Source organism: Synchiropus splendidus, chromosome 14, assembly GCF_027744825.2.
Source record: "Synchiropus splendidus isolate RoL2022-P1 chromosome 14, RoL_Sspl_1.0, whole genome shotgun sequence".
NCBI classification, from domain to species: domain Eukaryota; kingdom Metazoa; phylum Chordata; class Actinopteri; order Syngnathiformes; family Callionymidae; genus Synchiropus; species Synchiropus splendidus.
The window spans coordinates 4932467-5076645 of record NC_071347.1 but is presented as its reverse complement, the minus strand read 5'-3'; the positions used below and the strand labels follow the sequence as shown (position 1 = coordinate 5076645).

Below are 144179 nucleotides of genomic sequence, written 5' to 3'. Positions count from 1 at the left end.
TCAATCACTATAGCGCTTTTCTATCCATGAAATGAGTTTCATGCCGATGTCCTCTCTGTTTGCTTCATTTCTTAACAAAGGAAATTGCTTTTGGGAGAAACTGAAGATCCCTTGAACCATTTTTTTTTTCTACTTCTGTGACTTTCAAGTGACACTTGAAGCTTTTCGCAACACAATATGAAAATATTTATCAGCTGGAATAATGGAAAAATAAATGGGCTGTGTGCCGTCCTGGAATGACACTTCAATAAATAAGCCTTCTGGCAGCGGGGAAGCCAGAGCTCAGACACAAAAGTAGGAAATTCAATTTGAAGTGTCAAGATAATGAGTCTGCTTTTGATTGACACTCAGACAAATTGTTTTCCCTTTAAAGGAGATTTGATGCAGAGGCTGTGAAACAAACAAATGTTTCGTCCAGTTTGAAAAAAAAAAAAAAATTAATTAACATGACAGGTTATTGTGTTGAGTTGGAGACGTTTGAAACTCGCTCAAACACACCTCTTCTCCGGTTCCTGAAACCTGACCTGCTTCTGGTGCCATCTGTTTGGTGTTCATCCACTTTTTGGGTATTGTTTTACTTCATTTTTAGTTTTTCCAAACAGAGAAGAATAACTACAAGGGATGCGTCCTGGAAACTCTCATACTGAGCCGGTCGAGGTCCACATGGCATCTTCTTGGTGTGGAGACGGAACATCCGCACGCCGGAACTGGCAGGAAGTACACAGTTGTGAGCGGATGTAATGAGCAGGCATCCAGCAAGCTGCCCTCAGGTGGTTTATTTGCAGACACAAACTCGACACAATGAGCTCGAGGATCACCTCATCAGGCCGGACTCACTTCCACCTCAATGTACTGAAACACTTGGAGACAGCTTTACTGAAAGGTGTCTTTGCGCTCCAATGTGGTGGTGATTCACCCATTTTTGTTTTCCTGTGTTTCTGCCATCTTGGTCAGACTCTTTTCCTGAAAGTGCTCAGTCGCAGACGGGTTCCTTAGACACCGATTTGAACCATATTTAGCGTGTTGTCGCTATCTGCTGGCTACACCTGTCTCCTCTCAACATTCATGACTCCCTTCTGGTGGATGTGACTCAGTTGCAGCAGCTGGCAGCTTCCTTCGATCTGCTGTTCCGGCGGCTGGTTTCAGAACTCACTTTAACAGAGGAAGCATCTGAACCCCTGCAGAGACAAATAATGAGCTTTGTAATTATACTGTAATTGTTTGTGCGTGTCTGTGCTCGTTTATGCAGCAAACGTGAACATGTGTTTCTCATTAATGTGTTTATCTTTCTGTCTGGAATTACACTAGACATTTTTAATTAAAAAGTAAATAAAATAGTGTAAAAAAAGGTCATAGCTGTGATTAGTAAAATGTAAAAGTATCCCATATCATTTATTTTTTTTGAAATGTGGGGCAGCGATCAGTGCTAAAGTAGTCGCAGAATTACACTGGCGATTTTATTCTTTAATGTTAAGAGGCTGTTGCTAGATGCTGGAGGGTGTGATGCTGATTTGAGGAGATGTAGTAGTTTAACTATACAACTTTGGCATCTGTAAACGGGCATCACAGCCTCAGAGATTCAGTGGATGCCTTCCCTGGGCAGTATTGATTCGGAGGGGATCTTGATGCCTACTATAAACCAACTCACATTACCTGCTTATCCAGTGAATGTAGCAATTCCACTTGTCCCAACAGTTTCTTGTGGAGGTCTAGTTCAAGCCTCCATTCCAGCAAATACTTCCTTGACAGTGCAAATCATATTTATAACATATAACACAATAGACACACAGAATCCTCAACTAATCCTGATTTATTATAAGCCTAAGGTTAACATGAATATGTTTGTGCGCCATTCTATTAAATCACTCTCACGGTCCATTAGAGCTGAGAGGCATAATATATGAAATCACTCACCTTTAAAGGGGACCCAGTTTGCTTTTCCATGCATGCCATGCATACATGGGCGATTTAGTTCTCAAAATAAGCCAGACTGAGGTAACGTTTATGTCAATAACATCAAGCACTTTCGTGTAACTCCCACAAAGGATCGAGTTATTCAACTCCGTCACAGTAAACCTTGCCTTTGTATCATGTTAAATTGGTGGGCAGATTCTTGCAGCATCAACAATATTTCAGGAATTTACTTGGAAGAATGGGGCACCAACTTTGATGTATTTAAAGGAATCTATTAAGTATTGAGATTTAGACCTTAAATGAATGCATACTCTTGTTAGGTTGGACGAGCCTGTGTAAACAAATCCCAAGCCAAGTGGTTCCTGTCCTGCATAGCGTCCCATTGATGCTAGATCGGGGTCACTTTGCATGAAATGGTTCACTAGTGTTTTGGTGTGGTGATGAAAAAAATATGACTAAGAACAGACCAGGAGGCAAATCACAGCAATAGCAATGTACTTGTTTCACACTGTCCACTTTTATTCCCTGACTTAAGTTGGGGAAACACCTCCAACCGTGACGCACATTAGTATACCGTATTTTCACGACTGTAAGGCGCTATGATCGGAAGCATAGAAAGGAATAGGGATATCTCTAGCATGGTAATACATCCAAATGAACCTTCAGGTTTTGGTTTTCGGTGGCGATAGTTTAGATAAAATCCCCTGTTCGGTTCTGGAGTTAAATCTTTGTAAACATCTACATGATGTGACATATGTTCAGCTTTCACAACCACATTCTACTATAGAAATATGAAAGGATGTGATAGCCGTCTGTTGTTTCTACTTTATGCATGGAACAGTTCCGACTTGCTGGACTGTTAATCCTCCCCAGTGCTCTCCATTCAGATGCAGTTATGGCTGATTGATGTGAATGTGACTGACAGCTTGGTTTTTCCAGGCCTGTTATTATGTTGAATTATTATTATGTTGCGATGTTCAGCAGCTGGTAATTATTCCTGCAGAGTTTGTTGCACGAAAACTTCTCTGGAAGAGACAAAAATGCTTCTAACATTTCAGACTTCATCACCTTTGAAAGTCTTTCTTAGACTTTTGGAAATGGCAATTTAAATTTGCAGGATTAAAAAAAACTGAAGCGGAAGCGCTTTAGCATTTGAGCTTGTGTGAGTCTAAAAGCAGCTCTTCCCTCTTGAATAGAAACCTGTTTTAAAATCTGTAAATGACATGAGGCGGGTTTAATGTGATTTGGTACGGGCAGGAGGTATTACACAGTCGTTATTCTGTTCCAAGTAGCAGGTCAACAGAGTAGAAATATGCAGCAAACAAGATGTTTCTCCCTTAAAAACAGGAGCTTGGCATTTCAGCTGAAGGAGGGTTTTCGATTTCGTTGCCAACAATGTGGCTCATGTTTTTTTAATGAAATGCAGGCGTTTCACCTAAACTCTGTGAGGAAGAATTTTCGATAGGAACACACCCAGCACGCATTGATTTCACGTGACCTCAGCTCAGCTTGGTGATGAACTGTCAGCAGATCTGCATGCTACACTTGTCGTGCATCTACCTGCAGCTACGTTATCAGTCTCCTTACATGCCGCTTTATTCCATCATCACCGCTCTTTTTATAGCTCCTCTTACAGGTATTTCACCGTAAAAAGCCATTTTTAGTCCCAGACGGCAGGATTCGCCGCAAAAAGCTGTGAAATCCCGTTTGTCCCTGGAGTGATGAAAGCACTTTAGGAGTTTGTGTCTCGGTTCAGAGCCCGATGAAGCTCCCTGAAGCGATTCACATTTTCTGCCCCGCTGGAAGAAAAACAACGTTAAAACTCCTCCTAGTGCGAGCGAGGGGAGCTTCACAAAAGGATCTACAAACTCCAGTGAGCAGGTAACAAAGCACACGTCAGGTATTCTATGAGAATGAAACAATACATGTGAGTCTGTTGGGGAAGGATGAAATGTGTTTGCTGCTGTGAGCCAACGCCTCATTTAAGAGTGTCTGGTTAGTGATGAGCATTGAAACCATCTATTCATAACATTGTAATCCATTGTCCAGCAAATATATTGCATTCACACATTTATTTCTGTCTCATTGTAATGCTGGTTTTATAATTCATAGCTATATGTGAAGCTGAGTGAATGAAAATATGACATATATATATATATATATATATATATATATATATATATATATATATATATATATATATATATATATATATATATATATATATATATATATATATATATATATATATATATATATATATGTATATATATATAGTGTGTGTACCATTTATAAATTTGTACCAAAACACTAGCAGCAAAGTTGCATTGAGTATTCATTCATTCAATTCATTCAAGATTATTTTTATTCCAGATTTTATTTTAACCGCGGAACATGAGTCAACTGGAATAAATACACAAAACGTATCTCTGGCATGAATAGAATGACTAAAATGTGTTGACTAAAATACACTATGTTTTCATTTGACTAAAACTACACTAAATTGTTGATTTAGTCGACTACACCTTGGCAAACAAAAATGATAATAGAATGAATAAATGTAACTAAGAAGAATTAACTTGACACGACTAAATAGAAAAATGGGCGACAATAGAACTGAACTGAAATATCCTCACATTCAGTGAGCTAATATCTAAGATACTGAATATAAGAATACATGGCCATCATTTCATTGTTGAAATTAGACACGGTCGAACGGAAAAGAAAGAAAAATACAAATCCTAATGCCACAGTTCTGAATAATCATCGCAGCTGTGGGAACTTGCTCACACGCCCAGCAGTTTTTGTGTAAAAGTCAGTCCTGCATCCATGCTGTGTGATGTTCATTTCAATAAGGTCAATGATTCTAATGTGTGAGGACACCCTGGTGCATGGATTTCTTTCAAAACCCTAATAACCATGAATGCAAATTTTGTCCTCTACTGGGGCTGAATGATTGTTTAACCACCAGACTGAGAGAACCAAAGTCAACCAGCCTCCTCAAGCACTTCAAGATTTTAGAATTACAACCTGCTGATAAAAACTACAAAGGATGAAATTATATGACTTCAGTTGTCTTTCACTTTAAATATCCTCTCAGATTAACTCCTTTCCTCACATCTGAAGAGCAGTCATGAATACCAGCTGTAGGCCTGCAACATCTTATTTCACTTTTTACAAAATAATCTTTCACTCATTTATGGACTGAGGAGACAGGCCCTCAGGCCAGGTGGGCGACGCATTCTGGGTCTTCCCCCTCACAGGAAGGCATCCACCAGTCATCCCAAATGGAATACAATAGTTTCAATCAAAACAATTTCTGCTCAGTTAATGTTGGAAAACAAAGGATCTGCTTCAGTTCAGAAGGATGCTGAAAGATTTACTTCACAAGTGATTTCTATCGTTTCTATTTTTAATAGTGGTCTTTTCTAATGGTCGCTCTTCGAGCCGTACCTCAGACAGAATTTTGATGTTCCTGTGAAGTTCAGCTCCATTTTTCTTAAAAACCTCTTTGAAGGAGGAAGAAAGAAATCCTGGCTTTAAAGTGAGAGGTCATTTGTGTTGGAAAGGAAATTGCTGAAACTGAACACCATCTTCCAAATCCTGGACTGTCCCCTTAAAAACCCTCAACGGGCTTAAGACATTTTTTTTCAACAGAAAGGAATATTTTTAGAAGCAGAGAGGGATTATATAAAGATGTGTTTTCCACAGTAGAGGATTCAAAGTATCACACACGAGTCATAGGTGTCAATCTCAGCTCACCTTTGACCTCTGATGTGAAGGATCTTTGACAAAAGGTTTCTTGAGCCAATAAAATGTAATACTGCGGAGGTGTTTAAGCCTGCGCCTTTTCTCACTCCCCCGTCCAGACGGTATAGCTTCAAATCCATTTATTTGTCTTGTCAACATGAACACTGGAGGTATGTAAATTGTTAAGTAGAGAAACAATGATTTCGAGGGGGAAGAGTGATCTATTGCAGGCACAAGCAACTCTGACTGGCTTCAAAGGAGACAGGCGTGTGGTGCGTTGGCAGGTTTTACACTCTGGAGACCAGGTTCATGATCTCAAGATCCGGGCTGTTTTCATTACTGGAGAATGCTTGCAGTGGAAATTGTGGAAGAAATCGGTTGCAAAAACGACTACGTCTGTGCAGCAAACTGTCGAATCACTTGTCAAAACCTCACTGAGACCTGAGGCGAAGGAGGAAAAGTGAGAGATGGAGGTCAAGGTGGTGTAAGAGCCAGACAGCAGCAGTATTCCAAACGGCCAGGGATGGAGTCTGAGTCCTCTGTGCTCACCCCTAATGGGATGTACTGAAAAGATGAAGTGGAATAGATAGTCATTTGTAAGTAAGAAATACTTTTTGGATTGAGACATCAGATTGTGAAATCATTTTATATTTAGTGCTGACAAAATGAAAATGGTAGCAAACCTCGTATTCTTAAATTGATTCATATCAAGCTTTCAGACAGCCTTTCTCCCTCTAATTCACCTTTCACCTTCTTCTGCTGCTTATCTGGGGTCGGGTCGCGGAGGCAGCATTCAGAGCAGGGAAGCCCAAACTTCCCGGTCCACACAAACCTCCTCCAGCACCTCCCGGGGGATCCCGAGGCGTTCCCAGGCCAGACCGGAGACAGAATCTCTCCAGCGAGTCCTGGGTCTTCCCTGGGGTCTCCTCCCGGTAGGACATGCCCGGAACACCTCCCCAGGGAGGCGTCCAGGGGGCATCCGGATCAGATGCCCGAGCCACCTCAACTGGTTCCTCTCGATGTGGAGGAGCAGCGGCTCCACCCCGAGCTCCTCCCGGATGACCGAACTCCTCACCCTATCTCTAAGGGTGCGCCCAGCCACCCTGCGGAGGAAACTCATCTCAGCCGCTTGTATCCGCGATCTCATCCTTTCGGTCATTCCCAAAGCTTGTGACCATAGATGAGGGTGGGAACGTAGATCGATCGGTAAATCGAGAGCTTCGTCTTGTGACTCACCTCAAATTCAGTACAATAGTTTTCTCCTTGTATCAGTCAGATTCACCTGTTAGGCCGGGAGTTTTAGACTAGGTCATTTGCCACAGGCTCTGTGAAGTGAATATTCCTGGTGAACAGTACAGACCCATGTTTTTCTTCATACAACGAGGCAGGTTCATTGAGATTAATGAACCTCATTTCCATAGGCCTGAAAACAACAAAATATTTATAAAACAATCACAGCATCCCCAGGTGCGCCGCCTCGCAAATCGCTAATGTTTAGTGCAACACATTGCACCTCATTATACATTCCTCTGTCATTCGTATGCTGCAAGCATCCCGGTGTCACTTTCAGAAGGTAAACAGGAACTCAGGAGAGATCTGCAGCACGGCCATGGCTCTGGATGCAATGTCAGTCTTCAGACCAGACTGACTGTGTGAGCACTGCTTCAAATGAATGCTGTAATGTTTTAGCCAGCTGTCCAAAATTTGGTAGCTCACTAAAATAAATAAACAAATTTTGAATCGGCATGAGCTCAAGCATCAGGTTATAAACTGATTTAAATGAATGTCTTGTATCCTGATTTATTTTTTTTACTGAAATTTTCTGTTCATCACCACTATCTCATTTAGTCGCCTTCATGATGGATGTTATTAGATTATGGTAATGACATTGTATAGCGTGGTGCACATGGAATTGGCGACTGAAAAATGTTCCGTGCGACAAAGCGTTTATAACCCATTAGTCTGTGAACATGTCATACGCTCCCTGTTGCTGTCATGGTGTCCTTGGGCAAGACACCTAACTCACCTTGCCTCGTGTGAAAGTGTATGACTCATAGCAGTGGTCGATCGGCTTGTTCAGATGAGAAAGAGAACGAAAAATAACCATTAAATATATTAAAAACTAAAAAAAAAAGCTTTAAATGAGATGGTGCATTCTTTTTATTCATTCATGTATTTTATCTGTAGTTTACAGACTACGGCAGCATAGAGCTGCCATTGGAAAAATGAGGAAAGATAGGTAAGGAGACTATTAAATCCCCTCACATTAACAACAATAAGTCTTCGAGCATTCTTTTAGCATTATTTCATTTTCTGCCTGCATCATTTAGAAACATTTTCATATTTTGTGATGTTTTTCGTGATTGTTTTTTTTTTCTCATGGAGATCAATAAAGGTTTGTCTTGTATCTAGAGTCAACCAGAATAAACAAGCCAATAAATAGGTACAATAAGTATATATTTTTGTTTATTTAATAAAAAAAAAGCTTGTTCCCAAGTTTAAATTGGAAATGAAAAGACTCACCATATCAGAAGAGATTAATTATAGCCTACTGTGGACGCCCATGCAGTTCACCTTACTTAATATTTTATATTTTGTCCTGCATTTAATGTGCTTTTCCCGGTTGTGTTTCGCAACTGAACACAGTTAATATAGATGTATAGAGAAAGATACACAAACTCCAGTTGGTGGTTGATGTTATTGATGTTGTCATTATTGTGACAGTTTGTCAGGAGGATCAGTCCATGGCAACGTTTTGCTTCTCCTGCACTCTTAAGTGACGTTTTGGGAAGACACGTTCATATATCACGCTTTAATTTCTGTTTTCCCACAGGTGTTCGTCTCAGACTCCACACATTCATCGAGTCTTCAAGCATCTGCCGATGCATTTTTGATGCCGCTCGCCACTTGCCTACAGACACTATAAACAAAGGAGATAAAAGAAAAAGAAAGAACATCTATGTTTATTGGGATTTTTTGGCAGACCCACGGACGTCCTGATGGGAAATGTATCAGTGAGTAAGCAGACATGAATTTCCTGCGGTGAAGAAGTGCATCAGATTCCGCCGGCATTAATTATTCACCGTGTTGGAATTACAGACTGGCACGGTCCGCTCCCATTTAAAGTTTTTAGGCAACGTTAAATATTAATGCTGACGAGACAGGGTCAGGCAGCGGATATTAGTTTACTTAAGGCTGAGGAGGAGGGAGTAAAAAGGTAATTGAGCTTGTAAAGGATTGAAAAATCAAACATGAGACACAGAATGTAAAGGATTGGAAGCACAGATTGCTTTTCCCTTATTGTCCAGTGTGATGCCTCTGGGTGTTTCCTGATTGTTTCAAGTGTGTTTCCAATATTCAGTTCAGGCACCTTCATTGCAGGAGAATCTTATACAGTAGCCGGACAGTAGTAACTCTTCAATCGGCAGGCTCTTTCCAAGCGCACAAATACTGTCATTTCCAGGCTGTAAGATGCTACCTTTTTTAAAGCAAACAATGCTGTGGCTAGCATGAGGATTTTTACAGGCAAACAAGCTTCTTGACCTCTAGACTGGGTTTGTGGTTGTGTTCCCAGTGAGCACTTCCCATGACTGGTCGCGGAGTCCTGCTTCCACAGCTGGTCTCAGCTGCTGCACAACGCTCCAGGATAGCCAGTTAAAAGACCAGTTTCACACACGGGAAAACAGCGCTTTGAGCAGTTTCATTTAAACACATCACCAGTGATTTCACAGGTCTGATGAGATGAGTCCAACAATATAGGTAGTCCCTTATCAAAAGGAAGTTTATTCAAGTGACTATATTTATTTTATACTAAAACTGAGGAAGTATACTTGAAGTTACTACATTTGAAATACTTAAACGCTCACTGAAGTGTGCTGATACTATACTATACCCAGTATACTTACACTTATACCTAGTACACTAGTAGTATACTTCTTGTAGACTTACTGAACATATACTTTAGTAAACTAAAAATGTTGCAATTTATTCCGAAAAAGTATAACACTATCACATTTTCTATTAAAGTACTAATATATGCTTGGGAGTATACTTGAAAGTGTACTTTTGTGAACTTAAAAGGTTCCAATTTAGTACGAAGAAGTATGAAATTAGAATATCTGCAGTAAACTAGAAGTACTGTATGTGGTCAGCAGTACGCTTGCTGTACTCTTACCTATACATATAGTGTACTTGATAAAATGAACCTCAGGTATACTGCTTCTCATGCGGTTAGATGCGATCCCTGTTTTCAAATCTTGTTCAGACATAATGTTGATCTGTTATAATGTTACACTGACCTTTCAGTGGCATGCAGTAGACTGCAAAGCTGCAGCCAATAGACCAGTGCAGCTTATGTGTCACGCAACGCCAGTTATGTCTTGTTAGTCAGGGTTAATGTTGTCCTTCTGATAGTTTGTTGTTTACTTCCTGTTTTATTTTGGTGAGGTTGGACTTCCTGTGTGCGCCCCATCTTTCTTGTCTGCGTGCCTCCACTCATCCCTTCATTGATTGAATCTGGGGTCTTGCTTCTTCTCCTTTATCCGCCCCTCTCTTCCTGTGTTTCTTTGTTGGTACGTTTTTGTGTGTGTTGTTTACTCATCAAGTTAAGTCTCCACGACAAGTCAAGAAACCATCCGGTCAAGTCATCATCAAGTCTTTTCAACATGCAGTCTGTTGAGGTCTTGTCAAGATTTGACCTCGCCCTCCTTTTGTGTTGCCCCTTATGGTTTCTATTTTGGATAAAACCATGGTTGAACACCTCTACTCTTGGAAGAATAAGAATGTTTTCACATGCTACTCTTTTATCCAAAAGCCTGTGTGATCAAGTTGTTTTATTTATCTTGTTGTGGCATTGTCTTCTGAGAAACAGTCCATTAAATGATATCAATGGGCTCACAGGGCCCGGTTTTTCTGCTATTATGTCAGCACAACAATGCGCATCAGCATATTGGCTAACAGCATAATGCCAAGATTAATAGCACAATCTTCATTAGAGCCAGTACACCTTCCAAGCACAACACTGGGGATTACATACCTCAATTGAATCATCCAGGATGAGGAACTTTTAAACAGCTGCCTCTTCTCTTTAAAAACACGCCGAGGGATTCTGGCATTCGTCAGATAAGAAAAGTCCTCTTATGTTCCAAGCTACAGTTTGTATTTGGGTCCTTCTTTGTTTTTGTCTGTCTAAAACAGTGATCAGTGGTTAGTTTAGTTCACCCAGTAGATGAGGGCTGGGAACAACAAACAGGATTATTGATGGGAATTTTTTATACTATATATATATTTTAGATACAGTGTTGCCTCGGTTTTCGAACGTGTCGGAATTCAAACAAATCGGAATTCGAACAAAAATCCAGAACTCGAACGCACGTGCGCTGACCAAAAAGCTGACCCACGACGCGCTTTGTTATTGTGTACAACGCAGACTCTGTATGCAGACGTGTCCCGTTAGCTACATTTACTGACTGTTTTTTTTCACATTGAGGTGTAAAACCTTTCCTGTCTCCGCACTTGAATGGTTTGTGGTCGAGAACCGAGGTACCAATGTATATATGTGGACCAAATGTTCATAAAACGGAGTGTTTTTTGTCCTTCCTTCCATTTATTTATTTGGTCCCTGACAAAGGTTATGGTATTTTCCCAATGCACACCTGTTTTGTTACTTGTGTAATACCTGTGTAACAATTTCAGACTGGTGACCCACATGCAGCAGGGAGGAGACAGAGACTGGGGGTCAAGTCCAACAAATTTAATAAAACTAACCGATTACACTCAACTTCTGCACTAGAAGGAAGCAGGTAAACAAAGAACAAAAATGCTATACACGAACTGAATTAGATTCTACTTACATGCTAGGAGGAGGCAATCTAAAATACAATACACGAACAGAGTAACATTCTACTTCTAAACAAGAAGGCAGGTGAAACAAAACAGTACAGAAATCTCAACACCAGAGGGAGACGGAGTTCAGAAACAAAAACCGAGCATCCATAAGCACAAACAACGGATGAAAACCAGAGTCCAAGGCAGGGAATGAGTCCACAGGATTGGGGGGAGAGGAACCACAAAGAACGCGCACAGACACACTGGAAAACAAAGGAGACGAATCAGAAAGGACTCAGACTCTAAGCGCATGGCAAAATGTCCGCAGTCAGGAGAGGAATCATCCACGTTACCAATACAGGCACAGAGAGTCATACCAGAGCAAGCACAAGTCACAAACTGACACTGGGCGTTTAAGTCGAGCGGAGGATGATTCTATGATTGGGCTCAGGTGTGTGTCTGTGACACCTTGTATGGCGGGAAGAAGGAGGAGAGAAGGGAGGGAGCAGGAAGCAGTCCAAAACGATATGACCAGACACAGGGGGTTCGGGACAACCTGTCCAATAGAATGAACAGGGTGGCGTATCCATCCCCTGCTTCCATGTGTGGTCCGCCTCATTTCACCTCCCGAGATAATCCATCAGTGTCAGTGTCGCATTCTTGAAGTTGCACGCAGGTTTCCCCAAACTTTCCTGCGCTTTTGCTTGGAAATGTAAAACAAAAGGTCGCTATCAATAAAATGTGTCACATTTCATTTTCGCTGGGTAATCATCACATCAACGATCCAAAATGGATTGCAGATGCAGTGATACAGGTGAATGGATATCAGACAGCAAACAAAATGCTAAAGACATCAATCAAGGCAAAGGTTAGGGAGAGCTATATTCTTCTGTTCGTCTGCAGCGGCACTCAGACGTGTTTGTTTTTGATAGGGTTTATAATACAAGGAATATTTAAGCAGGAACTGTACAGAGCACAGAACAGTTGAGCTGCTGAATGAGAGTTTCAGACAGCGCTCTAGAGATTTAGAGAGAAAAAGTGCTATTGTTATGTACAGGTTTAAATTCCTACTTTATTGGAGGAAAATTACGCCGGCGGACCCCTTGCATCAGGGGTTCAATGTTGTTTTAAAGGTCCATGAATTTAGCTGAAAGGAACACAAATCAATTGGACAAATGACAAGTCAAGAAATGCAGTTGAATGAGTAAAAGGCATTCAATAACACTCGTAAACACATCAGTGTTTAAGTCTGGTCAGAGCTATGAATGTTCCCCAACTGTTTATTTTGCCATTTCCAATACACATGCAGTAAATCTACTCATGATATGCACCTCTTCTCCTTACATGTCCACACATGCCTGGTGACTTGCGATGGTGAGGGGTATTTGGTTACATGCTTTTCATTGGAAAAACATAATAAAGTGGCATTCGAATCTCATCTTTGAAGGCTGAAGCAGGTATGATGCAGTAGTTATCCAATCATTACAAATGCAGATGTCAATCATCTCATGTGCACCATGATATACAGGCAACAAAATTAAAGGCATGACAAGGGTAAACAGGAGCTTCAAAGTCAGTATTACTGCTACTCTTAAAGCCGCGGAGAGACAATCTGCAGCTTCGCCGTCGATCTTCAAGTTTGTGTGTCAGACGTATTCCCTGGGTGTGTGTGTCACTTCAAAGTTAAATGCTGACTAAATTCACTCCTCTCTTGGGGAGTTAGACAAACCGGAGACGTCATTTTTATCTTCTTGTAACGGATAGCACCTTTGAGCCTCTCGGCGAAGCCTCACAGTTGAATTGAATGTGTTTATCACTCACTACAGGACTCCGGATACGTCGGACCATGCGTTCGCTATTTTCTTCTTGCTATTTATCCCGGAGACCAAAGGGAAACACAGTCTTTACCGTGCAAAAGGAAAAAAATGAGTGACAGGAAAGGTTGGCTTGGGTTGTGAGCGTCGTGGGCATATTTGCTTAGTTGACAGTTTTATAATGACATTTACATTTGTGGTAAACATTCTTGACGATGATTAATTCCTGCTGGATGAATAGTAATACACAATTTAATTGGAATGTCTTATTCACAACGTCTTATTTCAAAGTGCAGATCTTCTTAAGGTCCTGACCTCTTGCACACTGAAGCTTGTGGAAATGTACATTTCCAATCGTGGTCACTTTTTGAGTTACGTGAAAAGAAGCCACAAATGAATGGGATATTTGACACAGAAATGTTTGAGCTTTGTTTGTTTTTCACCACCGAACGTGAAGCTTTCGCCGTCAAAGTGATATTTTCTATTCTATTATTATTCTATTATTATTCTTATATTTTATTCAATAGATTCCGACAAGTCTTTGCATTACAAGAGAAAAACATAACCACCGCATTTTAAAACACACTTTATGTTATGAATTCTGTTGGGCCCAAATAGTCAGTATCTGACATTGTTTATCAAGAAAAATGTGGAATTAAATAAATTGCAGCTCCAGTCTGCCTTGTTAATCTTCACTTCTCTTTTCAGTTGGAGGATCATTTCAACCTACCTATCGCTGTGTTTGAAAAGAAATGTGTGCCATTTAGAGATGGAGAACAAAACCATGGGTTGCACCATCCTCTTATTTAAGGATGCATTAGTCATGAAAACAACAGTGATAAATTAAAAACTCTGAGCAGCAACATGATTATATTTGTGCTTTATTCCAGAACCAGTCGGGAATAAGCAAGAAAGAAGCCAAGTTGCCTGCATGACCACAACAACAATCCGGCTCACAGCACTTGGACAGCAGAGCAGATAAGCAGATGAAGTTGATTGTAGGATCAGTTCCAGGCGTGTGGCATTAGAAGATCGAGCTCAGGTGGACATAGGGGAGAGAAAACAGGAAATGTGCCGACAAAATAAAAGCAGATCATGACAAACTATCCATATATGGCGCCTTACAAGTGAGTGTGTTGATTTTTGTTCAGTGTACATAATCAATATGGTAGTAACTTTTAATGATATACAAAAAAATAAAAGCAGGTTTGCACAAGTTTTGCTTAGCATGCAGAAATATATGATAATAATTAATACATATATATGATAATAATTACCTACACTTGCTGGATATGGAATACCAGTATGGAATACCAGAATTAAATATTTAAAGAATATATATATATCCATTTTTTATCCGCATTTCCAACAACTCTTTTTCCTCCTCACGTGTTAACAACAAGCTGTAATGTAGTCTGATAACAGGGTCAGGGCATTTCTCCATGGGTCACAAAATCAACATAGTTTGAAAGCTCATGTTTTTGTTTTCCTCAACCTATGCGTTGATTAAAAATGTAAATTTATTTCAAGAGCTTAGAGGCTATTTATTTAGAGGCTATATATATATATATATATATATATATATATATATATATATATATATATATATATATATATATATATATATATATATATATATATATATATATATATATCATCTGGATGTTTAGATAAATGTGCTGTCCATCATTAGAGGTTTTGAGGAATAATTGCAGTCAAGTAAATTATTTTACATTTTTATTCTGCTATGTATAAACATAATTTAATAATTATAGGAAATTGTATTTGGGGCAGAGAAAATTAGGTTGATTTAGAAGGGTCAAAAATCATATGAAACAGATATTCTGCATTTCTTTTGTGGTACGGGGTCTGTGGTCTTTTGTGTTTTGAATATTGCTTATTTGCTTTTGTGCTTGCTTTTTTAAATAAATATTATTTTGCTTTTATTTGTGTCTCTTTTCACTTCTTTACTTATTCTTTTGCAATGGAAGTCGCAAAAATAAAATAAAATGAATGCGATGCATTCACAGAACCCTGTAATTTTTCTCTTTGTTAGTTTTGTTTTTTCTTTTTTTTTTTTTTCAAATTTCATCAATAAATTTCTATATTTCGTTAATCATTACTCTGATGCTAATGGAGGCATAAATAACAACAATAAGCCGTTTATTGGCACAATTATTTCTCACACTTTTTTTTTTTTTTTTCCTGGCGACTTTTTTGTTTTATTGAATTATTTATTTGCCAAAGTTTTTTTTTAAACCTGGTGAGAATGGACTTTTCTCCCTGACTCTCTTTTTGGGTTCTTCATCAATGTTTCCAACTGAATGAATTTTTTTTGTTCATATGATTCACAAGCTCAAAGAAGAGTAGTGAATTTAAAACATGATAATAACTTATTGGGTCTTTCTGTTATTTTAAGACAACAAAAAGATCAGGAAATCAATTGGTGTCTTATAATGATCGTGCTCACCGTTTTAGCGATTAAATAACTGCTATTTAGAATAGTCAGTAATGTGGTTTGGAGCTTTGTGAAGTTGGAACATTCAACATTATGGGCTAACGGAAACACACCATGGCTGACCTGCCACAGTGGTATATAGTTGATGGATCTTTCTATGTAAACATCTAGCTATTAGCCCTCAAGTCCTTATGAGCCACTACACCATGTTAGCTTGCATTCATGACATTCATATTCATTGTACAGAGCGTCAAACTGATTTGTTTGTACTATTTCTGCTGCAATTCAGTTATACTGCATCTGTGTTCCAGAACCCACTCAAGGTATTTATTTTCAAACTGCCATGATTGACACATGGACCTGAGAGCATTTATATAAATATATGCAGAGATGGATAGTCCTCTAAGATTCAGTAGTTCAGTCCGGTACGACTAGCACTCAGTGAAAATACCTTTCATGACTTGTTTACAGCACATTTCCAATAATAATCAGTGTTCCTCAAAGCACACCGACTCGGGTTGTGGAGCGATAATTGAGGTCCTGCGTGCAGCTTTCATCCTCCACATGAAACCCAATAACAGTTGTCAGACAAAGAACGTCTCATCTCACTGTCCCCCACTCGCACAACTTTAATTAAAACACAATATTGCTCTAATGGAGCACACGATAACACTCGCAAAACACGAAGTTGAAAACAGTTTTGCAGAGTATGTATGACTGAGACTTACTTGAAAGTACTTTGTTCTTATATATATATATATATATATATATTGTTTGGTCTAATGTTTTGGGTTAATGCTTACTATATTATTGTGTAACATACTTTAATCATCAAGCAGTTTTCAATAGTAGCATGGACAATAATGGGGTGCACTGAGGCTGCAGGGTGTGTGGCTTGTCTCACATTCAGTGATATATCAGCGATAATGATGCTTATTATTGTCCTCATTCACACACTGGACATATCATTTCACATTACATACATGAGCATCTGGAATCTTGGTTTTACTCGAATGAATAACGTGAGGAAATTAAAGTCCTTTGTGCAAACCTGCTGACTGACAATCCAGCAAACAAAGCCGCAGCTGTTTGCTGGTGACAACGATGATGGCAGATGTAGAATAACAGGCACGTCACCGATTTCTTTTTTATTTACCTCATCACAGCGAATTGGATCTGTTCCTCCCATTATTCAAAGCACACAGTTATCTGTATTAGAAATAGATGACTTTCATTGTTGTCAGACCAGCGTGCGCCGCAGAAAAAGGGTTTTAACTTGGTGTCTGTCTGGGATGTGCATTTTTCCTTACAACAAAAGATGCTTACCATGAAGTGAACCATAAAGAAGTATCAGTTAAATTAAGTGAATTTTGATCTGAAACGTGCAAGAGTTGCTTTATTCATCAGGCCTGGATGAATACAGCACTTTTGAATGAGGAGCCTCTTTGCTTTCTCTCTTTGTTGGTTAAGTTGAAAATCCAAGACAAATCAACTTCATTTATGTTGAGACCTATATGACTCCAATAGGCCTAAAGTTGCACTTTAGAGTGGCTGTTAATTTAATTTAATTTAATAAACAGTTTGATCTCCAGACAACACAATGACCAAAGGCTACTCTGAATGTATTTGAAATTGTTATAAAATTGAAATTCTTATACAAATATTTTCAAGACATTAAAAGAGCTTTAGTTTAAATAAGGTGATATAAAAATTTGAATATAACCACAATCGTGATTTATTGTACCATTGTCAAATGATGCAAAATAAACAATATTTTGTTGTTTAAATGTATGTATTGGTCCATCATTTGATTCAGTAATATACCAAATTCTTTCAAAATGAAAGATGTGGCTTCTTAATCACACATTCTTACATTAACTAGATTTTTTTAAATCGAATCCCTCCCCTAATAGTTTTAAAACTTCCAAAAAATAAAGAAATCTCTCCTGGTATTTGAATACCAGTTGCTTGGCCTCATTTCTGACGCTCCATGCAGCTGCGTGCCAATACAGCATTCAGAACATCTTTCAAAAAAAGAAAAAGAATATTTCATGTCATTTGATGTACACTACAGTTTCACACTGGCAGGTGGTTTCTTAGTTTGTTTCACGAACTTTTCCCACAAAAGTTGAACACTCAGTGATGCAGGAGAAGCAAACTCATCGAATGATGATCTCAAGACCAGTGTCCCCATTGTTCTTAATTCTCACAGAAGCGTCTAATGTACCCGGGCTCATACCTGGGGGCACTGGAGAAATGCCACCTCACATTCAACACATCTCTGATAGGATAACACTCTGCTGTCATGTCGTCATATAATCTCTGTGACTGTCTGAGCTGCTGCAATGAAGCAATGTTTTTTAGCACCCCAGAGGCAGGGAGTGTTGAACAGGAAGCTTTTTGCTCCTACATATACGGAATGGAAAAAAGAAGCTAAAGAATTCCACCATGTCGGAAGTCGTCCCCTGTTGACCGGTCAATAGGGGGCGACTTCTGGCTTTTGCATTTTTAAATATTCAATTAACTTCCAAATATTCAGTTGAAATACATATAATGTCTTCTCCCTTATCTCCAATTCAATAATTGTGACTCTTGTTAGGTCAATTCATCAAGCAGCTACTGTACAACGTATGTAACTATATGTAACGTGTATAACTTGGTCTAGTAGAGAACTCCAAAGACAAAGAGGAGCTATGGCAACCCATTACTTTGATTCCCACAGGACACTTTTTCAGGAGGAACACAGTGACCTTCAAACAAATACAACTCTATGGTAAAGCTCCTTTGTGTCTGAGATGAAACTAAATACTGATTCACTATCTATTACTATTTATAAAGACTCCTAGCTCCACTGTAGGTCCTGCCAAACGAGTGAAAAACCTTGAAGTGATGTTGAACAATGATTTGAGCTTTGAACCCAACATCACAAACATAACCTACTGGCATTGTCCATCGAAAGAACATTTCCAATGTCAGGCTGCTTTTCTCTTTGTAGTGATGCTGACTCATGCTTTTATCACTTCCACAATAGACTATTGGACTACAGCACACTTGTTTCATCACTTTATATATATATATATATATATATATATATATATATATATATATATATATATATATATATATATATATATATATATATATATATATGAACTGTTCTTTCACACTTCATAATATATCATAGTGATATATGAAGTATCACTTTAACATATGGCGAAGTGTGAAAGAACAGTTCATCCATTTACCAGCAATTCTGTTAAAAATAAACTGATATATATAAAGTGATATATGAAGTGTCACTTTAACATATGGCGAAGTGTGAAAGAACAGTTCGTCCATTTACCAGCAATTCAGTTAAAAATAAATAAATAAAATGAAAAATGGCTCGATTCTTTGCCACCGACGTATTCTGTTCATTTGGTGACATCACTGCCACAGCTCATGGTTCATTTTTGTATTTCTCTGTAGTCCTTGTTGGTTATTCAATGTGAACTGAGCGTGTTTAGCTAGATGGGGGGTTGGAATTACAAACATTTAAAAATGTATCTTGATGCCAAGCTACTATATTTGATAACCGGAGAAAAGAATTGGACCATTGGTCGCTGATATTGCGAGAGGATAAGTCATGAGTTTAAAAAAAGCCATTTCCTGAGCTGCAAAGTCAAAATACGCCCCTGGTGTTGCAAGCAATGTATATGTACATTCATGTTTATAAGTATGCATGTGTGCATGTGTTGGTGTGCTCACCATGGACAGCATCGTGTGAGAGTGAGAGTCATAGCATTCTTTCAGAGCATTTCAGGTGAAAGTGCTGGGCAGTTCATCATGAACACGATTATTCTTCCCAGTGCTTCTTAAGGAGCATTGTTTGCCCAAACTGTGAAAGTTCATGGAAAGGAAGTCGCTGCACGCTGTCAGGTAGCTGGACGGGCCACTGCTGGAGGGCTTTAAGGTCTGCCTGGGCACAGAGAGCAAGAATGAGCTCTGTTTCCCTTTTGTGTCTCCAAGATAAAAAGGAAATGAAAGTTAAGACATAAAACCACACAGCACTAGAAGACAGAAGGAAAGGCGTATCTCCATCTGAAAAAAAAAGACATTTACTGAGTGACATGGAAGCACAACAAATTACATAGAATTAAAATGTATTTTTCCTTAATGCTTTCTGAAGCGAGAAATTATCAGATATACATTGGCATGCTATTAAAGCCTCGTGTGGTCCCGCTATAATGTGTAAATAACGCTACAATAGAGAAGCCACTAATTGGGTGAGACAATGCAGCAGTGGGTGATTATCAGCTGAACTCTTCTGCTCCTCTGAGTCTGATTGCCTTAGTCTCTGGAGGCTCGCAGACATTTAACTTGAACCAGCGCTGTCCGCCCAGAGGCCTCAGCACAGTGCTGCTGTCAAACAGCGTCACACACCCACACACATACAACCCTGCGCCGCCTCCTTAATGACCCCCATCTTCGCCGATGTGCTGTGACGGAACAGCAGCCTCCACTCATCAAGACCACACTTGTTTCATCTGGAGGCCTCCTGTCGGCCTCGGAATAATCTCTCGCCAAAGGATGGGGTGTTGATGCAGCAGAGAGCCTCCGGAGACTGCGCTGAGCCCTCACCCCTCGGTCACCTCGCAACTATAAACCTTTATTACCCAGCGAAGGCCAACCGAGGTCCGGCTTTATACAGACAGGACGGGTGGAGAAATCTCACCGTCACAAAGTTAATTGGAATTAAAGCCTCGCTCTATGGGCAGACGTGAACATTTCCACCACTCTGGGATGCTCCATCTTTATCTAATTTGGGTCAATACAGTAATTCCCAGAGCCGTGTTTCTGTCAGCGCATGATGCCTGTTGTGTAATAGAAAGCACTGCCTGGCAAAAACATTCGTCAATATTACATTCATTCTCATCAGCCGGTATACATCGATATTTCTCACATTTACTAGCTTGTAGCGTATAAGAAGAGGATAAAGAGTAAAGCAGTTTGTGTCCAATGACTGAAGATGGAACTTGTGCTATGTTTGCCCATCAAAGATCCAGATCCCTGGAATACAAACAAATTTGAGCGCAATCGATATTTGCTCAGTGCTTCATTTTTCATGTCTCCGAATGTTGTCTGTACCATCTCAAAGCCTTGAGGCGTTTCAAGATGAGCGCGGCAGGGTACTTGGGGAACAGAGCAGTGACTTGGGTCATTGAGAAGAAAACATCACAATGCTCTGGAGCTTCTCTTTTCTAGTGTGGGGCAAAAGCCTGAGTAAAGCTTAAGCAAACCGCTGTCCAGGAGGGAGCCTGTGGGGGAGCACTACGACAACTCTTGAAAAGTTAGCAAGAAATACAGGGTCCAATCAAATTCATAGTGAGTAAAACTTATTTTTCTCAGGAACTTTTCTTTATCTGATTGTGATTTACTGCAGTAATTGAATGACATGCTGCCAGGCTGGATTCAAAATAATGAAAGGAGAGAATCTAAATCAAATCCACAAATCCAAGGAAAGAATTACTTACACAGCTTGTATCTGAATTTCAATGTGAATGTATTTGTATTGCAAATCCATGGTATTTACAAAGAAACCTCATTTCACAGTCTAGCAAAGTATTGTCAGGGGCAGACAGGCACAAACACACACATACACACACGCACACAGGTTTGTCACTATCTTTGTGGGGACCTCTCATTGCCATACCCCTTCCCCCAGCCTCTCACCATAACACTAACCATCCAAAACAAAACATTAACCATGACTCTTAACCAAAACGTGAACCAATTATTGTGACCCAGTTATTTTGAAAACATTATCCTCAAATTGAGGCCCTTCAAAAGGACCCCTCAAGGAGGTGTTTTACCCAAATTTGTCCTCACTAGGAAAGACTGGCTTAAAAGTGCACGCACAAAACATTTAAAAAAATTACATTTGAGTCACAAACTTAACAGAGCTTGACACGACTAAGCCTTTTGAATTACTATGTTATATCTATTGATCCAAATTAAGGATTTGAGACATCCATTTTTAGGTTTTAGGCATTTGATAAGTTGTGTATAACCCTCAGAGAAACTATGGGTTTCAGAGGAAGCAGCATGTCGGGAAATTCTTCCATGGTCATATCTTTTGGTCATATGCCTTCTTGTCCTTGCCACAGGTGTGTGATGCTATCGAAATTCTTAGACCTCCCAACCTGATATCTTGATATCTGTGGAACATTATGAAATGAGAGTCACGACCATATCCTCCAGTCAGTGCTGTCACCAGTTTACCTTGAACTAATCTGGTGGTATGTTTATTCCTCGTACTTTTCTGAGTCATCCTACTAGGCATTACTAAGTAATGACTTCCTTGCATGAAGGTTAATGAAGTTTCCCACTGATTCGAGGCAACCTCAAGATGCATTCTATCACACCAGGAGATGTTTTTAACTCGAGCATGCAAACAATTGAGGCGACATACAGTAGCTAGGATGGTAGAGTGGTCAGCCTGTGAATCAAATATTGCAGACTCTATCCACGGCTGCTTGTTGTGTCCCCGAGTAAGACACTTAATCCCTCCTCCACTTGCAGCCCAGGCCCTCCATGTAACAGTCTCCCAAATCTAGCAGAGCGGATCGAGTGGCCCCCAGCCACCAGACGCAGTCAATGACATCAATACAAAAGCATTCGAGCCTCGGCCAAAGAAAAAAAATGTGGCGAGTCGAGGCATTTAAGAAATGCCGCAGAAAGGTTCAGCCTGATCCTGACACCAAAGCTACCTTCTACCAAGACACCCCAACTCTGCCAGGAGCTTCAAAGAAGCAGTTCAGCAGACCTAGAAAAGTGGATGCACAACAGTGGAAAATTGGGGAAGAAATGAATATCCTGGGGAAGAAGCTGATGGTCCTCAGACCAGGGAGGTACAGGTGGTTGGACCAGAGAGATTCTGAAGGAAAGTGGTCCATAAATTCTTCTAGAACAGCATGACGTAATACCTGGGACCCTAAAAGGTCCCCATTAACTGCTGCCTACCCGCAGAGTTGACAAGTCTGATGGAAGTTGAAGAAACAGACAGCTCAGGTTCTTCTCCCACTTCAACAAGCGCTGGTCCCGATGTTGTTCAGCGCTTGTGGAAGATATTAGATGTTACTGGACGTAGAGTTTCCAAACAGTGGTGGTGCAAAGAGTGATTCCCAATGAGGACTCTTTGCATTAATATTCTCTGAACTTGAGGTTTTATCAGTGTGATAGCTTCAATACAAGAGTGTGCTGTTGAGGAGGCGCAGTACAAAATGAAAATCAAATGCATCTTACAACGATCAAACTGCACGTCCCTTTCTGCATTTCAGAAGAACAAATAAAGTGCAATGTGAGGCTCCTCCATCCATTTGGATGTCTGACATGCCACTGTCTGAGTTATTCCGCTCCTTTGAGTCTCAGCGGCCGTCTTCCTGCTTGAGGTGCACTTCTGGGTTAATATTTATTTTATATTAAAGTGCGTATTGTTTCCAGGGCTTTCATTTCCGAGCAAGTCAGGTGGAAACAATGATAGAGTCAGAGTTGGCTTTAAGGTTTTTGGTTTACTGCAGAAAGAAAAGGTAAGCTTTATCAACAGACTTCTGTACCGTGTGGAAAACCACATTTATTTTTGATTTATTTTGGTGTAAATAATAACTCAATCATTTGGATATCACTGGTTAAATAATATTTTATTTGGTGAGTTATAGATTTATGCATTTTCATATATTATCTGCTCTTTTTAGTCCACTCCAGGATTCCAACATAAGGGATTCTTCTTTTGTTCAGTCCCTCTTGACACATCAAGCAATTCTCTCCCAAACGCCACTGAAGTGCTCAATTACAATTGGAGACATGAGCCAAGTGGAAAATCTTGAAAGGCGTAGCAACTGTATCCAAGCAGATGTTGTATTCTCAGTGGTCGGACCTGAGAGCCGCTGTAATGCGTCCAGCGAAACACTCCATTATGTACTCATAAAATATTTAGGATTGGCTGCATTTACTCAAGCTGACGTTCCAGAAGATTTGGCGTAATTACATTATTTGCTCAGATTTGAAAATAAGTCCCGGTTGTGCGTGTGTGTGTTTAACGACAAAACGACATATTATTCAAAGCTGGGAAGAGCAGCTTAACTGTATCTGAATAATCTCTTTGGAAATCCACAGCAGACGAAGTATGGCTGTTGTTTCGGCGGTGTAGACCTTTCGCTGAAGGTTCAATTCATCTCACTTTGCTGGATGAATATTCCAGCGTGAATACGCTTGATTATATTTTAGAAAATCTTCGACTCTTTGTAATTACACAAGCGTACATTCCTCACTGCTGCGCGGTTATCAGGCTCACGGCAAGCTCTTTCAAATTATCGTTGATCAAGAAAATGATCCAGGGTGAAGTTTCACACTCTTGCTATCAATCCACAGCAATTAACTTCACAGAAATGTTATTTGCTTTTTTTTCCGCTATCTACTCTTGTATTAATTCTGTGATAGATTTTCACGACTTTAGGAACTGCAGAGTCATTTCACTGATGGATGCATATGTGAGAGAGAACTAAACCTTTTTCTGCTGACTTTCTTTTCCATCAATACGTAATGCTGCAAAAATAAATGAGACCTTGATCTTAATTCCACTGGATTGATGTAATTTAATTTTTTATTGTGCCCTGTAGAGCATGAACCTGTGAGGGCCCGGGTTACTGAAAAGACAGGCGGGTAAAACAGGCTATCCACTATCTTCAGCAAGGCAAAATGGAGATTATAGGTCCCAGGGGATGGAGAGCATTAAACAAGCCCGTATGCAAATGCTTCAAATATATTGATTTAAGGCATCCTTTAATGGCTTTACGCCATCCAATCTGGATAACATCGGCGGCGGAAAAAAAGACATTATTTCACCATGTGGAAACAGAGCATCATAACCTTGGAAAACAGATGTGCAGATTTCAGAAATTACAAATCCATGTAAGCAAGTCTTTTGGCACTGCATTATCACACAGCTCACCTTACTAAGTAACTTAAGTAGTTCATTTTAAATGAGCCCTCTGAGGAGTCCAGCGAGTTCCCTGCACGCAAGTGCTGTCTGCTTGAAATGAATCCAAGGCAGTTAAGAATCTGAGCCGTGACTCACAGGTTAATACACGGATCCAAGTGCATTTAGCAACAGGGCTCATATTCTCTGTTCACTTCAGGGATTCTTCATAAGATGAAAATCAGTTCTACTGAAGCAAGCAGCCTGAATGGTTGCATGTATATTGGGCACTAAGTTGCAGGGCATGTTGACCTATTAAACATCTTGTTTTCCAAAACCATTGTTTTTCCCTGCAAATGTTCTCAAGACAGTTCTATTCATAGCAGTAACAACAAGCCTCAACCCAAGCACTCTAGCTGGCTGTCTTATTAAAAAACATACAGGTTATTCTGAGGGGCAGTATGGAGGGGATTCACAGTTTAGATGCCAAAAGACTGTCACTGGATGGATGCAGCTATCCTGCAGTGCCTTGTTATGAAATGGAGGCTTGTGGCATTAGCATTCTAAAACTTGATGATTAACTTAGAATATATTTGTTTATGTAGATGTCATGTTTCAGTGGAACAAGTGCAGGAACTCAGGTTTCAGGGCCTCTCTACCAGACCTGAAGTGTTTGTGGAGCAGACAGATGCATGACTGTCAATGTTTGGTGAGCGTAATGAAGCACGACAACTGCCTGTGTGAGTGTTCATGATGATCGGCTGATTTTACGTTTCATAATTTTTATGGTTATGAACATGCTTATGAATGATGTCTCAAATTCCCAGGCCTTGGTAGTTTTGGAAGCAATAGGTTTTGTGATGTTAGGAGACCTTTATGAGGCTGTAGTTAGGAAAGTAGTTAGGAAACTTGTGTCTTTTGCCTCTACCCATCGAAGGATGGTTATGCTTTCCCACATGAGATTATCCTGTGAGTGATTCCTGCGGTTGGAGGCGTGTAAATTTGTCCCCATAATCAGGTCTACAACAATAAATGTTATTAAACATGTTTAATAATTATGATCAAAAGTCTTTGTGTGCGGGGAGAGCCGACTGTTCCCGTCTTGAGCATTGACATGGAGCGGAATGTAGCCAACCAAGAAGCAATTGGCAGAGAAACAAGTGCGCAGAGGGGGGAGTTTTGATGTGTATTGATTTTATGACAATAAAAACACTCGCTTCATTACAAGTAAATCTCACTCCAATCCCCAATCCTTGCTCGATCCGTTTCATCTGGTCATGAAAATAATCATTTCAAAAGAATAAAATGAATAAAGTCGGCCATAGTGCCAAGACAGGCAGCCGTTGCACACACGTTATCTACCAGAATCATTCATTATGCATTATCGCTGAAGGAGACCAGCCGAGCTACCTGCACAATACACTCCCAAGAGTAGAGGTCAAACGCCCCTGTGATGCGTACATGGACTTCTTTGTATTCAGCCATGCATACATCTCTTTAACAAGTTGTCTGTACAACTGACATTCACACATTATTGGAATGAAACGTAAATTCATTCCCAACTGGGAAAAAACAGGACCCTGACAAGCAAGGATACGATGTTCATCTACAGCTGATACAGATGTTAGCAGTCCATAGGATGGCTGTTTTCATTGTATGCATCACTCACATATGGGCCAGCAGTCTGCTATTGTACCTCCCAGTTTGTACAGTAGGTAGAAGCTCTTTTTTCCATCTTAGTTCAAACCTTTATTTAAATGACAAAAATATTTAGTTTTCTTTTTTTCTGTCTGATCATAATTTTAGGAAAGCATTTGACACATTTATATAATTTGCCAGTAATGTCATAAGAGAGGAGCGATGGCACAAAGCTCAGTCTTAAACCTAAAGGCTTCAGAAAGTGTCACGTAACATCTTGATGGATTGAAAATTTGAAGCAGTGTGTAGAAGTTCTCAGAGCATTGAACTCTCTAGGAAAGGAACCTACAAACATGAATGTAGGAAACTTGTTTTTCTTGCTTACACTCCACTCCTGTCAGTTTAATGAACGTCTGTGACCAGTACAGCACAGCACAGAGAGGTTGTCAGCGTGGCCTACAGGCCACCATATAACACCAGCTCTCCTGAGGCCCTGTTGACTTGGAAGTGATCAGGAAGCTCATATGAGGGGTGGAGAGTGCGAGTAAATCACGTCCTTCCTCTCCACCTTGTCCTCCCCATCTTGTTGCACCCTGAGGCAGCTGGCATCAGGATTTATCGTCATATTTTTGTGTCGTCCATGGTGGTTGACCTCAACACGCGCATAGTTTCCACCAGCACACCAGTGGATTTTGACACATTATTTATGACATTATTTTCTGAAGGAGAGGCCTTTAGTGCCCATATTAATTGAAAAAGGGAAAACAATTAAGGTTTTAACTCTTTGATTTCAATGATACAAAACAATGCATCTGAGATGAGGCATTTCATTTGGTTTCAAAAAGATAGCCATCCCAGGTTTTAGCAAGGATTCAAATTCAATTCAAATGTTTTGAGGTTCAAGAATTTGATCGAATTATATGTCCATTATTCATCCCACAGTGGGGAAATTTAACATGCTACTGCAGCAACAGACCACTGGTTGCTCACCAGGAGGCTGTTAGCCCAGCTGACGGTCACCAACACCTGCTGGTCTGAGCGTGACATGTGGAACGCTAAGATAATTACACCGAGCTAGATGACCAGCCTTGACCAGGTGTCGTATTGGAGTCAGGTGCAGCGTTCATGAAAACTTTCTGTCTCGGAGGCACGCTACAAGCGGCCAGTGTGTAAATATTTTACAGACATAGCAATGTCTAGCAAACTCCGACGTCTCACATCAAATTAAATGTCTTTCAGTTCTCCTTTTGACAGCAAGTAGCAAGTTTTTTTTTCAGATTTTTTTTGCCTTCTTGAAGAAGTATATTTAAACGTGTCAGAAATAAAATGAAATAGTGGTTGATGTTTTCACATCATGTACTCAGGAGGTCTCATCATTTTGATTACAAATTCATTGTCAATCCATGAGATCGGTATCTGTGGTCAGTGGTGATCGACACTCTGGCTGAACAGTATCAGAGCATCGCTACTTCTTACGCTACCAATGGGCCTGGTAGAGAGGATGTACCTGGAAATCCAAACACACACGTGCACAGGCTGCCCCTCCTGAGGCTCACACTGGTATAAACAGGTGTGGTGGCTTGGGTCAGGAGGTGTTTCTGGTGACTGAGAATTGTTCTCTCAAGGAAAGTTTCTGCCTCAAGAAACAGTTTTCACTTGACTTAGTTGTGATATCGCTCGCTTGTGACACGATTCTAATTGGGGAATACGTTGGAATTAAAGACAAACTTTAACAACCAATATTTTAATTAGAAAACAAAAGTTAGTGAAATGAAATGATTCAGCTCCACTATCACAGACACCTGTGATTTTAAGTGGCCCACAGCGTTACAACAACACAGTGGATAATGACATTCTTGGTTTCTTGTTTTGGGTGTTTTGAGTAAATATGTCGACACCAAAACAAAGTTGTCTTTTGGGGAAAGACTTTCCCAATACTGGATGTCGTAAGCCAAGAAGGTCATTCAGTATTATCTCATTATTATCTCAAGTGGAGAGAAAGAAAAGGTGGCAAAGGAAATCAATGGTGCATTGACAAGAAATCCAGCACTAGGAGTGTTGGCCACACAGCATTGTGCTTTGATGTGTTGTTGTCATGTCCGTGTGCTCGCCTTCAAATGGTTGTTTACTGGAAGCATGACCGACAAAGTTCTATATGAGTGAGGAGAAAGTGAGAAACCACCACAAATCAAAGGTCAGCAGGGCCTCAATCAATCGCTATTGCACTCGTGGAAAAATAAGGCCTGAAATAACCTCAAAAGCACTTTGATTGCAATCAACAGAAAGTAATGAACAATGGAGGCCCGGAGGGGATACTTGATCCACCTTTTATCGCTTTTCACAAAACCACACCACACCAGACTCGGGCCACTGCAATACTTCTAAATAAGTACAATGACTTTTAGGCGTTTTTTTTTTTTTCAATGACCCGATAAAACAGCGTATTCAAACAATCAGTCCACAGCCCTCAGTTGTACTCCCATCGCAGGGCTTCAGGTGCCAATGGAAGGTGCGTCATATGTGTGATATTGATGTATTGATCCCCATGAGAGGTACCCTAAAAATGACTGGATCACTCATGTATTGAGGGTGGGAAACAGCCAGAACAGGGTCTGAATTACTTGGCACTGAAAAACACTGACCATTATTATATATGATATTTCAAATGTCGATCTTTCAGTCATTTTCCTTTTTTCTTATATTTTTATTATTATTATTTTTAATATTTTAAAAAAATGTTTTTCAATGCTATAACTACTTTTTCAAAGCCAAAACTTTACTTCAATACCAATATTTTCCCCCCAAGCTATGTAATGCAATAATCTAGAGCTGGAAAGTTGACTGCTATTTCTGTCCATCTTTTAGGTAGTGGCCAAGTTATTTCATTATACTTCAAAGCACCTGAAAAAGCAAGATGTTACTTTAATGTAATTTTAAATATGAGTTGAATTTTGAACAACAAACAACAAAATCGATTCCTGAATTGATCTGCATCTTGTCTCGCCCTCCAAATGTAAATAAGAAAACAATCACTGCAGTCGTGCCTCCAGAAAAATTAAAAAAAAATAAAAAACAACATAATGTCCGGACTCCAGTAACGTCCATGTTTTTATACTGCCTTGTCCTGTGACCATCCGGAGTCTCACTTCGAATTGAGCGGCATCGACTAATGACCTCTCTAAGCATAAAAAGCCTGTAACAGAAGCAGTTGTTTTCCATCTGGAAGACAGCTTCATATACACAGTTTATTGCCGATATTCTTCACCTCGGAAGACGGTCGATGGCAAATATAAAGCAGTGGATCCGCGGGTGAGCTGTTGTCATGTGCCTCTGCAGCAGAAACTCATTAGTGCTGAGTAATGAGCCTGCTGCTAATACAGAAGTGGAATTATGATTTCTGTCAGCGGCTCTGTGAGTGGTTGACATTTTTCAATTCAATTAAACAGTTAGTAATCTGTTTATAAAGGCTTTTGAGGTTTCCATCCATAACAGGACACGGGTACCGCACAGATGATTGCCGAGAAGAGCCACCGTTAGATGAAACGTTTTCCTCTGCGTGGAACGTAATGATGGCAACTGATCCAAATTGAACCCGAGAGTAACATCTCGATAACAACTGCACTGAGTAAATTGAAATTCATGCTCACCCACCGTTGTTTGAATGATTTTGTTGAGGTGGCTCAATAGTAGCCACAAGACGACTGTCTTGGCTACAGATTCACTGAAAAACTTCATCTTTGAGGAAATCTGATTTTCAATTTTTCAGTCGCCATTTCCTTCTTGAACTCAACCACCCTGTATGTAAAATGTACCCAGTTCTTCTTATCACTACACTCTGTATCTTTCCCCAATTTTCTCTATGTGAGGTTTCTATGTCTAACCATACTGCTGTCTTCTGTCAGTTCCATCTCACTTAATAGGCTAAAAACAATACTGCAAATTAATAACAATTAAAGGCAATGGACTGGTCCGCACTAATATTGTTCAAATACCCAAAACACACGTTTGTTTCACTAACTGGGGAAATTTCATTGTCGTAACTCTTTCCCCAGCCTCTCACGCCTAACCACACATTGCACCTTATCTGACTGGGGACATCAATTGTTGCTCCCCAGTTTTCAGGCTGTCCCCAATCTAATGGTGTGTATTCTGAAAAATTGACCCAATTTTGGGTTGAGCATGCACACGCATGCGCACACATGCGCACGTCACTTGTCACACCATCTTTGTGACAAACCTGTGACGCAATGCTTTTAACCTTAAGCCAGGGGTGTCCAAACTGGTCCTCAAGGGCCAACCTCAACTTTATGGGTTACGGCAAAAGGGCCCCACAATCGCAGTTTTCCCCATAAATAAAAGACACAAATGCACACATGCTCAATTTGAGAAACAACAGAGACTTTATTTGTGTTGACGTGTTGAGACCACGAACAGCACAAAAATAATATTATTTAACAGCATTTGAGTCGGAAAAATAACAAATAGAAAACACAAAAACTGTTTTTCTCCAGACTATTGCACAATTAAAGAAAAACATTTAGAAAGAAAGAAAATTTGTGAAGCAATCCAGGTACCCTGACATCACCAGAAAGAAATGAAATATCAGTAGGTTCATTCAACTCACGCATTCAACTCACGCTCATGGGAACAATAGATGTCGAGTTTATATAAATTGTATGTTTTGCAGTCAGACAAAGTGCAACTCATGCTGCAAGAGTTTGCCATTTGCATTTAGCTGACCTTCAGATGGAACTTATTAGAGACGCATTGAGTGATTGAGGGTTGAAATCTCTGAAACATTTAGTTCTTTTTCTATTTTGGGATTGTTTGTCTAAGTAGAGTTGTGCTTGGTTTTGTGTCAGAATTCTGATTTTTATCAGCAGTGTTTTTCTGTCCCTCATCCATGCCATTTACTTACAGCTGTACATGCCAAAAGTAACAAGACATGCCAGTATTTTAAAACAGTTTGTGTGTGTGTCTGTGTGTGTGTACCTGGTTTCTCCTGACTCGAAGGGTGTGTTATCAATTCTAAAACACCTCCTTGTGGGGACCTTGTGCTGTTGTGGTGGGGAGCCTCATATATATATATATATATATATATATATATATATATATATATATATATATATATATATATATATATATATATATATATATATATATATAGTCAGTGTTTTGTTTTTTGTTAATCTTAGTGTCAATGACAATCCACACTGAAGGGGATTTATTTATTTTCAAAGAATGCCATAAACTCAGGACATCAGCAGTGTGCATGATCAAAACCTATAACTCACAGTGAATATGCTTTCTAGCTAAAAGTCAAGCAACAGAGGTGACATTGTTGACACATGGAACAAGTGAGCATAACACTGATGCATGTCAGCCTAGATCACACACTAAGCGGTATCGAGGAGGATAAAGGTTCTCCCAATGTGGTAACCGATGCCGGCAGCAGTATCTGCACTTTACCAGCTGACATTTGTTAGAGTCCTGACAGGACTGTGTGCTGCACAACTCTTACTAAACAGTCCCCAGGCAAGGAGAAAGTCCTCTGCTGTCACTTCTAGCAGCTGGAGTTCCAGTCTGCGGACTGGCAGGTTGACCTGTCTGATGTCAATATCACACGTAAAGAGACTACAGATTCTGTCAGAGTGCAGAAAGACTTTGTGCAAACACAGAGGTGGAGAATTAACTAAGTCAGCACTTAATATGGTAGATCATTTTGAAAGGCATTCTCGACTGAAGAGGATTGATATTACGAGAGTGAGCCAACAAACGGTTCAACATTCCTGTAGAGACCTTAATCCAAATTAGGTACAAGTAATAATAATAATACTGAAACGTACATGGATTAACGGCGCCTCCCACCATGCTCCTGCACAGTGCGCATGCGCCGGCAGACTGCTGCTGTAATTTGAAAGTTAGCGAGGGAACATCGGTGGACCGGACACTGTAAGTTATCTTCTTCTCTAACGGTACTTTTCTCATTAAACAAGATTTACACCCACTTCTCTGTGTTGGTGAAAAGCTGTGCCCTGCTTTGCTTCGCAAAAGTACTCGTACAGAAAAGTTTCTGTTAGCGTTAGCCGAACCAGACTTCGTTTGAAAATCATTCAGTTGAAACTTCTGAAACTGTTTGCAAAAATGTCACGATGTTGGCAGCGCTGAATTGTTTATTGCTACATTGGTAAGATGTTGTGCTATTGTTCGGTTAACTCGAATTGTCAATTTATTTCGAAGTGTTTATTAAAACACTTACGATTCGAATTAGCTTTGATGAACTTGGTGAGCTAGTGAGGCTATCGTGCTTATCAGCTACTTTTTGTTTGGATATTCATGCAATAAACCCTTAATGGGAAAAAAGGAACCAGAAATCATCAGTTGGGACGGTACCTATGACCCATTTTGTATAATTGGACGCAGTGTTTCAGCTGTATGGTTTCTGATAATTGTTCGTAAATACCCCAGCAAACATTAACTTTATACAATCCGAAATGGAGTAAGTGCTAGAAGATGCTGTGCTCACTGGCTGCTGTGTCGAATTGGGAAGCATCGTGATGTGAGTGTTGTTAAGATGGTACGTTTTTAAATATGCTCATGTGCTAATTTACGCTTCCATGGTTGTTATAGCAAAATATCTTAAATAGTTATATGTCACTCAGGTTCTTTGAAGTTCTCCAGGTGGCAGTGTACAGCTACACTGCATCTCTGACAATCTGTGACTGATATGTAGATACAGTAGATATTGACTCTCTGGAACAGTTTGTGTATAGGTCACATACATGATGGCCATCACCAACCTTTTCCCCCTATATATTTAAAAACAGTACAATATGTACAGTAGTTTGAAAAAAAATCCATGAGGTGCTCATTTTTGAAGCAGTCTTTGTGCTTGAATGCTGCTGAAAAAGTGAGGTTTCCTTTATTGAATTTAGAGGTTTTATACCTTGTGTCTTCAAACGGCTGATTCATCCTGCCAGCCTTTCTTTCCCTACAGCATGTAGAAGTTACTCTCACCCACCAATTTGAGGTTGCAGCCAATTGCTTTGACCCGATGCTTGGACCAATGACACTGAGGTTTAATCTGGCGTTGTCATTCCAGCATGTGGTGTTATATTGGCTGCTACAAGACAGACTTCTCCCTCTTCTTATCTTTTCTACCCACTTAAAGTCGTCTCTGAAGAGCTTGAAAGAGCTCAATTAATATGACCCTGAACGGACCATTTTTCTCTAACTCAGTTATCCCCGAGAAGTTCAATTTCTGGCTGTTTGTTTAACTTCAGCTTTCTATGGCATGACCATGTGCTTCATTATTAGTGTTTGAGAGCAAATTGCCAGGTAGAAAGACAAGAAGCAATCTGGCAGGCTATCTCCTGGGGCCTCTTTATCGAAATTCTTGTTGTGCGTCTGACAAATTGAAATGAATCCCGGGCTGATAGATCACTGATTTTGATATTCAACTGTGATCCATGTTTCATGAAAACTGCAGTAGCTCGTCTGAAAAGAAAATTCTTAGACAAGGCTTGAAGTCACATCAGCGCCATGGGCACTAAATGTCATGAGTGGGAAGAGCTTTTTTTCTCTGTTATTTTGACACTCAAAACTAATTTCTATGACATGAATGTCTTGAAGAAACCTAGTAACTTTAGGAAACAGTCTGACTTCAGTATTCTCAAGTTAGAAGACAGTCTAACTTGAGAATACATACTATTTGAGTAAAAATTATTTTTCAGTTTCTCATGACCTACATCTACAAGTGGAAAAGGCCAGAGTTCGATGTATATAACAAAAGGGATATCCCGATACTGAGCTCAGCATTGGTACTGATTTTGACCCACTTGGTTGTACTCATACTCATTAAATCCTGTGAGACCTATTGAGATGGTGGCGGTGACACTATGCCTCACAACCTACCAGCTGCTTCTTGTTTTGTTCCTCACTCCATGCCCGGTGCAACAGTCAGTCTTTCCAACATAGAGAATTCCAGAGGTGTTGCTCCTCCGCTCCACATTAAATACTTTTGTGTTGCTCTCTGTGGCGATACCGTGTCAAGTTGGATTAGAGCAGATTGTTCAGATCGGAAATCTGTCTGTACGAAGCAGGGCTCTCACGTTCAGCGTGTGACACGCATATTAACCATTTCACAACCTCAGTGGACCGTAAGCATAAATGTCGTTGCTCAAGCTAGCTCTTTTATTATACGTTCGGCATGAGGTCTTGTAGAATGTCTGACTCAAAGTCTGTTAGTTTGTTGGTGTGGCATGACATCAGTTCCTGTAAGCTGCTGTCAGTGTGCTGAGTGGGGATTGTTCTTCATGTTTATTTTTCATGTGTAATACTTTTTACGTTTATTTTGCTTTGTTTTTTTAATGTTAGAGTTAGAGATGCACCAATTTCATAAATTGAGGCAGAAGAATCCTTTTAATTCTTGGCCGAATACCGAATAATACCAGATATCGACTATCCAATGTGGTTAAGATTTTATTATTATTATTATTTTTTACATCAATAGTTGGGAACAGACGTAAATATTTGCTTGTCAAATAAAGTTATGTTTAGATAATGGAATATTTTTGACATTTTTTTTTGTTTCAGACTTTGCTTTTCAAATATATACAAATTTAAAAGAGACAACACAATTTCCCACAATATAATAGACTGATAATGTAAACAGAAGACTCTAGATAGTTTAGTTGAGCACTCATCGCACTCTCTCTCTCTCTCTCTGTATATATATATATATGCATATATGTGTATATATATGTATATATGTATATATATATATGTATATATATATATGTATATATATGTATATGTGTAGACAATGAACACCAGGGTTTTCTACTGAACTGCTATTTTGAGTTGAAGGTTTTTTTTCATCTCTGTTTTGCGTAATTTTGTGTTTGCACACTGTAGCCCTCTTCGTTTTCTTGCGAATAGACTGTGCCCAGTGCAGAAAGCAAATCCAGGCTCATTTGATAATATCTCTATTCTTTTTGTGTATCCATGTGAAGTATACGGTACCTTTTATGCTTGTATCAGATTGTGTTTTATTGCCTTAAAGCACATTATGTAGCCCGTTACATGTGACCCATAAGGTTATTGTTTGGAAATCAGTTACTGCCAGCTATGTAATAGGTTTATAAATGACCTCATTCTTCACCTATACTGTATTTATTCCTATAGAACATGGGGCTCTCTATATGCTAGATGACACAGGCAGTTAGTCTGAAGAGCTTCTCTTATCAGTAGCTCACGTCAAATGTTCATCTGTCTCTGCCCTCCAGAAAGATTTTGCTCTGATTCTTGCTGCCAGTTTACATCGAAATAAAGCTTTTAAGATCACTGTTCTCGTCCCGGAGGTCCGCAGATAAGACTGGTGATTTGTGCCGATGATGCTTGGATAAAGACGTATCTCCTCAACACAGACGGGAGTATCACTGTACCCCCTCCAGTTGTGAAATTGCCTTCAACTGAGATTACACAACATCAAACGAGAAATAAATCTGTGGTTTTTTCTTGTGGGCATGACCAGTGGATCTCACACACTGAAAAGTGTTGGAGTCAAACATTTCTTCTTTATCTTATCTGTGAGTTCTCTGAGATGTTTATTTCTGCAGAATGATTGTTTTCTATTATTTATTTATCAATCAGTTGTTTTCCTCAATTATTTTAAGAGGAATGGCAACATCCACCACAGACTCAGGAGAGCTTTTTTTCCCCTTCTCTTTTTCTGAAAATATTTCATGATTCAACAACTGGATGGTTAGTAAGAGTCTAGTTGAAGCTAGTCAAAACCAAATGGAACTAAAACTGGAATTGTGTCGACATAGTGAGTGACTGATGGAGGAGGGTTTGGAAGGAGCTGTGGAAGAGAGAATGATCTAATATGTGTCTTTCTGTTCGGTACTTATCTTTTTAATTAATAACACTGGCAATAATTCTTTTTTAATGAATGGAACTAAGAGGGGAGCGATATGAGACAATGAGTCTGAAATTCACTCTAAAAAATCTTTTCTTATGGAACCAGGGAATGATCCCTCAATTAGGACACTTGGATGAACTTGTGCAGACTGGTAATTCATGTACAGGTAATTGCACCTTATCAAACACAATCCAGAGGTTTTTTTTCTGTTTTTATTCTGTTGTTGATCTTGAATTTGAGCTAATTTGCCGTTTGCTGTGTGCGATTATTCTCTTTAGAGTCCTCCGTGAGGAAATCGTTTTGAAAAATATGATTGTTAAAGCCCTGCTGTGCCCTGATTAACTCACCCTGCCTTGCAGTCAACAGCTGCCCCTGCCCTGATAAACCCCGCCAGAATTCACCTGCTGAGTATGTTTTTTTAAATGCATTTATTCACACTGATGGCAGCTGAAGGCTCTGTTTTCCTGCAAAACCCATTGCAGTCATTACTCTTGCAAGTTCTTCAGTTCAACTCCTCCATTCTCTTTATTAGTGTACTTTGTAGATTGGAAGGAGGAGATACAGTAATTCGTATCATTTTTATTCTAAGGTTTACTTCAAAACCTGACAAGATGATAATACTACTTTATTTTCGATTACTACTAATTCTGAAGTCAATGATTTATGTCTCATCCTTTGAAGAATTGCTGCTGACAGTCTTGGATAAGAAGCAACACTGATGAACTATTTTTCAGAATGCTAACTTGCTGTAAGGAAGCCGCCACCTGAAACTAAGATGATCGAGTCATTAGAATTGGCCCAATTTTTTTATCACATCAAAATGAGTGATCCAATACAGGCTCATGCCCATAAGATCAACTGCTGCATTTGCACTCATTGGAGTAAAAGGAAACATGTTGATATAATTGCACGAATTATCACTCTAACCATAGGGCCATGGGCTGTAGGTGCCCTCTTGAGGGCCATAAAAAAATCTGTTTTACACCTGTGGGTCGCGAGGGCTTCAATTGCACAGTATTAATGCACCTCACCGCTATTTGATTTGGATGGCTGTTGTGTGTCCGTCAGTCAGACATTGCAATGTAATGGCATTTTCAAATTGCAAAGGCTACAGCTTGTTCTATCGTCGTGGTGAAGTGTCAGTGTAAAGTGTCCTGCAAAGTCTGCATACAGTGTTGAACTTTCCTGGATCAACTTTGCTTTCCATTGACAGCATCGTCTGCTGTGATTCAGTGTTTTTTGTTTTTTTTCACTGTTCAATAGTCAAATGTAGATAGGTTAGTCATATCAATGTAAGCTTCAATTCATGTCATTTCATCATAATATGTAGGTGTTTATATGCTGATTATCAAATGTAGTGTAGGTCATACTCAGTAATGATTTATTGCTTGTGATGCAGGAGCCTCGGAACCAGGCTTTTAGCTAAGAGGGCTTCTGGGCGTCTGCAAAACATGAAAAATGGACGCCCGATTCTCGACCATATCTTAGCCATATACCAGCGTAATCTGGCGGCCAAGCTACAGTCGAGAATCGGGCACATTTTGCAGATGCCCAGATGCCCTCCTAGCTACCTCGGAACCACCTCCTCCACAAAAAAATAAATAAAACAAAAAGAAGGCATGCTAAATTGGGAAAAAAAGGGAAAAGGGAAATCGCAATGGCACCAACCAAGAATTTGCACCATAATAAAAACGTCAACTGAACTTGAACAAGCTAATCGCAGAGAGCTTGGCGGCAGCTTTCTCAACAGACTCTCCAGTTGACCCACAATGCATTGCAGTATTTCCATTCTGTTACATCACCTTTATTTCTATGTGGGTAAATTTACGTTGGTGGTCATCTAAGACACCTTAGAATCGCAAGGGCTACCATAGCTTTTCTATGCATTTCAACTGCGTGGCGCCAGAGTTGATTGCAATATATTCTCAACACTAGATGGGAGAAATTCCTACACAGTGGACCTCTGAATTTAATAACGAATGTATTTGTGATTACTGCATGGTTTCATGTCATTTATGTATGTTTAGGCCTGTGAAACTGTACGTAGATTAGTTTAGTGAGTTAATTTTTACAAACTAAATCTAGAGGGACATTACCAATTCAGTTCCTGGGCCTATCTGTTCTAGAAAAGGTTGATCCCGACATCAAAATAGTTAAGGACCTCTGCATTGTGGAAATGGTGTTTCCTGGGAGGTCTTTATGTTATTAATTCAATTTGTTTTAAACCTCAGGATTTGTTTGGGAAGGGAATGTTACTTTCATTACCCCATGTAGGATTTTTATAAATAATCCAGAACATAATGTAGCCAATAATGTAGAGACACTGGTAGCAAAGGTGGGTCGTATTGACGCTTTTTCATTGAAGATAATAAATGATTAATGACAATCTTTTAACGGGAAAGGCAAAAGCGAAAAAGTAAATCTTCATTCTGCCTCCTCTCATAGTCCGTTCCTGCTGGTGGCCAGGTGGAATGTTTAGTTCCTCTATTAGTAAATGTGTCCCTGCAAGACACAGACTTTATAGTTATTTGAATGATTCATACAACTTTATTTACATTTGTAACATCTAAAAAAAGAAACGATAATTGTTCCTTGTGGAGGCTTTTAAATTGCTTGTTGACAATTGACTGTAAATGGTATCATTTGTCTGTAAAATTATGAGTGCACCTCGGCATAACATTGTATCCTGTTAACATTGAAGAAAAGAAAAAACTAATAAATAACTATTTGAGAAAGACTGGTTTAAAGGAAGTGGTAAACGGAATATATTGCAGTCACAATGTCATATGATTTTGTGTCCTAATTGATTTATGATACTTTATTTTACATGATTGAAAAAAGTAACCCTTCTGTCATCTTCAGTGGCGATGCCCACTTGGCCTCTATGTGGTTGAGGTTGAAGGTGAGTTTGATGTTCGAGCATCCTAGAGCAGCTGAGTTGGGAATTTCAGCTGTAAGCAACAGGAAGTCTGCCTCGTGTTCACGGTGGCCAGATGACATTTGGCAGAGATCAGCCTCTGTCCCCCTGCAGGGATCAGGCAAGTGTTTACAGCCCACTGCTGGCTCTGATGTGCCGCTGCTGTGTGGAGGTGGACGAGGTCAGACTGTACTGTTCATTAACTGAGGATGACAACACTTGAGCTGCAGGAGGTCAGCTGACTGGAGGAATTGTGTTTTATTGTTCATGTCTTGTCAGTAAATCAGATTCCGTGAGGCTGGAAATTTAGTGTTGAGGTTTTATTTTCAGTCAAATTGACCGTCCTGTGAACACAATTTTTGTAATGATGTCCTTTTTGTCAACAAACTAACACATTCCTTACCAGCATATGTTTGTGACAAAAAAGAGGCTTTCTGTTAAATTTTGTACATTTATATGGAAAAAACATGTTTTCCAAGTTGGAGCGCTAAGGCTAATCTATGGATTGTGAAAAACATTGCAATTTGTTCAGGTGTTGTCTTGTTACTTGGTGAAGCATCCAAGCTGCTGGCCTTTGTGATAGCAATTACTGTTACAAGGTAATCAAATAACTTTTCAAAATGTGCTTTGTTTCTACCCATTTATGATGCATATATATCCCATCTTCATCTTTCATTTGGCTATTTAAGTTGTGGAGCTGCAGGGTGCTGTTACTTTCTTTTGAAGTGCCAATAATGCATTTGAGACCAGTGGAACATTCACTTTGTAGACTAACATTGACAAAAATTACAATATTGCATCATGCACTAAAATATCAAATATAATTATTGCAAGATAGGAATGAAAACATAACTTGAGATTCAGTTTAAATTTTATTGATTATAAACATGGATACACATTGTATACAACTGAAGAACTGAAACTTCTACCAAATAGCCAGAACTATTTGGAGCATCCTTGCTGAAGTAGGCGCGGGAGAGGCTCACATGCTTCCGGTGCAGCTCTGCAGCTTTAAACTACACTCAAATGACCCACAGTTTTTATTGGTGATTAAATCAACTCAATGCAGTTCTGGTCTAGCAGAAGCCATTTCAGTATTACAGCAACTGGAGCAAGTTTGTGTGATCTATCCACAGATGAAGCTGAACAGAATAGCCTTGCAGAGCAGTGCACAGTTCTCTGTGGGGCTTGGAAGGACACGTGGTCTTGCAGTGCATTGTGAGGTGTGGTCGCCATTTTTGCACTGTGTTTACATATTTCTTCAGAATTACATGCAGATGCTAACTCATATTGTTATATATTGAATATTTTAGAATTTAGAATGCGCTGTTTATCTGCACTGTAGCTTCTGTGTCCTAATATATGGCCTGACATATGAGCTCTGGCAGAAAGGTTTAGGGCACTAATGAGCTTGAGAGCATGTTGTGCTCTGTAATCGACATAAGGATTCGCTCGTCGTGTTGTCGTGTATTTTCACAACTTTTACCGCCCCTGAGCCACATGACATTGGCACAACGTATGACGTAAAAAGGTTTTCAATCATACATTTTTTGTTTAGATTTTTTAAAATCTCAGTTAGCCGTTAAGTGACCAGTTGATTGAGGCAAGTTATTTGCAACAAATTGCTTGTAACAATTATCCACTTTAAATTAATCACGCACTGGAGTCGCAACACCAACATTTCCGGTGGAAACCTCAGGAGTTTGACCAGACCCTGAGTAGTGTAGGAAGAGAAATAGAGAGATGATTATATATTGTTTGTGGTCATTTTTGTAAAATACCTATTTCATAAAATTAATGTGCATTTCAATTAGACATTTATGTACTAAATACTATATAATACTATATAATACTGCCATTATCTTGCATTTATCATGACAAATTGCTCTGAGTTCTTGCTGACAGGAAGAGCAGGAAGTCAATCTCACTTACATTAAATCATCACATTTGCCAGTGCCGTTGCATTAAAGTTCATTTTAAATAAAATATGTTTTCTAGAACACAAGACCATTTGTGTACCAATGTGTATTGTGCTATGTTGTAACGGCTGTGTAGCAGTGCAGCACGTAGAAGGTCATTTCTGAAGGAGACTACTGGTACAGTGGCCCCTTTATGAAACTGATGGTGTTGCTAAGGTTTGTTGTTTAAAGGCACTGAGAGTGACTGTGGGTCTGATTATGTGAATGAGACTCTCGTCTAATGCAGGCCTCTGGCTTTTCTCCCTCAGTCGAAAACCAGAGAGGTTTATTGGATTTTATTTATTTTTTTCTATCTGGGTTTTCTGCCTGGTCGAGCAGCCAACTCCCCGCTTGAGCGAACAGCTCGTCTGCCTTACAGGCTGTTCCTGCTTTCCCATCCCCTTGGTAGATGCGGAGGGACTCGCCAGTCAAATGTGCCCGAAATCAAACTAACAAGCTCTGACAGGGAAGCGACGTGCTACCTGCTGGGAACATGGCCAACATTTTCCTGGGTTACTCTGTGAAATGCATCACAGACTTTCACCTCCTGCTGCGCTGTTGACATGTATCTGTTGGTGTCCTCCTGTCACAGATTTTAGCCTAATAATTACTCAACCGTCCAACCGGACTTTGACCTGAGCTCCTTTAGCCAGCATCAACTGCTCCTTTCTTGGGAACTGAGTTACTTATATTCACGTGTTATCTGGTTAAACAGTTCCTATTCAAGGTTTTCCCCAGGATTTTTACGCAGCATGGGGTGTTTCTCCCATTGGGGCAGCACTATGTCAACTTCGACGACGGGGGAGACAAAAGCTGTGTGCATTGTATATCCTTGACGATCCCTGTTAAGTTACCCTAAAAGGCGTGGTCCTGCTCAGACTGACGGTGAGGACATGTTGTGACATGTTGACAAAAACAGTTGAATATCCCAATGTCAGGGGTCAACATCCCTGCATAAGCACTGGGGATAACCCTCTAATTTTAACAATATTTGACTCTTGCTTTACATAGGATATAAAACCAGAGCCACCTTGCCATGTGAGTTATCTATACATTGTTATTAAAGGAACAACACAATTTGATAAATACTTGGTGGTGAGTATTTAACTGCATCAACAAAAAAATATGTTAACGGGAATGAAGGGATGGATGCTGCAGTCACATGTGGACTGGTTAGTCATGGAAGCATTCTTAGTTGACATTAAGTCAATAAATCAGCCAGATGAATTAGCTGGGCCAGATAACTCACCCTGCGTCAGGGAATTCTACATAGAAGACCAAGACAAGTCTAAGTTCAATAAACAGAATTCAGGCCAAGATTGTCTTTTCACTCGCGAGGGTCAGAGGCGCTGCAGCAGACCAGAGTCTCAAGCAGACGTCGTGGAACTGACACTGACCTTCCGCCCTCCACTAACTTCTATTGTAGAGCAAAGCATGGTACAAAAGTTGAATCATGCAATAATGGAAAATTTTAAACATTGAGCAAGGAACTGTCACCTGGATGTGCACAGTCTGTGATCAGGACGTTTCCTGTTTTTCAGTTGTGATGGCAGAGATGATTCACGGTTGCACAATCAACTGTCTGCAATTTTAATCATAGATAACAGAATACAGTTAATTCTTTTTACACCCCACTTGTCAGTTGGTAGGTGAAGTTGATTTGGGATGTTTCATTATTTTGGGATGCTGCTAAATGAAGCTTAAAATGAGCTTCCATATTAATTTGGATTGTTGTACCAAAAGTATCATTTCTGTGTTCTCTCTGCTGCAGATTTCTGGGACTCATCATGCCTGTCCATGTGCTGCCACGAGACGGGAAGCAGAAAAACACCGTGCCAACCCACCTGACTGTGATTCCCATCCCACTTATCTGTATCAACACTGACTTTACTGGAAAGGCTGTAAAGGTGACATGTTCTCACACTGCACTTTATGTTGAGGTTGATGCGATTTTGGTCACAGTCACAATAACGCTGATTTCTATACTATTATGGAAAAGGTTCTGTTATTATCTCTCCAATTATTAACTCCACCAAGGAGGAGGATTTGATCATCGGTGTTGTAAATAACTTTAAAACAGAGAAGTTATCTCGATTAGGTTGTCAGGAACATGCTGATAATGGTATGAAGAACAGATGTCGCAGATTAAGTTCTGGATTCATGAATCCATCCAACAACTTTCTTCTTGTCTGATTGCTGTGAGCACCAGATAAGTCTGTGTAGTTTCATTTTTCCAAATTTTCAAAAATAAATAAATCACCAAAATGGGTTATCCTTTTAGTGCAACACAAGTTTTAAGTAATGTTCTTGAGAAAATAGCTCTCAGGGGTTTTCACTGCTTTTCTGTGATTTTGATGTCTCATCCCCAACCAGGCCTTGAATATTGCTATTGCTCAGAAGTCAACTGCATTCTAGTGAGTGTCTTCTGAGTCAGTAGGAACCTTAAGCGGATTTTAAAAAATCCCGCAAAAAGTTATGTGGATGATAAAGCGAGATGGGAGAGTGTCAAGGGAACTGGAATTGAGGAGCTATAGAAATAAGGGGCTAATAGAGTCCATTGATCTTCCATAAATAATTACGGATTAATTCCAGATTTTTCAATTTGGTTCTTCATCATGACAGATTCCAAATACTTGTCTCTTTTCACCACCTCTTCTGCCTGCATCTTGAATGTTCCTCTTACCGTCTTCTCATTTGCATTCATGTATTCAGTCTTACTTGTACCGCCTTCCATTTCTCCTCTCTACAGCACTTAGCTCTTTCCAACTTGTGTCTCATTTTTCAAGTGAACCAAGTGAATGAAAACCTTTATTTACTGAGTTATGAATGGAAGCTGATGATTTTGTCGACTTAAGACAGTACATTAACCTTTTTAAATTTGACATATGCTGACGTGAAGCAGGGAGGGGGACTGAATCAGAGAAAAAAAACATAAAATAAAAGTTTTCACATGCCAACGTATAACACTTTGAAATAGTATGTCATTTAATGTGAAATATATTCATGTTAATGTTTCTTCTTTCAATCCAGGGAAATGTGTCTTGGAAAGGCCCGTTGGTGTCATTACCGGAAGATAACTTTGTCATAAAGGTAGTCATCGAAGGTGAGAACCATGTTGCTCTATTAAATGAATATTTAATAGCTTGTTTAGCTCTCTTTTGCTATGGTTCCCAAATGGGTTATAAACCTAAATGGCTGAAAAGCAGTTGTTCAATAGAGTGTTGACTTGTCCTTGAGTGTGACAGAAAACTCAGTGCTACTTGTCTGCATAGGGTAAAAAGACGAATGTATCTATTATGGTAATCACTTCTTCCTGGTTCAGAAAGGTCATCAAGTTATTTCAGAATATCACCCTTCATTGACAACATTGCTACTTCTGATCATCGATTAGTCGAAACCATTATAAAGTTTTTAAAAAATCAGTTGCATAAAAAAGAAGTATGTAATAGTTCTTCCTCTAGTGTCCCTGCTAAGGTCCATAAACAGTTTTTTTCTAAAAACAAGACAATATAAAATCAGAAAACAGTGGTAAGTGGTTCAATGTAAAACACAAATTGGAGGTGTAATATTTGGAAATTGTAGGAGTCAGAAACCCTGAACAGGTCATCAGCGTGAACGCAGTCAACCACCCGTTCATACATGAACATAATGGACTTTGGTTCTCTTATTAAAAGAAATGGCAACAGGTTAATAAGCAATTTCTAATTAGACTTGCCTCACAATTATTTTGTGATTGCAGCTGTTGCTGAAAAGGGCAGTGACCTTTGCCTGCAGAATAATTAAAAAGGTTTAATCCGTCTCGTGACGGCTTATGCACTAATGCAGAAAAATCAACATAGTGGCGTGTGACACATCAAACACCACATAAATGCACCATGGAGGTGAAATAATTCCTGCAAGACCACTGAAGAAATTCTAGCAACCCACTCCACCATTCTCTAAGAATGGCATGAAAATCCGGCTACACAGTCCTCCAAAGACTCCCTAGCTCACTGCCTGGTTGGGAACAGGAGCGGTTCAACACAAGTGCGAATCATTTTAACTTTCCGGCCCACGTCTCACACGTTACCTCTTTATTTGATCATATCTTTGTTTTACAAGTTACCAAGTATTAAGAGCCTCTGGTTCAGACCGTCATCATGCCGACGCTTCAGTGCTGAGTGTGTGTGATCCAAAGTCTGCATACAGTGTTGGAGAGTGAGAGTAGAATTTCAGTTTACAATGAGTGTTCAACCAAACTATCTAGAGCCTTCTGAATACATATCCAGCCTATTATATAATGAGATATATAATGGATTTTTTGTTATTTTCTTCCTATGACTATTGTGATTTGAAAAGCCAAGTCTGAAGTGTGAAAAAAATGTCAAAAACATTCAATCGCACATCCTACACATTAACATTAACACATTAACGTTTGTAAATCTATTCTCTACCGTTTATGCAACATAAAAAAAAAAAAGTAAAATTGGAAATTGGGTATTTGGCCACGTATTTTAAATTTTATATACAATTTATATACATACAATTTTCAATTTGCTCCTAGTTTGTTATTATTGACATGACAGTGGCTGTGTCCCTCACAGTCGTTGTGAGCCTACTTGCACCAGTTTCTCTTCATTTCTCATTTTTTTACAGCAAAGGCAAAGTGAATGAAGGTAAATGAGCAAATCTGACATTTTACTTCAGTTGTGTGGTGTCAGTTCAACAGATGTTATCTCGAGACCAAGACAGTGTGCTGCATTAGCTTGATAACATTTTCTGTCTCTGTGTGCTGTGCTGTGACTCTCAGCTTCACTGTATTGACTCTGAAGCATGAAGTATCATAACCCACCACATCCCTTGTAATTGAATTTTGTATACCGTATTTTCTGGACTACAAGTCAGATTGGTCACTTGTCAGTTGGTCCTGCGACTTATACTCGTGTGACTTGTTTATATAAAAATATGTAATTTCACGTTCTTCAATGTCATTTCACACTGGCTAACCGAAGGAGTGAACATTACATCATGTGATATGTGAAGATAATCTTGATTCCGTCCCGTCACTGATTGAAAAGGTCTTTCTCCAAGCCAGCATCATCACATAAAATTAAAACAACAGCTAGAAAACACAACATGCATCATAGAAATGGACATGAATATGATGGTGTTCTGTGTTTTAAATTTTTTTTTTACATGGATAATCTGGAGAGAAACATAATAACATAATTCTAAAATGACAGGAACACTACAGCTGCTTGCAGAACTAAAGTGTGCCCTGACACCTGAAAGGACAGACTGAGTCAGAGTGGCTACAGATGTGTGATGTGTGTATTTACTTCTCGTGATTGAGAACTAGTAGTTTTACTCTAATTGTCTTGTCTAGTCTTCTAGTTGGTAAAGTTGAATATAAATGACTTAACGGGAGGAACGTCATGGTTTTACTGCCTCAGGCAATAGATTTTACAAAATACATTCTCCCCAAAAATGCAACTTATAGTCCAGTATAGTCCAAGTCTGTAATATGGAAGCTCATTGCAATGTCATTTTTGTTCTTCTTCATGATACATTTTTTGACAGGAGTGTCTTGTACTATACTAATTTACGGTAATTGAAAATATTGTGGTCATAGCAAACTACTTCCTGTGATTATGTAGTAATGTTCTTACTTGTAGGAGTATTCCAACTTTTTCAACACAGAGTGCACTGAATTAATTTAAAGACATGAGAGCCTTTGTGTCCTGCTTGGTTCATGAGCATACATCAGAAGTCAAACGTCCAGGTATTAGCCCTGTGAATCCTGTACCATGAAACATCTCCAGTTCTTCAAAACCGAGGTCTATATTGGTCCTCATAAACATTAAAAATATTAGTGTACATATAGGTATCGCATTTATCTGCTTATCATGCTTACATAAGTGGACTTACTTGATGACATTATAAAGACGATATCTAACATGATTCATTCAGTGCGGCTCCCGAGTTCGGTTCTGAATATTACGGTGCAAGGCACTACACATGCTTCCTGAGGAGACGGACTGAAAGCACTTCTCTACATCAATGCCGCCAAACAGTCCATGCCGTGCTAACTGACTGCTAGCTATTAGTTTGAGGGAGTCCAGCGTTACAGATGAAACACGGAACAGTCTTTCATCTTTCATCATCATTTTCATCATCAGCCACGGTAGCAAGTGAAAGTTGGACCTAATTCAGGAGAGGACAGAAAACAACATATCTTAACCATCCTGGAGAATCAGACTGTTTCTTTCTTCTTCCTTTTCTTCTTAGCGAGCATTTCTTAAAGCCCATCCCATGGCCAATGTGTGTTTACACAAACAATAATATGATGCGTCGACGCACAGATTTTGGCATCAACAATTTTTCGTTGTTGACATTAGTGACAACATCGACTGATCGTTGCAAATTATAACGCCATACTCTACTAAACATGGAAGTGGATCAGTGACGTTTTTTAAAATAATGATTTTATACACAGGTAGCTCATTTGCTGAAAATATAGTGTTTAATTCTCATGAGTAATCCTGAATGACAATTAACGTTGTGGTTCAGTGGCTGTGAAAGGTGCACACATTAATTGTGAACTCATGCTTAAGTAACTGATTCAGGTGTTGGTTCTCTTCTGTTGCCATCGATCTGTGAAATTACTCGTGTTTTTCTGAGTCACTGCCAAGTCACTCGTGCATGTGAATGGATGTCAATGGATACATTCATTAATTTAGGCAAGCTGTACAATTGTTGTACAGTTGATTTTTATTTTTCCCAGTTAATGCATGATATTCAATATGTATTTTTTTCTCCTTGTCCTTTGTCAGCATATGTGTATATTTATAAATGTAACTTGATTCAACCTTCAGGAAAACTACTGTTTGCAGTGGAATACCTTTTAGTTTCTAGTTTTAGCTCAATCTACTCTGTTTGAGACGTAGCTCTTGACATTTAAGAGAGCCAATTTTAATAGTGCATGTGTGATCAAGCAGTTGTGTTCCAGTGATGTTGGAGCTCAATTTTCAATTCATCCCTTGTCTACAACCTATTTCCAGGGGCAAGTCTTGTCGTCGACCCCCCGCCCTGTCGTCGGGTTTAGGTTTTCAAGGTCTTGTGTACAAGGCGATTAGCTATAACATAAGCCGTCCCTAGTTCCAAGCACACTACCTCCCTTTGCCTCTCTGGTAAAGGGCCCCTCGGTTGGTCAACTCAGTCAGCCTCTTGTTGCGGACACGGTTCTAAAACTATAATAAGCATATCAACTATACCTTATTATATTAGTGAGTAGTGTCGGCGCTTCACTGAGCGGGTTATTTAATTAGCCCGACCTGTTAAGAAACAGGTTCTTGACCTTACAATGCTACACCTTATCGTAGTCTCTTTACTTAACTTCGTTTAGGGACTCATGATCGGATCCTAAATCCATTCCTTTCAAATAACATTTTCCCCATAAATGCCTAAAACTACCACCTAATCATTGACACAATAATTCAGGATGGAATAATGCTACCATGTGAGACACTCATTAAATGTGCAACAGGAGGAAATCAAACAATAACTCACCTATAACCCAATTGATGGTAGTAGGTAGGAGCCAGTTGATTCTTTAGTAGTCAGGGATCAACGCCGTTGTGCCTTTTCAGTACTTAATTCGTACTCAATTTTATTTTGTTTTTTGTCACAAAAATGTTTCTTCAAAAAATTAATAAAAGAATAGTAAAAACAGCAAAGTCAACCAAAAACAATAAAATCCATAAACTCAAGGGTATTGCCAGACGCTGATACCCAACAATATCAAAAGTACCGCCAGACGCTGGTACTAGTACATATACTTCAAAAACCATATAATCAAAAATACTTCAAAAACCGTATAATTAAAAATACTTCAAAACCATATAATCAAAATTACTTCAATAACCATATAATCAAAAACTCTTCAAAAACCGTATAATTAAGAATACTTCAAAACCATATAATCAAAATTACTTCAATAACCATATAATCAAAAACACTTCAAAAACCGTATAATTAAGAATACTTCAAAACCATATAATCAAAATTACTTCAATAACCATATAATCAAAAACACTTCAAAAACCGTATAATTAAGAATACTTCAAAACCATATAATCAAAATTACTTCAAATGCCGTATAATTAAAAATACTTCAAAACCATATAATCAAAAACACTTCAAAAGCCGTATAATTAAAATACTTCAAAACCATATAATCAAAATTACTTCAAAAGCCGTATAATTAAAAATACTTAAATCATATAATCAAAATTACTTCAATAAAAAGGATTAATTCAGAAATAGTAAAAGAGAAATAAAAGATGAGTTGAAATCAAATGGTCCGAGAGCAAACAGCAAGAGCACCGTCCCAAGATAAGATAAAAACTTACGGCGGACAAACGCGGGCGAAGATCCAAAAAGAGCAAGAACTCAGGGTCACATCTCCGAGCGCTTATATAGCGACACACGGCTTTGAAGACATACCGACATCCGTTTTCTCACGCCAAGCCAATTAGTCATATCTATAACTTATCTTGTTTTTTCTCCAGGTGGCCTTTTGAAGTTCCTCCCTCAAAAGGATACATGTTCGGTGATAGATCATATTAGTGTCAATTGCGTCAGCACTTACATCATTTTTTATACGTCACTGATGCCCGGTTCACCATATTAGGTCAGTACATCCACTCCATTTTGTCAGCACGTGCGCACAGGTTCAAACTAAGTTCAAGATGGCCGCTTCAAATGAGCGCGCCTTCAAGGTCATTCTCAGATCCAAGCACACAGCTGTTCGTGAGTTCAAACGCGCATGATCGAACGCATACAGGTTCACTAAAGTTTGAAACATTAAACAATTAATGATAAAAAATCAAAAACAATATCAAATATTATTTAGCAGGTCCATTAATGATAAAAAACAGAAACAATATCAAATATTATTTAGCAGGTTTTGATTATAATATTTTCGAACTTCCAGTGTATACAACATCCCCCTCCGAAAATATCGTCCTTCACCATTTGTCCAGTTCGTCAAAGTCCAGTGGTCCGATTCCTTCGTCATCATCATTTTGTTGTCTCATCAGGGACTCGAGATCATCCAATTCTCTCAGCATGTTCACGTAGTAGCAGATCCACATCAGCGCAGATGCCGATCTTGGCACACCAGGCGACGCAGGGCTGGACGTCAAAGGGGCAGTGTAGTCATTAGGTTCTCCATCACCATCCACAGACGCTGGGGGAGCTGGAACCTCATATTGGGGAGTGGTGGGTGAATATTCATTTCGTGGGGCTGGAGTCGAGTGGCTTGCAGATTGAGAAGATGTGGGGCTCAGATCACTGGAGTCTTCAGTTTGAGGAGAAGGTGTCTGGCGTCTTGGTGATGCCGGGGGTACAGGGTTTAGCATGCTTCCGGGGTTCATCTCCACAGGGCCATCTGTCCCCGTGTGAGAGTCATTAACGGGGCCTGCTACGAACTGTCCTACATCAGGGAAGACAAAGCTGATGTCCCTCATGTTTAACCCACACAGGTGGCAACTTCCCAGGATATGGCCATCGTGCTTACAAAGGAGTGGATCTTTAAGGGCTACTAATTCTCCCTTACAATAAGCACAATTTGCTGCGCTGGCATCCCCTTGGTGATTTGGCTGTTCTTCCTGGCTGTCCTCAACTGCACTACTTTCTGAAGGTGGTGGGGCATTCGGCAGTGGTTCGGGAGAGGACCGCGCTGGCTCAGGGTACATCGGTACAGACACGGAGGCCCTCCGACACTTGGGTGCCCTTGGGGCTGGAGTAGCTACCGACTCCGAGCTAGCAGGTGCCTCGTCATTGGACGGGAGATTGCTTCTCCCTCCAGAGGCCACCTCTGTGCTACTGCATGTCGCGGCTCTCCTTGCCCAACGTCTCGCCGGGTTTGGTCTCCGGGGGGCGGGCCTCCCGAGTTGCCGTTTGTACTGTTGGAGCATGGCAGGACGCCTCCAGTCGCGATTCCCCTCCAACACCGCCATTGCTTCCTCCTTAGCTCCACTCATCACCAGTCGGGCGAATTTTTCCCAAGTGACTGGTCTTCGCATATGCCATCCATGTGCCGTGGGCACCACTGATCTACCTTTCAACAACCTTTCGATCCACTCATAGTAACCACTAGGACAATATCCTCCTTGGTAATGTTGTGTACCAAACCCCCCATGCCACAATTCATCATGCTCCCTGTCGACGCACTCCTCCCAGTCCTCATACACACTCACAACCTCTTTCTGCCATTGAGTCACCATCAGTAAGTTTGTGTCGCAGAGGTAAATCTGCTTTCCGGGAGGTTGGTAGCCTGGCTGAATGTTTCCTGGCCCCCAAGGTCTGGCTGGGCTAACATTTCCCAAGTCTTCGTTGTATATTTCTCCCACCTGTTCGGTTTTCAGCACCATTCCCTCCATCATATACGGGGGATGGAATGCTCCGCGTTCAATCCAGGATGTCTGCCCAGGTCATATTTTACAATGGTACGCCCTAATGGCGTATGTGGTCAACGGGGGCAGCTTATCATCCCCGGGGAACGTAAACTCCCAGAGTTCAGCACAAACAACTGGGAGCCAATGGTTCAATGGCTCGTTCTCCCGGCACATTACCACAAAACGTGGCCATGCCTGGAGAATGAACGGGGTCTCCTGTTCGAATGACCACACAACCCGATCTTTTGCTTTGATTTCATGCGGTATCCACAATTTTTGGACCTGCTTTTTGTGATCTTGGGTAAGTACACCGCGTGACACCTTTGCTGTAAATTTCATGCGGGGCTCACCCCTCCAATATTCAACCATTTTGGTGGAGGGTCCCCAACTAAAAATCCTATGTCTTCCTCTGTCTACAGGGCGGACTTTGGTTCCGGGATCAAGGGGCTCCATGATCACATCTAGGGCATACAGGACTCTCGTTTTTTGCGTGTGCCATGGATCCCATTGATCTGCTTTGTTGTTCCCGTCCGTAATCACAATTGAGCCCTGTAGAAACATTACAAAATGTCAATTCTGAGAAGGTCTACGAAGAGTAGACGCCATCCCAAACAGCCTTATGCTGTTCGAAGTTTTCCATATCTTTATGGGGTAACAAGTCCCCATCAGGTAACCTATATAAAACACAGAGACATACAAAGAAGTTCCTCCAGCTAACTTTTTGAACAGAATCCATATCATCAGAATTATCCATTGCGCAGTAAGATTAAGTGCTGCCCTTTTATACCTCCCCAGGGTTGACCAAATTAATGTCAGTAATAAACCTATGAGTATGAAATATATCGCCGTTCCTGCTATAATGCAATAGGTACACTGAGAACCTATGCAAAACAAAAGGGCCAATTCGGTGTACAGACTGTCCAGTACGTATACTATGGTGACCGCGGTCGGCCAAAGCCATGGTCTCTGAGGGCTTAAATTTAAACCCGCGCATCCAATGAGGCTGAACGAGGCATGTAAAGGGGATGCTTTTCTAACGAAAAAGCGAATGCACCCTACTATTAATCCGAGGATGCATCCCAGACAAGTTTTTTGCTTATGTAATGGAGGAACAAATATTACTTGTAAAATGGACAGTATTGCAAGATCAATAAAATCTGTCCCTATCTGGGGAGGACTCTCTGGGTGATACCCGGTGGTGTTCGTCTGGTTGCTTGCCATGTTCAGCGTGACTAAACTTGTGTCTGCTGCGCAGCTCTTTTTATGTGCTTGTGGATGGAGGCGTTACCTTGAGTCTCCTGTTGACGTAGACGGAACGTCGGTGCATCTGCTCCAATACCCGCCCATGTCATCCAGAAGAGTGTCCAAACTATTGTCTGGTTCCGTGCAGTGTTTAATCACTTATGGGTATTTTAATGTAATCGTGGCTAAAAGCCATGGAGCGTATTACATTGCTCTGCAAAGTTGTATCATTTAGTTCTCATTTTAATCAATCCTGAATTGATATCGTAAACTAATACTTTGGTACTGATTAAGATGTATTTTTCTGTTATTACAGTGGTAACTTTTGATCTCTCTCTCTCTTCCTCTCTCTCTCCACCCTATGAGAGTTTTAAGAGAACTCTAAATAACTATGGTTTTACACAGCGTATTGTTCATCCTTCGACACCAGTCTTCTTTTTAGGAGAACTGGGTAACATTGAAGTTAAGTAATACTAATATTATTAAAACGGTGCCTAACACTCAGGTTAAAATTTTGATTTTCATCCTAAGATTTTCCTTATTTACTTCCCCCTCAGGTACTTTCGTGGCCAGTACCTTAATCCTTAAGACATACGCAGGTTGCCTAATTCAAACTTAGCTATACCCTTTGTCCATTGACTTTTTTCCACTTTTCTTGCTTGGTGCCGTTTTCCTCCTCCGTCTTTCTGTCCCGTCCAGGGCACGCACAGATTCGTGCCTCAAAACACCTTCTCCCCAGCACGTTACCATCAGTGGTTTCCTGCGTAAGGATGGTGAAGATAGGCCGGCGATTCATGCCCCCCATGCATGAGCTGTTGCACATGTATGACAGCAAAATGGTCATATGGCGAGAGCCAAGCTGAGGCGGTTCATACGGCACAGTCACACTATGCCTCTTCGTGTTGGGCTCTTCATAATACAGTGCCAGTTCTGCTTACCAAAAGTGGCCCACTAGGCGGCTCGCTTGGGACGGTGCTCGTGCTTGTACTTTGCATCCCCAGACCAAATAAGGGCAAAAATGGCGCAGCACAAAGGACACAGTCACCAGGCTCATAGTTAGACCAACTAACACTGGTGGTGGGGTGAGTATAGGGCATAACAATCCCTTTTTTCCAGGAATGATTAACACCATCCCAGGCCATGACCAAAAGGCCATTATTTGGGAAGACTCGGTCGGGGAGCATCTTCACATAGTCCTCCCCAACCCCCTGAACCCAACCTGGCACATGGTCTCGGTCAGCTTCCATCCTGATTTTTATACTTAAGTCGTAGTTGCTTGGGGTGGTACCTATGGCCATCTTTACCCGTAAGTACGTTCCCTTCGACTTTTACTATTGTGGTAGATTTTCCGGTGGCGAGTATCCACACCTCACTTCCCACCTATGACGATACAGAGGGCTCGTGAGAGTGGGCAGGGGTAGAACCCCGTAACTTGGGGAGACTGAGTTGTTGGTTAATGGCAAAGAGGTTTTCAGGTAAGTGCCATCTGTGCTTATACAGTAGTATTTGTGATTTTGCCGCGCGTACTGCACGTTCCGCGGACTCCGTTAGTGCTGGATTGATGCGGGATGGATAAGACATGTCGTATCCCTTCCTGCTCCAACCATGAACGAAAGTGCTTGGAAGTGCACACGGCGGCATTATCCATGGAAGCTCTTCTCGTAAGAGCTCCACCACTTTTTGGCACAACCTCTTTGCTCATTTCCATTTTTCAATCTTAGTCAAATTATTTTTAAGGAATTCACTTTACCGGCTATGAACAGTTTCCCGAACTATGCCGCTGCTTCCTGCTGCAGTTCCCCAGTTGTCCTTAGCGGACTCTTTACCATGGGGTGCCCGTTATAAGGCCTCACGGGACTTTTTGCTGTACTTCTGTATTCCAGCTATATTATATAGTTGTACTACAATTACCTTAATACTTTAACTATCCTGCTTGGGGTGATCAGTCCCAAGGGACAGTCTTTCGGTAAATTGTAGAGTCAACACGATCGTACGTTGTCGAGTGATAGAGCCTGAATCTTTCTCTTTGATTCAAAACTCAGAGATTGTAGGATCCATCTATTCACTACCGAACTTTTCCCGCCAGAATTTTAATCTGTGGTCCAGTTACTCACAAATAGATTGTACGTTTTTCAATCATGTCCCTGTTCGGGCGCCATGTCGTCGGGTTTAGGTTTTCAAGGTCTTGTGTACAAGGCGATTAGCTATAACATAAGCCGTCCCTAGTTCCAAGCACACTACCTCCCTTTGCCTCTCTGGTAAAGGGCCCCTCGGTTGGTCAACTCAGTCAGCCTCTTGTTGCGGACACGGTTCTAAAACTATAATAAGCATATCAACTATACCTTATTATATTAGTGAGTAGTGTCGGCGCTTCACTGAGCGGGTTATTTAATTAGCCCGACCTGTTAAGAAACAGGTTCTTGACCTTACAATGCTACACCTTATCGTAGTCTCTTTACTTAACTTCGTTTAGGGACTCATGATCGGATCCTAAATCCATTCCTTTCAAATAACATTTTCCCCATAAATGCCTAAAACTACCACCTAATCATTGACACAATAATTCAGGATGGAATAATGCTACCATGTGAGACACTCATTAAATGTGCAACAGGAGGAAATCAAACAATAACTCACCTATAACCCAATTGATGGTAGTAGGTAGGAGCCAGTTGATTCTTTAGTAGTCAGGGATCAACGCCGTTGTGCCTTTTCAGTACTTAATTCGTACTCAATTTTATTTTGTTTTTTGTCACAAAAATGTTTCTTCAAAAAATTAATAAAAGAATAGTAAAAACAGCAAAGTCAACCAAAAACAATAAAATCCATAAACTCAAGGGTATTGCCAGACGCTGATACCCAACAATATCAAAAGTACCGCCAGACGCTGGTACTAGTACATATACTTCAAAAACCATATAATCAAAAATACTTCAAAAACCGTATAATTAAAAATACTTCAAAACCATATAATCAAAATTACTTCAATAACCATATAATCAAAAACTCTTCAAAAACCGTATAATTAAGAATACTTCAAAACCATATAATCAAAATTACTTCAATAACCATATAATCAAAAACACTTCAAAAACCGTATAATTAAGAATACTTCAAAACCATATAATCAAAATTACTTCAATAACCATATAATCAAAAACACTTCAAAAACCGTATAATTAAGAATACTTCAAAACCATATAATCAAAATTACTTCAAATGCCGTATAATTAAAAATACTTCAAAACCATATAATCAAAAACACTTCAAAAGCCGTATAATTAAAATACTTCAAAACCATATAATCAAAATTACTTCAAAAGCCGTATAATTAAAAATACTTAAATCATATAATCAAAATTACTTCAATAAAAAGGATTAATTCAGAAATAGTAAAAGAGAAATAAAAGATGAGTTGAAATCAAATGGTCCGAGAGCAAACAGCAAGAGCACCGTCCCAAGATAAGATAAAAACTTACGGCGGACAAACGCGGGCGAAGATCCAAAAAGAGCAAGAACTCAGGGTCACATCTCCGAGCGCTTATATAGCGACACACGGCTTTGAAGACATACCGACATCCGTTTTCTCACGCCAAGCCAATTAGTCATATCTATAACTTATCTTGTTTTTTCTCCAGGTGGCCTTTTGAAGTTCCTCCCTCAAAAGGATACATGTTCGGTGATAGATCATATTAGTGTCAATTGCGTCAGCACTTACATCATTTTTTATACGTCACTGATGCCCGGTTCACCATATTAGGTCAGTACATCCACTCCATTTTGTCAGCACGTGCGCACAGGTTCAAACTAAGTTCAAGATGGCCGCTTCAAATGAGCGCGCCTTCAAGGTCATTCTCAGATCCAAGCACACAGCTGTTCGTGAGTTCAAACGCGCATGATCGAACGCATACAGGTTCACTAAAGTTTGAAACATTAAACAATTAATGATAAAAAATCAAAAACAATATCAAATATTATTTAGCAGGTCCATTAATGATAAAAAACAGAAACAATATCAAATATTATTTAGCAGGTTTTGATTATAATATTTTCGAACTTCCAGTGTATACAACATCCCCCTCCGAAAATATCGTCCTTCACCATTTGTCCAGTTCGTCAAAGTCCAGTGGTCCGATTCCTTCGTCATCATCATTTTGTTGTCTCATCAGGGACTCGAGATCATCCAATTCTCTCAGCATGTTCACGTAGTAGCAGATCCACATCAGCGCAGATGCCGATCTTGGCACACCAGGCGACGCAGGGCTGGACGTCAAAGGGGCAGTGTAGTCATTAGGTTCTCCATCACCATCCACAGACGCTGGGGGAGCTGGAACCTCATATTGGGGAGTGGTGGGTGAATATTCATTTCGTGGGGCTGGAGTCGAGTGGCTTGCAGATTGAGAAGATGTGGGGCTCAGATCACTGGAGTCTTCAGTTTGAGGAGAAGGTGTCTGGCGTCTTGGTGATGCCGGGGGTACAGGGTTTAGCATGCTTCCGGGGTTCATCTCCACAGGGCCATCTGTCCCCGTGTGAGAGTCATTAACGGGGCCTGCTACGAACTGTCCTACATCAGGGAAGACAAAGCTGATGTCCCTCATGTTTAACCCACACAGGTGGCAACTTCCCAGGATATGGCCATCGTGCTTACAAAGGAGTGGATCTTTAAGGGCTACTAATTCTCCCTTACAATAAGCACAATTTGCTGCGCTGGCATCCCCTTGGTGATTTGGCTGTTCTTCCTGGCTGTCCTCAACTGCACTACTTTCTGAAGGTGGTGGGGCATTCGGCAGTGGTTCGGGAGAGGACCGCGCTGGCTCAGGGTACATCGGTACAGACACGGAGGCCCTCCGACACTTGGGTGCCCTTGGGGCTGGAGTAGCTACCGACTCCGAGCTAGCAGGTGCCTCGTCATTGGACGGGAGATTGCTTCTCCCTCCAGAGGCCACCTCTGTGCTACTGCATGTCGCGGCTCTCCTTGCCCAACGTCTCGCCGGGTTTGGTCTCCGGGGGGCGGGCCTCCCGAGTTGCCGTTTGTACTGTTGGAGCATGGCAGGACGCCTCCAGTCGCGATTCCCCTCCAACACCGCCATTGCTTCCTCCTTAGCTCCACTCATCACCAGTCGGGCGAATTTTTCCCAAGTGACTGGTCTTCGCATATGCCATCCATGTGCCGTGGGCACCACTGATCTACCTTTCAACAACCTTTCGATCCACTCATAGTAACCACTAGGACAATATCCTCCTTGGTAATGTTGTGTACCAAACCCCCCATGCCACAATTCATCATGCTCCCTGTCGACGCACTCCTCCCAGTCCTCATACACACTCACAACCTCTTTCTGCCATTGAGTCACCATCAGTAAGTTTGTGTCGCAGAGGTAAATCTGCTTTCCGGGAGGTTGGTAGCCTGGCTGAATGTTTCCTGGCCCCCAAGGTCTGGCTGGGCTAACATTTCCCAAGTCTTCGTTGTATATTTCTCCCACCTGTTCGGTTTTCAGCACCATTCCCTCCATCATATACGGGGGATGGAATGCTCCGCGTTCAATCCAGGATGTCTGCCCAGGTCATATTTTACAATGGTACGCCCTAATGGCGTATGTGGTCAACGGGGGCAGCTTATCATCCCCGGGGAACGTAAACTCCCAGAGTTCAGCACAAACAACTGGGAGCCAATGGTTCAATGGCTCGTTCTCCCGGCACATTACCACAAAACGTGGCCATGCCTGGAGAATGAACGGGGTCTCCTGTTCGAATGACCACACAACCCGATCTTTTGCTTTGATTTCATGCGGTATCCACAATTTTTGGACCTGCTTTTTGTGATCTTGGGTAAGTACACCGCGTGACACCTTTGCTGTAAATTTCATGCGGGGCTCACCCCTCCAATATTCAACCATTTTGGTGGAGGGTCCCCAACTAAAAATCCTATGTCTTCCTCTGTCTACAGGGCGGACTTTGGTTCCGGGATCAAGGGGCTCCATGATCACATCTAGGGCATACAGGACTCTCGTTTTTTGCGTGTGCCATGGATCCCATTGATCTGCTTTGTTGTTCCCGTCCGTAATCACAATTGAGCCCTGTAGAAACATTACAAAATGTCAATTCTGAGAAGGTCTACGAAGAGTAGACGCCATCCCAAACAGCCTTATGCTGTTCGAAGTTTTCCATATCTTTATGGGGTAACAAGTCCCCATCAGGTAACCTATATAAAACACAGAGACATACAAAGAAGTTCCTCCAGCTAACTTTTTGAACAGAATCCATATCATCAGAATTATCCATTGCGCAGTAAGATTAAGTGCTGCCCTTTTATACCTCCCCAGGGTTGACCAAATTAATGTCAGTAATAAACCTATGAGTATGAAATATATCGCCGTTCCTGCTATAATGCAATAGGTACACTGAGAACCTATGCAAAACAAAAGGGCCAATTCGGTGTACAGACTGTCCAGTACGTATACTATGGTGACCGCGGTCGGCCAAAGCCATGGTCTCTGAGGGCTTAAATTTAAACCCGCGCATCCAATGAGGCTGAACGAGGCATGTAAAGGGGATGCTTTTCTAACGAAAAAGCGAATGCACCCTACTATTAATCCGAGGATGCATCCCAGACAAGTTTTTTGCTTATGTAATGGAGGAACAAATATTACTTGTAAAATGGACAGTATTGCAAGATCAATAAAATCTGTCCCTATCTGGGGAGGACTCTCTGGGTGATACCCGGTGGTGTTCGTCTGGTTGCTTGCCATGTTCAGCGTGACTAAACTTGTGTCTGCTGCGCAGCTCTTTTTATGTGCTTGTGGATGGAGGCGTTACCTTGAGTCTCCTGTTGACGTAGACGGAACGTCGGTGCATCTGCTCCAATACCCGCCCATGTCATCCAGAAGAGTGTCCAAACTATTGTCTGGTTCCGTGCAGTGTTTAATCACTTATGGGTATTTTAATGTAATCGTGGCTAAAAGCCATGGAGCGTATTACATTGCTCTGCAAAGTTGTATCATTTAGTTCTCATTTTAATCAATCCTGAATTGATATCGTAAACTAATACTTTGGTACTGATTAAGATGTATTTTTCTGTTATTACAGTGGTAACTTTTGATCTCTCTCTCTCTTCCTCTCTCTCTCCACCCTATGAGAGTTTTAAGAGAACTCTAAATAACTATGGTTTTACACAGCGTATTGTTCATCCTTCGACACCAGTCTTCTTTTTAGGAGAACTGGGTAACATTGAAGTTAAGTAATACTAATATTATTAAAACGGTGCCTAACACTCAGGTTAAAATTTTGATTTTCATCCTAAGATTTTCCTTATTTACTTCCCCCTCAGGTACTTTCGTGGCCAGTACCTTAATCCTTAAGACATACGCAGGTTGCCTAATTCAAACTTAGCTATACCCTTTGTCCATTGACTTTTTTCCACTTTTCTTGCTTGGTGCCGTTTTCCTCCTCCGTCTTTCTGTCCCGTCCAGGGCACGCACAGATTCGTGCCTCAAAACACCTTCTCCCCAGCACGTTACCATCAGTGGTTTCCTGCGTAAGGATGGTGAAGATAGGCCGGCGATTCATGCCCCCCATGCATGAGCTGTTGCACATGTATGACAGCAAAATGGTCATATGGCGAGAGCCAAGCTGAGGCGGTTCATACGGCACAGTCACACTATGCCTCTTCGTGTTGGGCTCTTCATAATACAGTGCCAGTTCTGCTTACCAAAAGTGGCCCACTAGGCGGCTCGCTTGGGACGGTGCTCGTGCTTGTACTTTGCATCCCCAGACCAAATAAGGGCAAAAATGGCGCAGCACAAAGGACACAGTCACCAGGCTCATAGTTAGACCAACTAACACTGGTGGTGGGGTGAGTATAGGGCATAACAATCCCTTTTTTCCAGGAATGATTAACACCATCCCAGGCCATGACCAAAAGGCCATTATTTGGGAAGACTCGGTCGGGGAGCATCTTCACATAGTCCTCCCCAACCCCCTGAACCCAACCTGGCACATGGTCTCGGTCAGCTTCCATCCTGATTTTTATACTTAAGTCGTAGTTGCTTGGGGTGGTACCTATGGCCATCTTTACCCGTAAGTACGTTCCCTTCGACTTTTACTATTGTGGTAGATTTTCCGGTGGCGAGTATCCACACCTCACTTCCCACCTATGACGATACAGAGGGCTCGTGAGAGTGGGCAGGGGTAGAACCCCGTAACTTGGGGAGACTGAGTTGTTGGTTAATGGCAAAGAGGTTTTCAGGTAAGTGCCATCTGTGCTTATACAGTAGTATTTGTGATTTTGCCGCGCGTACTGCACGTTCCGCGGACTCCGTTAGTGCTGGATTGATGCGGGATGGATAAGACATGTCGTATCCCTTCCTGCTCCAACCATGAACGAAAGTGCTTGGAAGTGCACACGGCGGCATTATCCATGGAAGCTCTTCTCGTAAGAGCTCCACCACTTTTTGGCACAACCTCTTTGCTCATTTCCATTTTTCAATCTTAGTCAAATTATTTTTAAGGAATTCACTTTACCGGCTATGAACAGTTTCCCGAACTATGCCGCTGCTTCCTGCTGCAGTTCCCCAGTTGTCCTTAGCGGACTCTTTACCATGGGGTGCCCGTTATAAGGCCTCACGGGACTTTTTGCTGTACTTCTGTATTCCAGCTATATTATATAGTTGTACTACAATTACCTTAATACTTTAACTATCCTGCTTGGGGTGATCAGTCCCAAGGGACAGTCTTTCGGTAAATTGTAGAGTCAACACGATCGTACGTTGTCGAGTGATAGAGCCTGAATCTTTCTCTTTGATTCAAAACTCAGAGATTGTAGGATCCATCTATTCACTACCGAACTTTTCCCGCCAGAATTTTAATCTGTGGTCCAGTTACTCACAAATAGATTGTACGTTTTTCAATCATGTCCCTGTTCGGGCGCCATGTCGTCGGGTTTAGGTTTTCAAGGTCTTGTGTACAAGGCGATTAGCTATAACATAAGCCGTCCCTAGTTCCAAGCACACTACCTCCCTTTGCCTCTCTGGTAAAGGGCCCCTCGGTTGGTCAACTCAGTCAGCCTCTTGTTGCGGACACGGTTCTAAAACTATAATAAGCATATCAACTATACCTTATTATATTAGTGAGTAGTGTCGGCGCTTCACTGAGCGGGTTATTTAATTAGCCCGACCTGTTAAGAAACAGGTTCTTGACCTTACAATGCTACACCTTATCGTAGTCTCTTTACTTAACTTCGTTTAGGGACTCATGATCGGATCCTAAATCCATTCCTTTCAAATAACATTTTCCCCATAAATGCCTAAAACTACCACCTAATCATTGACACAATAATTCAGGATGGAATAATGCTACCATGTGAGACACTCATTAAATGTGCAACAGGAGGAAATCAAACAATAACTCACCTATAACCCAATTGATGGTAGTAGGTAGGAGCCAGTTGATTCTTTAGTAGTCAGGGATCAACGCCGTTGTGCCTTTTCAGTACTTAATTCGTACTCAATTTTATTTTGTTTTTTGTCACAAAAATGTTTCTTCAAAAAATTAATAAAAGAATAGTAAAAACAGCAAAGTCAACCAAAAACAATAAAATCCATAAACTCAAGGGTATTGCCAGACGCTGATACCCAACAATATCAAAAGTACCGCCAGACGCTGGTACTAGTACATATACTTCAAAAACCATATAATCAAAAATACTTCAAAAACCGTATAATTAAAAATACTTCAAAACCATATAATCAAAATTACTTCAATAACCATATAATCAAAAACTCTTCAAAAACCGTATAATTAAGAATACTTCAAAACCATATAATCAAAATTACTTCAATAACCATATAATCAAAAACACTTCAAAAACCGTATAATTAAGAATACTTCAAAACCATATAATCAAAATTACTTCAATAACCATATAATCAAAAACACTTCAAAAACCGTATAATTAAGAATACTTCAAAACCATATAATCAAAATTACTTCAAAAGCCGTATAATTAAAAATACTTCAAAACCATATAATCAAAAACACTTCAAAAGCCGTATAATTAAAATACTTCAAAACCATATAATCAAAATTACTTCAAAAGCCGTATAATTAAAAATACTTAAATCATATAATCAAAATTACTTCAATAAAAAGGATTAATTCAGAAATAGTAAAAGAGAAATAAAAGATGAGTTGAAATCAAATGGTCCGAGAGCAAACAGCAAGAGCACCGTCCCAAGATAAGATAAAAACTTACGGCGGACAAACGCGGGCGAAGATCCAAAAAGAGCAAGAACTCAGGGTCACATCTCCGAGCGCTTATATAGCGACACACGGCTTTGAAGACATACCGACATCCGTTTTCTCACGCCAAGCCAATTAGTCATATCTATAACTTATCTTGTTTTTTCTCCAGGTGGCCTTTTGAAGTTCCTCCCTCAAAAGGATACATGTTCGGTGATAGATCATATTAGTGTCAATTGCGTCAGCACTTACATCATTTTTTATACGTCACTGATGCCCGGTTCACCATATTAGGTCAGTACATCCACTCCATTTTGTCAGCACGTGCGCACAGGTTCAAACTAAGTTCAAGATGGCCGCTTCAAATGAGCGCGCCTTCAAGGTCATTCTCAGATCCAAGCACACAGCTGTTCGTGAGTTCAAACGCGCATGATCGAACGCATACAGGTTCACTAAAGTTTGAAACATTAAACAATTAATGATAAAAAATCTAAAACAATATCAAATATTATTTAGCAGGTCCATTAATGATAAAAAACAGAAACAATATCAAATATTATTTAGCAGGTTTTGATTATAATATTTTCGAACTTCCAGTGTATACAACACGCCCCCCAAAAAAACAAAAATGACTCACCAATTTGGTCAGTGATGGTCAGGTGAATTCTGGGATTTAGACGGGCAAGAGTATTAGTGAGCAAATCCAGTACTCATTTAGCCTGCAGGCAACGTCCTTGAATTTTCACATGAAGCCTATCCTTACCAACTGCTGTGTGGTGCATAAACACTTTTCACTCATTCTGTCTCCATCAGTTTTGATGTTTTAATTTTCACCAAGTTATAAAAAGTCATGAAGTGACTGTCCACATTAGTGGGCATACACATCGTAAGTGAACCATGAGGTTTGTTTTCTTATGTATTTTAGTGTTTCAAGTGTGGTGTGATTCCTGTAGCTTTGATAGATAGGTGTTTAATGAGGTCCTTTTTTCATGATTGGTGTTTACAGTATAAAGAGGCTCACCGTAATTAACTGTTCAGAAAACCTAAAAAAGTTGGTCCTTTCTCACCAGCATAACTGTGGGCAGGTTATAAAAGAAGCAGAAGTCTAACTGCAATGTGCATTCATTTGTCTTTTTAAAACGAGACAGGCAGCAGTGCTACACAGGTGAAGGCTCGCAGGCTTCCCAACAAGCCTCCTGATGCTCCGTCTGAAGCTGCCACAATCTGTTCATAGACCATTATAGTCTTTCTCACTCACTAGTTGAAGAGTTTTAAATAAGAGTTGGGTTGATAGTGTAAGATTTCCGTGGGTCATTTTTAAGTGGAGTTGTCACTTTCGACAAATATGTGTGAATGGATACATTTGTACGAAACTCTATATTACCGGAAGTATTTGCTCATCTGCCTTGACTCATGAATGTACTTAAGTGCCATTCCATTCCTGTAACCCATGGGGTTCAATATCATGTCAGTCCACCTTTTGCAGCTATTACAGCTTCAACTCTTCTGCCAAAAGTACATTGGTGAGGTGGTGCTCACACACTCATACAGGTAGAGAAAGCGTGGCCCTCAGTCTCTGCTCGAATTCATCCCAAAGGTGTTCTGTCAGGTTCAGGTCAGGAATCTGTGCAGGCCAGTCAAGTTCATCCACACCAGACTCTGTCATCCATGTCTTTATGGACTTTGCTTTGTGCACGGGTGCACAGTCTTGTTGGAAGAGGAAGGGCCCCGCTCCAAACTGTTCCCACAAGGTTGGGAGCATGGAATTGTCCAAAATGTTTTGGTGTCCTGAGGCAGTCAAAGTTCCTTTAACTGGAACTAAGGGGCCAAGGCCAACTCCTGAAAAACACAATTCCTCCTCCACCAAATTTCACACTTGCCACAATGTAGTCCGAAATGTACTGTTCTCCTGGCAACCTCCAAACCCAGACTCGTCCCTCAGATTGCCAGATAGAAAAGCATGATTCATTACTCCAGAGAAGGCCTCTCCACTGCTCTATAGTCCAGTGGTGGCGTTCTTTACACCACTACATCCGGCGTTTGAATTGCACTTGGTGATGTATGGCTTGGATGCAGCTGCTCGGCCATGGAAGCCCATTCCATGAAACTCTCTGCGTACTGTACTTTGGCAAGTCTGAAAGCCACATTAAGTTTGGAGCTCTGGAGCAATTGACTGTGCAGAAAGTCGGTGACCTCTTTGCACTCTGCACCTCAGCATCCACTGATCCCTCTCCAGTGTGCATTGTTACCACTTTGTGGCTGAGTTGTTGTCCCAAACTCTTCAATTTTCTTACAATAAAGCTGTCAGTTGACTGTGGAATCTTTAAAAGTGAGGAAATTTCACCACTGGATTTGTTGCACAGGTGGCATACAATGACAGTTCCACGCTGGAATTCACTGAGCTCCCAAAATCGGCCCATTCTTTCATAAATGTTTGTCAAAACAGTCTGCAGGACTAGGTGCTGGATTTGATACACCTGTGGCCAGGCCAAGTGATTTGGACTCCTGATACTCATCATTTGGATGGGTGAGCAAATACTTTTGGTAATATAGTTTATATCAACGTCTCTGTCTGGGGTTCCTTGTGCATTCAATAGCAAATCAATCTTTCTCATCTCTTCTAAATTACTTGGATGGTACGATTTGTGGACCCACCTTGCTTGACTGGCACGAGGGGTTCCACCAGGAAACCCAGAACAATCCACTTTGGAATTTTGTCATTTTGTGCTGTGCAGACTGTAGTTAAATATGCCGGTGCTCGCTCTGTACCTTAATTGGGAAATGATGAAAGTGGCGTTTTAGCTCTCTTCAACCATGAGGTTGCGGAGCTGTGTAACTCATCCTGCTTTATTGACTTGCTCAGGTCGTGAGCAGTGATTTAATCATAGCTTGTTTGAATAAAAACACTTCCTAGATTATAGTGTGTGGATCTTACCAGAGCCCAAGTGCTGCTCTGTGATTGTGGTGAGTTTCTGTGTACTCTGAAAAGGCATCTGCTTGATTTCAATTGTTGAAACCAACAAAAGCTCAAGAATCGTATTATCTTTGCCCTGGTCCTCGTGTTGCCTGATTAGAGAGCTGCAGAAACCCGCGGCGGGGAAGCCTGGGAACACTGAATACTGAAGTGCAGCTTGAAATTCATAAGTGCCGAGTCTTGAAGCTGATGGTCCTGCACTTTTCAATGGCTGTATAGCTAGAGTCTATGTGTTTCTGTGTTTAGCTAGAGGTTTTTTTTAAGTTAATAACCTTGCTGGTAGCTGCTAAAACAAACACACTGAGTTATTAGAACTATAGCGATCACGTTAATTGGATGTAATGTTCACAGAGCTGCTGCCCATAGCTGCACGCAAGTTTTCTGTTTGGCCTAAGGAAAATAAATTCAGCACAGCATCATAGATTTAAAGAAAAGGAACAGTCACCCCAGAATGAATCACAATGGTGCATACTGTATAATGACCTTAACAGTCCCATTGACCCTCTACACTTTAGCGGAGCGGAGTATTTTGGAATTTGTCTGTTTACTGTATTACTTGAAGTGTCATTGACTTTGATTCAGCCAAGACATAATGAAAGAACATTTGCTTCCGTGTGTATGTAATAATGTTCAATAAATTTTTGTTTCTGCGGATGATACCACCATAAGGCATCATTGGGTCCAGCACCGCCCCAACTCTGTAAACAGGCACGGCCGAGTGCGTGGTAGTGGGGGAAGTCACGAGCAATATCTGTGAAGATTTGAGGGATTTGTCAGCAGTTTGAGGAAGAAGAGCAGATTCATGTAAATGAAGGACTTATGATTCAAACCACGTTGTTCTGGAAGCAGTGACTCTTGCTTGACAGAGGATGAGGGGTCTGATGGTTTAAAGATTCTTTATCCTAACCAGACAGGTCTAGTAATCAAATCCAATCCAATTCTACGAAAATGTTTGTTTGGTTACTTCTGTTCTCTCAAAACATCTCAAAACATCAGACAATCCACGCAAGGATGGTTCCCAAAGGTCTGCTCATACTGGTAAAACGTTTCTTGACAGTGTGAATTATTATTTAAGTGACATTTGTTTTTTTTTATCACAGGTAAAGATGACTCCCCATCCACCTCCATCAATGTTATTCTATTTGGACATCTGGCGAAAGACTTTTACAGTGCTGCCAAAATAGCGGTAAGTAATGATTCCATTTGAAATTAAATAAATAAATACGTCTGACCTTCACTCAGCGAGTGGGAAAACATTTTGGACTGAGTCTGCACTGTTGCTGTAAGCTAGCTTCTCTAGTGGGTGGTAGCCTAGCTTGGCAGGCACGGCCTTGGAATGTTAGAAAGAAAACACGCGTTTTTGTTTGCCATAAGCGTACATTTTCTTTGCTGTGACAAACTGTAACCAATGGTTTTCGCTTTATCTGTGTTTATCACAGAAATGGATGACCCAAATGAAACACCCTGTGTTTATTCATATCGTCGTGTTTCTGCTGTGTATCTTCTAAAAGAGGCTATTCCTCTGTCTCTTTTAGAAAAGAGCATTCATGATGTGTAGGAGCTTGTTTTTGTTTATTTAAACAGCAGTGCAGGGAGTTGGGGGTGTGGATCACTGTGGGGATAAAGGCTGAGTGGGACCTCGTTTGATGCTTTTTAGACTGATTTATATTTACATTCTGACAGCAGGAGCATCTCTCTGCACTGCTGAGGAAAAGCCATAAGCTGGAAACATGTCTGACTGAAATCTGTCATCCCCTCAAGGCTTAGACATCCCATGACCCATTCAGGACCAACATCTGGACACAACTCTGATGACCCAAGGGGATGTATATAAAACCTAAAAAAAAAGCGTGTGCTCCGCTGTGTGACTCAATCGATATGTTAGTCAGACAAAATGGAGTTTCTAGTTGGAACCTTGGAAGCATCAGAATCTTTGGCAAATAGTTGGTTAAAGCCCCTCAGTAAATACTAATTCCTTTTGTGGAAGCATGGCAAACACCAAGGATTCATATGGCGGCTTCCAGCGGGTTGAGGGAAAGGCACTTATTAAGCAGGGAGAGAGTTGAAAAATAGTGTTTGGGTGACACAGCAGGGGCAAAATCAATACGAAAAAGGGAATCGAGTGGCAGCAGGAGGTGGATAAAAAAACGTGGAAACTGGAAGCGCATTGTTGCACATAGATGAAGTGTTAGTGTCATGGGTCATAATGGATGCTGGAATAAGGATATTTGTCGCCTTTCTTGCTGTATTATTTATCTGGGATACCGCTGACAATTTATCACGTCCTTGCAGTTACCTGTGGTTGGGGGCTGAGGTCAAGACCACTGCCACATTTGTTAACTCTGCAGCATTTGCTGCTATTTTATGTTGTATCAAAGTGTCTTAATATTAATTCATTATCATTCATGATGGGCCTAGGAGGGATAGAGGTGTTGTATATTTTCCTTTTTATTGCAATTCAGTTAACCACCGCTTAGTTCTACAGGGTTGCAGGGAGTGCTGCAGCCTATCCGAGCGTCATTGGGCGAGAGGCAGGAATACATCCTGGACAGGTCGCCAGTCTATCGCTGGGCACACACACACACCATTCACACACATGCACACCGAGGGTCAATTTTATTATTTGGTGTATATTAACTTTTTTTAGTACAAATAATTGTTTTTCAATTTTTTTCAAGTTAACCGTTTTTTCATTGATTAAGCACGTGTTGCCAAGTATCTTTTGAAACACAAGAAAAGCCGCAGAAATGGATTAATGCATTATTTTTTTTAAGCCTTGACCCTTTTAAGAAAATGTTTTTCAATAAATGTAAATAGAGCAAGTTGCTATCCCGAAGTGGCAAACTTTTGAGTCCTTAGATTGAAGATCAAGTTTAAAGTCTTGTGCTCATGCATATTCATATGATGCTAATGCGATCATGTTTCTTTCATCAAAACTACAGTTCGGCTACCAAGAAGGTGTGTTTGTGAAAATATTATTTTCATGCCTCATTAATGTGAAATTTGAATAAGATAATGAGCGGAGTGATTCATGTGATCTGTTGATGTGTTGATGAATTCAAGATGTGATGAATTAATTGGAAAAGATGTTGTTTTGGGAACTTTTTGCTCCGAGTGACTGTTCTCAGACACATTTTCATAGTCTAATGTGTATATTAAGACATACTCAGAGAGGTGACGGTAGTTCACTGAAGAATCTTGGGATTTCTTTCAAACCACTGCACTGCAAATATTGAATGAGCTTTGACTGATCAGGTGTTCTATTGAATGTGAATATTAATTGAATATTACATAAGTGTGTAGTTATTTAACTAGTTATCTAGTCAAATGAGTGTTGAATGCTGATTGTATTCAGGTGTGATAGGTCATGTCAAAGCAAGTGATTTGTTTTGAAGTGCAGCATGATTTTTGAAACGATTAACACCTAATTCGGGGGCTTTTAAGTTAATATTAGATCACAATGGGGATCATTTTTCTCTCTGATGATTATAGAGTTTAAGAGATGTCAGCTTGGTTGTGATTGGGGGGGACGAGGGATGCCCTGATCTGATCTGATCTGATGCCCTAGGTACCATAGTGTTGTGCTGACATACAATGCTGGTACCATCATGTGAATTGGTGACAGCGACTTGGCAGCAGAGAAAACCTCTAAATGTTTTGGCAAACCAGCTGTGTACTTGAAGAAAGCAAAGAAAGGATTAGTCTTTTAGCATCCTAAGATCTGTATTTTGTCTCTTCTAAATAGTGCAATCTTTCAACATCAGTTTTGCAAAGTTGGTGGGGCAACCATCCTGTGTGGTACTGTTTTCATCATCTCCTACCCATAAAATAAAATAAATATTCGTCAAAACTAATGCCCTCATGGAGTCAGTTTCTGACTGTTTGAGCAGACACCTGCACATTTGTGGCCTGCGGGAGCTCATTTTGCAGGGCTCTGGCAGTGCTCCTCCTGTTCCTCCTTGCACCAAGAAGAAGGCAATGGTCCTGCTGCTGGGTAGTTGTCCTCCCACGGCCTCCTCCACGTTTCCTGATGTACTGGCTTGTCTCCTAGTGTCTCCGTGCTCTGGACACTACGCTGACAGACACAGCTAACCTTTTTGCCACGGCTCGCATTGATGTGCCATCCTGGATGAGCTGCACTACCTGAGCCACTGTGGGTTGTAGACTCTGTCTTATGCTGCCACTAGAGTGAATGCACCACCACCTTTCAAAAGTGACCAGAACATCAGCCAGAAAGCATCGGAACTGAGAAAGTGGTCTGTGGTCACCACCTGCAGAACCACTCCTTTATTGTGTGTAGCCAATTGCCTATAATTTCCACCTGCTGTCTATTCCAATTGCACAGCAGTATGTGAAATTTATTGTCAATCAGTGTTGCTTCCTAAGTGGACAGTTTATAATATACATACTCATTTAGCTCTGATACCATGAACTGGGCTCGATTATGACTTGGACCAGGACACCGGGACTAATCTCTCTATCAGCGAATTCTTGATGCACAGCGACACCAGCTTTCACTGCTTGGCTGCACAGTACAGCTCTTTAAAGCCTCTCTATAACATGATTATGCAGTTATCTGTTGACTCTTTTCGGGAGCCCAAGTGTTGACTTTAAGGCCATATCTGTCTGCAGCTGACATGCAGACAAAAGGCAGTTTACACTTTTCATACCAGCTTATCATAGGTGGCTTGTTGTGACGTCTCCATTTCTCCCGGGTTCAACATCTGCTGCTCCAATCTGTCCCCCCCCTGGGAACAAGGAAGCACATTTATCTCCTTCTGCTCGCTGAGTTTAAATCCTGGCTCCTTCTCAGTTTCATGTTGTTGTTTTATCTTGTGTTTTCTTGCCAGGATGTGGTTGTGGCCTCTGGCTTCACTGTGGGCAAATCTCCCACTGCTCACAAGGACAAACTGCACCCCTATAACCTGCTGCTGAAGGGGGACAATGCCTTTATCTATGTAAGGATCAAGCTTCACTGACTATAGACTATAATGCTTTTGTATATGTTTATACTGATTTGTGTGTAATGTTCGTGTTAAACTGTATGTTTTCTAAATATATGAAGTTTATTTTGAAATACATAATAGCCTTGCTCCTAAATCCATCTAATATGTATTAATCAAAAACAAATCCCTTATAAAAACCTTAGAATATATATACATAATATAAAATAATGGGATGCAAAAAGTGAGAGTGAATATAGTCTTCTCATTGACAACGTTGCCTTTCTCAATTCCCTCCCTGTTACTCACTTTGATGTTAGTTGACAAGGATACTGTCTGTGAGCTGCTGATAGAACCGTGATACTGAAGCAGGCAACACCAGGACTGATGTGTTTTTGATCCTGGCATCATCATCATCATGCTTGACCTTGAGGCTCTGACACTATGCCATTAACAACAACAGCAATATAGCAGAGAGCAGCCCTCCACTGAGGGCTATATTGCTCTGAAAATGGATGAAAATGTCTGGATCTGCCCCAAACTCTAATGTTCTTTCGCTGATGAGGCCTCCCAATTCACCAAGATTCATTAAATAGCCGACAAAGAAGACAGTTACACCCACAAAACAATTATTTCATTGATGCATGGTAAACCACAAAAAGGGAAGTAGTGTCAAAGCCTAAAATGTATTTTTTTAATACATATTTTCAAGTGCCTTCGTTCTGCTCTGCATATTATCCACATTAATAAATGACAGTGTAAAATGTCCGCAACATGAGGAGATGCTGAACAGCGTATACAAATCAGTGGAGTAGTAAATTGTTTATATCAGACACAACAACCGCAACCTACTTGTAATTGAAATGTTGCAACAGTGATTTGATGTTTTTTTAATTATATTCTGGCATGTCCATTTCACAACACATTCTCTCACTCAAAAAGTGGCAACACTGACATGTCTGTTCACCAACATGCTACGTGGAAGGCTTGACTGTGTGTCAACCTTCAGGTTTATGTTTATGTTCAGCATGTGGTACAGAGGGTCTAAATGTGGCCTGTGGTAGAGATTTGTACCGCGGTAATGCTGATGTGTAAGTTGATGCAAACACACTCTGACAAATATTAAGCTGAGAATCTTTACCTTGACATTCAGTGCATTGTGTGTCATCTTGAATCACCTGCTGTCAATCAGTAGTAACAGGGACAAGCGAGCCAGACATCATTGCAGAGGGTTTAGCTTCTCAAACAGCCTAATGTTGTATTATGTATTAATTATTACTCAAAAATATGTTGAAACAACACAGAGCCCCTGTGATCATCTGTTTGCTAACCCTTTGGCTGCCATAGTTTTTTCTATGAAATATTCAACTTTGATAATACTTTTCTAAAGGGTTGTAGCTTAAAAACCTGAAGATTTTACAGTATGCCTTTATCCTCTATAACCACTCTGACAAAGTGTGTGATCTGATCAAAGTATCTGATCCGCTGGAGACATTCTTCCTCATCTCTGATGCAAGAATAATGATGATCCTTTGGCATCATCATCATCATCATCATCATCATCATCATCATCATCATCATCATCATCATTTATGGCAGGACCGTGGACACAGACCATGCAGCCTCAAATACTATGCGCAGTGTATTTTCTACCACGCTTTCTACCACTAGAAAAGAGCTCTGCTAGTTTCAACCAATCCTGTGAATTATTATTATGATTATTTTTACCCCAATATTATTGTCCTTCATTCAAAGCTAATTGTTGATAGATTGTTGGTCTACATTGAACACTGTGCCATTCAGGTGGTGTCCGAAGTTATGTTTAATGCATAACAAGAAAGATTTTGGTACATGATCTGATTGTATGCTGGTTTTTGTTTAGTTTTGTTTTTGGAACTTCTCCTGAAGGCAGCACAGCAGTGTGTAAACCTTTCAAAATATACCAGGATTGACTTTCCACCTGTTGAATTAATTTTCATTTAATCATCTGTCAAATAAGTCAAGTAGCGATTGGTGATCAAGTTGTACCTCTTGAATGAATTTTTTTTTTGGTATTTGGATGTGTAAAATCTTATGATGCTATCAAATGACTCACACTCGTAATCTTGGAATAATGGCCTTTCCTTTTCAGATGAATATTAAGATCTTTTCGGTTGTGCAGGTGTCTCAAAAGCTCTTAGCTGCTCCCAGGTCCACAGCTGCAGTGAAGAGGACCACCAAGCATCCTCCTGAGGTAACAGTCGGAAGACATAAGTCAGACTGCTGGGGTGTATTGAGAATGTCTTGTAGCTGTCAGGATGAGTCATGTAACCTGGGGGCCTCTAACAATTAGAGTTTGAGAGTCTCTTTTGCTAAACCTTATAGTAAATAGACCACTTATCCTGGGACAGTCACCGAGTACCACTGTACTGTGGCGTAAGAAGAATGTATTATCATTTACTAAAGAAGCTGACGATGTTGACAAGCATTATCCTTTCAAAATTTAAAATGACCATGTCCACCAAATGTCCATCTGGATAGTGCCCAAAATGTCCAGTGTTTTCCCCGAAATGAATTCTTAAAGAATATTAAAATGCCAGCTTGTAATCTGAGTGCCACTTATCGAGTGCTCATGGGGAAGTGAAGGCTTGTTAGAACTTTCTAACAAGCCTCCGGTGACAGCAGTTCTTAAATTAGAAACATATTAAAACAATTTATTCCAGTTATACTCTAAGAAACTGACTATAGTAAGCCCTTTGTCACATGAGTTTTTACCCAGAATTGCTCAGACTATAACTACTACCTTACTCAAGTCATCTGCCTTTAGTTTGAATGCAGTCAGTGACGAAGCAAATTAGGGCTGCAAAGACTCGTCGATTATAATCAACTTTTAAATTATTCGCTGATGATTTCATTAGTCGACTTGTCGTGACATCATCGTTCTCTTAACCAAATCATAGATGAGGGGAGAAATGGCTCAAGATATATTACTCAAAACATAGGAATTATGTGGCTGTTTAACTAAGGACACATTCCTTTCACACCACATTTGTAGCAATTCAAATTTAATATGAAGTAAAGTTCCAAAACAACATGAATCAATTGTTTCCCACTAAAATAATCATTGGTTGCAGCCCGTAAGAAAACGTATCAACTCAAGATGTTGACAACTGGACGGTCAGTCATTTAAGATAATAACCGAAAAAAAAGAAAATAACTGGCAACAGTTACCGTACAAGAGTAGTGGTTGGGAGCAATGAGCAGGAAGATCACAAGCCGTGTATTAGTGTAGTCATTATTAAGTATAGATCCTTAATAATAGTCTATATTAAGTATGCAGGCAAAGCGTATATAGGACAAACTGGACTTCTAACCAATAGCCAGAACCTCCTGAGAAGGCAGAAATGTGTCTCTGGAGGAAAATATTTTCCCACAACACAGAGATGTTCTAAGATTAATAGGGAGGGCCTTCTTCTCATTGCATTGCCCCTTTAAATGTAGAAATATGTGGCTTCATCAGCGGTTCCTTCAGAGAACCTGATCATGATGTGTGATGGTGGTGCTCTTATTTCATTCTGAATACGTGAAATGCGGGGACAAACTGCACCATATCAAATTAGGACTTGCTGCAAGTCACTCATGATGGATTTTTCTCTACTTAAGTTTGAGATTGTTGCAGTTGCAGTCAGGAGAGTTATGTATCAAGTCAAGTTACTTGCTTTTTACTGACTCAAGCCCGAGTCGGTGCTAGCAACCAATCAGTTTGTCTTCTCTTCAAGTTGTCTATCACAATGTATGCTAGGGAAATGAGGCTGACCTGGGAAATCATCACTTTGCAATGGTGAGGAAAGTTTCTGACTCCAATGACAACACTTCAGTGATGTGTGACCAAGTTCAATATGAGAAATGATGAACATGAAAAGCATCGCAGCAGCTGGGGAAAGCACTCCAGGCCAGTAATGACTGAAATAACAAAGCTGTTTGCTGGAGTCGGAATAAACAACTTAGTAACTGAGTGCATTTGCAAAAACAGCAAAGAGAATTGCATAATAAGAAGCAAATACAAACAAATGGTGTGTAATATTTGCAGAATCACAAAGTTCCCAGCGTGAAGTGGCTTCATACTTGTACTTTTGAATGCATAATGGTGAACAAATGCTGGTTAAAAATAGAAGTTGGAGCTTGATCAGCACGTGTTCACTCTCCTGATCTTCCCCAAAATTTTAAGGGAAGTCGTTTCGAGAACCTGTCCTCATAAGCTTTTGTTTGTGACATTTGTCAGAACCCAAAGTCATTTTATTAAATGCCAAGATTATGGAATTCATTAATCATAGACCAAAGACTTTACTTGCTGTTAGGTAGAATTCACATCCCTGAGAGGAAAAGTTGAGTGGAAAGAGGTCAATTCTGCCTCACAGCTGTTTCCGGTCAACTAAATGTTATGCTAAAAAAAAAAAGAAAAAGAAAATCTTCAGCTAGCTTATTTTAAACACCCCATCTTTTTCTGTGTTCTCAGGGGATGTCAAAATCACTGGTGCATTCTAAAAAGGGAATGGGGTGGCCAGTTCACTTTTAAGGAGGAAAATCTGAATTTTTTTGTTTAATAACCCTCTCACCCATTATTTTGGACTATCCACACACTCCATGTCAGTTTTATGCACGAGTGAAAACACGTGAGTCACTCTCCAAAACTCAAAATTTAGCTAAAAATAACGGCAGAGGGGAATCCACCCTGGGATTCATTCCAAAAGCAAAAAAAAATGCTACACAGATCTATTACATGTAAATCAGACAGAGGCTCCTGCCAAAGTCCATGCGCATATTGAACCATGGTCCAAGTGTGCATCAAACGTAAGCCAAGTGTGTCTAAACGTCCTTTTTAAAATCAGTGCAGCCCTAAAACAACGAAAAAGAACGTCAATATTTTGTTATTAATGGTTGATTTTGCATTCAGGGTTCTTTTAGAAGGTCATACTCAGAACACATGTTCCCAGACCATCCTGGGGCCTGGGGATGTGTCTGTACCTTAGGCTTATGTCATGATTTACAGTCAGCTTAGCGTTGTAAAATTAAGCTCAAAGAAGCTTTTTATTTTTTATTTGATGGCACATTGTTCTTTAACCTTATAATGAATGCCCATGCAGTTATTGTAACATGAGATCCATTTGGGGGATTTAAAAAGTAAAATACACTTGTTGATGATGACTCATTTTGACAGAGGTGCTCAGTAAAATTAATAGCTTCCGATGGTCAGAAAGTGCCCTGCTAAGTTAATTTTATGATTTCCTATTGTTCAGGCTTAGATAAGTGTCTCACAATCTGGCCGCCAGGGCCTTCGTCTTCCAACTGACCCAGCACCTGACCTCTATTGTCCCTCCTCAGGGCAATGAGCCTGTGGGAAGTGAGTTGTAAAAATGTTATTTTGATTTGTTGAAAATTGTTAAGAGAAAGTCAAACTACAATGAACGCCTCAGAACTGCTTTGTTGAATATGCCTCACGTTGAAATGATTTGTATTTTTATCTATTTTCTGGCTGAACACTCACCATCTGTCTCGGTTCTTGTGTGTCGTTCACACAAGCGCGTCGTCTCTCACACTGTCCATAATCCTTCTCGGCCTTCCTCTTCAAATGCACGCTCCATTAGATATCACAGCCGTTTCTGCAGTAACAAAACAGAGGGAAAAAAATCGTCCCCATCTTTTTTTCACACCTTGAGTGATGTTGTTCTGGTGAGTGTTACGACACATTCTCAATTTTAATTCCTTCTGCTTTCTCATGCGATCTTATTCGAGGCGCTTGGATTGCAGTCTCTGTTGCTGTCCTCTTAATTACCTCCTGTACACTCATTTTGTAAGTGATATCAGAGTGACTCTCTAAGGTTCCTATAAAATCTGTTTTGGTTTTTTTTTTCTGTAAGCTTCCTTGTCCCTGGCCTCTAACCCCAGAATTAATTCCAACAGAAGTAGGCATGTAGGGGTGTTTGTTTACTCCTGCCCTCAGAAAATGCTGTCATTCTTTTTATGGAATCTAACTGTTGCATAAATGTGTTTTGATTTAATCTGCTTATAGATCTTTCCACTATTTCACCTTTGTGTTTATGTATACTTTCATTTCCCACAAACACTATGTCCTTTCATCTCTTCTTTAATCCCCCAATTGAATATGGTGGGATGTATTGATGGAAGATAGGTAGTGAATGGGTTTGTGGCAAGCTAACCTTCAACTATAGTGAGAACACCAACTTCACCTATTTACTCAAACTTCTCCAAAATAGTCCGATTAAAGTCCGATTACAACGAGCAGTCATGCAGTTGTCATATTGTTTTGTCTAGTAAACAAAGTTTAATCGGCAGGTGAATCCATCCCCAACTGTCTGACCTTAATATTAGCTTAATAATCAATCTTTTTTTCACGTGTGTCCTATCTGCCAGGCTCCCAGACCCGCCAAGATTGTCAAGTACACATACACGAAAATTGCTGATCTCAAAGCAGGAACTGTGGTCAACGTATATGGGGTGGTGGTGTTCTTCAAACCCCCTTACCAAAGCCGTGGCACCGGTAAGTTAGAAGAGGAAAGAAAGTTTGAAAATGTTTCTCTAAAGTTTTTTTAATCTCTGTGATACATAAATGTGAAGTAGAGCTCTTACTTAGGTCAATAAAAAAGCAAAAAGTTGTCTGCCACCCTTACATTCACTCAGCTCTTGGTATGAAAAGAGACCGTGTCATCAGATGCCACTGCACCTTCCTGTTATCTGGTATCCACCCCTTTGGTTGTGTATGCTTTTGTTTTCCATCACTCATGTCATTACATCATGTGACTTTGTTTTTCTCCCATTCCCTTAACCTGCTAAAATTTTTTTAGAATTCAGTACTGTGATATGTTGTGGTCACTGTAGTTTCATCATCTGGGCCTAGCATGCTCAGGAGCCCAATGTTGTTATGAATACAGGTTTAACAGCATGTACTGCATTTTCAGTGCCCTGAGTCATAAAGTAATAAAGGCCCTCCAAACAGATGGGTACTATATGCCCTCTTTATGAAGTAGCTCTCCTTTGTAAATGATGTTTGGGAATCCTTCAGGCAGCAGTTAACAGGAAAAATAAATCAGAGACGCATCCATATGCAAGCAAACCCACACACACTGCAGTGCTCCACTTATTTGAAAGAAAGAACAATTGTGACTAATAGAGCTGTTTATTGGCGAGAATTTGGTGATACCATGCATATGCGGACACAGGAGTGATGCGATACATCACAATGTGCTGCAGTGCAATTAGTTCATGAGAACAACAAGGAAAAAAATATCACTGACAACAAACTGTTAAAGTAGTAAAAAATGTTTGTTTCAAATTCAGTACACTTTGACAATCCATTATAGATCTCAGTCCAACAGAGGGATGGACAGTTGCCTTTTGTGCAACATAGCTAAAATGGTGCAAGGATTTCATAAACAATAGAAAATATACTTGCATTTGCATTTTACAAATAACATCCTGGAACAAAAGCATTTATCAGCTCCTGGAAAATGACTCACTCTTATGACTCCATGCCATAAAACTGTGTAAAAATATCCTATATTCACAAAACACTTATTATCTAACCAAATGTAATTATTATTATTATTTGTTTTTTATTATTTATTATTTTTTATGATGTCTTTCTGCAGACAAACATGACGCTGTGTTGAGTTGAGGCAGAACTTGTTCCAAAGTTGTCTGACTGGCATCCACTCATTTCACATAAACCATTTTATGCTACGTCAGTGCTACCCTGACCTTGCAGGTTTATTGTGTTCTGTGAGAATTTAAATCTAGTGTGCACATTGACCCTCTAAAAAACAACTTGTCTAAGTCTTTGCTGCCCTTTTAATGTGGTCTTATCGCTTCAGATTTCACAATCATCTGCTTTGCGTGATGCTGACACTCCATCCCAGGCTTGAACAGTTAAAAACAGGCACTTTTTGAGAAGTACCATATATTGATGAATCGATGAATGGATGGTCAGAAGCAAAAAAAAAATCCCCTGTCAAACTGTAATTTATATTTCTATAGTCGATAATGCAATTGTCTTACGATGTTCCCTAAAATTGCTCTTTTGTCCATATTTGTTTCATTGTACTTTTGTTATACGATACTGAACAGTCTGCTACTTTGGTAATGATACAGTATTCACTCTGTTAACATTATAGTAACCAGCTGCTTTAATAACCTGTTTGTGTGTAACACCTATATATCTCGCAAGCTTCATATTTTATCAGAACAGACACAAAAGCAAGATATATGCCATGATAATTACAGAATTTCTAGCTGGTGAATATGTAATGCATTGTTAAAACAATGTTGCAGTTCTTTTCAGCATTTGGATCCAAAACTTCAATATGTTATGCCCTCATCATCAAAGCAGTTATTTCCCACTGTTCTTTCCCTTAGACATTTGCTCGAGTGTGAATATCATTGATCAGTCCAACAGGAAGGTCTGCTGCACCATCTTCTGTGCAAAGATCACAGCTCACCCCCAAATTCTTCGAGTAGGAGACATCATCCGCATGCACCGGCTGAAGGTTCCGATGAAATCACAGAAGCATTGTAAACATTTCAAACAAAACCTTTGACATCTGCTCTTTGCAGGCCCAAAGTTTTAACGGCACCCTCAATCTCATCAGCACGGCTGGCTTTTCTGTGGTAACGTTTGATGGTGCAGTGGACAGACCTATAGAGCCACGGACCTCCTGTCGGTCTTTTGTCTTTGATGAAGATGACCGACTGACTGTGGAGGAACTTCGATCGTGGGCTGCCACCAACAGTGTCCTGCCTCCGACGCAGATGGTTGTTCTCAGTGAAGTTCAGCCCAACACCTTCTTTGACCTGACCTGCCAGCTGCTGGCTAAAGCTACTGTTGACTCCAACTGCGTCATGCTGAGGGTAAAATTATTAGATTTACTCTTCCATACTGTTAAATGTTTAGCTTTGTTACTATATGCATTACTGCTTTTTTTTTTAAATTGATTATGAGTCACAGGTGAGTAGAATCATGTATTTTTTCCACTCTCTGTGATGTAGAAATATCTTATCACCGTTTTAGGCTATGAAGCAATTTCTCTGGAGCTACATCAGAAGGATACAGAGTCTGAATGGCCTGAGGTTATGAAGCACCAGGTCAGCAATGGGTACAGTTCATGTTTCAAGCTTCAGCCCTGGAGCATGGGGGTCCTGAGGGAAACACCCAACACAGCACAGCTCGTATGCAAACATAGGGACTATTTAAAACATTTTGGATGAATTTGGAAATAGTCTTCGCCTTGCATGGTATGTCATCACAAACATCCATGCGCAGTGGCACACATGGAGGCATCTCAGGGGTCTCAGCCCTTCCTTAATCAGCAAGTCACTCAACAAGAAAAAAAACGGAATTCTTTCTATGAAATGTATTTTAGCAGCATCTTAGACAACTTTTTGTTAGATCTATATACTATATATATAATATATCGCAGACTCAAAAATGTAACCATGCTGTGAAGGCCTAAAATGTCAACTGTGCGAAGGCCTTAATGGCAATCCCTTGTCGACAATCTCATGAAAACCGTGTGTGTATTTCCCTAGATGGAAGAAGTACCCGACGAGGCAGAAAAAAGGGAGGCTTGGCATATGGGTCAGACTGAGAGAAGTGTGAAAGAGGATTTTTGGGCTAGGCGTGAGCTCTAATAGGAGAGTGTTCACTTTGCCGCCCCACCACTCATAGAGGCAAAACATCCACAGTATGATGGGTCGGCTCTCAGCTGACCATCTTGTGGTTGACCCTTGTGTCGTTGGCTCAAGTGCGTCTGGCAGAGAGGCCTTGCATCGAGGATTTCTTGTATTTCTCACAACTATGTGCATTTTTTATTTTATTTAATCCCTGTTTTTGTTGCTGGCCTTTAGATTAAAGACACGATGAAGTGACAGGCAAAGAAAACATGTTTTCACAGTCAAGATTCTTGAATATTGGTTCCACTTAATCATTTAACTGTACAAGGTGGAAGCTAGTAAATCATTACAAATGTGCAAACCTAGAGGTTAACATTTTTTGTCAACATAATGTGATGTAGCTACACAGTACTGATGCACTGAAAAGGTTTACTGTAAATGTAACACATCGTCATGGTGTGGTATGGTGAAAAATATCGACAATATCAATATCAAGTGGACGAATACATACCAGACGTCAGTCGCCTGCAATGCATGTTTGAGCAGTTGGCTTTTAATTGAATCATGTCAAAGATGTTTTTTTGAATTATTATTTATCATGGAACACGACAGATGGGATGAAATAATGGAAAAAGGCACTGTACATTGAGGTCCAGCTCCTTCAAGTTTGATGCTTTGCACTTGTGAACAGCAATCTTCAAGTCCGACCACAGATTTTCAATTGGATTGAGGTCTGGGCTTTGACTGGGCCATTCCAACATATATCTTTCCCTGTAAGCCATCCATGCGTTGCTTTAACTGTATACTTGGGGTTGTTGACCTGCGTCCTAATGTCAATTCTATTACAGTGTGGTTCAGTTTTTTTTTTTTTTAAGAGAATATCCTTGTATTTATCAGCATCCGTCTTTCCTTTGAGAGTGAGCAGTTTCCCAGTTCCTGCAACGGAACTTGCATCCCCACAGCGTGACACTGCCATCGCCGTGTTTCACACGGGGGTTTGCCAGACATAATATTTTCCTCAATCGCTGAAAAGTTGTGAATTTAGTCACAACTGACAACAGCATCTTCCTTTGTCAAGGCCTTTTTTTTGCAAACTTAAAATGTGCCATTTTATTTCTCTAGGTTTTTGGTAAGTCTGTATCCACATCTTAATGTTTGGTTTTTTTTTAGCTTAGACACTCCACATTACAGCGGTGACTGTCCGAGACTGGGCAATATCTGTCTTTTTTGGATACTGAGATTTGAATAGCTATACACTATCACGAGTGTTGGCTTTTTCAGTCACTAGCAGGGATTCAAAGTTTTGTCATACGTCTTTGTTGATGTTGCACCAGCAGACAGCTCACTGCTGTTTTCCATTTTTATTTGTTTATTGTGACTGGTTTTCATCACCCACTCGTGATGCTCAGGTGACACAGCAGAACCTGTACAAACTGCAGTGTTGGGAAGATAAAATTCCACAAAGCAAAAATTTAGACCTGCAGTAGTACTGAAGCAAATACATTGGTTGTGTCTCACAAGCAAGGTCTTTTTTAAATTAGAAACATTCATTTTAGATTGTAATCAGCAGTAGATTTATTTTTGTCCTCTCTATGACAACATGGCTGCTTCAATTCAAAATACTTACTTACTAAAATTTAGAAACCTCAAAAACAAAGACCTGTAGACACACCTTGGATATTGAAAGAGATGTCAAGACACGTCTGTCGCTACTGTTCCATCCCTCTATTCATTCATTATCTTCTGCATTGGTCTGGGAGCATACTTGGCAACCAATACTCGTCGGTCGTCTTTTGTGGGAAAATGTGGTGATACCTGGATCTCCTTCCAGTAGGACACCTACTGAACATCTCGCAAGTAAGGTGTTCAGTAAGCAACCTGAGTAGAGTGTTACCATTCGGCTCAGGTCCTTTCAGAGCAGTATATCTCGGGTTTGTGAGTCATAACCAACCTAGAGTACAAATGAGACCTTTTTCCAAGTAAACTATGGATTGGCAGAATCAAACTTTTCTGTTCATTAAAGTTATGAAAAGATTATGTGATAAGGTTAAATCAGCATTGGGAATGACCTTGATTATTTGTGGTAATGTGGACAAAACTATATCCTTCTGCACTGAATTATTACAAACCACAACTCCAGCTCGCCACCTCAACAATGGAAGTGTGGGCCTGGTCTATTCATACTTGATCTCTATCCTCCCTCGGGTTACAATAAAAAGCCAGTCTGAGTCAAACTTTCCCTGCAGAACCTTTATCCGTTGTCTGCCATATTAGACAGGAAGGCTCCCCCACAATCTGATCCAACTCACTCTTTGACTGTGAGGATTTGAAACCTTAATAAGTCTTCACTCCAGTCCCAGACATATGTGGCAGCTACGCCAGTGAAATGACTACAAAGTGGCTCAGCAATCTATGCCACAGTCGCTGTCTCTGGATCCACAAAGTACACTTAAATTAAAGACAAGCATGTGATATGATAAAAAAAAAAACTTAATTCGATACATGCAAGGTGCCTAGCATTACGTTCATACTTTTAAGTCTTAAGAATGAGTCCAATGTGTCATTTTTGTGATGTTTTGATCAGTGATTATTGTTTTCCACAGCCACAGTAGCCCCTCCCCTTTTCTGTATCACTTTGTTTTTCTCCACTTGTGCTTTGTTATAGTGGGACTTACTAAGATTATATGATAAATTGTTTTAATTATTCACTGTTGTCTGCACAAAGAAAATATCTGAATCTGTTTTCTTTTTCTACCTGTTAGCCAGCTGTCAGCATTGTAGCTTCCAATGCGATCCAGTTCTTCGTGTTTCTGTTTCTGTCTTTTATGATTTGTTAAATCAGAAATGCTTCATTTCTGTCTGAATCAGCCGGTCATAGATTTATTCACTATGTTGTGAATTGTGTTTCTAGAATCTGTCTTGAGATACCAGTGATTCACACAGATGTGGACGGGAAGTGCAGTCTAACCCTGGTTCGATATATTCTGACCTTAGAAAGCGGTCAAGTACTTTCGTTTCTCCTCTTAAAAACTGCATTTCTGAGCAACTGCTACTGAATGCTGAACTCAGACTGGATTTTTTTTCCCTCCCTTTGAGTACCAATGAAGTACATTTAATCAATTTGAAGTCCTTGGTGGGATCGGGAGTCTTATGCCACTCCTATGCTTTACCTACCACCTGAGTTTTATGAACAGAAATGAGTGAGTAAGACAAGGCTGGTTGACTGCCTGTACATCTGATCAAGGAGATCAATTTCAACAGGATTTGGCAGAGACGGCTGGCCCACTGCCAGACATAGATTTGTAAGGCTGCTCTTGGCTGTTCGAACTCATCTGGTGACACATAAACCCAAGAGAAAATGTCCTGTGAATCACGAGTTATTTGATGATCAGATTATGTTTGTAGTTGCTTCAAGTAAAGGCAGAAGTGTTTATAGCTCTCGTCTTGGATTACTGTTTCTGCAACAGACTGAGACATATTCGATCCTGACTGAGGGTAATGCATTTTGTTGAACTTTCGCAGTGAAGTATTACCATCTCAGGACACATCTTAAAAATGCTTTGTGGTCAATATGAGCCAGTGGTAGTCGTGGGGGTCAAATACATATCATCTACTCATGGTTGGTAAGCATCTAAGCTCTCGAAGAGTCTGGGTGGCTGGTAGCCTCAATCAGCCTCACATTAACCCAAACAGAATAGTTGAAACAAACCATATCAAACACCTACGACATCTAAGCAATTGATGTAGTGGCCGTTGCACTCTTAGAGCATGCTGTCTGTCATGAAATTTCTTTTCAAAGGCCTTGTTGCATTTTACATAAGAATGTGCTGTTGGCTTTATCCTAGCTTGAAGGGCTCCTTCTTGCCTAGGGTGTCTCCCCCCTTTCACCCCATGTAGCAGGGTAAAACTCCAGTCCACTGCTGCGGTTAAAATGAGAAAAGTCTTTCATTTTAGTTTTAGACTTCAATAAATATGTGTAGTGCTTTACAATTTGGCCCAAGCCACAATGTGGTTGAATATCATTAACATTTCAGACAATGTCGCCAATTTGCTACAAAGGTCGTCTTTTATTGGTAATCAAAGATCTCTTATATGTCTCAGGTCTGGGATGGGACCCGATGTCCACACAAAATGCTCAATGTGGTGCCTGACCCAAACTCAACAGATGGACCGACCAGTTTCCCTGACCAGCAAAAGGATTTCATTCTCAACATCTTTGTCTATGACAACCACGTGCAGCAAGCCGAGCAGCTAAAGGTGAGCGAAGTTTGAATGTGAATATCGAACTAGAGAATGTACTGAGACAACTTTTTAACTGCTCCAAGAAGTTTGTTCCGCATTTCTTTATCAAAATCAGCATGCCGTCAAATCGGTGATTCAAGAATTGTACTGGCTTACTGCAAAAAATCACGACAAAAAAACAATTCCATTGTTCGAACATGGTGCGTGAAAGCGCAGAACTATGTTAATATTTTTGTCACCCTTATGACAGATGGTTAACAAGTGCCAGTTTTAAATATGTGTACTCCCATCTGAAGTGTTATTATTGCCTTGCAGAAGGGCTCTGAATTATGATCCACTTGAGAAGTCTACACGTTTTGTGCTGAACAGACTTTTAGCTAGGAGGGCGTCTGAACTGCGAAACATGAGAAAAATGGGCGCCCTCCTGTATCCACAGCAGGATGCCTAAATGTTATTAGTGTCTGTATAATGCCCTACTCGTAGTGTCATCACACTAGTTTCCGTGAAAAGACTGAGTCTGCCCGGTAATTTTGCTGAATATTGTGGTTATCCGCATTTCGCGAGTCACCACAGTCGCGGCATGGAGGCGAATGAAGAAATCTCTTCGAATATCATAGCTGACATAGATAATTACATGGTAATAGCTTGTTGGAAACTGGAAGAGCTTACACCACCGCTTCGAATTATTTGAATGATATTTGCGTTCTAGGTATTCTCTGTTTTTGTTAGTATCGATTTTACGAATCAAAATTGATTCATGGTTTTTCTTTTAAGCACATACCAACAACAAAATTAAGATGACACCAAGTGAAAATAGAATCCAACTGTACTTGAGGAAATATTGTGGTCTAAAAAATGCAATAACATTAACCGTTTGATTTCAAAATGATGTTTGCTGTTATTGAAGAGTTTTTTCAAATGTTTTCTTGTCCTATGCACTTCTGCCTTTGGGTATTTTCTCAGTTCAAGGGTGCAAATACAGGAGGCGAAGTGCCCCTCAAGAGAGCCACCAAAAATAGTTCTAAATGCTGCTGTTTGATTTAACTGCTTTCACATTTCGTTTTCTGGAACTTTTTCTTTTTCTTCTGCACTCACTTGTTAAATGACTGTCTGGGAGCTTTCACCTTTAGCCCTCAAGGCCATAACGTCACCAGATAGTCTAAATATGACATATTCCTGGATTGTTCCTTGAAGGAAATGAAGTGACAAGGATCGCAGTCTGTTAATAATTCAGTTAAAAATGAGACAAATTCTATTCCAGTCAGCAAAAATGGAGTGCAGCCTCAGTTAACCTTCCTGGTAAATAGAGAATAAAACCAGGTCGGGTCTCTGCTGAGTTCTCATAGATTACTGAGACTGAGGAATTGTTCCCGATGTAAAACCTGCTGAGTGCACACTGATTAATCTGATGGACTGAGAATCTGTCAGCGTTTCTGCTTGATGTTGGTTTGAACCTTCAGGAATGATGGATGGAGGCAAGTCAGTGTTACAGATAAGTTCAGCACTTTGTTTCCGAAGCAGACTGTGATCGGAACTGTGATGTATGAGCTGCTAGCAGATCGCATCGACACCAAGAACATCACCCCCCCAAAAAAAGAATACAAATAGAAAATCTAAAATAATTGAGTGGCATTAGTCAGATTCATGGGAATGTAGCACTCGATCGCAATTAGGAAAGATGACACTATCACAGACGGCATAATCAATTCCTGTTTATTGACTTGCTACATTCTGAAGTTCACTTTCTTGGAGTGCAAATCTTCATTTTAACGTGAGGAACAGTGTCTGTAATGTGAATCGTTGACTCAACAGACATGCCATGTTATTTTAAGTGGAGTTGATAACAATACATAAATGACATAATTCCCCTTTGGATTAGTACAGTTTTCTGATTGTGATTCTGATTCTGATAACAATGTTGATGGGAATTTCCAAGTTGGGTAAATGAGTTTGACCTATTCCATGTACACCAGGGCTCTCAAACTGATCCTCAAAGGGGCTGCAGTGGGTGCAGGTTTTTGTTCCAACCAGCAAGCACACACAGGTTGACCATTCAGGTGTAGCTGAAACAAGCAGCACTCGATTCACAAGCCACTGCTTACAGTCTTCAGATACCTGATTGGTGAAGAAGTGACTGTTGGAATGAAAATGTGCACCCACTACGGCCCTTTGAGGACCTCTTTAACAAACATTTTCCTGACACAACCATTAGTTATATCATGAGGCAGACGAATGCAATGCTGGGCTGTTTTAACTGCATCAATTGGAGGTAACAACTTGAGCGTGCTGACGAAGGACCATTTATTTGAACCACATGACTTACCAATTACATTGAATATGATACAATATTAAAATACTGTAAATAGTGCATGTAGGTTTACAGGTTAAAGAAATGCCAATAGCAATGTCAAAAAGTAATGAAAAAATTCTGCTTTCTTGTTCTGAGCTTGCAAACGAATACCCTCCCCCACCCCCCCAAGTGTTTTGCCTCCTGATGTGTACACACACTTGGATCACAGCCTAAAATGTAAACAAAGAGACTTGCTCTTTTCCTGGTGAGATTTGACACTGTTGCTTCTCTCTGCTGCTTTGATGTCTTGATATTTATCTGTTTGATATCGCAGTTTGTCTGGCAGTCAGTCTCTGGCAACAAACTCGCTGCAGAGTACTAAAACTGTCCCTTTACTCTCTGAACTTGCTTCACCCATTTTGTATGAATATCTGCATCTTATGGTTAGAACAGGAAGAACAGGTTAGCAATTGGATTTTTCTAGCTGCCACAGACTGTTTCAGCATCTGTTAGCTGATACTGAAGCTGAAGAGTTTGTTTCCATGGAGCCAACGCAGACATAATTGAGGGGCGTCTCAAGATCTCCCTCAGTGCCATACTGCCCTTAATTTGCATGTACTTCGACCAACCTTGTTGCCGAGAAAAGATCATTTCATAGGGCACATTCGTAAACGGCAGGGGTCTCAAACCGGTCTAAAGGCTGCTGTGTGTGCAGATTTTTTTTCAACCTAACAAGCACGCATGTTAACCAATCAGGTCTCAAGCGATACCAGACTGACAATCCACTGATTGCACTCTGAAGACACCCGAGTGGTGAATAGGTGTCCTTGGTTGATTGGCACAAAATCCTGCACCTGTTGTAGCTCTTTTGTGTATCAATTTGAGACCCTTGGTGTACAATTCCAACACCGTCTCAGCTGCCCTACAATTTCTAACCGTTTATTATTATGTCTTTGAATGGTCTTGTTCTTCCTTTCGCTGCACTTGTGGGATATCTGCTGAGTATCAAAAGTGTTGCATAAAAGAAAGCAGTTTCAACTTGGAAAATGAACCAATGATGGTCTCACCCAACAGACACCCCAAATCTGAATAAGTTGAATGCACTTCGTGCTTGCACCCTTGGTGCTTTCATCTGTTTTAACAACTGCAGCTCATAGGTTGGATCCAGTCTTGTGCATTAGCTACCGTTCCTTGTGCCCATCACTAGTTTGGTGGTTCACTGCTACTCCTTTCTTCCTCATTGTCTGAGAGATGCTTGTTTCAGCAAACTCGAACGCTTAGATTTTGGAGGAAAAAGGTGGACCGTCACAATATTTTGTTTGTTTATTTTTAATCAAATGCTCAATATAGTGTTTGTGTATTACAAAGCAACGTGTTTCTTAAGTGTTCCGGGGTTTGTAATGTCTTTCCACTAGTGGACATATTTCTTTGCTGTGCTTGATGCTGTCTGAGATGCTTTTTATAAGCTCAAGCTGTTGGAATACAAGACCTATCCCCTGTAGATTTGGCAGCCAAATGGTAACCATTTGTTTGACAATTGGAGCTGAGCAAATTGCTTCTCAGTGGAGATGGCTAAAAAGCTCCTCTTAGCATATTCGCAACATTCCTCAATGGTGCGCTCCGTGTCATGTTTAATTGCTAATTTTTTTCTGTTTGTCATGCAACCTTATTTGTCTGAATATTTGGTGAGTTTGATACAGTCTTTTCCGGTGGATTCTGTCAATTCTGCTTTCCATCCAGTTGTTTGATGTTAGCAGTCAGATTCTCAGCAGTACAGGGCACACACTGTTCTTTCCCTCACTGCTTCCAAATGCAGTACTTTTAAAATACACACAAACATTAGTGGTTCCCTCTCCACTTTTCTTTGGACTTTTATTCAAAACTTGACTAGTGTGAAAGAAACTGCTTGTCAACACATAACATAAACATAACATAAAGATTGTTTTATTAGTATTATTTTGTTGCTAATCTGCTTGCACTTCTGAGTTGCACTTCTGCCTCCTGATATATTTATTTACATCATGAAATTTTCCAATGAGCCTGTCCAACTATTTAACATTGATGTGCGCAATAGTGGATGAAAAAGGGTTGTAAACTACGCTGATGCTTCTGAAAGACGCCTTATCAGGAAAGTCATTTATACATGTTAATGGGAGCAGTAGTGAAAGGGACAGTAGGATTGTACGGCGGCAAAAGACCTGTAATCTCCTGGAAGGTCGGAATTCTATTTCAGACAATTGAGTGCAAATTACGAAGTCATCTACTACAACTCTCAAAGATCACTCATTAACACTACATTTTCTCCGTGTCCCTGACTCATTTAGCTCCTGGCTTGTCTTGTTATGCGTAAGACAGGACTGGACATGGACCAAATGGCTGTGAGTGTCAAACTGGGAAAAGCCTCCGTAATTTATAAAAATCAGTTCAGCATTGGTGTTGATCTCAGAAGAATTTATCTATCGATGTCTACCGTCATTTAGACACAATATGCGATTATGGAAATGAAGATGGATCAAACAATTTAACATAAACAATGGGTACCATAGACATTACATGCAATAGAGTAGTGTTTTTAACCTTTTTTTTACCACTGCAACCACGACACACGTCGTTCATTGAAAATATCCAAAGGAACCTTTTTGAAAAAATGTAGCAAATGACACTATTTTGGCTATTTGCAGAAGCAAATTGCAGAAAATGTATTTGTTTAAACTGTCTCCAGAAAGGCATGGGCAATATGGCAAAAATATATAATTTTTTTTTTATTTATTGTAACTTTAGATTTTATCACAGTCTCGTTTGCATGATTTTATTTTAGTTTGGGTAATTTTCCGACAAATCTTTTACATTCTTTGTCTCAGCTTTATAACAACAGTGATTCTTTATCGCTTCAAAATTTGCAGCACATTTATTTGGCACCGCATTTAATTTTTAGCTGACTTTTAAACAACGAAGCAAACTGATAATTTACGAGTGTCAAAGTTTTGAAGTGACACTATTTAGCGTCGCTTGTCTGACAAGGAACAATCCATTATGGGTGTGGTCAAGTTAGAGGCACATCAGATTTTAAAACAACTCAAAGTTGCGCATTTGACCGGCTTCTTTTTTGTGAGTGTGTGGGAAGAGGGTTGAAAAAAACGCTGCAATAGAGAATGGGGATTTTATGCCAAAGATGAGGAATTCTGTATCACCGAAAACCTAGCTATTGCCTTAGTACGGACTTTTACAATGTATTTAAGCAGTGTAATGAGTGTGACTGTGTGATGGGAATTCAAATTTCTTTCAGTTGGACTAATCTACTTAGATACTACTAAATATTTAGCCTGCGAGTACCTCTTGAGCTTGAATATGATCGGACAGGGTGATCTACATCTGCATAAACTTCAGTTGCGTTAGTGCTCCATAGCCGGGTCGTGGGGGCAGCAGCTTCATAAGGCCGCGCCAAACAGCTTTCTCCCGGGTAACATCCACAAGCTGCAAATGGGGGATGCCGAGACGCTACCTTAACTGACTCCTCTCAACATGGAGAAGCAGCGGCTCTACTCCAAGTCTCTCCCATGTGACGGAACTTATACCCTATCTCTAAGGGAGATGCCACCCACCCGTTGGAGAAAACTAATTTCTCATCTTGTGTACGGGATCTCATTCCTTTGTTCATGACCCTCAGCTTGAGGGTCAGGATGAAGATTGATCGGTAAATAGAGCGCCGTGCCTTTTGGCTCAGCTCTCTCTTACTCACCACAGTGCAGTAGGGCATCTGTAATACTGCCCCTGCTGCACACTTCAAAGTCCTCTTTCCAACAGCCAATAACATCCTCGGTTAAAGTCAACGACGTTCCATCCGTACCAAACTCTATTGTGTGAATATTTCACTCTGATTTTTTTTGTACGATCCCCATTTGGCAGTCCCTCTGCCTTTCTGCGCATCAAATATTTTTTTCTATTTGACAGACCACATGGCATAGGTAGCCATATACATTAATTTTATCTTTCTAGCAACATGAAGAAAAAGGGGTGTGACTAATGCAGATGGAGGAGAGGCTATCAGGAGGATGGGGTTTAAGATCAAAGACTGCACAGAGGTCAAGGAGGGTGTGGGTGAGGATGAGACTAGAGTCAGCTGCAGTGAGGAGAGTGATTTTGAGGAGGGCAGTTCCAGTGAAATGGCAGGTGCCGAAACCTGGGATTCCTCATGGAGACTGGGAATTAGGAGGGAGTGTAGTTGGGAGGCAACATATTTTTCATGGCTTTTGCAGATGAAGGGTAGGAGATGGGGCTTAGATAATTTGAATTGTTTGGCTGAACCAGTTTGTGGTAACTGGTATGGTTTTGAGAGGTGGTGTACTGTTCCAGTAGTGACCGAATTATGGTGGTAATAATGGGAAGCAGAAGAAAGAGACAGTATTTGACCAGAGCGATGGGAAGATGATCGAGCGGATGTGCAAGGGTTTGTATTTGTTGAAGTACGTAGACATACTCAGACTTACATATATGTGTTACTGTGTTGCAAGCTATGAAGAGCATTTCGGTGGATTTTTTTTTAATGAATAAGATGACATTTTGGCATGAGAAATAACTTTCCAATAACCAACAGGAGCATGATTACAGTTCACCTCTGCCCCGCCTTTGATACGTTTCTTACCATGATAGCACAAGTGGCATCTTTATTGAAGTGTGGCGCAAACAGTCCTTATTTTTTATTATGTACTGGAAATCTTGTTTTTTTTTTTCCACTTGTACCATAGGGGCCCGGGGCCCATTCAATAGAATTGATTCATTACTCTTGATTTCATTTGTGATCAACAATCACATTTACTCTACTTAAATGTACATAAACAAACAAAACCTTGTGAAATGACATGAAACTATGTGATCATTGTAAAAAGTCCAGCATAACCCAATGCAAGTTATACTCATCAAATTTACAAAAAAAATAGAAAATAAATAGACATGATGCAAACTGTTGAGAAAATTGGAAAAACTGAATAATATTCTGAATAACAAATGTAATTAAACCATTTCTATATATATAAATATATATATATATATATATATATATATATATATATATATATATATATATATGTGTATATATGTATATGTGTATATGTGTATATATGTATATGTATATATGTATATGTATATATATATATATATATATATATATATATATATCAAAACTGCTTCGACAGGTGAACAGTTTTTGCTGTTGGAGGCGCCATCACTTTCTTTATCATTTTTTCTTTTCAAGAACTTCTTCATAGTTGTTCACTATCTCAGATTTGCAGCTGTCAAGTGAATTCAGTGACACACTACTGCCACTACTGTGGCTAATGTATTAAAACTGAGTGTCTCGTGGCCCTCATGGCCCAAAGGTGTAAAGCGAAAAACTTTTAGCCCTCAAGGAGGTGCTCGTGGCCCAACCGTGGGCCCCGGCCCTATGGTTAAGAATGACTGCCATAAAGCATATGAGGTTCTTTTTCAATCGGCGATCAATGTGTCATTTCTCCATTGACCATGATGCTGCATTTTATTTGGTTTTGGAATTTATTTGAAATAGATTTACATGCAAATGTAAATTTAGTTTTATTTGAATATTTTGAGTATCACAATGAAAATAATTCATTTTTCATTCAGTGTTGTCTCATAAAGCACAGAATTGTCCTAAATAGTTTCCACTCTATCTTATGACTTTTCAAACGCTTTGTTGTGTTTATCTGTTTGTGTGAGTCAGCCTTTCATCTGTCAGTATCATGAATTTTCTGAAGCCCATTTTCATCTCTGTTATTCCCCATCATTGATCTTCTACTGCTTATTTTTTCACATCAACACTCACAATACTTTATTCAAATGTTCTCTACATGTTGCTCCATGTTGATGACGGATGTCTGGCTTTGAAATCCAGCAATATGACAAATTCTGTATCACATTAGTATTAAATCCAACTTTTTATTATTGCTGTCGGAAAACGTCCCTATTTCAGCTTTACAGCTATAGCTGGAGGAACAGCGCGACACTGCTAAAGAGAATTGTGACGGGTCGTGAAACAAGCCCTGCAGTTTGTCCTGATGATCTCAAGTTCTTCATTTGAAGGGCAAAGTGACAGCGAGCAACTCTAAAATGTCAGCGATTTAAGATCCTTTGTCTTTGAGGTCATGGAGCCCCCTGGGAGCTCAGAAGAAAGACTTGTCAGAGTGTGTGGAAAGTTCTTAAGTCAGTCTATCATATGTCCCTTTGAGTGAATATGATATAGTTTATGAACATGAATATAGCAGATTTTCATTCACAATTGTCATACTAAGTAAAAAATGTATTCTAAAATAAGGGCCGGATTTCCTATGTATAAAAGAAGCAGTATTCTTTAGAGCTTTTAGAAGTCTTTAATATTTCATAGACACAAACCCTTTGACAACGTTGCAAAGTTAAAATATTCCCATGAAGACCTTGCTCTGGCAGACATGACCATCTTGGTATTTCGTGAAAAGACATTTTCAATATATGGTGTCAGAGAAAAGCAAAGGAAGTCAACAGTCAAATCAGATCAAATACAATATTATATTTTCATATTTTCTCTAAGATCATCGTTTTTTTTCCCGACAAATGTACATGTAAAAAATGACTTATTTAGATCTTTTAAAGAATATTCCACAAGACCTGTATGTCTCCAGGACCAAGAGACGTCCAGGTCGGATCAGAGCCGACCCTTCTCATCCTGGTCATGGACTGTTTGTCCCTCTTCCGTCTTGCAGGAGGAAGTCAGTTTTGTGCTGGGTTGGTAAAGTAGAAAACAACATTGTGGATTGGAGAGGCTGAATTATAACAGTGTGGAGGCAAGTTAGAATAGCAGCAACCAACTCAGTTTGCCTCCATTTCACCTCTCTGTCTCATTTATGGATTTTCCCTCTCTGCGTTCATCAACGTAAAATCTGGGCTCTGACTCGGTACCATGCAGCGGCTTGTCAATTCAGAAAATTCAGTTTTTTTTCAGACTTGAGCATTTGCTCTGTCTGATTTCGCTTAGAACGTGTTACGTCCCCTGCTCTCAAGTTGAAGCGCAGGAATTCTGAAATGTGACTTCTTTGGATTCACATATATGCCCCCAGAAACAGGATTTAAAAAGAAAAAAAGTTATCTTCGAGACCTTGGTATTGATTCAGATTTCCCAATTCTATTTGTTTCACATTGGCCCAATAGTATTAAATCACAATTCAATTTCAATTTAGCTTTGGATATTGAAGTCAGTTTATACCATTTTTGCCTGAACATCGAAATAATTTGCAGAGAACTAATGCAGTAGGTAGTAGAAATTGACTCATTATTAAAAGCACTGATATTTCCATTGTGGTTCAATACAGGCTGTGGTATACACAAAAAACATATAATTTTTTTTTTATTATATATTATTTCACATTTATGGCTCACTGCTATACTTCATCATGGTATCCAAAGCGTCAGTGTTGGTGTGCATGCTTTGTGGCTTTGTTTGATATAGCTACAGTTAGATTGAAATGGCACCAGAAAAATCTTATCTGATCAATTTTACTGTCTGTATGTGACATTTTGTACTGGTTGTATAAACATCATAGTTCTGGGTAGAATTGTTTCATTCTGTAAATAATTTGACTGTGACTATCACCGTCTGTCCTGTTGCTCTCTGACAGGCTTTTTACGGAGCTCAGTTGAGGCCATTGTTTGTATGACGACACTTCCTGCCGAGTGTCGTGGTGGAGATGCATGTGAATACATTTCTATCTTTTGTAGTAGAATTTTTACCTAGGCCTGAGAGATTATCATGAAATGTCATGTGACGGTCTGTGCTTTGTTCAACACTGAGCCCAATTTTTCCTCCTGCTTCACTTGCCGAAGCAGTTAGCCCAGCTGGCGCAATTCATTTCTTTAATTCCACTGAACCGTGGCCGCCGTCTTCACAGGCATGTAAAAGAGCATTCTTCTACCTTCAATCTCTGTTTTGTTGTAGTTTGTTGTGATTAGAAATATTAGAAAATGGAGGCTCTATTGAAGTTTCAATCAATTTCCATATGTATGAATCACATCTGATGAAATATCACAGTGTTATAATACTCTTCCTTTTATAAGATGCTAGACATAACACACAAATATGTTTTATTCCTGAAAATCAGAGCTCAAACAGTTATGTGTCCAATATGAGAAGCTCATGTAACTCCTGTGAGAATGTTGTCTGCATACTAGCTGCTACATACTTACTCGAGAACTAGCAACCAGAGATCGTGCCATACTTCTGTTAACTGATTTGTCTCCACCATTTTATTAAAATGCCTCAATTTACGTGGTTGACAGTGAGACACAGAGGAGCATGTGCCACTCTTGAACTATTAATATTTTCTTGAAAAATAACTGCATGTAGTAGGTAGCTTTTATGAGTAGCATTGGGATCGGCATGTTATTTCAGTTTCATAGTTCAGCCATTTTTAATCTTTCATTGTATGCCATTATTTTCTTTGTTTAATCAGTAGCATTCACTTTAATTATAAACTCCTCCAAATGAGGGTTGGCAAGGCAATCAAGCCGCTGTTTGATAGATATTCGCTTGTGAGATATTCTTTGTGTTATTGTCTGTGATATTCTGCTATGCAAATAAAGGAAAGGAACTGCCAAGTGTTTGCGTTGGAAACAACAGGCCTTCTGATGCTCTCTGTTTGTCTAAAACCCCATTTTCTATTTCACCCTGTATGCTGGATGGATTGATTAGATCTGCAGAGGTACAACAAAACATTCAGCTTTTGTTGTTATTTTTGCTGCAAAGAAAACTAATAGTGAATCCTTTTCCATGCAGCAAATAGTAATTGGAACAAATCCTTCTTTCTAATGTTGGCAAATGATCACTAGTTCTCTGCTGTAGTAATTAGGGGGTTGGACAATGTAAATGCAGCCCAGCCTTTTGAAGACAACTGTTTTTTTGTTTTTTTTACATTGCTTAGCTAAGCATTTTGTTTTGCCACACTGCTTTTTCTGACAAGTGCCAATATTGGCTCTCGCATCCCAACATTCACAGTGCACTCACATTCCCTCATATCCATTTTCCCCTTTATGCTCTCAGCTGCAAGACTATATTGGAGTGCATATAGAGGATTCTTGCATAGAAGGTGTTCTGCACATCTAGAATGTGTAATTTTGCACATCTAGAATGCATGAATTTTAATCCATGGAAAAGTCACAATTACAAATGTGCATCACATACATGGGCTTGATTTCTCCTTGCATACAAATGAAAGTTTGCTGTGAATTTCTGTTTTTGAGATGTTTTTCCCCCTTCTCTACAGATATCATTGTGTGATCAAATGTGGTAATGATGACATCATTAGCATTTGCTCCATGAATAAAGGTGCCTTTTATCTAGGAAGATGAAAATGAAATTTAGTTAGATTGCAATTGCATGAAAACAATCTATGAGAAAGCAACAATGGGTAAAAATACGAGCTCCATCCTCAGCACTTGTGACAAAAGGTCAAATATATCTGCACCTTAAATTTAATTCATTCAATTCAGGAATTCACTTGTGGTGTTTTGTAACAATCTCACATTAGACAAAGTGGGAGTGCCATGTTGGGGCCACACCTATTCTGAAATTTGGCTCCCAGCCTCAGAACTACACCCTGATGTCTGAAAGATTTGATACCCCTGATGCGGAAATTGGAGTTGATACATTTGTTTTTAATTTAGTTGATCTTGGTTTGAGAACATGCTGATTTTAGGTCAGCAATAGACAGCTAAATGCCTCAATTGGACTTACTAACCACTTAATTCCTTTGTTATGACACACATCTTTAATGATAAAAATTATCCTGGTTGCCTCACGCTTTAATAGTCTGCAGTCTTCCATATTGTTCAATTGTTTGTTCTCATTAAGGCTGGCTCATCAAGTCTGGTAACTGTTGAATGATTTTATTACTGGTTCATCAGTTTGTTTCATTGGCTGTTCATGGCATTTTGAAATTTGACCTCGGGAGCCAGCAACAGAGCTCACTTGCTACAGGAAGAAGAGGATCAACACATCCGAATTGGTGAATTTCTCAAGCGTTTTGGAAACAAACACTTGCTAGGCTTTCGGTAGTATCGTTGTATTGTTTTTAAAATCCAAATGTTCATATGATATTAATGCAACAAAATACTCTGTGCTGTGTTTTACCTTTATTCTAATGGATCTGTGTGTATAAAGTACTCCTTTGACTCTTTTTCTGTGCCAGTGGGAATCATGGGGTCTCATGTCCTTTTCATTGTTACCCACAAGGGCAGCCAGCCTGCAATATTCTGAAATAGCTCCTCTCCAACGGGGGGAATCTGAGAATTACAGCAGTGGAAACCATATTTCCTGGCCTCCTGCAGCAGAACTAATCCCACGCTACCAGAGTCGGCGTTTGACTTTGCAAACAGGATTATATTTAGGGATAAATTAGTTTGCATTGACTGCAGGGTAGTTTTCATTGCTGTGCTGTTGCTCTGCCTCTTGTGATACACTTGTACCCCTGTGGCAGCTGAATCCTGAGGCCAGTCCACTTCCACCCAATTTTTATTGAGGCCAAGTTTTGCATTTTAACCTTCATTATAATTTAAGCCTAACTCTTGAGATTTGCTCAAACTTGGCTCCAACGACACAACACAAAGCTTCTTATGAATGAAGTTACAGTAATCTACCTGCCGTAAAAATGCGAAACAAATATATGCTTTTACGTATTGAGTATTCTATATTGTTCTTGTCTGTTGTTCTTTCTGTTTTTCCAAAAATGATGCTGCAAATTGGTGGCTGATACACACTATGCAAAGCATATTCAGACTGCTGAAAAATACTGACATTATCAGACAAAGAAAATGTAATTAAAGCTAAGCTATTTTTGTCTAATAAAACAAACAGGTACCTCGGTTCTCTACCACAATCCATTCCAGATGGCCGTTGTTTGAATTGTTTGAAATCTGAATCAATTTTTCCCGTTACAATTAATGGAAAAAGAAAGCCTTAAAATCGTCTTTTGTAGGAGTGAATGTAGAGTGTCTGCTGCAGGTGCGCTGTTTGTCTATGTGTGTGGCCGCTGCATGTGGGAGGGGTTGCCGAGTGAGTGACGTCTCTCCAGAAGTGAAGAGGTGCCCGGTGCGTGTCCAGCTGTGAATGTGCGCTTCTGTGCAGTTTGGCTGTGACAAAGTCATAAACCAAGTAACGCTCTGTCCCAGACTCGCCTCATCCCTGTCCCAGCTCCAGCCCACAACAGGACATCAAACCCTGGAGTGCGCGCTCCTGCCTCGGAGGTGTGGAGAGTGACCACCTCCCCTGTGACCCTCTACCATGGTCCAGTGTGGAGACAGGAAAGGTTTTACACCTCAATATGAAGAAAAAACTCTCAGTAAATGTAGCTAACGGGACACGTCTGCATACAGAGGCTGCGTTATACACAATAACAGCTGATCGGTCCGCGCACGTTATGTTTTTCCGGGGTGTTCGAGTTCTGGATTTTTGTTCGAAATCTGAAGCAAAAAAAATCGAAATTTCTTTTCAAACTCCGATTTGTCCAAATTCTGGGACGTTCGATATTATTATTTATTATTACAATGCAAATCTGCTCATTATTTTTACTGGTCCTAAAACTGTGTTGTAGAAAGGTCAGTGATTTGTATGTAAAATGTGCAAGAATGTGTGATTTCACTTCTGAAAAGTTTTGAAACTGCGTTATATTGGCATATTGGTTGACTGGCCTGCATAGCATCATGGGAACTGTTCATGTTTAAGTCACCATAACTGACTTTATTGTTGAGAGTGGTGGGACCTCACATTCTAAACGCTGTATCAGTGTTGAATTCGTCAGTTGATTTGTAAACCTAACAGACCATAGATAAAACCACCCTGGAGCATCGCCCTGAAATCGACCTAGTCTGCCTTGGCGATCGACCGGTAGAGGTACAGTCGAACTAATGGACGCCCCTGCTATAGGATGTCAGCGTTGTATTGCATTCAAGTGCCTGCATGTTGCTGACTCTTGTTTGGAATAAACAGAGGCTTGAAGTGATTGAACGGGTATGCCCTGTTCCTGCGATTAAAATGTGTCAGGGCACTTTCTTGGGAATGGTATCACAGGCTACAGACGAATCGGGGTGTCTGTGTTGAGCTTTTTCAGCTGCCAAGGTTCCAATAATCAACTCTAAAGGCTCTAAGTTCAGATTAGCGAATCAGTTCTGACGCTTTCGTACCATACTTTTGTTCATTGCTGTTTTCTAACACTGGTCAGGAGAGGCCACAGTCAACCAGACTCGGTGTCCTTCCAGTGCCATACTGTGTATGCTGACATGTTTGCCCAAAGAAAAACCTTTTGATCAGTACCTTGGATGATGATCAGTTGTCATTCGTAATCACATATTAAATTCTTTTTCAGCTACCACAAATACAGTAACACGTCCTTACTGTATTTATCACAAGTTAGACAAACATTGCTGTTTCATATAAAGGTAAAACTAATGGGTCTATACTTACTGTTTGTTGGCACTAGCAATGCAGCACTTTCATAGCCAAGAGAATTGCCTCACACATGGCTGCAAAATGAGCCGACATTTGGAATAAACAAGCTACTTCCACAAACACTGTCACGCAATGTGACAATATGTTCATGAATATCAGATTATTATTCACTGTGCTACTACCAAATGTGTTTTCTGCAGATTGAAGATGAACGGAATTCCATTGCTTTTACATGAGTTTTGGAGATTACGGCAAATGGTGTGTCTGTATTATTGAAATATGGTAGAGATCAATTTTAGACTAGCATTCATAAGTCATAATGCGTATTGGTGGGGGAAGAAAGACTTATTATATAGGACAGAATATGGATGTTCATTATTGGTTGCTGGCTTAACATAACGTCATGAGAGGAGAAACATGACAGCCTGATGTTGGGTTTCCCTTTACATTGAAGCTCTCCTTATAGATGATAACCTGACTCACGCACCCAAACCTGTTTGACCTCAGATAAATTGACTCAAGAAAATTGTGCAAGAAGTCATTTGTGTTAACATTAACACAAATTGAAACTACTTAATGCCTCATTTTTGAAAATACATTTGTTTAGGATAGCTTAATTCTCTGTTTTGTTCGATATTAAAATACATACATACATACATACATGCATCATCAATTAACCACCACTTAGTCCTGTTCAGGGTTGCAGGGAGTGCTGGAGCCTATCCCAGCAGTCATTGGGTGAGAGGCGGGAATACACCCAGGATAGGTCACCAGTCCATCGCAGGGCACGCACACGCGCACAGACTATGTTTCTAAATGCCAGTTGCTAAATGTCGCAAATTCATTTAACAGTGGTTATAGATTTGCAATTTATTTATGTGAATTGCACAACCTTTGATATTGACTGAACAATGGGCAGATAAATCAACCGAAAAAAGAACCCTAGTGTGATTATAGTATACCCTAGTATTGATTATAGTTATATGTGCAACCAATAGTTCTGTTATTTTGTGCGGTGTTGACATAAAAATGTGTTTGGTAAATGAAATTAAACACAAACTAATCTAGGTTGATACATATGGAAGTAAACATGAAATATGACAGATGACAAAGGCTGTATTGACAGAATAAAAAAACAAGTGGTTATTGAGGTTCAGAAGCGCGTGGGAGGATGGCTGTGTCTTGGACAAGAACTTTCTCTGATAGCAGAAGGAGATTTTCACAACTACAGAATCACAGGGTTGAGACGAACTGCATGCTGAGCACCAATTAACCCGTTTACGCTTCAGTCTCCGTCTCTGGAGAGAAGAACTGTGTGTCTAGGTCGTACATTAAAATTCTTTTCCCAGTGGAATAAAACAAAAAAAGTGCATTGAAAGTAGAATCCATTTATCTATTGTCACACAAAGATTATCAAGATGATCCATCTCTAACTTTAATTTCTTTTTTTAATCTCTCCGTCATGAAAAACATAAATAAGTCTGGCACGTCTGATTTGCATTTTGTGTCACATTGACTGAACGAACAAATATTTTGTTTACAGTAGAGAAGACTTAATATTGAGGGATTAGATTATAAATCAGTGAGCCGTCCAAGCCTTAATTAAATTTCAACAAACATGAGACAAAATATATAGCGTACATTTATGACGTTCCTGTGGATTCATTTTCGTTTCAATTAAAAGCTCAAAATCACCACAGACGCTCTGGGAAGTGATCAATCAGTTTTTGGAGACAATTAAATGCTACATTTTCAGATAAAGTCTTCTTTCTATGAAGCACATGCACACATTTGCAGAGAAAGCCACTCTTCTGTCAGTCCTGGAGAGACTGTGTTCAAACATATGACTGTCACATGCGAACGCCTGATTTTGGAATTGTGTCACACAGACATGGTACAATTTTCCCTCCACACCTTGATACTCTGATTCCAGTCCCGAGAACCAAGAAACATTATTTTCACATAGATCCACTGAAAAAAGGTCCACAATCCACTTGTAGAAGAATGTTGTGTTTGTATCGTCACAGACTGTGTTCTGTTGATTTAAATCTGGAGTTAAATTGTGTATTTGTGTGTGAGAACCATAATGTGGTGTCTCATAATCAAAAGAAACTGGAAGCTGAGGTTCGTCCACAACTTGGTGAATCTTGAACTTTGCCTGCTAATGTTTAGCCGAAAAAATGTCATAGAGGTAGTTGTGTCTGAATGAGCTTTTTTTTAAGGAGGCTGTCTTGGTGATAAAAATTGTGTACATATAACTGTTGTCAAAGTATCTCCCTGTTGGCGCCTTGATGTCTGCCAGTCATTGACACTCCACCATCATTGCACTCTCCAACACAGTTCTGCCTCTCCAGGCTGTTCTCAGTGAAGTAGTTTTCCCTTCCGCTAAAAAAAACAAAAAACAAAACACAGCTCTCAGCTGTAGTTCAATACGATAGGTCTTTTTGTAAACTTCTGTCACAACAAAAGCTTGCAGCAGAGTGTGGCATTCTAAACATTAGTGGACACCTCTAGCAGCAAATACAAAAAGTGGCTAGTTCTTCCTCTCTACAGAGCCTAATTCTGTATGTTTGAGGTCATATCACCTATACAGTCACTCAAGGTGTCATTTGACTGTGGGACAGTCATCAGCCTCTTTGCAGCAGGCAACCCGATCATTTCACAGTACATGTCCACAGCAGGCAGACTCAAATCCTCTGCTCTGGGTCTGTTCACAGTCTCTGCACCACATCTCTGGCTGCTAGGCAGCTGCCTTTCGAAGCATTTTTAGAGTCGCCAGTCAGTGACACTATCGATTTGTTTTTTTTTTTCACTCTCTGGCCCTTTTGCTTTTCTATAGAGAATTCCAATTTGGTCCCATGACCCTCAAGGCCCAGAGGTGCAATGCTGGCCTTATGTTGGTCCCCATGATTAAAAATAATGTTGTACGCTCAGGATGCAAGATTAGTCACATGATGTTGAAGCATTAATTTGTCAGCATCTGTGTTCCAAAATTCAATTGTAGGGACAAAGTAGTAAAGGCAACATCTTCAACTTGCATGCACCACATTACTATAAACTATTTGCGGCATCAAACAGGTAATAAAATCTTGCAATATAATATGGTGTACTTTCACTGGGCAATATCCTCATTATATTCATTATCTCAGCAAGACGTGACTTTATTTTTTTTCTCCATCTCTGTGTGAAACACTACTCTCTAATGTATTTTATTTGTTCATTCATTTATTTATTTTTACCCTCCTCACTTCACACTGTGACTTAGATGACAATGTTCAGTGGTTAACAAGCTGTGAGAAAACTGCAGGACATGATAAGGATCATTATTATCTAAACTCGCTGAGGAAGGTCCTAAATTCCCACAGATATTTCATATGTGGACAGCGAGGGGGAAGAAAACAGCTAACCACACTTCTCGTGACTGCGACAAATCAGAGTGTGAGATCTAGTATCCGAGGCTAGATATCACTGTGGTGACATTACTGTCATTTTTTTTTTATTTTCATATTTCCGAATACTTGCATTTACCTCATCTCATTTTACCTCATTTTATTTCATCTATTAATGTTACAATAGCAGTAGCTTGGAAGAGACGGTGCTGTGTTAATGCTCTGTTGACTGGAATGCAAGTCACAGAGGAAGAAAGTGTGTATCAGAGTGGTTTGGTGAGCTGGTATAGATAAAGAATATTTTCAGAGCCTGTAAACTTTCCACAAAGGATCTGTTGGGACAAGAATATTTCCCCCAATTACTGAGCTCCTCTGTTGAATCATTGGTGATATTGTGTGAAATTGACCAGAAATGTATCTTGAGAAGTGGAGAAAGAGAAAAGAGCCCATTAGGATGAAAAGAGAAGCAGAGAGTAAGATGGTGTGGAGAGGAGGATGATGAGGCTGCATTGTGTGTGCATCTACCTGTCTATGTGCTTGCTATCTATCATCAAGTCCCTCAGAAACAGAGGAACTGATAAAACCTTCCACAGCCTTAATCAAAGCGACAAAATGTCACTTAGCGTTGATTCTGTCATGAGTCCAATGCCTTCATCAGCAGATTCTTTCAGATGTCTGAACATGTATGCTGAGATGAAGAGGTAATTGCTGGACCTTTAAGTCTGCATATTTTGTTCTCTCTCTCTCTCTCTTGCTCTCGCTCTCTTTCTCTCGCTTTCTCATTCTGGGATCCAGCATGTTTCAGAATCTTTTTTGTTTTAGTTTATCGGATGCCTTGAAAAAACTTGAGCACTTTACATATTGTATGTAAGAACATCGTGTTCGATTGCACAATGATGTGTATATGGTTTGCTGTTTGTTTGTGTGTTTAATATAAGCCTTGTAAGTAGCTTTGCAAAATGACATTGCCACTGGATGACGTCACCAGAAAAGCGAGGCTCGTGTGAAAAGTATTGAATTTTTTCTTTACATTTTTGACTTTGTATTATCTCCCATACACCAAAGGCTTGCAAAAGGTGGATTCTGCCGTCCTTTGCCTGTAAATATGAAACTCTGATTTAGAACTCTGAGGTAGTCACTGCAAACCATGCTGTTGTCAGCTGCAGATCAAGACCCTGAACATGTTGCAAAAAAGTCTAATCTGGCATTTCTTTGTTACATTAAAAGTGAAGCTTTGTAGAGAGTTACACACTGGATTTGACCCTGTGAGGTTTGTTACATTATGGCTGAAAACTTAAAGCTTGATTCCTCCATCAGAGGACGGTTTAATATTTCTCTTTTAAGAGGACTCAGATTAGTGGTGTTAATGAATATTGATATTACCTAAGAGTATTCATTAATCTGTTTATTATTGCGTCTGTGGAGACAACATTAATCCTCTAGGTAGCAACGCTCCACTACTTCTACCTCGAACGTCTGACCAGTCTGCCAGCTTCTGCATTTCACCGCCTAATTAGTTGCACAACAATAAATAAAGCTGTGAGGATGTGCTCGTACGCCGTCCCTTTTTGTAACTTTTGTGAAGTTCAGCCTTTCTAGTCATGAGAAGACAAGATTTCCTGTCAGTCAGCTCTGTGACCAAATTAAGAAACACACCAGTATTTCATTTACGCATCATTGCCTTAATTGTGAGTGAGAGAAACGCTATGAGTGAGCAATTTTGGAGGTTGGAGCACACACTTTGAAAATGTTTTTCTCAATTTAATACAGTTTTATTTTGAGCATTTAGTGAAAGGAAATGACGCCCTTTACTGATCAGTTTCACTTGGAGTTGTTTGAGTACATTGTAGATAGCTGCTGTCTTGTGTTCATTCACGATCCAGGAAAGTGTTGCTGTTTCATCATCTGACCAAACTCCTTCTTGTCTTGTCTGGCTGAAGAGTTTTTTTGAAGAGCTGTTTGAAAACACCCCAGGAGCTCTCTTTCCCCTGACTCTTTCACTCCTCTTTGATCGTTTTTCCTTCCCGTGTCTCTCCCCTGCAGTCCTGTTTCTCCTGTCTCAGCAGAATACAAGCACAGATGTTTACCAGGTTACATCAACGCCTCACATTCTCTGTGCACCTGTACATGTCCTAACGTTGAATCATTCCCCTTTCTGCCGACCATTTTTGCATACTATCCTAGATTTATAGCAGGCGTCTGGGTATTGCCTTGGAAGATGAACACAGCTTGCGGCACACTTTTTTTTAGTCTGTCTTATTAAAGCTTGACATTGCAGAGGATTTGGCATGCACTTTGGATGTCGAAGAAGTCAATTATAGCAGCTAAGCAAATTGAGCTTGTCAATCTTTGCAACATTCAACTGAAATATTCTTTTTAGTTGCATTTTATGTAATGTTATTTCTTACAAAAAGATTGATATTACTTACAAGTTGTTTATAATTGCTCCCTGTTTTTTTTGTTCTTTTTTTTTTTTTAATTCTAAGAAAGTACTTTGACAACCACTGACTCTCTTGAACTGACTTTGTTTTGCATTTTTGCATCATTATTCAGGAGACAAATTCTATGTCATAATGTATGTGTATGTACGCAGTATTGACAAATGAACTCAAACTTTTTTTTTCCCTCTCGGCATTATGAAGATGACTGGTGCCAGTGGTTAAAATAGATTTTTCTTTCTCGTGCACTAAAGTGATAAGGTGTTTTGTCATCTATGTTGGAATCTTGACTCTATTCCTCTTCTTACAAAACGTGGCCAGTGAAAGTGGACCATACATCATTTTGGCAACGGTAAACCTACAGCTTAAATGTCTGTTTTGTAACTGTCATTTTTTTGTCAATGAACGTTTGCAAACAAATATATCTCCACAATGTAATTTTCTGAATGCTAAATCTTGAAAGAAGGCTGGGCTCAGAAATCATCCCAGAATATCTGCCTTTATCGGTTATTGGCTTTCCGAAGTCCCCAGATACCGATAACGGCCCTGAAAAAAGCATATTGCTCGAACCCTGATGTTGGCTGCGTGACATGCATGATACTTCAATCCCAATTAATGTCGATATTGATACCTTCAAACCAACCCACGTTGCAACACATCCTCTCTTCCATGACTTGATATATTGACGTTTAATGCTGCCGAGAACATCAGCCTTCAGCGTTGCATGTTGACACAGGCTTTCAATCACAGCCTTCCGCAGCATATCCTGACGCCATGGGCGCCATGTCACGCATAGGAAAGATGGAGGTTGGGGTTAGGTGAGGCATGGCATGTTGCTCCTTTCATTCCTCTCGTGTTGTTTGCTATTTAAAGCCCCTCAAACTGAAACGTGTATTTCAGTCACAGTGACTTCCAGCACTGTCAGTTAGGAGGACAGACACATAAGCCACATGAGAGCTTAGAAACGTCTCCAGGCTAGCACACGTTTTTTAAGATTCAGAGCAAAATATATTTCACCAAAAGCTATTAGCATATGTCAGTTTCACTGCAGACAGACAAGTGTTCATGTAAACGATATATATATTTTGGTCTGATTTCATTCATTGATTTATTAATGTGGTGAAACGTTTGGAAATCAATTGTATAATCAGCCATGAGCCAGTGCAGCGATGTTAGGATAGGTGGGATTTGCTCTGATCAATACTCTGGTATTGACCAAGGCTTCCACAGGCAGGGTGGTTTCCTTAGAGACTTGGTCATAATCTACATCATCAGAGGTGACTTACAGTTGAGCTACCTTCTTTTCATTTTGACCGAGCCATTTGAGGTTGTCACCTTGTGAGTTGTCTTTGTTGCCAAGTTAAGGTGGGAAGAAACGATGGACTGCCAGCGAATTAAGTGGGGAATAGCATCTTTGTATTAGCTCGAGAACCACTGATAAAGTCAAGGTCAGACGCGGCTATTCAGGAGAGGGAATGTGTTTGGCTCTGTGCTTTAACTAATATGACTGAAACCCACCAATAGATAAGTGGCCAAAACCGATTTAGGCTCAAAAACAAAGATAGGATTAGTATTGTTTCACTTTTTTAAGAATGAAGAACTCCATACTGTTAATGTGTTGCAAATGCTTTCAATACAGACAGAAAACCGCCTCAAAACATGGATTGATTGTCTTTATAATTTGAATTCTCCACAACAGCAGGGATTTTAAAGTGTCTATTTGGATTCAACAGCTTAAGGTAAAATCCTCAATTTTCTTAAATGGCTGCAACCTGAAATAATGTGAAGGATGTTCCAGCCATTGATAGTTTGGTTCCCTTTTCACCTCCAACTCCTCAGTATGTCTGTGCTCAGCTCTGACACACATTACACTTTTCCGTGTCATCGTGCTAATGTAGCCCGCCTCTTACTCCCACACCGTTTCCTGTTTAGTGAACACAGCTCAGAGGAAAATGAGACTCCAAGTTGGCCTGCGGGCTGAAATTCACTCCAAAAACCACCGACCGCAACAGAAATGCTGCTTTTTCTTTTCGCTCTAGAAGGCAGCGGAGCATCGCACAGTCAGAATCCACATTCACACTGACGCTTCATTAAACAGCGCACATACGTGCGGACCTTCATCTCACACAGATTATTTATTTAGATGAGGCAGCCAGATGGATTTATCTGTGTGAGTGTGGGAGTAATTTGATTTCGTTTTAAAACTTTTTTGTGTACTTTCAGTTAAATCCCAAATGAATGCTATGGTGAATAAAGACTATCAAGTGCGATGTGTAATTTGAGCTACAAATCACCACCGACACTGCTTTAATCGCTTGTTAACATATTTAAATTCACTAAACAGGTTTTTAGCTAGGGGGGTGTCTGGGTGGTCTGAGGACTACAAAACATGAAAAAAATAGCAGATTCTCAATACTTTTGCAGCCGGAAACCGCAGATAAGTTCCAAACCTCAATCTATCGTTTGAACTAACTAAACTAACTCAGATTTTGAATCGTTTTGTTTCCACGTTTTGCAGGAGTTAACAATTATTTTACTTAGATGTTTTTTTTTTTTTTTTTTTTTTTTTTTACGTTTCAGCTTCAGATCTACAGCACTTCACATATAGTGCTCACAGTCTACAGGCATCAACACAACCTTCCCCACAGTGTCTGGAAAACCCCACTGTTAGGCTAGCTTTTCCTATACAGATTTGACATGGGCAAGTATATGTGCAGGTGGGTTTTCTTATCAGAGAACAGAGGATCACTGACTTTAAGAGACTGGGAACTAACATTCCTCAGAATGTCAGGCTGACTGGGCAGCTTGGTAAGGTAGTTAATGCTGAGCATCTGGCCTCGCTGTAATGGACAGCTACATTACCAGAGATCTGTTGCAATCCTGGATCATTGTGTGCACCATCATAGCTGATAGACTAAGTGGATAACATTTGGGTAGTAGATGTTCCATTATTTTGTCTTTCATGTTACAATAGAGCCGCAAATCTGACTAACAGATGAAGGGAGCAAAGTTTTTTAATCAGAGATGATGAAAGAACTAAGAGGATGCGGAAATACTTCAGGCTGCAGATTGACAGTAAGTTAAAGAAACACCACAGGTTATAAATACTGGAAAGAAACCCTCATTCTCCTTTCAAGCAATCTACAATGTTAATGGACTAATGATCACTCTCCAATACATAGTACTAGTCTGATGTGTATTCCTTGCCTGTTAAAGCAATAGCCTGGTGTGGCGAGTTGGTCTGTGACTTTGAACCTGAGGCCTTGACAGCCAGAATCTTCTGGGCTAGAGTTTTGTCGGTCTAATTGGCCCTCAGTCTTCACTTTGTTTGGGTCTGTTAATTGAATGAATGCAATGAGGTGTTGTGGTAAGCCTGTCTCTGGTTTAAGTTTAGCAAGTGAAGGGACAAAAATTGGTAGCTGGAACAAGAGAATGTAGATAAATGGAAAGCCAAATCTCTGTGTTCCCTCGTCACCAAAACCAATAAAAATGCCCTACTTTGAAGAATAACTCCATTTCAGTTGTGTAAGACTTAGAGTTAACAGTTATGTATGAGCACTACCGAACAGACAACAGTTATTTTTTATCACGTATACACCAAAGTACTTTGTTTACCCTGACTTCGGCGTCAACATTGGACACAAAGGTCACTTGAAAACATTTGCTATTTGACACCCTAGAATGAGAATGTGTTGGCTGTGCTCAGATCTAGCACAAAAAAAAATCTGCTTTTAAGTGACTTAAGTGACAGGGCTGAGCAATTAACTGAAAATAAACTGTAAACCACATTTAGACCTTCGGACTGCCGTAGTAAAACAGCCCTGATCTTGAAATTCTTTCTTTACCAAGGTCTCCCATTGCGCTTTTTATCTCGTTCACCTTGATGCCGGTTATGTTCGGAATGGCACTGAATAGAATAGCCAATCAGAAACACAAGATAGTATTTGAGACAAACATTTATTTTCAAGCCCAAATCCATTCGAAGAACTCTGACTTGTTGCTGGGTGCTAATGGTGGTTAGCCACCTTATGCAAACTGAGACAGAGCTCTACATTTATAGACACTGGATTAACACCATCAGTGTGATTGAGACTGTAAACTGAGGTCAAATTATTTGGTTGTTGGTTATTCATTACAGATACAGTTGAGCTCTGTTTCCATCTGCTGGTTTGGCTGCCAGAGCGGAGATCTCTATAAAATGCATACTCTTACTCACAAAAACAATTTAGCGCCAACATTTTACTGACAGAAGGTTCTTGCACCTTGGTATTTCACTTTTTTTTTTTTTTACATGTGTTTTAAATAGAGTAAATAGTGCTCTTTGTCATCATTCTTACTATTTATTATTCAACAATATTTTAGCAATAACTGAATCTGTGAGGTAGAAGGTTAAATTAATCCAGATTTTCATTTTTGCCATTATTGTCCAGGCCTACTATGATGACAAAATATGTGGTTCTTACTCCCATATTTACCATATTTATTTTGAAAAGAAAAAAACATTTTCAGCATGACATGATAAATTCGTGTGTCCTTCTGTCTTCTGGTATTCAGTATGGTCTTAGTCTGTTTGTTCTGGTCCTGACACAGTCATGACTACAACAGTAGTCTGTCAAGTTTTAGAAATGCAATGAAAATGCACTCATTGACCAGATTTGCACTCATGCTTTGTTTTTTTCCAATAGAATAAAAATGTAGTCCCCTTTTGTCCACTCTCCTGTGATTAGATATAGATAGTAAAATTGAAAATTGGCTATGCATAGCCGTTTGTGCATTCAGGTTTATTCCTGCTTGTTATGCATATACATGTCAACACACAGCTGCTCTTATTCCTGTGTTTGTCTGAAGGTATGAATAGCATGTATTTAATCCCTAAGTACTTAACTAACTTGCATCCCCAGTTCACCAGAGAGTTGATGTTGCAACACAAAGAGCTTGTTGAGCACGGCTGTATATGGCCCGGGTTTAAAACCCATTTCCTACTTCTCCATAAAGAAGCCAGTGTGAAATGAATGTCTCTCGCTTTCAGTACTATCAAAATGTTTTTTTTTTTCTTTTTTTTGGGTTACGTTATTGAGCCTTGGCCCGAGGATGATAGGGAAAAGCCAGTAGCAATCTCTAGAATTTTAAGGAATTTCTTTCTACCGAGCAGTGGAGCAGTACTAATACCACAAGACAGCAGCAGTTGGGGCGTTGTGGCTGTCGGGCAGCGGGCGGACGGTAGTGTTTAATTTTCATACAGATCAAGTACTTACAAAAGCTGCCACAGGCTTCTCTGCTCTCTTTCCTCTGCCTCTTAAAAAGGGAAAATGGTTTGTTTGCAGGGCTAGCTGTAGGAATCCATTTTCAGTCAGACAGGCTGATTGCCCTCTGAGCCGTGTCCTGTCGTCCCTGAACGCCGCTTATACTCATACTCATGCTGATGCTGATAATATGGCCATTATGAATAACTGTAGTCTCGGATGAATTATCTTATTGGTCAAAGAGCTCGGGAAGCCGGTCGCAATGCTCCAAACGTCTCACTGATTCTCATGCTGTTGGTTGCCATGACAACTGTTGTGGTTATGTCAGCGCGGTGAGGCGATTTTTCTCTTGGGATTTGTATTCCTTCAAAAATGAAATATCCTCCCTCTCACTGAGAAATGGAGATAATAAGAAGCAGCCGGACTGCTGCCATGCTGGACTTGGCCCCTGTCCAATTTATTTGTTATTCATCAATATTCTTACAACACTCTTGGTGATATATGGGACCCGGGCTGCATTTTATTATTCTACTACTAGTGACAATTAGCATGTTATCCATGTTGTGATAGAAAATAAACAGAGATTTGTGTCACTGTGAAATACAATCATTCCATTTGTACCTTTCTTTATAACAGCAAATGGTATATGTTTGTTTAATGTAATTTTTTTTTCTAAATTTAAGTACGCAAAGCATCCCTATACAATGGTGTATCACGATGTATCACTATATATATATATATATATATATATATATATATATATATATATATATTCTACACAGTGAAATTACGTGCCTTTCCTTATTTTAATGAGTTTTTTTGTCTTATTCTAATGCAGTGTAGCACACATACACAGGAAATTGAAAAGATAAAGTGCATCAAGTTTGTCACTGAAACTATTATTGCAATGAATGTGTTACTCATTCAAGCTTCTAAAATGCAGTGCTGCTCGCAGTCTTTGTAAACATGAGGAACAAAGCACATTTAATCACTGAGAGCACAAAAATCAAATTTTGCTTGGCTGAACATTTTGATAAAAAAAAAATACTAACTAAAATTAAAAAAATTAAAGATAAAATTTCGACATAGTATTGTAGGTTGAAGTATCACAATGGATTTTGTGAATATTTATGTTGAAGGCGTTTTCTTTACTTTAAATTGTGCAGTGCCAAGCTGTTCTAGCCCATGTGCATTGCCGGCCACTGCTCCTATGTTCCCTCCACCTCCACAGCTGGTGTCTCTGCAGCAGCATGGAACTCCGGGAACAGTGGTGAAGTGTCAGGAATACGCTTGTGCTAAAACAGCACATTTAGTGCTTTAATATAAATGAAACGCCTCCAATTTCAATGGTCTTATATGACGATCTTAGTTGTATTGGCGCATGATGGGCTTTCAGGACACTGTTTTCATCATTGGTACAGTTGATTTCTATGGTGTAGACTGCACCACTGCACCGCCAGCATGGTTTATGTGTGTGCAAAATGTATTTCCTTCCCAAATTGAGTGCAGCCTATATTCTGGTGCTCAGCAATTGCGTTTTCCTTTTTATACTAGCTGTGACTTTCGCTTCATATTTTCACATTTTAAAACTTCAAATTTTGTATTTAATTATTGTTAATGGTGAGTGTATCATATTTCAGTCTTGTCTTGTCAGTGTCAAGTGTCAGTGTGAAAATGTGAACTTAATAAATCCTTCCATCTGTGTTCAGCTGTGATTCAGAGAGCAGCTATATGATAAGAACAAGAGCATAAGAGTCACCATCTGACTGTCGGCCATACTCATGGTTGTACTGTGACCTGTGACTAGATGAGTCATATTATGCTCTAAACAGTACTTCTCTCAACTGACTGTGCACAGCTTAAATCACACCTGTGCACCGTGGATGCCCTTATAGTGTGCCGTCCTTTCATCTGCCCTCTTGAGTTTCCTGTTAGTCCCTCAGCTGTAGTCACACACAGCCCTACTTAATTCTCCAGCAGCCAAGAGAAAACACAGCCAGACCCCAGAGTACTTACCGTTGTTTTCCTCTGTCTCATTTTGTCAAACATCCATATTCCCCTTGAGAGAAAGTATAATCCGGACACGGTCTGGGATTTTCCAAACAAAAATACTGTCTGTTTGGTTCTGTTGTTTGCTTGGTGTCTGGGTTGGCTTGAAGTGCTCCTGAAATAATCCTAATTCGAATTTGTGCTCATTTTCCTTCATTTGTGAGACTTCTGAAATGAGTCTTGTGGAAAAAAGGTAAAAAAAAAAAGGTACATAACTATTGAGGTTAAAGAACTGGAAGGATCGAAGACTGTGTGCTGCTCTGCAATAGACAAAACTTGGAGCTTAAAGTGGAAAAGTTGGTGATTCATTTGTTTCTTTCGCTCCTCTGTTGAGGATATGTGCAATGATGCAAAAGCAATTTTCCGTTTCCTTTCAAATTAACTGACTTTGTATGGGTTGAACTCGTTTGCTGTTTAAACCAAAATTACAATCCACCTCTAACTTTAATGAAGAAAGTTTAAAGATGCCTATAGTTTATGATGGCTTTGATCTGTGATTGTCAACACGTTGAAGACATCTTGTTTCAGACTCACTGTCACATTGGATCATACAGCAGTCATTCGGGTGACAGGTCATATATTGAGGTATGTTTTGTGTCTTGAGTCTTGCATGTAATGACACCAACCGTAGCTTGAGAGTCTTTTCAGTTCTTTATTGCGACAAGAGTTCATGAAACAGGCATCTTAACATTTTCCATTTGGTTGGACTGGCTCACAGCATTGGTAATCCACTTTAAATTCAGCCTTGAAAAGCTGACAGTTTTCTAGTCTGAGTGTTTGAGTAGCAACACCACTGAATCCCCAGGGGATGAAGCAAAATGTAAGCAAGATGGCACCAATGACAAAGGTGTTTAGAGGAGTGCGATGTAATGTTCATGCAATGGACTTATCCCTGTTCACAATGACAATGGTGTGGTGCCTCAAAGTTTGCATAGCAAATCTTATTTGGTCTCAATTTTAACATCTGATTTAAAAGTTCAGCATGTGCTGTTGTGGTATTTTACTGATGTGTGATTTATTCTTCACAAATAAACAGTTATTTAAGTCAGCGTTTCCTTCTCCTGAGAATATTGGTCTCCTGGGTTTGGAGATCCCACGGGAGGTTGAGCCCTCCACTAGTTTGGATTCTGAACCACATTAACCCTTGTGCAAGTGCTGCTTTTAAACCAGTCCTGCTCCTATATGTCCTGAGCCTTGCACCAACAGTATACTCAAGAGTGCAAACTCTAATCCTGGTGGGTGTTTGTGCCGTCAGTTGTAGTCATATCTTAAGTCCCTATAGGCAGTAATTAGAAATTGTGCGGCGCCTGTTCTTGGTCCTGGTGAGAGCTTTTTCCTCCTGCCTAAAAGTAACTCCAGATATCCGACACTTTCTCTTCTTGTAGTGGGTATATTTGTGCTGACAACATTGTTCTTAGGTTGACTCCAGGAAATTGCAATTGGCTTGACCTGTCTCTAGACAACGATTTCTAGTGCATGCTGAGTATCAAAATTGAATCAGAAGTGGAGATGCACAGGTTTTCATAGATGATAGTGGGAAATAGAATGTACTTTGTCCTTTAGGAGTTTTGTTAATTGAACTAGAAAATGGAACTATTACTAACTAGTTTTCCCATTCATTTAAGCATTCCTGACTGCCTACACTAACTTCCTAACAGGCATATTCTGTCACTCCCACCAAGAAGGATGATCTATGTCCATATATTAAGCCATTTTGGCGACATCACAGCTCATATAACATCGCTGTGAAGACCTTAAAAGGAACTAGCAAAGAAGTGAAATGTAGTGGAATCAATAAATCATTTTTATTTCATTACACATCAACTGTTTTATCTCTCAGAGTGAAATGGTTTCTGTTACACTTCGCTCCCCTGAATCTGAAAAGTTTTTGAGCAACTCGACAAAAGATATATTGGCTTGGAAAGAATGTTTCTTTTGAAACGATGGAACCCCGAAATCTTTTCTGACCTGTGAATCAGCAGTCAGAGCACATCCATCATGATAGAATGGGAGGCAGAAACAGAATTCTCGCTGCACTTCCAGAAAAAAGAAACAATGGTTACACATTTATCAGCCACTCCTCGTCACTGATGCCTATGGAGTGCAGGTTTTTAATTGCTGCACGAGGTAAATACATGGTCATTGATTGTCATTGTCCTATTTTCAATAATCCACCAATACTATGCCTAAACGCAAAATGCCACGGCGGGTTTGCAGGGACATTTAAACGCCCAGCTGAGTCTTGCTACTCACTCACATACTTCCATGCTTTCATGCAGCCCATGTAGTGCTGAAAATATAGGTCTGACATCATCATGTGTGTCAGTCAGATTTTTATGTTTAACACTATCATTACATTCATTATTTGGCTATTCCACTTAGAAGATTTCTATCGTATTTCTAATTAAAAGTACTTCAGGAAAATGAGGTTTTTAACTGTATTGAGTAGTTTTTCTATAGTATTGAAGCAGTTGCAGTCAAATCACACGACGATGTTATGGATTACATATCCAGTGGTTATTGTTTTCCTTTTCAAATTAAAGATTTTTTTGGAAACAAGAGAACATGCGCTAGTGAGATATGTGGAACTCTAACATTGTATCATATTGCTAAGTAGATGATATTAGTTTCAAAAGGCAAAAAGCCTTTTTTTTCATTTGCTGTCGTTTTTGTCATATACCGCCAGGTTCCTCATTTCAATCCAAAGTATTCTGTTACACACTTATTACACTTCAATGATATTGCACTGATCAAAGCTCATCTTCACTGCACCACTGTATCATAAAATGCTTACTGAACACTGATGGGTAGAACATCTGGTCAACAGGGGTGAGGTTGATCCTAGTTGAGGGATAAACTAAAGCTAAAGGATGATCTAAAGCAAGTAGGTGGAGAAATGGCATGGGGAAATACCTAATGTTGCACGAAACATTATTTACATGTAAAAAGTATGTTATATAAATAACCAATTACAATAACGTCAACATCGCCCACAGGGATTCATTCATTTGTCCCGATCTGCTCTGCATAATCATGTTAGCCGCTTTCGTATTGTTGAAGCTATTTTAGTTCCTCAAACCTTCTCAGCTCCTCTTCCTACTTCTCACCTCCGCAATGTAAATAGCTGTCACCAAAATAACGCAGTGTGATGATTCATTCATATAAACGTAATATTAACACAGGAAACATATTAATGGGAGTTGTGACTAAGATTCTGATTCAGTGTTGGTTTCAATAGATTGAGCTGTGCGTCTGGCTTGAACAGATCCTGCACTGAACACAAGATTTTAAGTCTGTTATGTTGCTCGATGTTGCTTGTTGTGGGTGTTTTGGTGTTGTAGTATTGCTACAGTGACGTAGGATGCTGAGTGGAAACCTTGCCTGTCCGACCCCCAGATTCCTGAATTTCAGGATCTCATTGATGCATTTTGCCATCAGATCAGCTGGTCTCACGGGGAAGATTTGCAGCAGGATATGGGATGAAAAAAACTGTTTCTCTGGCAAAAGGTGGACAGTCATAGTTAGATTGCAGGACAGAACCTTCTCCAAGTGGAGTTGAAGTATCTTGTAGCCGAAGGACAGACAGACTGGGGTTGTCTAGATAGCAAAAAGGCAAAGCTCTAGATCTTGGTTGATCTGTGTTCTCTCTTTCTCTCTCTCTCTCTCTCTCTCTCTCGCTCTCTCTCTCTCTCTCTCTACTAGGTTTCTCTGTCAGGTGGTTGGTCGTGCTGGGCAATATGACTAAAATTATTTACTCAATCTCAATTTTTCAACCTTGGCGGATATGTTTTTGATGGTGTTGTTTTGTCTGGCTGTCTTGGAAAAGTTCGTTTGCATTCAATAAACTGTATAATTTGCATTTGTTAAGAAAAAACCTCAACAATATACATTGTTATGCCCTGTTTATGAAACGAATCAATACCATTCGACACCGAAATGTTGCAGAGACAATTGATCATTTATGTAAAGGCCTAAATGATGGCCAGAAATAGGTTATTTCCTATTTGTCAGCGTGTGCCAAATCCTCCCCTTTATCTCTGTGATGAAGATGGCCTTCTATGGCCTGTTGTGAACTTAGATATACAAAACATTGAGCCTGACTATCCCGTATAAATCATCCCACGCTTGACTGCAAGAACCTCGTCAGAAGGCGAACATATTGCATGGTGCCAGAAAGGCAGTTATATTACTCACCGGGATTTATGGATCAAATACTGACAAACTAAAACGAAAAGCTTCAACACTTATTGAATTTCAGCCACGTTGAATTTGGTGGCAGCAGCTGTGAAATAACTGGAATCATTCCTGCACCCTGGCAGCTACAAGTCCCTCCATCAATCAGCTGCTGACATATTTTCTTCATTTTCTTGTCTTCGTACTGTTTCAGCCTTTTGTTGGTGCCAGATGTTTTCTTTTTATATTTCTGACATGAGCACAAAATGTCAACATATGATGAATGCGATCATATATTTGGAGGGAAAATGCACTTCTCATCACTTGAGTAAACTTCTGCTTGTTTTTTTTTTTTTTGGAAATGCACTCTTTCAGAGAGGAAAACTCAACGGTATGAGATCATTTTGTGGCAGTAGTGGCAGTACCACTGTCCCATTGGTTCATCCCTCTGCTCCTTATGTGACTCCTGCAAGGAGGAGAAGCCACTGGAGATTAGCTGGTAATCCACCTTGACTCTGGCTCAGTAGAGCGAGAGAAAATGGCTTTGAAAGAGGCTGCAGCTTTTGATGATCCACTTTTAGTAGTCATCCTTTTGCTGTAATGCAATTAATGTTTCAATGATATTGTGTGTGTGTGTATATCATTGTCAGTCTATCATTGACTAAAGTCATGCGAGTATAAAATAGAACAAAACCATGCAACCTTCTATCAGTGGAAGACTTCACTGAAGAGGAGAGGGAGGATACCTTCCTGTTGGCTGCAGGCATGTCGTGACAGAAATCCGAGAGGGACGGAAAAAACGTTGTGGTTCCTTTCCTGACTAGTGCAACACCCCCATCTGGTGGACATTAAACTGACTCTCCTTAGAGTGAACAAAAATACAGAATGAACGTTTATTAATGAGCTGATGTAGTTAGTAAGAGCAAAATACAGGCTGAATAAATTGCCAAATACAAAAGAAGCAGAAATACATTTGGTCGCATGGCTCGGCTGTTTCTAACAATTCTTTTCAAATTTAATTAAACTTTCTAAACAGGCACTCGGCAATATTATCATCTTAAATAGTTGAGTTTTGTCTGACCCTCTTTATACTGAAGTAATACAACGATAAGGGCTGAGAATGCTTTATGTTTTGCTGTGATAAAGTTTTTTATCCCCCAGTTAAGATGGGCTATTTAGAGATGTGCGACTCCAACTTCACCATCTTCTTTATTGCCAGGTATTTTCGTGCAGGGAATTTGACCATTTTTCATCCCTCTCTCTGCAACATTACATGACTAATCTACTTCTGACAACAGAAAGGGAAGAGACAACGTATGTTACAAATTCACAACCTAACAGTGACTTTGCAAGTCACTGTTAGGTTGTGAATAAACCAGTCAAGGTCAGTAGCAGTAATATATAAAAGTCAAGAGTGCCGTTAAATCACATCAGAGGTCATATAAAACAATAAAGATCAATTGATTGTAATACTTTGAGACACCGGTGACTTTTCAGGAGTTGAACCTGTCGCATCTTCTGTCGCTATATGGAATGGTCTGGTGAGCTACACATCTAATATTCAGCTTGATGTGTTTCTCCGGCTCTGGTTTCTGAGGATGTGACTCTGCTTTTTCAGCAGTGAGCTTCCGCCGACATCAGCTACTTCACAGTCGCACTTACAGATGACTGCCTGACAAATATTGTATATTAAATATTGTATTATTTTATATTGGCAATGGCCATATGTCATTGTGGGAATGTCTGTATTGTCTTGGCTGATAACGTTCCAATTTGATGTCAAATTGAGTGCCCCAGGTCTTTATCTCTGGCAATATGAAAAATAATAGTGCTGCATAATTTATGCAAGAGGATGTCTGTTTTTAAAATAGTTTTCAACTGGTGAATGGGGTCAAAATCTCCAACAGAAGCATGGATAGTTCAGCCCAACAACAGGAATCTGCTTGGTACGATCCAGAAGAAATCTGATGCATTTTTAATCTTGATTATTGCGAACGAAAGAAAGAGGGAAACAGGTGGAATTGTTGTACTTTATTTGGTAATACTGTCATAACATTTCAGGTTTTAATTTAAAAAAAAAATCTCAATTATTAAACCAATCCTCAAGTGCAGATTATGTTTTCCTTTTAAGTAGAAGTTTTCATCTCTGTTATTGCTACAATCGCCACAGGCTGCAGCAATTTTATTAAAAACAAACTTAATCTCTAGGTGACACTATGTTGCCGTTAAAACCTGTTATTTATTCATCATCTTATTTGTGCAGAATCTCAGCGTGGGATAATAGATAAACTTCTACAGCTCAGATGCCGAGGAAGTTCGTGATGGAGAGGTGTGAGAACATTGAGTGCATCACAGTGCCTTAGCTCAGAAGCACTGTGCACAAACTGTGAGGCAATGTGTTCTGGCACGTTTTTATCAGGATAAGACTTTTTTTGTTGTAGTTTCAGAACTCAACACTGATCACACAGTCTGCACTCTATGATCCTGCAGCAACTTTTCATTTGCCCTGTTGCATGTTCTGTTTACTCCTGTAATTTGAGTCTGTACTTAGGACCGTAGGTGTGTAAGTAAATGATGCGTCATCATCGGTTAGATCCCTGATCGGATGCTTTTAGTTGTTATCACCTAACCTTGTGTAATCCGTTGTTTTCTTCATTTCATTTCAGCCTGGAGACTTTTTAAGGGTCTACAACATACATGCAAGTCTGGGATCAGATAAAGAACCAGGTGTCAGAGTTGATACAGGTGGGGAAGGATGTCACTTGACCTTAGCGCTACATGGAGGCACGTCATATGGCAAGGGCATCCAAGTTATACCTGAGACCAGCCCTGATCTGATGGACATGAAGAGGTATGAGTGTAGTACAGGGGGTGACTGACACTGCAAGGCAGAACCTTTCTATATAAAAATACAGAAAAAAGTATGTTTGCATGTTGCAGAAACTCTATCTCTGTGTGTGTGTGTGTGTGTGTGTGTGTGTGTGTGTGTGTGTGTGTGTGTGTGTGTGTGTGTGTGTGTGTGTGTGTGTGTGTGTGTGTGTGTGTGTGTGTGTGTGTGTGTGTGTGTATATATACAGGTATATATATGACAAGAAGGATGACAATGGAAAAAGCTGGTCATCACATATGTTCTGATCTGTGTATGAATTGAAGTAATTTTTCTGATAAGGCTTTTGCTTTGTTTCCCTGTAGAATAATGAATAACATTGTTGATGATATAAAAGATAGTCCGTCTGATTCCGACATGCTGGACGTCTGGGTCACGCCGCCCGAATCACCAGGTAATAAAGCTGTTTTGGTGTGTCACTGTTCAGCAGACATCAGCTTCAAGTTGTTGCCTTCTAAGCCTTTTAAAGGACAGTACCAGAGAACCGCTGTTGAGGAATCAAAGAAAACACTTCCAAAAATGTTCAAAAATCATGTTTAAAATTCAATAAAAACACGTTGAATGGAATATGTAAGTACTGTGTGAATAATATATTTTTTTAAATGTCAGTTGTATCAGTTTATTATGACTCCATATGGCATGATGATCAGTGGGACAATGACGTGTTAATACAAATGGACTCATTAACGCGGGGAATAAAAAGACAAACAAATGTGGAAAACCAAAGGCTATAGCCGTTATTAAGATGGAACAGGTCATTTAAAAAGAATCTTTAACTCGTTAAACAAATTCGTATGGGAGCATAAATATTGCAGTCCTAAAGAATGGAGTGGCAGTTTAGCCTGCCAGTAAGTAATGGTGATTGATTCAGTCTTATCTCCGACGGCTGTAATAGTTTAGACCACTTAACAGTTGACAGCTTCGCATTTTTGGATAAGTACCCATCAATTCTGTGAACGGAAACAAAGCATAAAACCATCATTATCACAGTGGCGTTGAAGATTTAATTTCACTGCTTCCTCTTTACATGAAAAGCTCAAATAACTTGAATTAACAATTATTACTGTTGTTTTTTTGTGCATTTGTTTATCTTTTTTTGCTCTTAAACTCGGTTTGCAAATGCTAGATTATTTCATCATCTTCCTGGAACTCTTTCACATTTAACCACAATACAAAACATACTGTCGCTACTTTCATATCTTCGATGCCACTAAGAATGTTGTCTTTCTTTTTCTTCTGTTTCGTATTTATCTTCTCAGTTTGAAAGAAAAATTAAAAAAAAATTTCAAAGTGTTTTTGTTATTTATTTTTAAGTGTCAATCATAAAGGATGACAACATAATCTCAAATGTTTAGACCTGGGTTTGCGCTACTCTTTAAATGAGCACAAAATCCACACATAATTCAATGCACCGATTGATTCATTCTTAATATCTTTTTCTTCTCATTGCAGATTGCCTGCTTCAGTTTTGCATTGGTATGAAATATTTCTCTAGATTTCTCATAAAGCTTTTGCTTAGATATTAATTTTTAGGCGTTGCGTGTGAACAAGCAGTTTCCTTTTGTTAGGAATTATTTGCAGTCATGTGACACAGTGACGATATGATCGGAAATGATCTGTTTGTGAGCTCATATCCTCTTTTTGAATCTGCTGCCCCTGAACTTCCTGTTTCTGTGCGCCAGTAGACTGGCCGCTTGAGAGGCGATGGCAGGTGAATTGATGTTCTGAAGAGAGGCTGCGACACTTTTATGAACTTGGCATGCTTGCATGTGTCTCTGTAGGAAGAATGTGCACTCACAGACTCCAGTCGGTGTCGCTGGCTGAGGTGAAGCAGTCTGATCCCGGGGGACGACATCACGTAAGAGTCCAGCTGAAATCCTACGAGCCACAGCTGCTCTACCAGTCCCTCAAGCTCCACTGCAGCGAGTGTTTGACTCTGTAAGTTCTCCTCTCTCATACTTATCTCACTATGACTGTGTGTTATTTTTATGACTCATAATATGATCATACTCATTCAATGTGATGTGAATGCGGAAATACTCATTCAGTATAATGTGAAAGCGGAAATACTCATTCAAGAGATGACGTGGCAGTTGAAGGGAGTTTGTGGTGAAGTGGTGTGCGAAATAGTTCAAGTACTTTTAGCAAATCCCCTTAATTCAAGATTCCCTGACTGGATAAGGCATGGATGAAATGTTTGACCGAAATTAAGGTCATTTCAAGTTCAAGCCTAAAAGGAAGATTAATAAGCTGTACGAGCAAATAGAAACCGAATGGTGTGGCCACATACATTTAAACATTTACATAAAGAATTGCAGGCCTTTTCTTGACCTTACTTGTCAGGAAGATGTACTGTAGTTTTCAAGCGACACACATGTCTGTACTCTCCTCTGTGATACTGTAAATAACTTTCTGCTGCTTATCCCTGTACCTTCTGTAAGCATAAGGAAATCCGGGTTTCGTTTTACGCTGCAAACTTATTCGACCTAGTGATATCTACTGGGATAAAACTCTAGAAACCACTTTGTTTTACATCTTTCCTACACAAAGCTTATGATAGCTACCTCACATCGCAGGTTTGTGATGTCATTAAAAATGCAGCTGGAGTAATTTTCCAGCCCAGCTGACAGTTGGTCCATTCAGCGTACTGATCTAAAGATCCATTATTAATGGTTCTCCCAAACCACGATTCTCGCAGAGTATGATGGGAAACCAGGTGGATTTGAAACAGTTTCTCTGAGCGAGACGATTCCTGGTGCAATGTTTTCATCCGCAGCCTTCAAAGATCGGAATGGATGTTTGTCCCAGGATACTTGTTAGATTCCAGCAGCTTCACAGTTCTTTCATTTACAGTCTTGACCTTGTGCCTTGTGGTGCCTTTCTAACAGTCAATAATCATCTTTGCTTTTTTCAATGTTCAATTAGAGGGGCAAATCCTCACATGATCTCACAAGCTGGTCGATGATGGTGCCGCTGCTGCGTTGCCATGGAGCTAGTTCACAACTACCACGTCTCACTTGACATATTTGCGTCATCTTGAATGCAGTAATACGTTTTAAGCTAAGTGCAGTAACAAAAGGACGTTAATGTCGAGGTCCTCTTGCTCTCTCATTTTCCCCTTCACAGACAAGAAGTTCCAGATGATGATGCCGTGGCAAGAATCTTTGAAGAGGCATTGGGGGACTCAAGACTCAGTTCCCCAGCATGGCTGATCCCCATCCCGATCTCCAGTACACACAGATCCAAGATGGCTTATGTTTTCAGACAGGTAGCCACTAATGTTCGATCCAATGGAGGCTTGCTTCTCAGAGGTAAGAGCACGGAAACATCGATATACTTTGCATATGAGTGGCTCAGACAATTTGGTTGTCTGCAGGTTGCACTCTGGAGGAGGCATGTCAGCTGACAACACTGGTTACCAATGTTGTCCCTGTGAGAGAGTCGGAAGGAAGAATTGCTCTGCTAGATCTGACTGCTCCGTTTCTCTTCAGGGGAAAAAGGCGATTTTACGGGTAGGACTAGTAAAATGATGTCTGTCAATGTGAAGAAAAATGAAATATCTTTATGATCAACAACATTTCAAAAGTCCTTTAGTGTCATCAAGTTGAACCTCAACAGAGATGACAGTTTCCACAAATGAGGAATTCTACCCTTATTTTGTTTGATGTGTATCATCAAAGTTAGGATGGTCACAGAAGCCAGAGCTCCAAAGTAGCTTACAGGAGCTAACGGGATGTTGAGGCACAAAACAAAGGTGTGACGCGAGCATTGTTGAAGGCAGTGGTAGGAGAATCTGTTAAAAACTCGGAGGGAAGGAAACGGCTGATCAGAGAAGTGTGACTTGTCGACATTATGCTGAAAGGGCGAAAGAAATCAACCACTGCGTCCCACCCGCTGTCTGAAGGCAAAGGAAGCTCGGTACAAGAAACCACTACGCGCTCGATGAGGGAGTCAGCAATCTGGAAGTGTAGGAAATGAACGAAAAATTTGAAAAACAAAAATCAAGAATTAGTGCTCAAGATAGCAGCAATGAGTCAACTTCAAACTGGCTGAGAGGAAATAAGCTGACAAACTCAGAGAAGAAATAAAGGGAGGAAAATGTCAAAGTGAGGGCAGAACTCAAAAACTGTACTGTGGGGAGTTCATCTCTGAAAGATAAAACAGAAGAGCTGAAGAGGCAGAACACAGCATTGAGTTGATAAAAAACAGTTCCTGGAATGGAAAACTGAGGCATGCATTCTCCTCCCTGCGACGCTGTCGGTCCTCTTCAAAGAGATGTTCAAGTGACCAGCGTCTGTGCTTTTACTGTGTCCGTCACTTTGCACTTGGGGAAATCAGAATGGACTGCTGTGGGAGACACCTCAACCTGTCTGGGAAAACAAAATACAAAAAGGTTTAGATTAGAAGAACTGTTGTCTCTGCTCCTTTTCGATCCGTCAGACCAAGTTTATGATGAAAACTTGTATGTTTGAAGTGGATTGAGATCAATATTTATTCAATTAGAAAATTGAATGACAAGTGTTTCCAAAATTCTAAGATTTAACAATATCTGGAGATTTTCCGCTGGAGTACTTGTGCGTGTTACAAGTTCAAAGAGGCTGTATCCTGCATTTCCAAATGTATCTCTTGGCATTTTCATTTGTTTTGCATCAACCCACATCCAATAGTCACTTATCAGTAGGGCACAAAATTTAATGATGAACTTGAAATGTTATTATTATCATAGAAATTTTCAATGAAGCAATCTTAAAATTGTTGTCAAGGAATTAACCATCTCTGTGTAACATTGCATGTGATGAGCCGAAATGAGTTTTGGTTTATGAAGCATGTATTTTTTTAAAGTATATGAAGTATATCATTTCTCATATCTCCATTCACAGAGTGCATATACTTACACTCTGTGAATGCAGTTCACTTCCATGCGTACGTTCATGTTCAGACAGTATTCCAGCCGACACAGTGGTAATTTGTCGATGGCAGGATTTGTTTCATGCACCAGCCCGTCTTGTGATTTCACTCCAATTTCCCTGAGATTCAGATGTTTACATGCTGTCAGGCAGAGCTGCAATTGAATCTCATCAGTAAACAAATATGAGGCTGGCTCATGTGTCGTGGCTCCCTTCATACATGTTAATGGCGAGCGAGGCTGCTGTATCTCATATTCATATGGATATCTTACGTATGCAGTTGTTCTGCTGAGCTACATCTCTCGCAGACTGATGAGAAGAAGCTCTACAGCGTGAGCAGACCGACAGTCACTCAGATAAAGTCCATGCTCCAACAGCTGCTTTTGTGGAGGACAACTGAGTTTGGTGAAAACAAAACATTGTTTTCATCATTTTAGCTGATAACAGAACAGAGCAGTTTTTCCTTTGGAGAACTTATTTACGCAGATTTTTTTTTTTTTCAGTCTTTCGGTTGATATTTTCGCTCAATATTTCCCCAGAGTTCAAGTTCGTTCTATATAGACGGACTAATAATATGAAGGACCATAAATGACATATTGATAAACAAATAAATTAATGTATAAGTACCTGTATAAGACCTGTATGTCCAAATAAATGGACAAATGTAGAAAAACAAATGAAATAAATGACAACCTATGATGAACAAATGATACTCTTTAAGGCAGTTGTAGCTGATTCAATTGCATTGTTAGAACCAATTGCTTAATTTGCATACTCACACTTGGAATGTCGAGATGAATAAAACACGAAAAGTGATGAAAGATTAAATAAATATAAGGAAACAATTATAAATGCAGCAATAAATTATGTTGAAAAAACAAAATGTATAAATAATTAAATGTACAAATTAATAAAAGTCTTAATGTATCATAAAAAAATGTACAATAAGTACAAGTGAGAATGTATATATACACAGAAATGGCACCATTATTTGACAAAAATAAAATCTGATATAATTTATTTGTTTATTTTGACATTTGTATTTATTTTGACCTTTGTTGTTTTTTTTTATTTATTCATAATTATGTCATTTCTATTTCTTCATATATAACTTGCACCCGAGTATAAGTGGCACCAATCAAAAAACTGCGTCATGAAGATGAAGAAAAAAAGACATCATTTGTACTGGGAGACTGCGAGTGACATTTTTGGGGGAAATGTATTTTACAAAATGAAGTGGCCATTGCTGGGTCCATCCCTGTAGGAGCCTGGCCTGTGCAGGCAAACTACAGTCCCACAGGCACGGCACTGTTCCTGCCATTTTGTAGTTATGATGTTTCTCTCTGGGGTTTTTTCCATTTAAAAACCACCATAATCCTGCCCATTTCTCTGAAGCTGGTGTAGAAGGACGGAGTCCTGAATGAAATACTCGGTGATGATACATTGATGATGTTCCAGGTGTAAGCATTGCTCCAATGCGCAGCTGGTCGTACCACAATGGCAAGGCGTCCATACCATCAACGAGGAACTTGTTGCAAAAGGTGAGAGTCAATCCCTCTGTCAGTGAGGTCACTCTGGTGACCTCTAGTGGGCACTGTGTCCCAGCAGTGTGACTTCTCTGTAAGTCTCTTTCAACATGAACATGAATCTGTGCCTAGAGTCTAGAGGACTCAAGTCTTCACAATCTTTCACTCTCTCTGTTACACGTGTTTCTCAAGCTTTTGGAATTCAGATGCTGAAGTATGTCCTGCTGTTTAAACTGGAGCTTCAGGACGCCACAGGCACGCTGGACGCCCTCTTGTGGAGGGACGCGGTAAGTCTGGCCTTTTAGCTGCTTTTATCTGAATGGCATGAGGATGATCCAAGAGCTCACCTTGCAACACAGTCAGAAGTAGTTATGGTCCCACTGTCGCAGCTGCTCTTCACTGAAGTTGCTGTGTCTGTTTCAAACTCTTATGAGTCTGCCATTGTTTTTCCATCCATCACCTGTTCATCTGATCCACTTCTATTCACCAGGAGACATTTTTCAGCGTGTCAGCAGACGATGCAGCAACCAATCAGGAGGCCCAGGACAACATCCGCCAGACCATGGACTTCCTCTGTCCACAGGAGGGCAGCAAAGGTACTGTAGCCTTGCTGGTGAGACGATCAAGTCCAGTGTGGTTTTTCACAAGGGTCATCATGTGGTCTCCTCAGCTGAGCGACCATGGCTCGAGGTGTGTCTCGCCACGTACCAACCAGACGACTCACAGAACCAAACATGCTACCAGATCTGTGACACCACCGTCCATCGACCTGCCTGACCCTCAAACTCTAGCAAGTCACGTCAGCATTTGTTGAATATTTGAGTTTCATATGTTCATCTTACAGTAATGTATTTGCAAATATTAATGAAAAATAAATCATCTATTTATAAACAGTCGTCACCTCACCTGTCACCTTAGTTTCCTTTGTCATTGACAATTCTACCATTGTTTGTGAACTGTGAATTATTATATTTCAATTTCAGAAAAAAAAAACCTACTGTCACATTCACGTGGTGCATTGCTGAAAAATTCAATAATTCCTTGAAGGAATCCAAAAACTGAAGGAATTTCCTCCACAGTTTTACTCGCAATTAAAATAGTGAACACGCGGGGGCGCTAGTTGCGGAAGCCTCTGCTCACGACCCACGTCTCATGCGCTCTGGATCGCTCTCCCTGCAGCGAATTGACTGAAAACATTAGACATGTTTATCGGTTTCGTGTTGAAGCTTGAGAATTGTGGTCTTTCATTTTTTTTTTTTCTGGCACCAAATCAATAAGAAATTAAGATTCTTGTGCAACTGTTGAGTCGCAGCACAATCCTAAATCATTTTTGTTTGGGTCATAAAAGACCTGTCAACACCCTCACCAGCTTTCCCTCACGATTTCTACGTCTGTTCGGCACCTTTCTTTGGTCATGTTCAATTGACCTGACATGCCATGTCAGTATAGTTCAACACAAGCCCGTGAGTTGCAACTCCTCTGTCATTCTTATCTCCACCGATGGAGACTTCTTGTGTTTGTCTCACAGTTTTGAATAAAGGATCTTGACAAATATTTTTACGTTTAAATTCTTGAGTTTTTCTGTTGACCCTGTTTCCCTTGACACACCTTGTCCGTGTACTTTGTGTCTTTGTTCCGTAATTCTCATGTTCCTGGCTCAGACCTGGAGTTGTTGTGACGTTTCTCAATTTGCTTCTCTAATCCCTTCATTAGTCCGTGTCCGCACCTGTAAAGTCAAGTCGTCTCCAGTCGGAGTAAGGATGAGTTATTGCCTCTATTCTCCTAACCACCATTCAGTACCCTTTTTCTGCCAACATCTGTAAGCTGGTGGATCTGAAAGGTAGTGAACTGTGAGTGATGGTTTCCTGCCGCCTCAGTGGCTCACCATGGTGTTTTCCAAGTTCACCCAGCGCCCTGCACAGGCTTGCCAGAGCTTTTCTATCTGCCTTACACTGGCGTGTCTTCAACCTCACCTCAACTGCAAATCATCTCCTGAGCGAGTGCTCAGTTCTGCAGTAATATGAAGATCAACCGCCTGACCCACACGGACACCCCCAATTCTCAGGTCTCTTTTTTTGTAGTCTGTCCTTTTTCTTATTCTTTTCCATTTTTGTCCTTTTTGTTTCATTGCATTTTAATATTTGACAGAAGATTGATCAAATGCAAGTTGGATCAGACCACATCAACTTGAACACCAGGGTGGAAATGCTTCAGAGATGAGTGAACTCTTCATTATTCATTGTTTTTTAGTCTGTAATTAACCAAAATCAATCTATTGGCCTCTGAACTCAGTTCAATTAAAATGTCACTGTTAAACTTCAACTGTAGATAGATTTGTTTTACTTATTCATTTGAAAGAAATTGCTCCTGACGAGCCTCGCATGGCGTTTCATGAGAACATAGTCCCCAGGTTTCGGGGGAGTCTGACCTCCAGCCCCCTCCCACCGCCCCCTCTCCTCCTCCTCTCCATCTGACTCTCATCCAGCACAGAGTCGCCCACACCCCGACATCCGTTTCGCCCTCCCTTCATTCAGGCGTATGGATGAAACCCTTCACCCTCTCCTCCACCGGTGATGACGTAGTTCTGTGGCCGCTCCCAGACGCACATGCCTCGGTCAAGTTCGAAAGTGACCTGCGTCATGAAGAGATGGAGAACATCAGAAGTGTAACAGTCGGGCTTCGCTTTCTGAACTTCAATATGGACGAATTCCGCGGACCGAGTTGTTCCACTGTACGTAGTTAGCGAGCCGGACGTTCAAGATGCTGCTTCTTTTCTGGAGGTTCTGGTGCGTGTGGGTGTGCACCGAGGCGGCCGCATCTCATCTCCACTGGAACCGAACAAAGACGGCGTTCACCCTGGATGAATCCACCACTCATGGCCGGGTGGAGCGCAGAACTAGCGAGCGGGACTCTGAAGGGGAACCTCGGTCTGAAACTTTGGCTCCTCAGGTTCCTGTCGGTGACGCACCGGCGCGTAAAAACGCAGCGCTGCTTTTACGCGGGGAAGACGCGACTGAAGTGCAGCTGAACTGCAGTTGCAAATCTGCAGATGGTTGTTTAAAACCGTGTCAGAGAAGAAGGCTGAGGCTCAGCCTGCGCAAGAGAGCAAGAGAAAAGCGCGGAGAACCGCCGCAGGCTCAGGTTCTGCCCGCCGCCATGGCCCAGGAGCAGGACCCCGAGGTCCTCTTCGGTCTGAACATCACCGACTACGAAGAGGAATACATCCTCCCTGACTTTCCAGACAGCACGCCGTTCATCCCGCTCGACCCGCGGCCCAGGCGCAAGCAGGTCCGGAACCCCTTCTACCCTGTAACGGCGGAGTCTTACGGCGCGTACGCGGTGATGTTCTTCTCGGCGCTCATCTTCACGGTGGGAATTATCGGGAACGTCTCGGTCATGTGCATCGTGTGTCACAACTTCTACATGAGGAGCATTTCCAACTCTCTGCTGGCCAACATGGCGCTTTGGGACTTCACAATCATCTTCTTCTGCCTGCCGCTGGTCCTCTTCCATGCGCTCACCAAGAACTGGCTCCTGGGAGACTTCACCTGCAGGATCGTCCCTTACCTCGAGGTGAGTCCAGTGTGTCATCCTGGAACCGCTCTCAGGTACAGAGCTAAGCAGCCTGTGGAGCTACTCCATATTTCCATTGCACCTGAAGAGTTTTACAGGAGGAAAGACATACATTTTTCGTGTCACCAGATAAAAACCTCGATCTGCTGCAGTGTGATGAACAAACCCAATACCATATTGGTGCGTTCCACTTAAGGTACATCCCATAATAGTTGTGACAACTTACAGGACTCTGAATTTGAGGTCTGGGTGTGGCCCCCGTAGAAGGCCTGCAATGACTCCTTGGCATAGTAGACTATGATTGACTCTTAAAACAGTCACGTTTGGCTTCATGACTCAATGAATCATGACATCACTGCTTTCTTTCTAGTTACCCCGATTCACATTTAGAGGAGAAATGGCTGCAGGTACCGGTCCATTGAGTCCATTTGAGTGATTCACATCTAACCATTGACGACACTACAATCATATTTGTTTGTCTAGCCCAGGGGTCTAGAACCTTTTTGACTTGTAAAGCAGTTATTCAATATCAAGTACTCCTTAGTATAAATGTGACTTCTGGAGCTGCATGGTTTTGCCATGGCTTTGTGGTCTGGTTGATGCGTGTGACTGGTGATATTGTCGCAGTACCTACACATACTCATTGGGTGGCGGTGTATTTTTGGAGGGGCCTGACTGAAGCGGAGCACGCGGAGCATGTGCTAGTGTCTCTTATGTAAACAAGCGCTGTGTCCACAACTAACAGTTTTGAGTCAGTCAGAGTCGAGCCCTAAGATTTATGTATGATCCAGATGCAGTCATCACAAGAGCCACATCTGACTCAGCAGGTTCCTGACCCCAGGTCAACCTGTTCACATCATATGCTGCCGAACTGACTGATGGTTGAGACTTGAATTGTGTCCGCAGTTTACTTCTGTGTTTGATCTCCCATAAATCGTATCTCAAACCAGATTCTGTTTGCACTGGCGAGTCGACTGATGGGTCATGTCCAGGCCCAGGAGTCCAGCTTTGCATCTGTTGCTCGGGATTAGTGGCTGGTTGAACTTTCACCTTCTCTGTTTTAGATGTGAGGAAGTTTGGAAGAGAACTTTGTGAAGAAATAACTGAAATATCTTGGCAAGTCTCGCTGAAGATCTGAAGAGGGACTATAACACTGTCACGCTGTGTGAAAGTTCATTCTGTAGCCACACAATGACACAGTCATGGTTCCGAGGGGACATGTGGGATGAAAGACCATGACCACTGTTAGAAGATGGCAAGGTGATGGGTGCTGCAGGAGGAAATCCCAGCGCATGATCAGAGGTACAAGGTGATGAGATCAGAACAGGAAAGGAATGTGTCTTCAAAAGGGTCAGGATAATGGCTCCAGCACCAATGAAAGGGATTCACAGGTCGGTGTTTCCCTCACACGCCAGCCTGGGAAGGGATCCAGTTGAAAGACTTTCATGATGGAACCTTCACACCCATTGACCCAGCCTGAGATAAAGGAGGACAATAGGCAGAAGAGCGCCCTCGCCTTCTCTCTCGCTCCGACTGCATCTTAAATCAGGTTTAATGTCGCCTCCTGAAGCTTCGCTAATCTGATCATCATCACATCAAGCAGCATAAAGCAAGGCGACGCTGGCTGTACATGTGACCAGCTCTCGGCCAATCAGAGCAAAGCTGGAGATTATAAAGAAGTCTGAGACTGAGATTAGAACCAGGTGACCCCAAATCTTTTCTAGCCCCCAATTCTGACCACCACCGTTGTCATGAGGCCAAGATACTCAGGCAAATGACCAAAATATATAGCAGTGTTATATCTAGTGGATCTAAATATTTAATATATATTTTTAGGCATTTTAATCACAATTATTTAAATATTGAGATTTGTCAGATTATTACATTTGTGTCGATGCCACCAGCCAATGATGATTTTACTGGTAATCCCGACAACTTTATAGTCATTAAATTTCTCTTTTTGTGTTTCCATGTGTTTCCGTCCGGCAAAAATGCTGACAAGGCGTTTTTCTTTTCCACAGGTTTCATCCCTCGGGGTCACGACCTTCACCCTCTGTGCCCTCTGCATTGACCGTTTCCGTGCAGCCACAAATGTGCAGATATACTACGAGATGACCGAGAACTGGGCCTCCACCACGGCCAAGCTGGCGGTCATCTGGGTGGGTGCGCTGCTGCTGGCGCTTCCCGAGCTTCTGATCCATCAGCTGGTCAGGGAGGACGGGGACCTGCCGGACGTCACACCGCGTGAACGCTGCGTGGTTCGGATCTCCACTGAGCTCCCGGACACCCTGTACGTTCTCGGCCTCACTTACGACGGGGCGCGTCTCTGGTGGTACTTCGGCTGCTACTTCTGCCTGCCGACGCTGTTCACCATCTGCTGCTCGCTGGTCACGGCGCAGAAGATCCGGCACGCTGAACGCACCTGCGTCCGCGACACTAAAAAGCAGATCCAGCTGGAGAGTCAGATGAACTGCACGGTGGTGGCACTGGCCATCCTCTACGGCTTCTGCATCATCCCCGAGAACATCTGCAACATCCTAAATGGCTACATGGCTGCCAGTGTTCCCCAAATAACCCTGGACGTCCTGAAGCTGGTAAGCCAGCTGCTGCTGTTCTGCAAGAGCGCAGTCACGCCGGTGTTGCTCTTCAGTCTCTGCCAGCCCTTCACGCGGGCCTTCCTGGACTGCTGCTGCTGCTGCTGTGACGAGTGCGGAGCACCACGCTCGCCTGCCACCGCGTCCAGTGATGCAGACGACTGCGCCACCACAGAGATGGAGCTGTCGCCCTTCGCCACTCTTCGCAGGGAAGCATCTACTTCCACGTCCTACGCCATCGGTACACACTGCTGAGGTCAGCATCACATTGGACTGCAGAAGTGACTGACTATAGTTTTCAGAAAGAAGACAGTATTAACCGTAGCCACTACCTTAGTATGTGAAGTAACACCTTCTGAACACTGCAGGAGCTCCAATTGTTTACAAAGACCCCCCTTACACCTGCACTCCATATGAACATTCATGTGAAGCAAAAAATAAAATGGCACTGCTAACTGAAACCAATATTCAGCAACAAAAAAGTAACGAAGAAGAGAGTTAAACCCATAAACCCAGTAATAACAATGAATATGGTAATAAAGTAATCTTAGTTGCAAACAAGAAAGTAGATACAACAGCGTTTGCTCTGCAGGTCTCCATGCGCTATGGCATCCGCAAGGAGAGACAAAGGTTTTCTCTGAGTTTTTGTTGTGATTTTTTTCACTTGGCTATGTGAAAAACAGCTGATATACTGAGTGAGAGTAGAAAAATAATTTGGGCTGAGACCGATAACAGCTTTCTGAAGCAAACAAAGAGCCTTAAAATTGATTCTTAAATGCACAGGAAGCCAGTGCAGACACTGGTATGATGTGCACTCTCTTTCTATCATGCCCACTTCCTGGTGAAGGTTTGGACAGCTAGTGCCAACACGAGGTCACCAACAACAAAAAGCACACAGGGACCAAGTCTAAAAACCATCTAAAAACCCCATTATCATGTTGTATTTACAGTTATTGTACCATTGTTCATCATTATATGGAATGGATCGATATCATTTATCATCCCTTATAATGTGTAGTGTGTTATTTCAGAAGTGTGCACCAAACGGAGGCAGCCCTTCGGGGGACCTGCGAGACTGAGCAGCTCTTGGTGACCCCTGATGTGGAGTGTGCAGGAGTATACAAGGGTTTTTTTTCTCTCATCTTAGCGGTGATGTAAGACATTGTAGTACATATGCCCGGCCTGTTGGCGGTGTTGTCATGTTGTAGCGACAAACAAATAAAGACGATGACATTGCACATCTCAAGCCATACGCTTGAGTGCTGTGCTACATTAGCATAGCAACCTGTTCACACAAGTGTGGATGCACGTGGAGGTCGAGCTGGCGAGAACCCCGACGAATGTTGCAGCCAAATTCAGGGGTGAACAGTAGAAGCTGACGGGGAAACAAGCGTGTTGGACCAGTATTTATTTTATGGTTTGTCTATTCAATGTGAACCTGACAAATTTCATTGTTCTGTTAATTGGCTCTTTACTCATCGGACTCGACCAATGCCATGCTGTTTTACTATTATTTTTATTTAGCTGTGGTCATCGCACAACGCACTACAGCAGCGGTGCCTCGCAGCAAATCATCATGCGAGTCATGAGAGAAACTCATTGTGTTCATGCTTAGGTGCATGTTGTTCCTGTCCAGCTCCAGCAGCAGGTGTGAAGGATGTGAAGGATCTGAGGCACCGCTTCTCGATGTTAGTCACAAGTGTAATACTTGAAGCTGCAGCAGGTGCAAGTCCGGTGCGATGCTCTCGAGTGAATGTCCACACTGTGTTTGTCACCACTGTGTCCTCCCGGTGTTGCCACTGAATGAAGGGAATGATTTATGTCATTGCTGAGTCATGTTCCCCTTTCAAAGGAAGAATGTAATACTTAATACCTGAGCATTGTATTCGTGTTTTGTTAGTGATCAATAATTCAAGTTCTTTTTCTCTTTAGATTGTTTTTAATCATGTAGAAGTTGGAAAACTGTTGTAGAAATAGGACGACACTGGCTCATGTTTATTTAAATCTCCGTCACATACAATCAATGTTTTGTTTAGTTCTGTGAATGATGCTGTCTGTTTCAAAGTCCAGAATATTTTTCTTCCGTAGTGGCGGACGAGGAAGGATGAATTAAATTAAAGAGAAAAAAAATGTATTGATCCATCATGTTATTAACTTGGGGACTCACGGCGAGGCTCCTTCTCACCGCCCACTGTTTCAGGTTGTCGCCAATATTCGCCAGACTTCCGAAGCCTGGCGAGTCTCTTTGTCCCTCCACACATCCACCACTGTTTGTGCAGCTCCCTCCCTCACCGTTACGAACCAGTCCTGACCTCAGAAACCTAATAATTGTCTGTAAAAGTTGGGAACAATTTGTCAGTTTCCTGCAGTGTCATGTTCTCGCTCCTGTCATGACCGCTCAGTCGGGTAGGACACAGGCTGCTCTTGTCCCGACCAGCCGTCGTCATGACGACAGAGGGAGTCGGACTGTCAGCTGGCGGAGACTGTGGAGGGACGTGACTTGTTAATGGCGAAACAAGTTGTCAGTGTGTGCTGTGACCCGATGTGATCTGGACAACATTTCTGTTCGCTCAGAAAAACATCAGCTGCTCCACAGATAGTTGTTTGATGGAACTAGTGGAACGGCGTAGACGCTTTGAGGTCCCACTCCTTTAGATGTCAGCGAAGTTCATGGTCTACATTGCTATCTTTCCAAAACCACACTGAATGTATCATTTCACTTTGGTGTGACAACATATATACAGCTATATTCCCTGACATGAATTCAGAAATGTTTTCAAGTCAGAGGAGGGTCACGCCTCAAAATGAAGACTCCTCACCATATCTTTGAATTGTCCTAAATACCTCAACACTATTCAAGCCGGGAGGCTTTAAGTTCGGTTTGGAGCGCTCTGACAGAGAGTGGCCAACCAGATGCCAGAGTCATCATGCTGAGATCTAAAGGAATGCAGGAGCGAATGAGAAGGAAAGTGTCTGAGATCATTCTGACTGGAGCAGGTTCTGCAGCCATTTCTAAAGTGCTCCCGTGAATCATAGTGAGCGCTATGATTCACAAATGGCAAAATCATGGACAAGTGAGTCTTCCCAAGAGTGGTCGACCACATTACCCAGAGAGGACAGCCACGCTGCACCCAAGTTTTAAAGAACACACTGACACCACCATACGAAAAAGAACTAAAAGTCCTCTTATTTTTGCCAAAAACAAAACCCAAAACACTCTACACATTGTGGGCCAGCGAGACACTATTTTTGGAAGGTGTGTGCTCCCTTATATGCAGACGAAGAACATCATAGATGTCCTGAAGGAGAATGTCTGACCACCTGTCACCTCAACCTGGAGCGAACTCGGGTTCCCCAGCAGGACAATGATCCACAACACATGAAGTCCCTGCCTGAATCCCCTTGAGATGCTGTGGCATCAAGGGAGTTCATGCTCCTTCAACAATTCTGCAGAGATGAGCCAAAACTCCACAGCTGGGAAAAGACTCATTCCAAGTTATCACCAGTTAATGTTAGCTTCATGGGGCAACTACCTTCCTTCTCAGGACCATATAGGTTTGGATTTTGTTTCTCTTCACTTTTGACTTCACTTCAAGTTGTGTGAGCTCCGACTCACGTTCAAGTTTGTTTGATGCTTCCTAAACACACAAGCATGTACTGTACAGCCACTACTTCAAGTTAATATTCAAATTAATATTCAATATTCAAAGCCCTGGTGCTCACTGATTTAAACCTCTATCCCTTTAGCCAGAATATATTGCCATCACAAGTTAGCAGAGACTGCTGCCCACAATACGTGTCTGTACTTGACTGTCATATACAAGTAACATCCGACTTACGTCCACCCGTACTTACGACCACGGCCAGCTGGCATCGCGTACGTCAGTTATGGCAGCCCAGTATCCCAGCATCTCACTCTCACACAGCCATCTACCACTACAGTAGCACCTATAACCCTCACGTCAGCTATTTTTGAATGGCATTGGACTTACGTGGTGTGTGTGAGCTAGAGCTGGTGGTGTTGACACAGCAGCTACATACTGAGGCCACAACTTCACATTGTTTTCTCTGTCAAACAAAGCGCTGGCTGGCTGTTCTAGTGAGCGCTGAAGAACCACATGTCCTTCTGCCGTGCTGCCAATGGATCCATCTGCCTTCAAAAGCAAGCGGAATGAGGCCATTCAGCGTGAACTTCAGAACCATATTTGGCCTGAATTTTCATCTAATTTGAATGATCTCTGCTTCCAGCCACAAGAGGGTAACCCTTCTATGGTGTTGGCCACGGTGTACGTATTCTGTAAACAAGGCTCCCTATCACCATATGCGGTTCAGATATTTCCCAGAACAATTGCCCGAAATCACGTTAGCAAGCCACCCAACCGTGTTGTTCCCCACAATCAGCTGAAGAAGAAGCCCTTGTCTTCCACATTCCTGCCTAATCACTTGTTTTAATGTCTCCTCTGGCACCCAGTCTGCGTATTTGAGTCTTTTGTGAGGGACGACGCCCCCTCTCCCCTCGCTCCTCCACCCATGCTCCAGTCATTAGATGGGCCATTCATTCCCATACAATGGTGCGCCGGGTACAGTGAGGCTCCACTGTGAACAAGCTGCTCACTGACCTTCTCCCAACTGCTGCCAGCACTGTTTTCTGCTGCCGCGATGTTCTGGGAGTCTGCTGAGCTCCGATTGGCCAGGAAGTTTCCACATGAGTTGTGGCCACTGACTTAGCATTTCTGCAAATTTGGTGATGGCCCACATTATAATTTAGATTTCACAAGCGAAAAAGAATAGAATTGTTTCAATACAATAAATAATATTGAATGCTTACATATTGAAAATGTTCATTCATTTCTATCACTTCTGGTCACAAGACTGGCTGTCGCTTAAAAAAAAGGAATTTGACTTTGCTTAAGTAGTAATGACAACATCTACTTTATGAAACACCAGAAGTAACTTTAGTTCTTAAGCATTCAGAGACGTGCAGGTCCGATTTTATTTTATTTTATTTTATTTTATTTTATTTTATTTTATTTTATTTTATTTTATTTTATTTTATTTTATTTTATTTTTTTCATGACAACACTTTAACCCAAAGCACTTTCCTATTTGGTGGACGTCCCAGAGAAAAGTCTTCACACTGACACTCATCTTGTGAAATATTGTGGTTCTTAAATGTCCAATTGAATTTAGAGTGCAAAACCTAAGCTTAGTTCTTATTAATTTTAGGAGACATGAACAATTTCATTTTTATCTGTTTTATCTATTTTGATTTAACTGAAAAAGAGGGAAAACATTCCAATGCAGTATGTTGTGAATTTGAGTGTGAAGAGGAATTATACTTTTTGCAATTTTAATGACAGACATTCTAAAATTTCTCTACACTTTCGGTTAATCTAAGTCTAAGGTCAATCTTCGGTTAATTAGACATATTTGGGGCCAATATTTCTCTCTCCATCTTGTTTTTACTCCGACCTCACAACTGAATTTGAGTTGTAAGTTGACTTGACTAACTCAGATCCTCAGCACTCATCAGTCAAGTCTTTTTGACTTGAAATATTTTTGAGGAAATTCAGCTCATTTGATAAATTTGCATTTTTAATCCCCCGCTGGCAAGCGTCCGATCAATACCTGTTGTGTGCTCCGATCAATACATTAATTAGAATGTGGATCATTTATAGATCTGTTGACAGGAAGTTAGTTATTCTGGGAAACAAAGAAGAAAAATAAATGAAGTCTCTTGCATATGATATCGTGGGACTGGAACTAGGGTAAAAGGTGACCAGGAGGTGAGGGCTGAATAGAAAGCAGTCCAGTTGGTGCATGTATCCCCATGAACGGTCCCTCTGATGGCACAGCAGCCATGACTGGCGCCAAACACAAGCTGGAGCGACAGCCGCTTGTTGTTGTTGTTGCTGGGATTGGATATGTAATCATCCCCCCGCCATTCTAAAAGTACCCAGGGTGAGATATCGCAGGAGGGGGGGAGCCCTCTCAGTGGGGCATCAGATGAGACGCAGCCTGTGACCCAGAATCGTCCGTGAAACCCCCAACATTGAATCAGGACGGGGCTGTGGCTGAAGGCTTGGATGGGATTATGCAGAGCCAGATTGGCTGAATTCACGGATGAATGTTGGCCACAATTCTTGTTCAGGCTTGCAGAGCAGATTTCAGATCCCTTGTTATGGGGTTGAATTGATATGAACAATCTTCTGTGGAAGTTCACCAGTCCACTTTCATCTTAAATAAAGTCTGATCCCCGGGGACATAAACATTCTTCACATCGGGATTAATGTTTGAGGCCTAAACATTTAAACTGATGACTTAAACTTCCTTGACTGCTTTAAACTCATTGTGTCGAACAGCTGTTAAGGCAGGTTATTTGACATAGGGTGTGAAAAAAAACAACCAAAAAAGCAATTTTTTCAGTAAATACATTTTCTTTCTGAAACAGTGTTCTATATGAAATCAAAGAGAAGGCTGGGCTTACAGTGACAATGCAGCATCAAGCTCATATTCCAGCATGAAAAGGAAGGACTGGAACACAACACCAAGTGACGCCCATCTGAGGGGTCATGGACCAGGTGGGTAGGACGACAGAGAAACAAGTTTGGAAACTTTTGAACAGGTAAGAGAATATGAAGAAAATGAAGGAAAAAAATGGAGGTTCACAAATTTGATTCTGTCCTGTGTGATATGAGCTCCTTTCTCAGGCACTTCTTCTTAATGTTACGACATGTCAAATGTGCTCTCGACTTTCATTCTCTGCAAATGAATTCATTCCACGAATCTCAGATCAACCTCAAATGCATTAACACTTGATCAAATCTGGCCTCTTTTGCTGAAAGTAGAAAGTTAGTTCAGATGGAATAAAAGCGCAGTACACACCAGAAGGACCGGATTGGACGTCCTATGGAATCTGTGAAGATTCCTCATACTGTATCAACCTCATCGGGAACATGACGTCGCACATGAAGCATCAATGGCATATTTAACATCACTTTCTAAAAGATAACACATATACAAATATGGCATGCATCTAAATCAAGCGTTGGCCATTAGACTCACTATAGTAACAGCATTCTTGTTTTATTTGTGGACACTCTCAGCATTTTTTTTTTTATTTTCAAGAGCCACGCTCCATTCATCATCGTTGGACTAGCTGAGAGACCCACCGGCGAGTCACATGAGTTTGAGTGAGGTGATGTTTCCGATCCATCACACCTGACACGCACACATGCTCTTTCTACACGGCGCCTGATGTCATCTCCGGGGAAGTGGTTTCAACTGCTACATGGAATATTCATCCAGCTTACAGCAGTCTGTTTGTCAGACTCGTGAAGCAGATGCTGAATATCTGAATATTGAGGAGGAAGTGAGTTGTGACTGGGTGGCGTTGAACGCCACTGGTGAGGAATTCATTTGTTCATCCAACCAAACAATGGCAGTGTGTTTAGTGTCGACTCCACGTGTGTATCTACGTGTCTATCTACACATATGAACAAGTACCACGGTCAATAAAACATTAAACTCCGATTGAACATAGTATTTCCAACAGTCATCATGACTCTATTGTTCAACATGTTTTAGGTTCTTGAAATGGATAATGCATTCAATAAAAGCTCATGATTTGCAAAGACGATGGTTTGTCGTGCTTGATAACACTGTTCTACAGTATCAAAATGACTGTGTCTTCCTCTGTAGGAAAACTTCAGTACTACAACTGCTGTGTAGCTTCTGATGACTCCATCAACAAAGAATGAATGTGTTTTACCAGAATACATGCGCTCAGTGATTCACATTTGGAGAGAAATAATAAGTATGTAATTATGTTTTGGCTGCACAGTTTTTAAAAAAACCTATACATTATTTTATTGTGGATGTATCACAGTTTTTCAAACATATGAAAGTTGATATTAGATATCTGCCCTTTACAAGACATTCATAAACAGAACAGCTGAAATCATCTTTTCAAAAGCAAAAAGTAGCAATTGTGATTATGATAGTTGTAAATAGACATGATTCTTTTAAGAGGAAGACAGCAGCAGCACAGTGATTCCCAACAGGAGAGCAAGTGAGTGGTCAACAGCCTGTGCGTTGTCAGACGCATCTCGGGTTCTCAGGGTGTTGTCCTGGATCACGTTGATGCTCACGACTGACCTGCACTGGCCCTCACTAAAGCACAGGCAGTCAAAGTTTTTGTCATAGGCATTAATGTCATCCTGCGACAGGCCGCCACTGACCGTCAGCGGACCGCCTCGACGGTTCCGCTGAATCCTGTAGCGGCGCGGGTCAAGATGGAGGAAGACGTCGTCGTTCCAGCGTTTCCTCAGACAGCGACCTCGCTTCTGACAAATGGCCTCACTGCAGTGCTCCGCCGCAGTCGATACGTTTAGAATGTATTGGTTCATGACTTTCTCCAGGTGGCGCCGTGCATCAAAGCATGAGTCCTAAATTGTGAAAGAGATGTTTTGACTCCAAATCCGAACCAAATCACCCAGAATTTGGTGGTACCTCTGTGTCAGTGACATTCATGTCGCCCCAGGAAACCACTCCGGCAGCACCAAGAGCAGCAGCTTCTCCAATCGTGTTGACCAGATCGATCTGCAACACCAGAGCAGACAACTGTATATGAGTGAGTTGATAAACGTTTTTGAGATACTGTTGCTCATCATGATATCTGAAGTCCAAATCTAAAAAGATATGTCCTAACTGAAACGCGTTGTTTTCGCGTTGGACTGATCCCGCACCTGAACACTCTGATAAAGTGATAACCATCTTGCATTAGTCAGCCTTTGGCCCAATCCCATTTCTTACTCTTAACACTAGCACTTGGTTTTGAGTGCCCGCCACTATGAAGTGCCCTCCTCCGACAAAGTGAGAAGCGATTGACGTCACTAAGAATTGGGACAGCACTTCATCACAGTACTGTTTACTGTATATCCAGTGTATATCGAGGCATTTTGGAAAATCCAGCTCCCGTGTTTTTGCTACCTCTTGCACCCTCACTGATAATTGTACTTAGTTTGGTGAACCAACGAGACGGAAGGATCATTTGGCAACTTTAAGGAACGAGCGTCTGCGGCATGTCACGTGGAAGGACACGATACCAACCTCAGACATGTAGTCGTCAACACTGTCCTTGTAAACAGGGCGAATGTAGGCGTAGACAGGGATTGAGTAGTTGCTCTCCGGGAGTGTAGCGACTCTCATGGCTTCCTGGATGCGATGGCGGACAAACTGTCTTGCTTGCCATGATTCCTTGAGCACAAGCTCCAAGTAAATTGAAGGAAACAAAGCTGTAGATTCGTTCCAAAGCCACCAGAGCGCATTGTTCCTCTCCTTCTCAATTTCAGGACACTCCCCCGTGAAGCCAGCCATGTCCTGGTTGTAGTCATAGTTGTAGCAGTCAGGATACAGATAGTACCCCCACAGTCGGTTGGGCCTGAGCCTCTTCCCGATGCGGATGGATCGGATGAAGTACCGCCTGGCCGCTCGCTCGAACACAGTCTTGGCTTTTTCTTCTGCCTCTTCATCAGACAGGCTTGCATTTTTCTGCTTGACTGTTTCAATGGATATCTGTCGGTAGATGTCTTTACTTCCCCAGTTCCTGACCCACTGTGGTCTCCACTCCTCAAAGTCCAACACAGCAAGGCCCTTCTGGTGTGATGGAATGTAATATTCGATATCGTCTTCTGCCAGTTCGTGATGCTCCTGCAGGTCGATGAGCTGGGGCAGGCCATCCTCATACATCTCCCCAGTCTCCAAGTCCACGTAGGGGAAGATACCAAAGCGGTCCGTGTAGAAGATTGAGATGCTCTGGTTGGTGGCAGTTTTCAGTGTGCTGCTGACCAAGTGGAAGTGGGAGAGATCCAGTGGCATGGCGAAACGAATATCACACAGTTCAGTCGGGGCGTTCCACATAAAGAGGAAGGGATGATTGGGAAGAAGAGGAGGGTCCGTCCTCAGGAGCGCCCGGCAGGAGCCCAGCAGGAACACAAGAGGGATCAACTGAGGGGGGAGTCTACGGTCAGGGCGCATGTTTTTTGTGGAATTAGATCTGTGACAATAAACAAGACAGGCATTTGATCATGATGAAGCTCTTATTTTGATCGAAAAAAATGCATAGTCTAAATGTAACTTCCCAATTCATGGTGTCTCTACCCAGCTGGGTTGCCCCTCTTTTTGATAGAGGCCCGCTAAACCGCAAGATTTGTACTTCCTGCATTACTAGTTAATTTAAATTACCTTGATTCTACCAGTCGCAGAGCATAGGTAGATCCCTTGTGGTGCTCAAGCACCTGCCGTCTGACCAGTTAAATTCTAAAGAATAAAAGTTCTTCGATCTGCCTCAACAATTGCGGCAATATTCATTTAATGGGCGCAATTGGTTAATGCCCCGACTTTACTATAATCCACTGGCCATGGGTCCATATAAAGCAGAAAACAATTTTGTGCGCACAGGGCTGAGGGAAACTACGTGCTGGATGCAGAGGGCCAACACGCATTCTTCAGGACTGTGCGCTAAAACCAGTCTGCCACATCACATTAATAGCATGGGTGAGGTGGCACTGTCTATTTTTCCTGCTTGTTCTGGTTTTCACAAAGCCGAACAAACTGTTTCAACAACAACAATAACACTTAACTTTCACAATGGGTTGAACATCTGCTCTCTGTAAATGCCTGTGCACGTGCCACGGTACATTGTGATCAAGAGCTGGATGGCCATTGTGGGGCCAACAAAAGAAGGGTATTTGACATTAACACAGACAAAAAGCTCTTCAATCAGTCGCATGATCTGATGGCAGGTGCTCTGGCGAAATGGGGCAAATGTCGCCAAATACCAAATACATATTCTGATAGGTAAAATCTCTATCTCGAGGGAGTTGAGCAGTTAACAGCAGTAAAAAGTGACAACTGACTTTAATGTGAGAGGTGAGGAGCCTGTAAACTTCACCTCTATTGTGTTGAAAACAGCAGTAAAGCCCTGAACATGACCAAGTTAACTGTCACTCACCTGAAATTATCACTGGCGTCTCGTAAACACGCACTCATGTCAGTCCCGCAGCTGAAATGAGCCAAAGCAGGCTGTCGACTTACAGGTCTAACGCTTGTGGGAACTTGTTGCGACTGCCTCCCTCAAGGTGTTGGTGGTTCTTTGTTGGGGGTTCCAGGAGTATTTCAGCCCAGACACCGCCTCTTCTGGGGAGGAAGGTAGCCCAGGACGTTCCGGAGAGGACACTGTGAGGGCACACTTGTCTTTCCCAGATGTCTGTTTTGACATGCAAGGAATGTGGAAAGACAATGAACTTGGTCATCCCACATTGGAAATGTACTGAGGCGATAGGAATACCTCTAGTCAGTGAATCAGTGATCTTTCCTGACAATCAGTCGGCGACAAAGTCTAGTGATTCAGGACGTTCATCAACTCCAGATGAGCTGACATAGCAGTCAGTGATGTATGACGCCGGATGATCCAGTGAGCTGTAAACCATGCAATGGCTTCTGTTTATGCTGAGTCATAGAGGAAAATTCCGTCTGATAGGAAGATTTTCAAGGGTGAATTTGGTGGACCAAAACTTTGAGTGTGTCATTCATCCAGATGTGTTACAGTTGCTGCTCCTGCAACAGCCATGAATCAGCCTGCTGTGGTCAGAACCTGAAGAATTCATCATCCTGATCCTTCACTGCTGAGCAGGAGGCTACAGCGCAGGGGCTTTTCCCTATGCAACCTAGG

The 144179-nt window shown here is 40.7% G+C and overlaps 3 protein-coding genes across 6 annotated transcripts; 2 read left to right on the top strand and 1 right to left on the bottom strand.

Annotated features, from left to right (window-relative positions):
- The first annotated feature begins 32275 nt into the window (after positions 1–32275).
- pot1 (protection of telomeres 1 homolog) lies at positions 32276–127812 on the top strand. Of its 4 annotated transcripts, XM_053886568.1 has the most exons (20): positions 32276–32308; positions 42928–43063; positions 44187–44259; positions 67148–67233; positions 70898–71005; positions 73152–73223; positions 77402–77528; positions 79400–79530; positions 79598–79891; positions 84755–84910; positions 119625–119809; positions 120151–120239; positions 121298–121321; positions 121627–121783; positions 122972–123156; positions 123222–123357; positions 126211–126293; positions 126471–126565; positions 126769–126874; positions 126949–127812. In XM_053886568.1, exons 2-20 carry the CDS (start codon positions 42944–42946, stop codon positions 127053–127055), a joined length of 2334 nt encoding a protein of 777 aa, XP_053742543.1. In that variant the 5' UTR covers positions 32276–32308; positions 42928–42943; the 3' UTR covers positions 127056–127812. The 4 variants fall into 4 exon arrangements, with proteins under 4 accessions (XP_053742543.1, XP_053742545.1, XP_053742544.1 ...); XM_053886570.1 differs by lacking the exon at positions 73152–73223; XM_053886569.1 differs by lacking the exon at positions 121298–121321.
- Positions 127813–128715: 903 nt separating this feature from the next.
- Positions 128716–135356, top strand: gpr37a (G protein-coupled receptor 37a). The gene is made up of 2 exons (XM_053885537.1): positions 128716–129851; positions 131873–135356. Exons 1-2 carry the CDS (start codon positions 129039–129041, stop codon positions 132698–132700), a joined length of 1641 nt encoding a protein of 546 aa, XP_053741512.1. The 5' UTR covers positions 128716–129038; the 3' UTR covers positions 132701–135356.
- Positions 135357–140469: 5113 nt separating this feature from the next.
- On the bottom strand, positions 140470–143490 carry LOC128771374 (hyaluronidase-5-like). The gene is made up of 4 exons (XM_053886793.1): positions 143460–143490; positions 141557–142502; positions 140957–141046; positions 140470–140892 (listed from the first exon to the last, which is right to left on the bottom strand). The coding sequence occupies exons 2-4, from the start codon at positions 142481–142483 to the stop codon at positions 140470–140472; spliced, it is 1440 nt and encodes a 479-aa protein (XP_053742768.1). The 5' UTR covers positions 142484–142502; positions 143460–143490.
- Positions 143491–144179: the final 689 nt, after the last annotated feature.

Bases quoted from the DNA above. Each gene is read 5' to 3' on its own strand.
- LOC128771374 (XM_053886793.1), bottom strand. From the start codon at position 142,483: ATGCGCCCTGACCGTAGACTCCCCCCTCAGTTGATCCCTCTTGTGTTC. The intron at 141,047-141,556 runs GTTGGTATCGTG...CTGGTGTTGCAG, and splicing joins TTGACGACTACATGTCTGAG to ATCGATCTGGTCAACACGAT. The intron at 140,893-140,956 runs GTACCACCAAAT...TTCACAATTTAG, and splicing joins TGAATGTCACTGACACAGAG to GACTCATGCTTTGATGCACG.
- gpr37a (XM_053885537.1), top strand. From the start codon at position 129,039: ATGCTGCTTCTTTTCTGGAGGTTCTGGTGCGTGTGGGTGTGCACCGAG. The intron at 129,852-131,872 runs GTGAGTCCAGTG...TCTTTTCCACAG, and splicing joins GGATCGTCCCTTACCTCGAG to GTTTCATCCCTCGGGGTCAC.
- pot1 (XM_053886568.1), top strand. From the start codon at position 42,944: ATGCCTGTCCATGTGCTGCCACGAGACGGGAAGCAGAAAAACACCGTG. The intron at 121,784-122,971 runs GTAAGTTCTCCT...TCCCCTTCACAG, and splicing joins TGCAGCGAGTGTTTGACTCT to ACAAGAAGTTCCAGATGATG. The intron at 123,157-123,221 runs GTAAGAGCACGG...GGTTGTCTGCAG, and splicing joins TGGAGGCTTGCTTCTCAGAG to GTTGCACTCTGGAGGAGGCA.